We start from the raw sequence: 144,179 nt of genomic DNA, 5'->3' as shown, positions 1-144,179 counted from the left end.
TTGGATGAGGTGGTGGTCTCTAGGACCCACCGCTTCTCAGTCGGAGGGTCTGACTTCCGACACGCGCTCCTGTGCATGCACACCATTACCACAAAATTTTTCTCCTCGGCGTCCATAGCACATGGATGTGCCCCTGAGACTCTCTATGACATTAGTGCCATTAAGGTCCTCACAGTCTGCGCCCAATCCTCTGTGCCACCACCGCATAGCACTAGGAGGATACCGCTGTGCTGCCAGAAGCATAGGTGCTGTCATCACCTGGTGCACTACAACACCCAGCATCGCTCCTGGCTACATCAAGCAAAGAAACTTGTACCCGCTTAATCCTATGTCTAAACCACCTGTTAGTCTACCTGGTTAATAAACCTAAAACCTGGTTAATTTGCCTCCTGTGTGGACTAACCGCCACTCACACATCTGCTGCAAAACCCAGCACCCAACACTAGTCGTCCTTACTAAATTCTGGGCCTGAGTCAGACCTGCTCGCGAGCGATGAGCGCTCGCAAGCGGGTCGATGTTGGCCAATTGCGCATGCGCATGAGGGAGCCTCCGTCGTGCGCATGCGCGAGACCCGCATATCGACGGGCAAGCCGTCGCTATGGGTCCCGCTACAAAGGGGGCGTGCTGTCGATGTTGAGTGACAGCACGCCCCCTTTGGTGGGTGTGCCGGGGGCGTGGCTGCCCAGACGGAGGCGTTCCCATGGGAACGCCTACCGTCTGGGGCCGGCCCCACTGACATCACAAGTGATCACAAGTGATGTCAGTGGGAGTGCTTTCGGCTCTGATAGAGCCAAAAGCACTCCAGGGCTTGCGGCAACGAGACCCTACCACAAGGGTCTCGTCGCAAGCCTGATGGTCGTGATGGTCTTGACCATCACGACCATCTTTTTGGCAGCTCGCTATAGCTGTGGGTGGCCACCCACAGCTATGCGAGCGGCCAGGAGGCCACTCTAAAAAAAGAGAGGGAGGGCACTGATTCAGAGCGAGTGCTTTGAAAGAGCATCCGGCTCTGAATCAGGCCCTCTGTTAACAGTTTTTGGGCCCAGAGTACCCTCCCAGCCAACTCTGCTAATATGTTGGGGTCACCTGATGTTGCAGCCAGTGTCTTTGCAGCATGAAGGGTTAGTGTGTCTGCCACTGCTGCAAGGCACTGGTCAGCCACTAAAGGCCCGTGGTCAGCCGCTGGAGAAGGAATTGTCAGCCCACAGAGGACATGGCATAGGCAAACGCAGGGGGGGTTTACGTCTGCCTGGAAACTCCACTCCCCAGCACACACATGACCACAGTAGAAATAGTAATATAACAGAATTTTGCTAGTGTTGCATGTTCTTCTCAGTATCACAAATTAAATAATTAGCACCACCTGTGGATCTTTTAACATGTATCAGACAGTAATAAATAATCTGTGCACCAACTAGGAGATCTGGAAAACATGCACTATTAGGGATGCACTGCTATAGAGCCCAATATGTACATATATGTCCAGGGCAGTGCTAGGTTCTTCTGCTGCTCCTCCAGGCTCCCGGACTTGCTCCCATACTCTGGAATGGTGCCCACATCTAAAATAAAAACATCCAGCTCAGGCAGGATGGCCTACTGCCGCATCTAATGGTTTACTGTGATCTCTGGTCCTGTATATGCTGGGATTACGATACACAATACACTTTGTATGACGCATATTAAAACTGGTTGAGTACAAATTCTGCCTTATTCATGGACTGGCCACACTCACTCTAAAATCAGGCATTTGGAAACCCCCCTCTTGAAATCCTGCGTTTGCCACTGCACGGTATGACTTTGTGCAAACGCAGACTCACACACACACAGAACTGCAGTTTCTATCAGCTTATATTTAATATTAAAATCAAAATATTATAACTCTGTGCAATATAATACACATTAATTAAATGAAAGTTCAATCTGTATGACTAATGGGGGCCATACAGCTACGATGTATCATGTCCCTGACCCCAGCGTTCATGCGGGGTTGAGGGAATCGGGGAAATCCTTGAAACCCAGACCAAAAAATTATCAGGACTGTTGAGTTTGCGATTCTTAACATCGATGTTCGCAGACCGGCATTTGTGGTCGCTGATCGGCGGATCGGGGCAACGCCAGGGAACTAAATGGTTAAAATCAATCATATTTGTCTGCTCTCCCTGTAACTCCAGGATAGGTAAGAATTTAGGGATGAGGGGGGTGGATGTGTTGTGATGACTCTAGCATTGCAGCTTCGCCCCCTTCTGCAATGTTTCTCAGAATTGCGCGGTGGGGCTCGACTATGATGATGTGATTTGTGTCGCAACGTCCCCCACCACTGTCGACATTGTGACATTCTGCAGATGTTGACATGTTCCATGTTGACATTTCGACAATGGCCCGTATTCAATTTGAAGCGAAAAAACATTTTTGCGTGCTTTTGGCGAAAACTTTTCGCCGATGACGTCATTTTCGCCTGTTTTGATTTTACTCCGTATTCAATTTGGAAGACTTTCCGCCTAGGCGGAAAGTCAATGCAATGTAATAGGCGAAAAAGTTTTGGCTATGAATAGCAGGCGGAAAAAAGTGCAGAATTGGGGTTTTGGGGTGCAACGTTGCGGGAACCCCCGTGCAGCCTTCAGACAGTCCCACCAAAGGTAAACTGTGTCAAAATTAAAAAAAAAAAAACAGTTAAGGACAACCCAAAAAATCACTTTGAATTTGGGGCCGAAATAAAAAAAAGTGGGAGGACAAAGTTAAAAACTAACGAACTTGACTCTGGGGGGTCCCCAAGTATGCCCCAGGTGTTGTTTTCATTGCAGGTGCTTGCGGTAGGTGGATTTTTCACGATTTTTTCAACTTCACTTTAGCAACTTTAAAATATGCTCACCCCCATTTTCAAGTACCCCAAACTTGCTGGGATAAGTTATTTTCAGCAAAAAATACTCCTGAATACTATTCTGCACCACGTACACAAAAACGCTATTTAGCAGCTATTGAGCCCGTTTAAAAACACCAAATACCTTCAACAAGCCAAATCGGGGGGTACCATAGCTAACTCCCATGTCAGAGCATCTTTTGGGGGGTGTCAGGCTGATTTCCCCAAATCTGACAGTACTTTCCGCTTGTTTAAGTTTCGCCGGGTCCCGTTTTCGCCTACTTTCAAATTGAATACGGCGATACGCGGGCACACTGCAAAACAGGCAAAAAGTCCGGGAGGCGAAAAAGTATCGCGGGTCCGCTCAAATTGAATACGGGCCAATGTCGACGCCATAACTGTAGGACTGAGGATTCTCCGGCAGAAGCAAAATTACTGTTGATGACTAAATGGGTTTGGGAATGGTATGTCGGCATTAACAATGCTCCAGCACCATAACCGTCGACATTTTGGTGTCGACATTTGATCTTTTGATTAGGGAGCTCCATCGTGCGCATGCGCGAAACCCGGACTGCAACAGCCAAGCTGTCGCACCGGGTCTCGCACCAAAGGGGGTGTGCTGTCGATGGTGACTGACAGCACGCCCCCTTTGGTGGGCGTGCCGGGGGCGTGCCTGCCAGACGGAGGCGTTCCCATGGGAACGCCTACCGTCTGAAGCCGGCCCCACTGACATCACTAGTGATGTCAGTGGGAGTGATTTTGGCTCTGATAGAGCCAAAATCACTCCAGGGCTTGTGGCAGGGAGACCCTACCGCAGGGTCTCTGTCGCAAGTCCGATGGTCGCGATGGTCAAGACCATCGCGACCATCTTTTTGGACGCTCGTATATGCTGTGGGTGGTAACCCACAGCTATACGAGCGTCCAGGAGGACGCTCCATTTTAATGGAGGAGGGCCCTGATTCAGAGCGAGCGCTCTGGTCAAAGTGTCCGGCTCTGAATCAGGCCCTTAGTCTGGTTACAGTCACGGCCTCACTGCTGATAAAGCAGCCAGCCAGCTACTGTACGCTGAGAAAAACAAGCTGAAAGATTTATTTATACTTTCCAAAAAAATAAATCTCTTTAAAAATAATCTACATTCTGCTGGTGCAGTGACCACTGCTGATTCCGATTTATAGGGAGAGGCGAACAGACAGCTGCAGCTTATTTAAGACGATTCAGCTTTAGCAGATGGCTAACAACAGCTGGCTGCCGCGATCTAGCCCAGTTCCACTATAAAAGAATCATTTGAGAAAATTAAAAGCTCTTAAAAGTTTTCTATTGAAGCCGAGAGATCTGAGGGTCAGCGAAGATGGAGCCTTCACATTTAATGTCCGGGATTTTTATACTTTACAGGTGGGTGACATGAATGAAAGCGGGGGGATTAGGAGGGTTATTTTGCTTGGAATGTGGAAATAGCAAGAGACGGTTATTTCGTTAATTCTCCACAATGCTTCAATCTGTTAATCACGTAAGGGGTAATTTACCAAAGACGTCACTTTCCCCTTGCTCGGCGGATCTGCTGCTTCCAACTACACAATCATTTTAGGGTAAAATTTAACCCCCCTTTTTTTCGCCTAGGGTCACATTTGCAGCTCACAAGGCTGCACGATTGTTCATTTTCACCAAAATAACTGTATACAAGCTCATTTTATATTATTATAATTTTTTTTTTACAAGACAATTTAAGCCACAGAGGGCCTGATTCAGCAAGGAACGCAGTTGCTAATACGCACGCAATTGGACGATTGTTGCATTCTGCGCATGCGCGAGCTGGCCACTGCGATCGAGATGGCGATCGACCAATGGCAGTGAACGACCAACGATGCCCGCTCCTGCTGGATAAAAGCAATATCTATGGTCGTCCGTGCATACATATCTGTAGTAACCTATATGTGAGCTGTTTAATCCATAAACATTGATGGAACATTACATGATATTCATTAAGATCTCTTGTCCTGGAACATAACATGTAGTTTTTGCGTGTGTGGCTGCGCATTCCAGCATTCAACAAACAACATCCAATAAGTCCAACTGCTTCTATCAGATGCAGCACAAATTGCCACTTCCAAAATCCCAAAATAAATTATACACTCACTCATGTGCCTTCCCACACTCACTCATGTGCCTTCCAACACTCACTCATGTGCCTTCCCACACTCACTCATGTGCCTTCCCACACTCACTCTTGTGCCTTCCCACACTCACTCTTGTGCCTTCCAACACTAACTCTTGTGCCTTCCAACACTCACTCTTGTGCCTTCCCACACTCACTCTTGTGCCTTCCCACACTCCTACACTCACTCTTGTGCCTTCCCACTCACTCTTGTGCCTACCCACACTCACTCATGTATCTTCCCACACACTCATGTGCCTTCCCACACTCACTCATGTGCCTTCCTACACTCACTCATATGCCTTCCTACACTCACTCATGTGCCTTCCTACACTCACTCATGTGCATTCCCACACTCACTCTTGTGCCTTCCTACACTCACTCATGCGCCTTACTACACTCACTCATGCGCCTTCCCACACTCACTCTTGTGCCTTCCCACACTCACTCTTGTGCCTTCCCACACTCACTCTTGTGCCTTCCCACTCACTCTTGTGCCTTCCCGCTCTCACTCATGTATCTTCCCACACACACTCATGTATCTTCCCACACACACTCATGTATCTTCCCACACACACGCATGTATCTTCCCACACACACTCTTGTGCCTTCCCACTCACTCTTGTGCCTTCCCACTCTCACTCATGTATCTTCCCACACACACTCATGTGCCTTCCCACACACACTCATATGCCTTCCTACACTCACTCATGTGCCTTCCCACTCACTCTTGTGCCTTCCCACTCTCACTCATGTATCTTCCCACACTCACTCTTGTGCCTTCCCACTCACTCATGTGCCACACTCACTAATGTGCCTTCTCACACTCACTCATGTGCCTTCCCACACTCACTCCTGTGCCTTCCCACACTCACTCATGTGCATTACCATACATTGTAATGCTAAGATAAATATTTGGTGACACAAATCTGTATTTGCTCTGAGCATTTACATTTCGTTGCTTTGTAAAATAAAATTATAGTTGAAAAGTTGCAGTAAAATTGTTGAGTCTTCTTGACCAGTTTGCCTGACTATAAATAACAGAATCTGTATTTCTCACTGTAATATTATCTAAATTCAAATGTACTTGTACATAATTATGTCATCCCCAGGAGGGGCTGTGGCCTTTACCTAACTACTCATTTGCGTTATACAAGCCCCAGCTAATGGGTATATAAGGAATGTAAAATATTATTCATTTTCCGAGAGACTCCACTAAGAGAGAATTATTAAACTTACTTAGAAAAAGTTTGTATTTCCTTAAAATGGAAAATGTGTTTGGTAAGTCACTGACCACTGCAGAGGGTGACAAGGTCGGCTCCCAATAACTTTCTACTATATCATCTGTACAAACATCTCAGATGACCCAGTATTATCCCATGTTTATGTAATGACAGCAAGATGGATTATGGGGGAGGGGGTCTGTACAGGGCGGTTGTGGGATCCTACACTGCCTCAAACATTGCCCCAGGCTGATTTCTGACAGGTCCACAATGTATTACATCACGTCTGCTGCTGGGAGGCGGTTTCTGGCACCGCCAGCAGCTTTGCGGACACTGCCAATAAGGGGTATAGTGGCGGAGGCAGGTGTGTAGACGGCGGGTCACCATACTTGCCTACTTTTGAATAATAGTTTCAGGGAGATTGTAGTCGGTTGTAGTATGTGCCATCGAGGCGGGTGTGCCATTCTCTGCCCAAAGGCTGTGTCTAGCTTTAACTATGGGTGTATTTGGTAGTGGATAGATCCCCTTCAGTAGATGTACCTGACGTCATCACTCACGGTCCAATGTCATTAGTAACTATCCATGTGCACATGGAGGGGAAGTATAAACCTGTGGTGAGTGAAGCGAGCCTGCGAGGGGACAAATTTCTACTTTTTGTGGCCTTTATGGGCATGGAACCGCACTTCCGCCCTCAATCTACATTATTTCCAGGTACATCTGCTGAAAGGGCTCTATACACTACCATATCAATTTCTATTCAGGGATGGGATGCCAGCAATAATGGGAGATCAGGGTTGGATACTGCAAAACGCAGATGCTGGGGGTTGTGGGTAAGAGTAACGGCTGTCCAGTTGCTGTGTGTGGGCTGGTCTCTCAATGCTGTTGCAGGGGTGCAGGATTTGTCAAATATCATTGTACAGTCCCCTCTACTCTATATAATAATAATACCACATATCAGTGTGTGCTGGAAGCTGTGTTATTCCCCCTCATATATCATTGTACAGTCCCCTCTCCTCTATATAATAATAATGTCACACAGAGCCGTAACTAGACTTTTTGGTGCTCTGTGCCAGAAAGAGCTTTGGCGCCCTCCTCATTTTTCAAAGGGACGTAATGCACCCAAAAAAGAGCCATGGCTTCATTAGGAAGGGCCAGGGAAGAGATAGGAGAGGCCAGGAGATGCTGGGGATGGAATAAGAGGAAGCTACAAGCAAGAATAATAATAAACAGAAATTTGACAGGCCCAAACAGCGCCCCCTGACCTGTGCTGCCCTGTGCGATGGCACCGGCCGCACTACCCTAGCTAAGGCCCTGATGTCACATATCAGTGTGTGCTGGGACCTGTGTTATTCCCCCTCATATATCATTGTACAGTCCCCTCTCCTCTATATAATAATAATACCACATATCAGTGTGTGCTGGGAGCTGTGTTATTCCCTTTCATATATCATTGTACAGTCCCCTCCCCCTATATAATAATAATACCACATATCAGTGTGTGCTGGGAGCTGTGTTATTCCCCCTCATATATCAATGTACAGTCCCCTCTCCTCTATATAATAATAATACCACATATCAGTGTGTGCTGGGAGCTGTGTTATTTCCCCTCATATATCATTGTACAGTCCCCTCTCCTCTATATAATAATAATACCACATATCAGTGTGTGCTGGGAGCTGTGTTATTCCCTCTCATATATCATTGTACAGTCCCCTCTCCTCTATATAATAGTAATACCACATATCAGTGTGTGCTCCGAGCTGTGTTATTCCCCTTCATTCCCCCACATATATCACTGTACAGTCCCCTCTTCTCTATATAATAATAATAATAATACCACATATCAGTGTGCGCAGGGAGCTTTGTTATTCCCCCTCTTATATAACTATGCGGTCCCCAGGGTTGCCTACCCTTCTGATTCGGGCGGGAGCCTCCCGATAAATGGGTGCAGCTCCCACCCCCCTGGAAAGGCAGGCAAGCCTCGCACCTGCCGCCGATCCCCCCTCCCCATTACCTGGTTCGCGTCATTTTGGCCCTGCCCCCTGCTTCGCAATGCCTTTTTTTCTGCATTGTGTAGCGGGGGCGGGGCTAAAATGACATGATCGTGTGGCCCCGCCCCTGTCACGCCCGCAAACCGACCTCAGCTCATTTGGACCCGCCCCCTTTTGCCGGCCATGCCCCCTGTTCTGCCGATCTGGCTGCTCCCTCCCGGAAGGAGCAGCCAGATTGTCGGCAAGTATGTGCGGTCCCCTCTCCCCTATATAATAATACCACATATCAGTGTGAGCTGGGAGCTGTGTTATTCCACCTCATACAGTATATCACTGTACAGTCCCCTCTCCCCTATATAATAATAATAATAATAATAATAGCACATATCAGTGTATACTGGAAGCTGTGTCCCCTCCCCCATACTTGCCTACTTTTGATAAAGCATTTCAAGGAGATTATGAAAGCACAACACCTATGAGCTCGGTGGTAAAGTAGACGTGTACTGCTACATCTGAGAGGCATGTCATAAAAGTGACTTACAGCTTTCTTGCTAACTCTCCCTGATTGTCAGGTAGACTGAAATAGTAGCAAACTCCCTGATTCCCTGAAGAGTCTAGGGGGTATATTTACTAAAGGGCAGCTTTATAGAAGTGGAGATATTGCCCATAGCAACCAATCAGATTCTACTAGTCATTTATCTAGCACATTCTAGAAGATAATAGCCATGCTTGCTTACTTTTGAAAACAGGGACGGGCAGTTCGATTCCCCGTACTGAGTTGAGCCACATGGCCAAGCCCGACAAAAGAGCTGCGCCGGGACCGAGTAAAATGGGACAAGGCCTAATCGGGGGGCGTGGCCATGCCCCCTTAGGTTAAAAAAAAAAGGAAAGTTTTGCAGTGCACTGGCGAGGGGGGCACAGTGAGCCCCCTCAGCCTGGCACATAACCAGTGGGGAGCACTCCCTCCCACAGGCATAGGAGACTTCTGTGGCTGCTTCTTAGCAGTGCAGTGCAGCCCAGCATACATCAGCGTTTGCTTGGCTGCTGTAATGTAAGAGGGGGGGAGCGGTGCTGGACCCTGGCATCCACCGGGCCCCCCCAGCAAGACCGGGCCCTGGTAATTAATACCCGCCCCCCTCTCTCAGTGCCCCTGCACATGGCTCAACTCAGTGGAGTGTCTCGAGACAGTTTTTTCGGACTCGACTCTTTAGAGCTGTAGGTAGCAGAGGTGTCAGCGACTCTAAGGGAGTCGCTGACAGCTCCGCCCCCAGCCGCTCAGCACTGCAGCTCAAGGTTCTGCACTGACTCTCCTGTATTAGTGCACAGCACAGTACACCCCCGAGCCCTGGCAGTAGCATTTCGACTCTGAGTAAGTCGCAGACAGCCCCGCTCCCTTCACTGCTGATCCGACCTGACTCAGGGGGTCATTCAGATCCACTCGCAAGCGGCAGTACGCTCGCAAGTGGGTCGATGTTCCCCACTGCGCATGCGCACGACAGAGGGAGCTCCGTCGTGCGCATGCGCGAGACCCGGACTGCGACAGCCAAGCTGTCGCTCCGGGTCTCGCACCAAAGGGGGCGTGCTGTCGATGGTAACTGACAGCACGCCCCCTTTGGTGGGCGTGCCGGGGGCGTGCCTGCCAGACGGAGGCGTTCCCATGGGAACGCCTACCGTCTGAAGCTGGCCCCACTGACATCACTAGTGATGTCAGTGGGAGTGATTTTGGCTCTGATAGAGCCAAAATCACTCCAGGGCTTGTGGCAGGGAGACCCTACCGCGACCATCTTTTTGGACGCTCGTATATGCTGTGGGTGGTCACCCACAGCTATACGAGCGTCCAGGAGGACGCTCCATTTTAATGGAGGAGGGCCCTGATTCAGAGCGAGTGCTCTGGTCAGAGCGTCCGGCTCTGAATCAGGCCCTCAGTGCAAAAGTATGATTAGGTCAGATCAGCAGTGTATGGGGCGGAGCTTCCACTGACTCAGGCTCCCACTGACAGAGAGGCTAGAGAGCTGGGTGTCTCGACACACCAATCGTTGAGTGACTCGAATCATTCGAACATCTCAATGATTCCAGTCACTGTGTTAAGACACTCACTCAGTAGCCATCTCTATTTGAAAAAGAATTTCAGGGAGATTGTGACAGCACCACCTATGAGTGCGGCGGTAAAGTGGGCGTGTACTGCTACATCTGAGGGGCGTGTCATAATACTGACTTACATCCAAATGTAAATGAGCCCACAAGTAGTTAGTAAGATCTACTTGTTGATGAAAACACACTGATACTTTGCAGATAATGCCTGTAGCCGTAGGGATCATTGTGCCTTATACCCAATACAGGGAATTTATACTAATGATCCCATTTGAATGTATATATCTCTGGTTTTACTATATATAAGCCTAATAATGGGGGTAAGGTGCAATCAGGGAGATTACTAGACACTTCAGGGAGTCAGGGAGATCGCTACTATTTTAGGGAGTCTTCCTAATAATCAGGGAGAGCTGGCAAGTACAGTATGATATTAGTTCAGCCCACAAAATGGACAGGTGCAATTTTAAACACTGGTAAATAAAACTATGGGCCTGATTCAGACCAGGACGCTATCCGAAGTGCGCTCGCACAGCAAAGCCAGCCCAGCAGAGTGAGTGACAGGAGAGGCCGTTTGTGGGTGGTGACAGGGGCAGTCCAGTAAAAACGGGGGAGTGGAGGTGCGAACGCAGGCGTGCCCAAGTGTTTCAACGCCGTTTTAGAGGCGTGCATAATTAACAGGCAGCGTCATAGTACACGTCACCAGCCATTTTTTTACTCTGTTTTCCTCGCAATGCTTGCGGTAGAAAAAAGTTACCACAAGCACTGCGTTCACATCCGATAGTGGTCGATGTACCAATGTTTTCACAAACTTCCAGGAGATGATGTGGGGCAGTGGGCGTCTCTGCATTCGCTAAGGGGAGTCTACATACACAAAGCGAACGCTCGTACAGGTAAGATGGGCGTGCTTATGCCTTGGCGATCAGAAGCCCTCGATAGCTTCAGAGGCCAGCGTTCCCAGTGATGCTGTGTGTGGGTAACGTCATGATCTAATTAGATCCAGTCAGCGCCCATCGTGAAGAAAGGTAAGTACTGTACAGGTGAGTGGAGCCTGTTCTATACTGGGAGGGGGCACAGCATAAGGGGCATGTAAGGGGCGCAACATAAGGGGCATTACTGGGGGTACTACTAGGGACATTACTGGGGGCTCTGCATAAGGGGCATTACTGGGGCACTACTAGGGACATTACTGGGGGCTCTGCATAAGGGGCATTACTGGGGGCTCTGCATAAGGGGCATTACTGGGAGCTCTGCATAAAGGGCACTACTAAGGACTTTACTGGGGGCTCTGTATAAGGGGAACTACTGGGGGCTCTGCATAAGGGGCATTACATAAGGGGTATTACTGGGGGCACTGCATTAGGGGCACTACTAGGGACATTACTGGGGGCACTGCATAAGGGGCACTATTAGGGACATTACTGGGGCACTGCATAATGGGCACTCCTAGGGCACTGCATAATAGCACAAATTCAGTGGGCATTCCATAAGAGGCTAAGGGGCACTACTACAGGGAGCATTGCATAAGGGGCACTACTACAGGGGGCATTGCATAAGGGGCACTACTACAGGGGGCATTGCATAAGGGACACTACTACAGGGGGCATTGCATTGGTTTTTATTAATAATAAACCTTTCAAAATTGTGGCCAACACACTCTTAAGTCCTTGAATATTCAGCTCGGTTGGTATTTTGAGTTTGACATGCTTGCACCGGCCGGATCAGACGACATGCCGGGCACATCGTTTAGTGTGTACCCTCAATGTGACTGACGATGCTCACTCCGGTGCATCATCAGCGGCATTGCCTATCGGACCTGCATGCAGGTCCAACGGGTGACATCGTCAGCAAGGGCCATGCTGCCGAATGCAGCTTGACCCCCTCTGCCGCACTGTGGCTCCCGACATCGGCAAGTGTGTCGCACGATAGGCCGGCTGGGTACACACCGTTAAATGTGTACCCAGCTTTAGGCAGTGTCATATTTTGGATATGTTGCACAGCGATGACGGGTGTAGACAATTACTAAACAATGCGCGTAGAGGTGCGAGGGAAAACTTGTGATATCAGCACTGCAGTAGTTACTGATATTGCCGCAGCTGGGCATCGCGGCAATGTCTGGCGGCACTTTGTGCCGAATTGATTTTTTTTTCACTTTCAACAAATCAAACTGCATAATGCACATACAGAAAATAATACACTTCCTATCAGTGTTTACATGTCATAGTTTGTGACGGCTCTGCAGGAACGCTGCATAAATCTTCTCCTGAGCTGTCACTAGGAGGCGCTGTGGTATAAACATTTCCTACCTGTATGCTGAACTGTATGAAAAATGCAATGTACTAGTCTTTAAACATGTCTTTATATACCACAGGGGGAAAAAAAATTATTATTATAATCAGAGAGCCTTAACCCTTTTAGGTCCTCTCAAAGACATACACTGGATTGGTCTCTGGCTAAGGCAGTATTTGGCTTTACAGAGAATATTGTATTGTAATTCCCGGCATGCTCTCACAGCCGGTGATGTATATCTATGGTTTAATTAATGGTGCTGGCAATTATCACTCACATGCAAATCCTACAGTTAGTGCTTTAGAAGTGAAAATAGTTTTTAGTAAATGTTGCACTTTTTTTTATAAAGGGTACAACTACAAATGCACAGGTACAACACACTCACCAACTGTTCCGATCTGTCCTCTGGGAGAGCCAGATGGGAGGGGGAGATTTCGGGAGAATAGGCAACTGTGAAGTACAAGATTTGCTTTTTTACTAGGGGTGTGCACCGGCCACTTTTCGTGTTTTGTGTTTTGGTTTTGGATCTGGATCTTTCTTCGTGTTTTGGATCTGGATTGGTTTTGCCAAAACCACCCTTCCGTGTTTTGGGTTCTGGGTTTTGTGTTTTGGATCTGTATTTTTTTGAAAAAAAGCATAAAAACAGCTAAAATCACAGAATTTGTAGGTTTTTCTGCTCCTATGCTATTATTAACCTCAATAACCTTAATTTCCACTCATTTCCAGTCTATTCTGAACACCTCACACCTCACAATAGTGTTTTTATGTCCAAAAGGTTGCACCGAGGTAGCTGGATGACTATGCTAAGCGACACGAGTGGGCGGCACAAACACGTGACCCATCTAGGAGTGACACTGCAGTGGCAGACAGGATGGCAGTTAGAAAAACTAGGCCCCAAACTGTACATAATGCAAAGAAAAAAAGAGGTGCAAGATGGAATTGTCCTTGGGCCCTCCCACCCACCCTTATGTTGTATAAACAGGACATGCACACTTTAACAAATCAATCATTTCAGCGCCAGGGTCTGCCACACAACTGTGGCTGAAATGATTGGTTCGTTTGGGCCCCCACAAAACAAGCTGGCAATTAATGTGTCCCTGCACAAACTGGCTCTACGGAGGCAAGATGTCATCCTCATCCTCCTCATCCACCGATTCCTCACCCTCTTCAGTGTGTACATCCTCATCCTCACAAAGTATTAACTCGTCCCCACTTGAATCCACCACCACAGGTCCCTCTGTACCTTCTGGAGGCTGGTCTCCCTGGAAGAGCTGATAATTCATTTTGATGAACATCATCTTCTCCACATTCTGTGGAAGCAACCTCCTACGCCTTTCGCTGACAAGGTTCCCGGCTGCACTAAACACTCTTTCGGAGTACACACTGGAGGGGGGGCAACTCAGGTAAAATAGAGCCAGTTTGTACAGGGGCCTCCAAATTGCCTCTTTTTCCTGCCAGTACAGGTATGGACTGTCTGACATGCCTACTTGGATGCTGTCACCGATGTAATCCTCCACCATTCTGTCAATGGTGACAGTATCATATGCAGTGACAGTAGACATGTCAGAAATTGTTGCCAGGTCCTTCAGTCCGGACCAGATGTCCAAACTTGGTCCTGCCTGCCCTGCATCACCGCCAGCGGGTTGCTTAGGATACCTAAGTTTTTTCCTGGCAGCCCCAGTTGCGGGAGAAAATGAAGAAGGAGCCGTTGACGTGTCACGTTCCGCTTCAGCTGACAGTGTGTTCACCAGCAGGTCTTTGCACCTCTGCAGGCTTGTGTCGGCCGGAAAGAGAGACACCACATAGGCTTTAAACCTAGGATCGAGCACGGTGGCCAAAATGTAGTGGTCTGATTTCAACAGATTGACCACCCTGGAATCCTGGCAAAGCGAATGAAGGGCTTCATCCACAAGTCCCACATGCCGAGCGGAATCGCTCCGTCTTAGCTCCTCCTTCACTTTCTCCAGCTGCTTCTGCAAAAGCCTGATGAGGGGAATGACCTGACTCAAGCTGGCAGTGTCTGAACTGACTTCACGTGTGGCAAGTTCGAAGGGCTGAAGAACCTTGCACAACACGGAAATCATTCTCCACTGCGCTTGAGTCAGGTGCATACCCCCTCCTTTGCCTATGTCATAGGTGGATGTATAGGCTTGTATGGCCTTTTGCTGCTCCTCCATCCTCTGAAGCATATAGAGGGTTGAGTTCCACCGCGTCACAACCTCTTGCTTCAGGTGATGGCGGGGCAGGTTCAAGAGTGTTTGCTGGCGCTCCAGTCTTCGGCACGCAGTCGCTGAATGGCGAAAGTGGCCAGAAATTTTTCGGGCCACCCAAAGCGTCTCCTGCACGCCCCTGTCGCTTTTCAGAAAATTCTGCACCACCAAGTTTATTGTGTGAGCAAAACATGGGACGTGCTGGAATTTGCCCAGATGTAATGCCCGCACAATATTGGTGGCGTTGTCAGATATCACAAATCCCCAGGAGAGTCTAAGTGGGGTAAGCCACTGGGCGATGATTTCCCTCAGTTTCTCTAAGAGGTTGTCGGCGGTGTGCCTCTTACTGAAACCGGTGATACACAGCGTAGCCTGCCTTGTAACGAGCTGGCGTTTCTGAGATGCTGCTACTGGTGACGCTGCTGCTGTTGCTGCGTAAGGTGATACATCTACCCAGTGGGCTGTCACAGTCATATAGTCCTTAGTCTGCCCTGTTCCACTTGTCCACATGTCCGTGGTTAAGTGGACATTGTGTACAACGGCATTTTTCAGGACACTGAGGACACTTTTTCTGACGTTTCTGTACAGTCTCGGTATCGCCTGCCTAGTGAAGTGGAATCTAGACGGGATTTGGAACCGGGGACACACTACCTCCATCAATTGTCTAAATCCCACTGCACTAATGGCGGATACCGGACGCACGTCTAACACCAACATAGCAGTCAAGGCCTCAGTTATACGTTTTGCTTCAGGATGACTGCTGTCGTACTTCATCCTCCTCGCTAAGGACTGTTGGAGGGTCAATTGTTTAGTAAAAGTAGTGGTGTTCCTACTTCCTCTCTGGGATGATGAACGACTCCCAGCAGCAGCAGCAACAGCAGCAGCGGCAGCAGTAGGCGTAGCAATGCAGGATCCTCCGGAGGAATCCCGGATAGGAGAGTCAGTCATGCCAGTGATATGGCCTGCAGGACTACTTCCGATCCTGACTAAGGAGGAAATTGACGAGGAGGGAGTTGACGGTGTGGTTTGCAGGTGCTTGGATACAACAGGACAACGGGATTTAGGTGTCCCTGGACTGCTTACGGTCTGAGCCAAAGTTTCTGAACTTGACAGTAACTTTTTATGAACGCGCTGCAGGTGCCGTATAAGGGAGGATGTTCCTAGGTGGTTGACGTCCCTACCCCTACTTATTTCACCTTTACATATGGTACATATGGCAAGACAGTTGTTGTCCGGATTTGGATAGAAATATTGCCAGACCAAAGAGGTGGAATGTTTGGTCTTCTGCCCAGGCATGACCGTGATGGGCTTTTTCATCCCACGGACAACAACTGTCTCCCCCGGAGCCTGATTTAAACAAACCACATCACCATCAGAATCCTCCTCCCCAACTTCCTCCTCAGCGCCAGCTACACCAGTATCCTCATCCTGTTGTACTTCAACAGTGACATCTTCAATTTGCATATCAGCAAGTGGACTGTGGGTGCTCCTTTCAGCACTTGCAGGGGGCGTGCAAATGGTGGAAAGAGCCACCTCTTCCCGTCCAGTGCTGGGAAGGTCAGGCATCGCAACCACCACCACACTTGGACTCTCCTTGGGGATTTGTGATATCTTCTTAGAAAGCACAGTTCTTCGCTGTGCTTTTGCCAGCTTAACTCTTTTGATTTTTTTAGTGGGAGGAGTGCTTCCATCGTCATGTGAAGCTGAACCACTAGTCATGAACATACTAGGGATCGACCTTAGCCGTTCCTTGCCACTCCGTGTCGTAAATGGCATATTGGCAAGTTTACGTTTCTCTTCAGCTGATTTAAATGTCTTTTTCAAGGTCATTTTCCTGAACTTTGCCATTTGGGATTGTATGTGCCCTCTACTATGACATTGGGCATCGGCCTTGGCAGACGACGTTGATGGCATGTTATCGTCTATGTCATGACTAGTGGCAGCAGCTTCAGCACTAGGAGGAAGTGGTTCTTGATCTTTCTCTATTTTATTTTTATCGGAGAAAGTTTGGTCCTCCATTTATGTTATATCGATTTGATATATACGTGCGGCTAAACACAGAAAATAATTTTTTTTTTGGTTTGGACTGGAGTGTACTTTGTGGGTTACAGCACCCTTTAACGGTCAAGCCAGCCGGCCCTTTACTTATGACACAGGCGCACTCTTGGCACTACTTTGTTGATGCACGTGCGGCTACTGCGCACACAATTCACAAACACAGAAAATAATTTTTTTTTTGGTTTGGACTGGAGTGTACTTTCGGGGGTTACAGCACCCTTAACGGTCAAGCCAGCCGGCCCTTTACTTATGACACAGGCGCACGCTTGGCACTACTTTGTTGATGCACGTGCGGCTACTGCGCACACAATTCACAAACACAGAAAATAATTTTTTTTTTAGTTTGGACTGGAGTGTACTTTCGGGGGTTACAGCACCCTTAACGGTCAAGCCAGCCGGCCCTTTACTTATGACACAGGCGCACGCTTGGCACTACTTTGTTGATGCACGTGCGGCTACTGCGCACACAATTCACAAACACAGAAAATAATTTTTTTTTGGTTTGGACTGGAGTGTACTTTCAGGGGTTACAGCACCCTTTAACGGTCAAGCCAGCCGGCCCTTTACTTATGACACAGGCGCACGCTTGGCACTACTTTGTTGATGCACGTGCGGCTACTGCGCACACAATTCACAAACACAGAAAATAATTTTTTTTTGGTTTGGACTGGAGTGTACTTTCGGGGGTTACAGCACCCTTTAACGGTCAAGCCAGCCGGCCCTTTACTTATGACACAGGCGCACTCTTGGCACTACTTTGTTGATGCACGTGCGGCTACTGCGCACACAATTCACAAACACAGAAAATAATTTTTTTTTAGGTTTGGACTGGAGTGTACTTTCGGGGGTTACAGCACCCTTAACGGTCAAGCCAGCCGGCCCTTTACTTATGACACAGGCGCACGCTTGGCACTACTTTGTTGATGCACGTGCGGCTACTGCGCACACAATTCACAAACACAGAAAATAATTTTTTTTTGGTTTGGACTGGAGTGTACTTTCGGGGGTTACAGCACCCTTTAACGGTCAAGCCAGCCGGCCCTTTACTTATGACACAGGCGCACGCTTGGCACTACTTTGTTGATGCACGTGCGGCTACTGCGCACACAATTCACAAACACAGAAAATAATTTTTTTTTAGGTTTGGACTGGAGTGTACTTTCGGGGGTTACAGCACCCTTAACGGTCAAGCCAGCCGGCCCTTTACTTATGACACAGGCGCACGCTTGGCACTACTTTGTTGATGCACGTGCGGCTACTGCGCACACAATTCACAAACACAGAAAATAATTTTTTTTTTGGTTTGGACTGGAGTGTACTTTCGGGGGTTACAGCACCCTTAACGGTCAAGCCAGCCGGCCCTTTACTTATGACACAGGCGCACGCTTGGCACTACTTTGTTGATGCACGTGCGGCTACTGCGCACACAATTCACAAACACAGAAAATAATATTTTTTTTGGTTTGGACTGGAGTGTACTTTCGGGGGTTACAGCACCCTTAACGGTCAAGCCAGCCGGCCCTTTACTTATGACACAGGCGCACGTTTGGCACTACTTTGTTGATGCACATGCGGCTACTGCGCACACAATTCACAAACACAGAAAATAATTTTTTTTTTGGTTTGGACTGGAGTGTACTTTCGGGGGTTACAGCACCCTTAACGGTCAAGCCAGCCGGCCCTTTACTTATGACACAGGCGCACGCTTGGCACTACTTTGTTGATGCACGTGCGGCTACTGCGCACACAATTCACAAACACAGAAAATAATTTTTTTTTTGGTTTGGACTGGAGTGTACTTTCGGGGGTTACAGCACCCTTAACGGTCAAGCCAGCCGGCCCTTTGCTTATGACACAGGCGCACGCTTGGCACTACTTTGTTGATGCACGTGCGGCTACTGCGCACACAATTCACAAACACAGAAAATAATTTTTTTTTGGTTTGGACTGGAGTGTACTTTCGGGGGTTACAGCACCCTTTAACGGTCAAGCCAGCCGGCCCTTTACTTATGACACAGGCGCACGCTTGGCACTACTTTGTTGATGCACGTGCGGCTACTGCGCACACAATTCACAAACACAGAAAATATATTATTTTTTTAGCACTTGGGGGGAGCACCCCTGATGGACAGAGCACCCCCTGGACAACACTACAGCACCCCTTTAGGACTGGGACACTGCACAGGACTTTGGAGTGGACACAGCCCCTATGGAGAACTGACTGCACAACACAGTCCAGCCAGCCCCTATGGACTTTGAAGTAGTGGACACAGCCCCTATTAACAACAGCAGCACAGCACAACACAGCCAGCCCCTATGGACTTTGAAGTAGTGGACAACAGCAGCACTACACTACACTACACTACACAGCACTAACTCCCACCCTCCCTCTTCACTGTCCACAGCCGAGTGAGAAAATGGCGCCGACGCGGGTACCTTATATAGGATCCAAAACCCGCGAGACTCGGAAGGCGGGATGATGACGTTTTGCCTCGATGTCAGATCCGAGTCAGGCGGGAAAAGTCGAGCCTGACTCGGATCGGACTCGGATCGGGGGGGCTCGGGGGGGTTCGGATTTCAGAAATCCGAACCCGCTCACCCCTATTTTTTACCATTCATTTTACAGTCATGTAACTAAGGGGGGATAAGTATCAGACCTGCTGAAGAGGACAAGTCGAGACGTCACTCATAGAACCAATCCGCTTCTAGCTAAAGTTTATTTAGGATTTCTATAAAATAATAGCTGGAAGCTGATTGGTTTTGTTATAGGAAACACTTTCCATCTGCACTCTTTGGAAGGTTTGACACACCTGTCTCTAAGGGGTCTATGTACTAAGCCTTGGAGGGAGATAAAGTACCAACCAATCAGCTCTTAATTGTCATTTTTAAACACAGCCTGTAAAGTGAGTTAGGAGCTGATTGGTTGGTACTTTATCTCCGTCCTCTTTATCTCCCTCTAAGGGCTCTATTTATTAGCATTATTTTTACTAAAATAAAGTGAAAAGGGGTATTTTCACATCCTTTTCACATTATTTTAGTTTCACTAAAAGGTACTACAGGGCAATTGGAGTAGAATTCATAAAATTCTACTCCAAACCCTAATTATCACTTATTTTTAGTAATCAGATCGCATTTCCCATAATTGTAATGGGAAATGCGATCTGTGTGCAAGTGAATAAAAATAAATTGTGAAAAAAATACAGGAGAAAGCCCTGTGAGAATAACGCCATCTGGAGGTGGCGTTATCGAGGGTCTCCCCTGCACTGCAAAAAAAAAAAAAAAAAATAGTCAAAAAAAAATTTACTTACCTAAGTCCAGGGACCGGAGTTCGGGGCTCCGGTGATGTCCTCCCTCCGGTCAGCTGGTCTCCCATACTGCACTGTGGCCCGGTCATCAGGTGACCGGGTCCCAGTGCAGTATGGGAGACCAGCTGACCGGAGTCATGGAGAACCTCACTGGAGCCCGGATCATACATTTAAGTGCAATTAAGGGAGGGGGGATCACAGGGGGGTGGAGCTTAGCACCGGGGGTTGCTTAGCGCCGGGGGGGGGTTTTACAGCAGTGGTCGGTCATCGCATGCGCGGGCACTTGTCACAGTATTTTTTGCGAGTATACCGTGATGAGGTTGCGGAGGGGATTCGCAGGGACAGAGCTTTATCGCAAGCTCTGTCCCTGCAAGGGATTTTTAGTAAATCCCTGTGATATTGCCTGAATTCGCAATGTGAATTCAGTCGGTAATATTACACTGCAATCTGCATTCCCAATGCGGATTGTAGTAAATAGAGCCCCAAGGCTCAGTACATAGACCCCTGTATCACCTATGCCAGAGGTTCCCAAACTTTTTTGAATCACTGCAACCTAGAGTATCAGTATTGTTTTCACGGCAGCCCTAAGCCAAAAGTTTGTTATTTAGAAATTCAGAAAAAAATATAGTGAAGTAGTTAAGCATAGTTGCCTACCTTTGCTGTCTCTTCCCTGGGAGAAGCCCTGGGAGGAGAGGCAGGTGAGTGGCGACGGGGCCTGATGATTCACGCAATAAGCCCCGCCCCCTCGTGGTAAAATGCCTCAGGTTGGTGGCCCAGCACCAAATTAAATTTTTTACGGTCAATGTAAAGGATGCCGCGGCGCACAGTTTGGGAACCACTGAGCTAAGCTGACTCTACCGGAATGTTCAAGAGACTCTTGGATTTCAGGGCGTTCTCAGACACTCTTTGTAGCATTGGCCACACTCCCGGATAAAGGGCCTGATTCACTACAGATCGGTATTGCGATCGCAGCTGCGGTAACGCACGCAGGTTTGCTGTGCAATCGCAAAGCCATTACAGAGACGCCCAAAGCCAGCATAGAGACACCCACTACCACTTTACATCCGCAATACCTTGCAATATATGCGTATATATCGGTAACATCGAGTAACATCGGCCCCTCGTGCACAATTACAACAGGTCTGACTATTCTCAGAGGGCCTGATTCAGAGCCGGACGCTCTGACCAGAGCGGTCGCTCTGAATCAGGGCCCTCCTACCTAAAAATGGAGCGGCCTCCTGGCCGCTCGCATAGCTGTGGGTGACCATCCACAGCTTATGCGAGCGGCCAAAAAGATGGTCGCGATGGTCAAGACCATCGCGACCATCGGGCTTGCGACGAGACCCTGCAGTAGGGTCTCGCTGCCGCAAGCCCAGGAGTGATTTTGGCTCTAACAGAGCCAAAAGCACTCCCACTGACATCACTAGTGATGTCAGTGGGGCCGGACCCAGACGGTAGGTGTTCCCATGGGAACGCCTCCGTCTGGGCTGCCACGCCCCTGGCACGCCCACCAAAGGGGGCGTGCTGTCACTCACCATCGACAGCACGCCCCCTTTGGTGCGAGACCCATAGCGACAGCTTGGCTGTGGCTATGCGGGTCTCGCGCATGCGCACGACGGAGCTCACGAGCGGGTCTGAATCAGGCCCAGAAATTGCTAACCTGATCGCACACAGTGAGTACTCAGGCTGCGTATGCCGTCACAGTAGCTAATTTATGCACGCCCATGCAACGGTGTTCAACCTGACAGGCTAGCCTGCGTTTCTCTGACCACTCCCCCGTCACCACCCCCAAACGCTCTCGGCCTGTCACTCAATCTGCAATGGCTTTGTATCTGCTTGAGTGATCGCAGAGCGATCACAATGCTAACTCACGCACGCGCACTGCGGTGCATTCAAATGCACAGGAAGCACCATCGACCGATCTGCATATGCTGTTGCAGTAGTGATCCATAATGAATCAAGCCCAAAGAGCACTTCCTCTGTGCCATTGTGTCATCTTGGCACTGCTACATAAAGACACAAATCACAGCATTGCACAGTGGAGGACTGTCCATAATGCATACCTCACAACATTTGTTGGGAGGGAGTCAGGACCTGCGCGCGCCCGTAAAGGGGGCGTGGCCTAATTGTAAAGGGGGCGTGGTCTGATGACATGCCCCCATTTGCATCACTAATGGGGCGTGCCCAGCAGCTCCAAGATGCTGGGCAGCCCCCGGGCTTCCACCCGTACTCTGAATAGATGCTGTGCGCATGCGCACAGCGTCTATTCTAGCTCTGCATACACGCTGCTCTGCATAGCAGAGCAGCGTGTATGCTTCCCCCAACTTCTCGCCCACCGTGGGACACTGCGGCCCGCCGGCGGGAGAGTCCCAGAAAAACGGACTGTTCCGCTAAATGCAGGACAGTTGGGAGGTATGATAATGTCATCTCGCCACCTCCACTTGCCCCTTAGACATCCCCTAGCCCGGGATAGGGGAGACTCACAAAGTACAATACACAAGTATGGCCAGGGGTCTTTAGTATTCTTTTATTAAATACTGAGAAGTCTGTATATTGCAGATGGAGGGCTGAATGTAATGTTACTTCTACTGTGCAAATTATACAACTGATTTCCTGTGTAATATCAGCTGCCGGCTGATAGACGGCTGTAAGAAATCATGAATGTATTGCACAAAGTAATGTAACTATCATCAGATGTCAATACATACGTCAATACATTCCTCCTGATTCGGTCGGGAGCCTCCCGAAAATCAGGTGTCGCTCCAAGCCCCCCAAAAAGGCAGACAAGCCTCCCGTCCAGCCCCCTCCTCCGATCACAATAATACCCCGTAGTGGGGGGGGGGGGGAAGGCGGAGACGCGTTTCGCACTGAATCGCGTCATCATGGCCCTCTCCCCTGCTTCATAATGCAGAAAATCTCGGCATTATGTAGCAGGGGCGGGGCCAAAATTACGTGATTCCATGTCCCCCCTCCCCGCTCCATCCCTCATTGCTGGGTAGTATTCCCGGTTACGCCATCCCTCTACTGGGCCACTCCTCCCTGCTTGTCCGATCTGGCTTCCCCCTCCCGGAGGGGGCTTTCAGAATGTTGGCAAGCCTGACATACATACGTCCTCTCCTTGAATATTTAGGTACAACAGTCCTGATTTGAAGTGACTGTCCTACCATGTAGCCAATCAGAACTTTTGTCCAGATTCCAAGTCATTTGTACCCTGTTGGCATACAATGCCAGATGTACCAGCAGCCGGGGCATCTGTCAATGCAGTGTATTTATGGGAGGCAAAACAAAGGAGGTTGGGGGTGGCCCAGCAATTTGAATCAGCATACCTTCCAACCGTCCTGGTTTAGGGAGACAGTCCCAATGTGAGCAGACTGTCCCGTCGTCAGGGCATGGTCACGATGTGAGTAGCGTTCCCGCTAGGCTATTTTAGCAGGGCGCGGCGCCCTGCCCTCCTTCTTAGGGGCAAAAAGCACCCTGCCCTCCAGGAGGAGGGCAAAAAGCGCCCTGCCCTCACAGCCTGCGGGTGCCATTCTCATCCGCGGGACGCAGTGTTCTGCGGTTGGAGAAACATGCGGTGACCTGGTCACCGCCGGAGAATAGACGCCGGGCGCATCTATTCTCCCATTCTGCAGCGCTTGGGGGCTGCCCGGCATGTCCGTAAGCGCCGGGCACGCCCCCAAGTATGACGAAAAGGGGATGCGTCTTATAGACACGCCCCTTTTCATGACCACACCCCCTTTTCGGGCGCGCTCTCTAGCTCCGGCGCCCTGCCTGCCGCCGGAGCTAGAGTGAACACTATGTAAGGGTAGTGAGGTATTTCACTGCAATCTGCATTTTTGTTGTGACGATGCCAATCGTGGATGTGGTCATGCCCACTATGATGCAAATACATTCCTAGTGTGCGGTGCCCACGCCCACATCCCCTTTTCTCCTAAATGTTGGTAGGTATGGAATGACCACACCACTTCTCATCTTGCGTAGGTCGCCCCGATTACAGAAAACTAAAAGTTGGATATTATGAAGTGTATCAGCAGCTACTGTATAGGCCTCATAGCTGTGTAAGCTGTAAGCTGTCAGTCATTTCCAAAGTCAGCAAGCAGAGATGAAGCAGCAGCAGAGTTAGTACATACTGATGCTTATGGTCTAATGGAAGTCAAGTTAATAAGCGGTTAGATATACTACATAATGTTTATTGATGACTTCACAAGAATAACACACATTCTGTGGAATCAGAATCGCTCCAAACATAGGGGATATGAGTCCACCCGAGCCGCTGCTCAGGTATTCCCGCCCGACTCGGATCCCACTACAAGGCCGAATGTCATCCTCCCGACGTCGGATTCTCAAGAGAGTTCGTTTCTATATAAGGCGCCGCGACCGGGACTCAGAGCAATTTCACTGTTCACTCACACCCTGCGCACTGCTCTGCAATGTCTCTCTGTAAATGTTAAAGTGGCTGTGTCCAGAGTGACTGTGCTGGTAAAGTGACTGTGTATAGGGGGCACACTGCATGCTGATGTATGCTGCGCTAAACTCTGCTGATTAAAGTGGCTGTAGCCTGTGTCCAACTCCAGACTCACAACAAGTGGCTGCGCTGTTAAGTGACTGTGTATAGGGGGCACATTGCATGCTGATGTATGCTGCGCTATACTCTGCTGATTAAAGTGGTTGTGTCCAGACTCACAAGTGGCTGTGTGTACAAGGCATGCTGATCATACTCATGCCCATCTGCTCCAATGTAAAAAAAAAAGTAAAATAATATTTTTAAATAAAGTAAACATTTTTTTACAAAAGTAAAAAAATTTTTTTTAGTGCTGTATCCCACTGTGTACTGTATACAAGCACTGTGACTCCTTGGGCCGTAGCCCTCTGTGTACACTGTACAAGCACTATGACTCCTTGGGCCGTAGCCCTCTGTCTATACTGTAAACACGCACTGTGACTCCTTGGGCAGTAGCCCTCTGTGTATACAAGCACTGTGACTCATTGGGCCGTAACCCTCTGTGTATAATATATACAAGCACTGTGACTCCTCGGGCCGTAGCCCTCTGTGTATACTGTATTCAAGCACTGTGACTCCTTGGGTCGTAGCCTTCTGTGTATACTGTGTACAAGCACTGTGACTCCTTGGGTCGTAGCCTTCTGTGTATACTGTGTACAAGCAGAGACTCCTTGGGCCATAGCCCTCTGTGTATACAAGCACTGTGACTCCTTGGGCCGTAGTCTACCAGCCAGCTCACTACAGCCTTTGGCCAATAATGGTGAAAACAATATTGTGAGCTGTGAAGTGGTCTAAATTGACTATAAATGACTGTAAATGAATGTTATAGGGGTTAATAATACTCTAGGAACAAAAAAAAGCCCAAATTATGTGATTTTAGCTTTTTTTTGTACATTTTTAAAAAAATCCAAATCCAAAACCAGTCACAGCGGTTTGGCAAATCCAAATCCGAATGACGAATCAGAGCCAAATCCAAATCCAGCAAAAATGGTCCGGCGCACATCTCTAGTCATAACATGTCTGAAGTGACTTGCATTGTTGTTACATTGTTGCATCTGTATAAGTGACATGAGACTTAAAATCACAAAAGGATAATGCTGACCTCGCAATGGATGATTACGCATTTCCTGAACTAAACATTCAGGAAAAAAACACACTGTGTACTCAGATGGGGAGATTCACATGCTCATGGTACTTTGCTGCTGGCTATTTACCCAGCGGAAAGGTGAACATCTGTCTGCATCTACCCCCAGCGACTTATCTTCTGCAGACGGTAAAACAAGCTTTTTGCTTGAATCGTCCAAGTCTTGAAGTGGCTACAATAAGGGAAATGTAATCAGCTCAGACAAGACACTCAGCCTGACATACAGAGATATTAAAGTGAGCTATTATAATCACTTGTGGTCACTGAATGTTACAGGCTCCGTTGGGTGACTTTATAATCTGGCATAAATAGTTTTATTTAAATTTTTTTTAGCAAAAGGGCAGTGCTACTGAAGTCTGAGCCGAAAATAGCCCTGAATATTGCAACCAACTAATAATACTATTATATTTTGCACTGAATATACGCACATAACTGCGGTTGAGGGAAGAGAATGTTGCATCTCTGCTTCTGCGCAAGAAATTGCGTGAGAAACATTTATGTTATTGTGGCAGCTGGGGTGTGTCTGTAATACAGATATAAATAAGCTGGCTATATTGATGAATACATTATGATATACTATATAATGAAAACTATATAGATTCAGGGCCTGATTCAGACCCGGACGCAAGTGGCCGTTCGCTCGTCCGCCGTACGAGCGAAAAAATTAAAATTTAAGCGCTCTCTCGTATGTTCGCTCGTAGCTAACCTTCCGCCCCATATTCTCCCAACCCCTTCTCTAGCTAGCGAGCGTTCAAAATAGCGAGCGTCTGTCTCCTCTTTGGTTGCATTGAGCGCTCGCACAAGTCAATTCCGGAAGTGGCCCTGACATTTTTCTATTGCCTGTTAGTTCATTCTGCAAACATACTTGAATCGATTAATGGCAATCACTATATTAATTACCTTAATTGTTATTCACATGTTTGCAATCCTGTTTTTTTTTTCAATGTCAATAAACTTTATTCTTGTTAGTGTGTGTCATTTCATCCGCAGAATACGTACGGTTTGACCAAGGGGATGGTTTTTCGAAATTAATAGTTTTTTAGAATGCTGCTATTGTTTTGCTTTTTATTTTTATATGCAGATTTTAATACTTTAATTTGGATATTTAAATTAGCTTACGCATGTCACTGCATCAAGCCTATCATAACTCACATTATATTTGTGAGGGTGTAGGTCACATGACTCATACAATAACCAATAAAATTGTTTCTGTTAATTTACAAAGTACATTAGCCAATCAAATTTTTTCTAGGACCTTTATTAAAACTGTTTTGTGTAAAAAAAATCATTGCCATCATGAGAGCCGCAGCTTTTTGTCGCCGTGAGCTCCTGGTCCTCACTGAGGTGATGGACCGGAGAATTACAGAGTATCCGCACCCCATCACCAACCTCCGCATGCGGCTGGCCTACGCGGAGGTGCGCCGCCGCCTGCGTTCCTTCGGCTATCGCCGAAATATCGGCCAGCTGGAACGCAGGTGGTCGGATCTGAGGCGCAGATCCCCACGCCTGCTGGCCCGTATGTGTCTCCAGATAGTGGAAAGTAAGTGTTTCTGTGTATGTTTTTTTTTTTTATTTTGTGTTTTTTTTTCTCATAACTGCGTGTGCATGTTTACAGTATAGCCCTGTTTGTTTATTTTGAACATACTTGCGTGTGCATGTTTACAGTATAGCCCTGTTTGTTTATTTTGAACATACTTGCATGTGCATGTTTACAGTATAGTCCTGTTGGTTTATTTTGGACATACCTGCGTGTGCATGTTTACAGTATAGCCCTGATTGTTTATTTTGAACATAGTTGCGTGTGCATGTTTACAGTATAGCCCTGATTTTGTTAATTTTTTGGGGGTTAAATTCAAAATACTAAAAGGCAATTTGTAATTACAAATGTTTTCTCCATCATTTGGGGGCAGAGCAGAGACTCACACATCGCAGACTTGTGTCTCGTCCCCTATCCCCCACTCCCAACCAAACATCCTCTGCCCACTCTTCCCCAAATTCCCCCTCCACCCAGACCTTGCCGCCCGTCAGTCCCCTCCCTCTCCTCACATTAACATCCCTCCAACTTCCCCCTCCACTCAAACCCCCCTCTCTTTTCCTCACCCTCCACTTCATCCCACATTACCCCCCTCCTTCCCTGAGCCACTGGCCCACCTCTGATGATGAGGAATTCGGGGCTCCAGGCCCAGTCAGCAATGTTCCCGGTATGTTTACATTTTAAACTATGGTTTTTTGTTGTTTGTTTTATTTTGGTTGATGTTGTCCTTTTGCCTGTGCATTTCAAAATAGTAAAGTAGTTCCAATGTTTTGAAAAAATATCTTTGTTAAACAATGTCAAGGATGTTTTCTCCTTACACATATGACACATGTCCAAACACTCACACTTGTGTCTTTCTTGTTTACGCTACCAACAAATGTCGTAGTTTGGCTTAGTTTTTTTTTTTATATTTTTTTAGTTTTTTTTGTTCTTCTTTTTGGGCCCTTATTTGATTTAAATCTTATCTTTTTGCATTCCTTTTGTTTTGAACATGTTTTGGGAACTGATGTATTTTTTTGGTATAGTCTGAATTTTTGCTTGGTTGTTAAAATCTAAATGAAGGTGTCATTTTAGTAATCCTCACATTTTTTTAACCCACAGAGGACCAGAGGCGTAACGAGGCAATTGCTGCTGGATTAGTGGATATACGGGGCCATGTAATTGCCATGCTGGTGGCATTGTACCATCTTTTGGCGATTCTGCGCCACTAATATTTTTACAAGCCCCCCCCAAAAAAACTAAAAATAAATTTTATTTTGATTTAAGTCTCATTCCTTGTCTGCAAATCTTAGATTGTTGAACCTTACATAAGTCTACTATTTGTCCCTGAGTTTTTAAGTAATGTACATTTGTTTGTAGAAAGCTCAAGTAAGTATGTAAGCTTGCACATTAAACACATAACAATACCAATAGGTTTGTAGAATTAACCTCAAAAAGAGATACATTTTTTTGGGGGGTAATGTAAAAATTAAAGCTACCTGCTTAGGCCTAGAATGTACAACATACTGATTCATCATAATACCTTTGGGGTTTATTTTGAGCAACAAAGCAGGGTACTAAAGTTTACAAATTAAGAAATTACAGTATTAGGCATTAAGCAACTTTGCATTTTTTGAAACAGGTTACACTTGGTTGTAATTTACGATGGAAATGTTTGGGTAACGTTAAAATTTTTTTTAATGCACACAAATAATAAACACCAAGTGAATTGACACAATAAATTCAAACATTGAAAACATACACAAAAGTCCAAACAACACCAAAACCCCCCAAAAAACAAAATCAGGAACTGTTTGAAGAAGTAGCATGCCAACATGAATCCACAAATGAGGAGAAGAAATCATTGTTCCCGAAGTTATATCCAATGTGTTCACATAAAGTCATTTGTGTTGATCAGGTAGTATGCATGGATTTTTATGGTCATGTTAGGGAATAAAAAAAAAATAAAAATAAAAAAAAGTTAAAAGTGTACATTAAAATATTACATGTCTACATTGTGTCAATTAAATAAATTTGGTGAAATAATTACCTAAAAAATCTTGCAACAACTTCATCGCGTATGGCCCTCCCACATACTGACTTCCGACCAACCTCGGGGGGGCCGTCCTCAGTCAAGGCATCCTCTGGCTGCATTGGGACACCACTCCTTATGGCGATGTTGTGAAATATCCCACACAGGACCACAATTTTCGAAACCATAGCCGGCAAATACATGAGGTCGCCACCAGAGTGGTGGAGGCATCTGAATCGGCCTTTTAAAAGGCCGATACAGCACTCCACCACCTGCCTGGTGGCTGTAAGTGCGGAATTATACTGACTTTGTGGCCCTGGTGTGGGAACCAAATAAGGAGTGAGCAGTCAGAGCGTGCAAGGGTAACCACTGTCTCCTGTGAAAATATAAAAAACAACATCAGGACCATTGTGTACCAAGCTTTGCATTGGTTTCAACAGAAGGTGTCAACTTACCCAGAAGCCAAGCATCACCAGCTTGTAGGTTGTTTAATTTGTGCCAAATCCCTGATTGCCGGTTGACGAAGGAATCATGTGCACTGCCTGGGAATTTGGCATTCAGGGACAGGATCTGGAGGGAGGCATCACATACCACCATTACATTCATCGAGTGAAAGTGCTTTCGGTTCCTAAATATAGCCTCCAGCCTTGCTGGAGGCTGAAGTGGTATGTGGGTGCCATCCACAACCCCTATGATGTGTGGGAAGCCAGTAATTTGGTAAAAATTAGCCTTCACCACAGTAAGGGAACCCATATCCAATGGCATTTTAATAAAATGATGGAGGTGTTTAAAAAGTGCCTCCATCACTGCCCTCAGGATCCTTGAAAAGGAGGATTGGTATATTCCTGCCACTATTCCAACGGTGGTTTGAAAGGATCCTGAGGCACAAAAATGTAACACCGTAAGTGGTGGTATTGCTGTAGGACTGTCAATTTGCTGTTCAAGATCACTCTCTATTAATGAGAGAGTGTCTATGACGATTTGTGGCGGAAGACGGTATCGCCTTAACACCTCATCATCTGGCATTCCAAAAAGGGTGATACGTGTTCTATATATCTGGGGCCTTGCACGCCTATGAGGCCTACGCCTGGGATGAAGTTGAGGTTGGTCGGGTTCTGGAACCATGGCCAATATAATACGACAAACATCAACCTGAAATGTTAAGCCAGGTAGTTATTGTTTTAGACAAATGTGTTATGAAAAATATACTTATCTTTTCAAAGAAAACCAAAGATTCTTACAGGCCTGGGTCTTGTCATGTGAAAAGCAACCTACATTTCAAAAGTAGAAAATATTTTTAAGATTAATTTAATAAACTAGGAATTAAGCCAAATATAGTTGTCGAAAATTTAGAGAAGGGAACATACATTAGTTCGCCAAATAGTACGCTACATTTAGAGTTAAGACATGATTTTACACTGAAAAAAACACACATTAGTTCGCAAAATAGTACGCTACATTTAGAGTTAAGACATGATTTTACACTGAAAAAAAACACATTAGTTCGCAAATTAGTACACTACATTTAGAGTTAAGACATGATTTTACACTGAAAAAAAAACGCATTAGTTCGCCAAATAGTACGCTACATTTAGAGTTAAGACATGATTTTACACTGAAAAAACACACATTACTTAGCGAAACATGCTAAGACCAACACATCGAATTTGTTAATTCATAAAAACAAAAACACTTACCAAAAACAGACAAATATCCCAAAGTTAGAAGAGGTCACTTGGTCACTGCCAAAATAACTGTTAAAAAAAAAAAAAATTAAAATATGTAAACTATTTACTAATAATTTTTTAAGGGAAATTTTGAAATACTTACTCAAAAATATAAATAAAAATAGAAAAAAACCCCGCAAAAATGCTAACGTAAACAAACCAAACACCAAAAAACCCAAACTTATCAAAAATACAAGCTACTCCTTCAAGAAAACACAAACCACGAACAAACCACTACACCGAAAAACCTCCAACAATCCAAAAATGCCACCTCGAATGGAGTCACACCAAGCCATAAATAGGCTTTATTTTCCCGCTCAATTTAAGGACGGACAATAGGAGCGCACAAGGAATGATCCGGCCGAATAATGCTGACGCATGTATAAAAACGTCACTGAAGGCCAAAATCGGTCTGCTACATTGAGAAAAGACAATGAGTACAGAGCAGCAAAGTACTAGCCAAGAGGCGCCATGTAATTATTTTCTAAATTATGTGAAAATGCTTATGTTTAACATTACATTTTGAAACATTTAACTTTAAAAAATTTTCAACCATTTAAAAAAAAGGTGTGGAGGATGCCATGGAAGAGGCTGCTGGGCCTAGTAGGCAAACTAGGGCCAAAAAAAAAAGACAACGACAACCTGGCACAGGCACCAAGGTATATGGGTGCAACCCAGAGATGGAAACTGTGGGACAACATAGCCAGTGCTGTCAATGGGGTGGGTGAGTTTGAACGTTCAACCCGGAGGTCAAACGCCGGTACGTAAAAACTACATTTGAATAAAAAATGGTTACAGGGCCAAATACTGCAGTAATAATGCCAACTTTTTAACCAACAGATGGAGCGACTTCAAATATCGGCTTAAACAAAAAATGGCTGATAGGGCTAGGCATGCAGGGGGAACAGGTGGGGATCTCACCCCTGTGTCACTTGAGCTCACGGATTTGGAGGAGCTGGCCCAGGGGTGTGTGCAGGATGAGGAGGTGTTTGGCGTGTCAAACATGGATACCGACATGCCAGACTTTGCGGCTCCTCATGTTGCCCCAGGTAAATGTTGTAATGTTAACAACTCAGAAATGTGTTTTGTAAAATATCTCATTTTGAATTTGAATCTTTTCTCTTTTTTCACACAGAGACACAGGCGGATGAGTCTGCTGTAGAGAAGAGCTTTGGCTGCAGAATTTCTTCTGGCTCTGCAGGGGAGGAAGCAGTAGATCCGGCTGGGGACCCTGTGGCAGACAGTCCAGGGCATTTCCCCTCGCAGGCAGTGGCCCTCCTCACTGATCTCAATGTAAAAACGGATCAGCACACCGAGATTCTGCTGAGGATGGACGCCAATCTGCTACGGGTAGTGGACGCCCTGGAGCAAAATACTGCTGCCAACATGAAAATACTGGGGCAAACGTAAGAATTGCAAATGCCCTGGAGCAGCTCGTTCGCCAGCACATGTTGGAGCTGGCCTCCCTTCCTGCCAGAACATCAGGACCCTCCACCTCTGGCACAACAACACCCATCCCTCCAAATGTGCCTAGCCCTATGCCTAGTCCAGAGGCAACAACATCTGCCTCTGGCCAGCCAAAGGAGTTCCCGGGCCCGTTCTGGCTCCCTCCAACCCCCGGCAAAAAGCCTAAAAGGCGATGACAGCACTGGCTAATTACCCCACAATCCATCTCTGTGTTTGCCCCATATTCCTTCATAACAACCTCCCTCTCCTTTCTTGTGAATTGTATTTTTTTGATTTTTTAAAGTTCAAATGCCACTTATTTTGTGTGTGTGTGGGCCAAATCATTTTTAAGTTTTTTATCCTTATTAAAAATATGTTTATGGCAAAAAAAAAAAAAAAAATGGACACAATCATTTAATAAAATTATGAAAAAAATCTGCAAATTTCTATTGATGATTTATTCCAAAATGGGATAAAAGGTAATCCCTCAAACAAACTTAGAAACAATACCACGGAAATAGAAACATTTAATTTTGTAAAACAAAACAAGGGTGAAAAACAATTTATGAGTTTGAATTAACACTTAGCAAAAAACAAAAGGACGATTGGTTTCTTGTCCTCCAAAAAAATAAGCAAATAAACAAACATGCGTACAATATTGTTTCCCTAAAAAAGAAACACTTACAAATATTTTAAAAGCCCCCCAAAAATAAAAATTGTTAGCTAATTGATTGTATGACCCAGAAATTAGCAGCTGAGTAGTTCACCTGCGTTAGGATTTTAGCTACTAAAAAAGGTCTATTTCCTAAACACCTTACAAGCACATTTGCAATTAAAAGATGATTGTTTTGGTGGCCTCAATTGATAAATCGCTACACCATCGATGAGCCCAGGGAAGTACGAAGAGACCATCGTCATTGTGGTAGACTATACCAGACCACAAGCTGAGCGAGCAGTCTTAATGGAAATTGGATGAGACAGTGACGTATCACTTGTTCCGTTCACATTTGGCGCTCGCATAAGATAATTTATGTACGCCCAAAAAACGCCTCGACACGCCTGCGTTTTTCCATCTCCACCCCCGTCACCACCCCAAAACGGACAATTCTATCAATCACATTTGACATGTCACTTCCTGTTCGCTGTGTCTACGTTCGACTGAAAAAAGACCGCAATCAGACGTACGCACATGCGCACTGTTACAACGATGCATGCGTGGTTGTACAACATCGACTGACTACAAACAAGCGGCCGCTTACGAGCGGCTCTGAATCAGGACCTCAGTTCCGGTGGCAGGGGCGTATCTATAATGGGTACAGGGTGTGCGGGGAACACGGGCCCCTAGGTCCAGGGGAGCCCCGCACCGCACACCAATAATATTACTGACCTCTCTAGGGTCCCACGTCGGTGCGGGGGTCCGGTGCTGTAAAACGACTGAAAAATGGCCGCGGCGCCCATTTTCCCGTCGTTTGTGTATGCGCAGAACAGGGAAAATGGCCACTGCGGCCATTTTCCCGGTGCCCTGTGCATACACTATAGACTCTGGGCTCACTCTAGTGCCCAGAGTCTATAACTCCGGCGCTGGCCACGCACAGCTCAGTGCGCTGCCGGCCGCTGGGCGGAGAGGAGGGGGCCCGTGTCGGAGACTGCACATGGGCCCCCTCCTCTCTAGAAAAGACCTTGCCCAGACGCAAGGCCGATTGAGAGATTATTAGCCATTGCCCATGTGCAGTGATTGAATTTTGATTACGCACGCACAGTGGAATCACTTGCAAGTGAGTGACAGGTAGTCAGCGTTTGGGGGGAGGTAACGGGGGGGTGGTTAGAGACACGCAGGCGGGTCAGATCGTTTAAACGCTGTGTTCTAGGCATGCATAAATTAGCCTATGCGTCCTTGCTGGCAGCAGGACAGCCCCCCGCGTGTCTGGAGACCCGCTGTGTCTGCGACAGCTTAGACGGATTCAGAAGGCTGACGGCCGCCTCATCTGCATTCGATGTTTCCGATTTTATGCGTGAGCGACGGATGTGAGATGCTTTCAGTGGGTGTCTCTAAGCACTGGGCAGGCGAGTGAGTCACCAGCACATTTTAGCAATTGCGATCCGTGAGCGAATGAAGCTGCGATGCTGTTTGCACCCACGTGGTAATAAGCACTGCAGGATAGAGGAGAAGAAGCGTCAAATAGTGATAACCCCACTTTTCTGAATTTTTGATTAATACTCCTTCATAATATGTATAATTGGGCATTCCGCTGAGAAATCATAGGTTTCTCCAGCGGTGCCTAGCTGATTGTCTAATAGGGATGGCCATCGGTGGATTAACAATGGATGGTACCATTGGTAGTTAGCCTCGATGGTATGAAACTATCTCCAGGGGACCCATTGTTGGTTTCGCCCACTGATGGCCATCCCTGCTCTATTACTTACAAGACAGGCCAATAAGAGATGGGGGCGGGGCTACAGGGGATACAATCGGTGGCAGAGAAAAGCTCCATGTTTCCGACGTCAAGTAGGAAAAAACCATCGGGGAGCTCTGTGCCATCGATGGTGGCGTATCATTGGATCTCCACCATCGAAGATAAAATAATGATGGTTCCTTGCGATCGTTATGCGATGGCCATTCCTATTGTCCAATAATGCCGCCACTACAGCGGCTGTGGAGGCAGAGTTTTTATTTAACTTATCAAGTTATGAAAGGTGCCTTTTTTCCATCACAAAACATAACGCCATCTGTGAATGGCGTTATAGATAACTGCTGTGCCTCTTTCAACTCCAGACCCACGTTCTGATGCTGACATTTCTGTATTGTGGGACTGATTCAGCAAGGAACGCACGGATGCTGAGGCACACAATCGGTCGATTATTTCATATTGCGTATGCATCGCAGTGCACGTGCGCGAACTGGCTATTGCGATGGGAACTGTGGGCCTGATTCAGACCCACTCGCAAGCGGCTGTCCACTCGCAAGTGGGTCGATGTTCTGCACTGAGCATGCGCACGACGGAGGGAGCTCCGTCGTGCGCATGCGCCAGACGCGACGAAGGAAGGACTTTCCTTCACTCGTTGTGTCTGATCAAAGGGGGCGTGCTGTCGATGTTGATTGACAGCATGCCCCCTTTGGTGGGCGTGCCTCCCTGACGGGGGCGTTCCCAAGGGAACGCCTACCGTCAGAAGCCGGCCCCACTGACATCACTAGTGATGTCAGTGGGAGTGATTTTGGCTCTGATAGAGCCAAAATCACTCCGGGCCTTGCGGTTGAAAACCTCAACCGCAGGCTCCGGCTCGCAGTTTCGATGGTCGCGATGGTCAAGACCATCGTGGCCATCAAACTGCACGCTCGTATAGGCTGTGGGTGGTGACCCACAGCTATATGAGCGTCCAGGAGGACGCTCCATAGTTATGGAGGCCGGCCCTCATTCAGAGCGTACGCTCTGCTCAGAGCGTACGGCTCTGAATGAGGGCCAGTGTTTGCAGAGGCCATGCAGACCCAGAGCATAGTTATTGACAGGAAGTGCCGTTTGTGGGTGGTGGTGGGGGCATGGTGAGGCAAACGAAGGCATGCCTGTGCGTTTCTGGGGCGTGCGTAATTAAGCCCTTGCGGCGGTGGACGCAGCCTGAGGTCTAGTTGCACACAGGAAGTCTCGCTATGTCTGCGGGAGGGTCAGGTCAACCACTATTGTGCGCATGAGTCTGATGGTTCTCAATGTTACCGATGTTTTCGCTGTCTTGCCAGGTATAGAGGACGTGAGTAAAGGGAAGTGGGTGGTATTATGTAGTGCTGGGCATCTGCTTATTCTGCTGCGATTGCCGTGCGTGTGCATTCATTAGCATATTCTAGCAGCGGCCAATGGCATGCGTCCGCATCCATTCGTTCCTTGCCGAATCAGGCCCTGAGTTTGAAAAAAAAATAGACCCTGTGCCAGGCTTGCCTATCCTCCCGATTTGGTTGGGAGCCTCCCGAATATCGGGTGCCCGTCCCGACCCCCCGGAAAGGCAGGCAAGCCTCCCGGCTGACACCTGCCCCCCCCCACCGGGCTACTACTGAATTGCGTCATTGTGGCTCCGCCCCAGGCTTCACAATGCCTTTATTTTTGCCATCATGGAGAGTAGGCGGGGCTACAATCATGTGGTCATGCTCCTAGCCCCGCCTCCATACGAAGTCAGTGCCCGGCCACGCCCCCCCTGTATGCTGGCATTCAGCTCCCTCCCGGAAAGGAGGGAGCTGAATGTCGGCAAATATGCTCTGTGTGTTATGCATTATGGGCTCGTACATGCGCTCTAGGATCACACGCTGACAAACAAGTCTAGCATCAGTGTACAGTATGCAGGTGAGATACAGAGGGACACAGGTCACCGGAGTCATCAGTTACCTCAAGACCTCTCCATCAACTGACATGGAAATTACAGGGGAGAGATGTATCAAAAGAGAGATAAGGTGGAGAAGCTGCCCAAAACAACCAATCAGCTTCAAGCTATCATTTATCTAGCATAGGGCCTGATTCAGAGCCGCTCACAAAAAGCGAGCGCTCGCTCTGAAACAGGGCGTGTGTTTTTTTTTTTGTTGCGGCCTCTTGGCGGCCTCTATGTTACCACCCACAGCTTATGCGAGCGGCCATGATGATGGTCGCGATGGTCAAGACCATCGGGCTTGCGACGAGACCCTTGCGGTAGGGTCTTGTTGCCGCAAGCCCCAGGGGACTTCCTGCACTATTAGAGCAGGAAGTCCACCTTCTGACATCGCTAGTAGGGCCACCCACAAACGGAGGCATTCCTGCAGGAATGCCTCCGTTTGCCCAGCCACCCCCCCCGCCCCGCCTTCCAAATGGGGCAGCTGTCAATCAACATCGACAGCTGCCCCTTTTGGATGTGAGTGCCGGAGTGAGTGCTTTTTGCGCTCGCTCCAGGGCTCGCGCATGTGCACTGGGCCACCACCGACCCACTTGCGAGTGGGTCTGAATCAGGCCCACAGTCTTTGAAATGACAGGTAGGAGCTGATTGGTTGCATTTGGCAACTACTCCACTATCTCTCTCCAGGGTAAGATTTATCTCCCCATGGGTGCTCATGAATATAACATTTTGGGCCTTATGAGTAGATTCATCTGGGTACTTTAGAGTATAATATTCTACAATGCTGAATACAGTGTAATATACTAGCAATCTATAATGTAGTAGGTAATGATTAGTATAATATATATTGGGTACAGATCAGTATAACATTTGTTCAGGGACCTCATTGGTATGAGATGTGTGGATAGGATGATGTTGGGCACTGGGCCTGATTCAGACCCGTTCGCAAGCGGGTCGATTATTAGGCAGTGCACACGTGTGCACTGCGTGTGCACTGCGTGTGCGCGAGCCCTGGAGCGAGCGCAAAAAGCACTCGCTCCGGCGCTTGCATCCAAAAGGGGTGGCTGTCGATGTTGATTGACAGCTTGCCCCATTTGGAAGGCGGGGGGGAGGGGTGGCTCGGCAAACGGAGGCGTTCCTGCCGTTTGTGGGCGGCCCTACTGACATCACTCGTGATGTCAATAGGTGGACTTCCTGCTCTATTATTGCAGGAAGTCCACTGGGGCTTGCAGCACTGAAACCCTACCGCAAGGGTCTCGTCGCACGCCCGATGGTCGCGATGGTCTTGACCATCGCGGACATCACCTGGCCGCTCGCATAAGCTGTGGGTGGTAACCCACAGCTATGCGAGCAGCCAGGAGGCCACAACTAAAAAAAAAGCGCCCGCCCTGATTCAGAGCGAGTGCTTGCTTTTTGCTTGCTTTTTGCGAGCGCCTCTGAATCAGGCCCAGTGTTCCTTAGCTGTGACTTAGCAGAACGAGGCTCTAGAGTGCAAACACGGCCTCACATTTCTGCATTGCCCTCGTGCGTCATAACTGCCCCCTCTATGTGAATAAAGCTGGTAGAGGAAATTGCATATTGAAGGCTGGCAGGTGGCACCGAGTCTCGAGTCAGCTAGACACTGTTATGCAATACGTCAGTGACACACACAGAAATAATAACTGTCTTTTTAATAAGCTGTATTTATCTTGTACTTTACGCTACCTCGTTGTTTTTTTTGTAGCGTCTCGGAGACATCACACAATCCTGGAACACCTCGAGGGCCTGAGGGAGAAGTCTCACAACACTGTGTAGACGGCAACATACGGCAAAATGCTCATTAAATAGTGAGCCCAGGTTGAAGAGATTGTCAGGTTGTATATAACTGGAGGGCTGTACCAGCTGTTTACACAGGAGCCTCTCTAAACTTTGAAAGTGCGGCTTTGAACACTTTTAGAAACCAGATTATTCAGAGTATTTTCTATTCAGGTTAAAATACTCAGTTCGGGATGTGAACCTGGGCCATTGGCTGCTAGGCGATCCGGACATATTCTATTTAAATGCAGTGCTGCAAGGGGATCGGTATGAAAGACCGCCGGACCCAACAGTTCAAATACCGACAGCGGAACACCGGCAGCGTCCAAAATACCGATCGTAAGTATTTTAACTATTACTAACCCTCCCCCCCAACCCTCCTTTAGGAGTGCCTAACCCTAACCTCCCTGTAAGTGCCTAAACCCACCTTCCCCGCACCCTATATCTAAAACTTCAGGGGGGGTGCCTAACCATAACCTCCCCCTGGGGGTGCCTATCCCTCCCGGGGGGTGGGGTGTGGAGCCTAACCCTAAGTCCCTGCTGGAGCCCTAAACCTATCCCTCCCCCACCCGCACCTGTCCTTCGTTCGGTATGCCGGGCGTCGACGCCTTTCATTAGTCCCCTGTTGGGATTAGACAGTCGGGAAGCCGGCATTGCGACCGTCGGCTTCCTGCCTGCATACCGCTGCAAGTATATCCTATACAAAACATGGAGTGAGGTGGGCCATACATCTACCGTGCGATTCCCTGTTCTACCGATGCCAATACGATCGGTGATCAAAAACAGCCTAGATGTATGGGTCCCATAAGCTTGGGATGAGGGGCTTGTAGTAGACTTATGGGCCCGTACATCTATGTATCGGGGTAATTCCCCATTCTGCCAGGGTTGGGGGACTGGAGAAATCCAACATGTGGGACAATCTTGATTCCCAGATCCCGACCTGAAAATGGTCGGAATCGGCCAATCAGAGATATTTAACATTTTGAATTTCCCAGATTCCCTGATGGATTGCCCATCATCGATGTCCGCGGATCTGCGTTTTGGATCGGCTATTGGCAGATCGGATCGTCATTGGCAGCACAGGTAATATACTGTAGATGTATGGCTTTCATTACCTACTCTCCTGGAACGTCTGGGAGAGTCCCGAAGATTGACTCTTGCCAGCCATTGGCTACACTTTGCAACATGGGGACTGTTTGCGTTTTCAGGGTATTGGCTGAAATGATGTAATTACAGTAACATGAGATCTGTGTATAAACTCTGGCCTGTGTGTAATTATACAGAGGTGTTAAAGTCTGAAACCTTTCAAGACATACTGTGTAGGCAAATGAATTGTCTGTTGTTGTCCCAGATCTGTTTAGCGGCAACATGGCAAAACGTAACTCTCCATATTCTGTGTGAAATGGTCTTTTCCATGGAACAGTGGGCCTGATTCAGACCCGCTCACAAGGAGGGTCGATGGCCGGGTATTGAGCCCCGCAGTGAGCAAGAAATCACTCGCTCCGGTGCTCGTAACAAAACGGGGCGGCTGTCGATGTTGATCGACGGCTCGCCCCGTTTTGTAGGCGGGGAGGGGCGGTGGCTGACCGAACGGAGGCGTTCCAGAAGGAACGCCTGCCGTTTGTGGGCGGCCCTACTGACATCACGCATGATGTCAGTAGTGAGCTTCCTGCTCTATTAGAGCAGAAAGTTCACTGGGGCTTGCGGGAAGGAGACCCTACCACAAGGGTCTCGTCGCAAGCCCGATGGATGCGACCATCGCGATCATCACCTGGCCGCCCGCTAAAGCTGTGGGTGGTCACCCACAGCTTAGCGAGCGGCCTGGAGGCCAGGCCAAAAAAAAAAAAAAGGCCTTCCTAATTCAGAGCGAGCGCTCGCAAAGAGCGTCCGGCTCTGAATCAGGGCCAGTGGTGCACAAAAGCGGACCTCAGTGTAATGCTGGAACTTTGCACCTCTGCCCCACGAATTTCAATTTAAGCACAGCTCTGCTCATCTCTATCTACATGTGATCACGTCCTACAAAGACTTGTGCGTCCAACCAGCCCAGGCCCATGTATACAAGGGGCGCACAGAATGCAGCACAGTCACTGAATGTGCTTGTTACACGTCACTATACTGTATGTAGATAATCAGCTGGTATTATTATTAATGTTGAGGTGCCACAGTACTCCACAGTACAGCAGCAATGTTGGGGGTGTGGATTGTACAATTTAAAAAAAAAAAAAAAAGGGAATCTACTTCAACAATTTAAATGTTGAGAGCTGAGCCATAATGCATACTTACCGACATGGCTGCCAGGTCGGTGCAGCGGGTGGTGTGGGGTCGGCTGAAGTGGGCGATGTTACCGGCATTATAAAGCAAAGGGCAGGACAACAATGACGCGATTCAGCGCAAATCTCGTCATTGCACTCCCGGACCGTCCACTTTCACGTGCGGGCACAGGGGAGTGGGACGGCCATTCTGGGAGACTTGCTACTCTTGTGGGGGCAGGAGCGGCCCCCCACAATAATAATACCAGCTATTTTTGGGAGGCTCCAAGCCACTCAGATATGTTGACTCCCGTCAGACCGCCTTCCCCAGGACCATGCACCCCCTTTCAAGCCCCCCCCGCAGGGGGGATGATGCAATTTGCGCTGAATCACGTCATCATAGTCCCGCCCCCTGCTTCACAATGCCAGTAATCTCGGTATTTAGTGGTGGGGTCAGGGCCATGATGATGCAGTTGCATGACCACGTCCCCTCTCCACCCCTAATGCTGGGTAATGTCCCCAGCCACGCCCCCTATGCCACACCACGCCCCCCCACTATGCCGACCAGGGTGGGGCAGTTCAAAATGTCGGCAAGTATGTGTTGAGGCATCACTGTACTCCACAGTACAGCAGAAATGTTATCTAGGTGCACGTGCAAAGCTAAATAGCATTTCGGTCTGAGTCTTGGCTCTTTTGCATTTCATAAATGAGGTTCTATGAGCTCAGGGCCTGATTCAGAGCCAGACGCTATTTGCGCTCGCTCGTTCAGAAAAAGGGGCCGGATATTTAAATAGAGCGCTCGCTCTTTGCGGTCTGTTGACGCCTCTATGTCTGAACGAGCGAACGAAACATGCGCTCACTGGCCGCTCGCATCCTATGTCATCTCCGCTATTTATTAGATTAATCGAGTACATCGAAAGGCGTCTGAACTGCTCGCAGTGCTTGTGGTAGCATTTTCCTACCGCAATCATGCAAGCATTTCAGGCTAAGAAACAACCAAGTGACGTTGCCGATGACGCTGCTTTGTTAATTATGCACACCCTTAAAACGCCCGTTTTGACCGTTTGGCACGCCTGCGTTCGGATCTCCACTCCCCGTTTTCAAGCACCTTCCCCTGTTACCACCCACAAACGCCTCATTCTGTCACTCAAATTAGCAGGCATTCGCTATTTTGCGAGCACACAATTTCTGACCGCAATGACTGGTTCGCGCATGCGTATTACAACCCATACGCATGCGCAGTTGTGCGAACATCGCTCGGAGCGAACGAGGGCCGCTTACGAGCGGCTCTGAATCTGGCCCTCAGCACAGCTATTCCATATACAGTATGCACAGTTGACTATCGATAATTAATGACTAATATATAAGATATGATGTTACCTCTCTTCTCCATTGCTTTTCCATGATCCCTCCCATTCATAGTTGTTAGCACATACAAAAAATTTAATATTCAGCATATGACCCGAAAGTTCATGTCCTCACGCTGGGCCCTATTCTGAGTCAAACGCAAAATGCTGGCGTATGCGGACGTTAGCGGCTACCAGATTTACCACCCTATGTGAGTGTCCAGCCATCTTAATGCGTATGCATTACCCAGCCACAGCCATAACGGGCATCATTACTAACTGCACTTACACCCAGCCTATGTCTGCCTAACATCCCCTCTCCCCCCCCCAATATCGCCCGGGAATGCCCACTGAAATCCATGGCTTGTGTCCAAATTCGTTCTGTGACTCCCGGTGGTAACCATCAGCATGCATGCGCATGGCAGTGCTTTCAACATCTGTCAGCTGCGTGAATATCGGCATTACGAGCAGATAGCGTGCTCTTCTATATCAGCCCCTCAATCCCATCACATTATTATATTATTATTATTTAGAGACAACAACCATTTCAAAGCGTTAAGGACCCCCCTTCCCAATGTCAAACACCCTACAACTTACTTCTTCAGGACGCCTTTGTCATTGAGAGTCATTACGGTGATTCGCATACAGTAGAGACATCTCCTAAAACGTGCACGTCTGCTCTCCTCACTTTAAATAACACAGCTGGTAATCACACCCATAAGATCTGATGCTCCAGAACAGCTCCAGGCGACATCTTCTCGGGTAATCGTCTGCTGTAAAGAGGAACCTCTCACAATTCCTCAAATGATACTTGTCGGATGGTGCAGGCAAAACACATGAGGCTGATTCTGCATTGCTGATCTGAGCCTGATACAGCAAGGAATGAAGTTGCTTATACGCATGCAATCGGCCGATTGTTGCGTACTGCGCATGCATCGCAGTGTGCGACCTAGCTATTGCGATCGGGACGGCGATCGCAGATGCTATGCAGACCCTTCGCAGAGTGATTGTCAGGAAGTGCCCTCTGTGGGTGGTAATGGGAGGGGGGGTCGGGGCGAACGCAGACGTGTCTCAGCCATTTTCGGGTTGTGCCTGCGACTGCGATCCCATAAGTAGTATAAAATGGCTCCGGCATCTCAGTTCCTGCCGCCATTCTGTGATGGAACAGGGTTACTCCGAATGCCAATAATCGCCTGTTCTGTGGCTGATGCTGCAACTTTTTACGCAGTGAGTGTCTCAGTACAAATGCGGCGTTTGCATATATTCACACAGCCTCTACGCACAAAACCGCATCCGCGGTATCATTAGGACCAGTGCCCCTAACTACAGGAGACGGTGACGCATGTATAATGGGTGCCCCCCCTGCATCCAATGTTTACCTGCCCGTTGGACCACACTGCTGGCCGCTCGCATCATTATTACAGCAATATCTTCGTAAATATTTCACAGACGCCATATTTATGAAGATATCACAGAAAATATGGCGGCGGCACAATATTCCCAATGAGTGCCGGAATATAGCGAATGCATGTACTGCTGCCATTTTTACTACATTAAACAAGTGTTTTGGGTGTTGCCAGTTTAATAACGTGTTGGCTATTGCCCCTTTAAGTTTAACTGGTCTTATACAGCCAATGAGTGTTCATGGGGAGTGGTCTAGGGGTATTTAATGATGTAAGGAAATCTGTCTCTTTGTTCCAGTTTTTTCCTCCCTCCCTCATTTTGTTTTGTTTGTTGGACTGTCTGATGGTTGGTGGTGGTTGCGGAAAAGAACGACACTTGTAGTTCGTTTATGTTAATAGTTAGGCTTAGTGCGTGCGCTCTCCTTGAAGTGGAGTAAGGCAACAGCCAATTGTCTTTGACGGGAAATGTCTCTACCACCTGGACTGGTGGTTGAAGGTAAAGGAGAGTTGATCACCAATGCCTGGCTTGTGTGTGTGTTTGTTTGAGCTGTTTGGTTGTTATTGTCCTGTGCGTTTGTTTTTTGTGCCGTCACCATTATAATTATAGTTTAAAATATAATGACTTCTCAAAACTACATTTGACAACATTTTTAAACGCCAACACTTTTGTCTGTGTCTTTATTTTTAGAAGTTAAGTTACATTGTATTTAAGAAGGTTGTTATATGGTAACATGCAGTGCTCGAAGTGAGGCGGTATGCAACGGTATAGCATATCGGCACTTCAAGCACTGACCTTTTTTTTTTCTTGCCTGAACAGCTGAAAGCAGAGACCTGGCTTACTCAAGCATGGTCTGGAGTCCTGCTGTGCTGCTGTCCCCATCCCCCACTACCCTGACAGCCTGTCAGTGACAGCCAGGATAGATAGACCCTCATACTGCCCTTGCAGTCAGGAGCAAAACTTTCGCTGGAGCATCCCACCGGCCGCTGGTCAGATCATCGTCATTGATGATCCACAGACTGGTTGGTCCTTCACTGTAGCCACTTATCCATGTTTTAATTGTTGCAGGGCTGGGAGCTGAGGCGTGGCTTCAGTGCTTTTCGGGGAAGCTACATGCCTCCGCCCGCGACTGTCAGGAGCCCCTAAAAGCCAGCCGCACTGTCTGCCTGTGCGGCTGGCTCTGTGTAAGTATTAGAGACTTGCAGATCTGAAGTGTCCCTCTGCCTGTCCCCCGCCCCTGCCGGAAGATCTCTGCCATAACCAGGCCCGCCAAGAGCCGTGGCGGGCCCAGGTAATAGGGGGCATGGCCTAATAGGGGAGGCGTGGCCACGCCCCCTTGCCGAGAGAAAACAAAAAAAGATTTGCAGCGCCGCTTCGCTGGGGAGGGGGGGCGCTCTGAGCCCCCTCAGCCCGGCGCAAAGCCAGGGGGGGCGCGATCAGTGTGATCGCTCCCCTGCACAGGCATAGGAGACTGCTGTCTCCAAATGCAGCTCGGCTGCTGTGAGGGGGGGGGGGGCAGTGCCGGACCCGGGCCCCCACCGGGCCCCTCAGGAAGCCCGGGCCCGGGTAATCTGTACCCGCTCCCCTCCCCTCTCGGCGCTCCTGGCCATAACCAAAGAGCAGAGACCGGCATTGTGCGTCCTCTGCCGCCGCCCACCCGCCCGTCAGTGTGTGTCCATCCCCCGCCGAATTATAGTGAGACACAGGAGTCGGACAGCCCTTCATACTACTCATATATCTGATCCCTGGACCTTATTGTTACTGCTCTGGCCTCTTAATTGCTGGGGCTTCAGTTTGGTCCTCCATTTATGTTATATTGATATATACATGCGGCTAAGGCGCACACAAACACAGAAAATATTTTTTTATTTTTGCTGGAGAGTAGTGCACTTTGTGGGTTACACCACCCTTTAAGAAATGAGCCAGCAGGCTCTTTACTTATGGGACACAGGCGCACTCTTGGCGCTGCTCCTTTGTTGATGCACGTGCGGCTACTGCGCACACAATTCACAAACACAGAAAATATATATTTTTTGGTTTGGAGTGTACTTTGGGGGTTACAGCACCATTTAACGGTCAAGCCAGCCGGCCCTTTACTTATGACACAGGCGCACGCTTGGCACTACTTTGTTGATGCACGTGCGGCTACTGCGCACACAATTCACAAACACAGAAAATAATTTTTTTTTGGGTTTGGACTGGAGTGTACTTTGGGGGTTACAGCACCCTTTAACGGTCAAGCCAGACGGCCCTTTACTTATGACACAGGCGCACGCTTGGCACTACTTTGTTGATGCACGTGCGGCTACTGCGCACACAATTCACAAACAGAAAATAATTTTTTTTTGGTTTGGAGTGTACTTTGGGGGTTACAGCACCCTTTAACGGTCAAGCCAGCCGGCCCTTTACTTATGACACAGGCGCACGCTTGGCACTACTTTGTTGATGCACGTGCGGCTACTGCGCACACAATTCACAAACACAGAAAATAATATTTTTTTTGGTTTGGACTGGAGTGTACTTTGGGGGTTACAGCACCCTTTAACGGTCAAGCCAGGCGGCCCTTTACTTATGACACAGGCGCACGCTTGGCACTACTTTGTTGATGCACGTGCGGCTACTGCGCACACAATTCACAAACACAGAAAACATTTTTTTATTTGGTTTGGAGTGTACTTTGGGGGTTACAGCACCCTTTAACGGTCAAGCCAGCCGGCCCTTTACTTATGACACAGGCGCACGCTTGGCACTACTTTGTTGATGCACGTGCGGCTACTGCGCACACAATTCACAAACACAGAAAACATTTTTTTATTTGTTTTCGAGTGTACTTTGGGGGTTACAGCACCCTTTAACGGTCAAGCCAGCCGGCCCTTTACTTATGACACAGGCGCACGCTTGGCACTACTTTGTTGATGCACGTGCGGCTACTGCGCACACAATTCACAAACACAGAAAAAATATAATTTTTTTAGCACTTGGGGGGAGCACCCCTGATGGACAGAGCACCCCCTGGACAACACTACAGCACCCCTTTAGGACTGGGACACTGCACAGGACTTTGGAGTGGACACAGCCCCTATGGACAACTGACTGCACAACACAGTCCAGCCAGCCCCTATGGACTTTGAAGTAGTGGACACAGCCCCTATGGACAACAGCAGCACAGCACAGCACAGCACAACACTACTCTGCACTACACTACACTACACAGCCCAGCCAGCCCTAACTCCCACCCTCCCTCTTCACTGTCCACAGCCGAGTGAGAAAATGGCGCCGACGCGGGTACCTTATATAGGATCCAAAACCCGCGAGACTCGGAAGGCGGGAAGATGACGTTTTGCCTCGATTACAGAATCCGAGTCAGGCGGGAAAAGTCGAGCCTGACTCGGATCGGACTCGGATCGCGGGGGCTCGGGGAGGTTCGGATTTCAGAAATCCGAACCCGCTCACCCCTAATTCAGAGCTGCTCATAAGCGGCCGCTCGTTCATTCCGAGCGATGTTTGCACAACTGCGCATGTGTACGGATCGTAATACGCAAGCGCGAACCAGTCAGTGCGGCCGAAAATCGTTTGTTCGCTAAATAGCGAATGCCTGCTATTTTGAGTGACAGGAGGAGGCGTATGTTGGTGGTAACATGGGAAGGTGCTTGTAAACGGGGAGTGGAGATCCGAACGCAGGCGTGCTTAAAGGTCAAAACGGGCGTTTTATGGGTGTGCATAATTAATACAGCAGCGTCATTGACCACGTCACTGGGTTATTTTATAGTCAGAACTGCTCGCAAGATTGCGGTAGGAAAAACCAACCACAAGAATAGTGAGCAGTTCATACACTGGTCGATTTACTCGATTAATCTAATAGCGGACATGACGTAGGATGCGAGCGGCCAGAGGGCGTAGTTTTCAAAAAAACGACCGCATGTTTGGTTCGCTCGTTCAGACCTAGAGGCGTGAACAGACCGCAAAGAGCGAACGGTTCATTTGAATAGCCACCCCTTTTTTCTGAACGAGCGAGCGCAAATAGCGTCCGGCTCTGAATGAGGTCCTAAGTGCCGGGAAAAACAATTGAATAGCTCCAGGAACTCCTTCCTGGCGCTATTCACATCACGTTTAATTGAATTGCCCCCAAAGTGTGCAATTTTTTTCATGCAAAACCTATGTGTTTATTCTGTTCTTTTCTTGCAAAACCTATGGGGAGAATTCAATTCCTTTGGGTAGTGTTAAAACTTATGGGCGCCTAACGGATCAAACCTGTCTAAACTCATTGCATCAGCATCAAAACTGTCATTTTGGCACCCAAACCACGGACTTTCCGCACATTTTTCTCACCACCTCAGGAGGTTGTGAGAAGAAATGTCACCCACAGTAAAGCGTGCTCCTTCAGGCGCCTATTAGCAGCATAAGCGTCACCCAGAACAATAGAATTCCCGTATGTGTTTTATTTATTTCTTATGGGGCCTATGTGTTTGAGAGTAGCGGGAGAGGTAAAACGGCGAGAGATGAAAGGATGGAATGAGAGATGGATGCAAGACATGTCCCCTTTTTGAGTGACCACACCCCTCATGACACATAGACCATACTTACCTACCTTTATAAATCTCTTCCCGGGAGAAGCCCGGGTAAGAGAAGCAGCAGGGGGCCGATGGGGGCGGGGCCTAACGATTCACGTCATTAAGCCCCACCTCCTCGTGGCAAAACTGCTGCGATTGGGTCAAATGCTGTGATTCATGCAGAATCACATCTTAAACCCCGCCCCCTTCACGGAGACCCGCGATCGCCGTGGGTATTCTCCTTATTCTGCCCACTTCACTAGGAAGTGGGCAGAATGCGGGAGAAATGCCTACCCTTCCGGGGGTGCGGGGGGTTACCCGAAAAATCGGGAGCCTCCCGCGAAAACCGGGAGGGTAGGCATGTATGATAGACACGCCCTTGCGATGTGTAGGCCACGCCCATTTTTACAGTCCGGTTTCATATTCCCACTTCAAAAATCCCACTTCGACCACTGGTAACACGATAATACACGTTAGTGAGTTTATGGAAGGATTTCTGCACAGGCTGCTACCTCAAAGTTATTGCTATCGAGCAAGGCACCACTGGAAGCTCATGGCAAATTAAATCTTCCCCTGTGAATAGAATGTCAGTCTTCAGTGGAGAAACAACAGACACTTCCACCGGGCCACGTTATCACAGCTAGGAAATGGTTTTGTTGCCTTTGCCAAATGTGCACAATGGAGCATCCATAACGGTACGATGATAGCGAATGCATACAGACCCAGGTATCCCGGCGGGGTTCCCAGTTCTGATCCTTACAGACTAAGAGATCTATGTAGTAAGCCTTGGAGAGAGATAAAGTGGACGATGGTAAAGTACCAACCAATCAGCTCCTACCTGTCACTTTACAGACTGTGTTTGAAAAATGACAGGAGCTGATTGGTTGGTACTTTATCTCCATCCACTTTATCTCTCTCCAAGGCGATTCAGGCCTGCTCGCTAGGATGCATTCGCACGCAACCTGCCGATGTTTGCATTCTGCGCATGCGTGTACAACAACTCCATACGATCGGGAAGTGTACGCTCACTGCGCATAGCCACCTCGCTAGAATGAGTAACAGGAACGGCCGTTTATGGGTGGTGACAGGGGATGGTGATGGTGCTAACGCAGGCATGCCTGAGCGTCTTAACGCCATGTCAAAGGCGTGCATAATTAAGACGCAGCGTCATATGGTTGATTTAGACACTGAAGCACTGGCAGTGCTTGCGGTAGGGTATGGTCAGCCACAAGTGCTGCGTACGCTTCCGATGGTACTCGATGTTACCGATGGTTGCATACACATCCTGGTAATGACGTGTATAAGTGGGCGTCTTAAGACAGGCTGGTGGGCGCCTACTGTAAATACTCACCATGATCACATGCCAAGACATAGTGGGCGTGCTAATGCCTTGCTGTGCGATCGCGGGATTTGCATATTTTGGCTGCGTGCGAATGAATCTAGCGAGCGGGTCTGAATCGGGCCCTCAGACCCCTGAGTAGGCTCATGGATGTTTAAGTCTTCTTTTTGGGGACAGCCTGTTTAGCAGTTATAGAAGGATATCAGAGGTTCGGCTAGAAGAAGCAGCATATAAACCTCCAGTTAGGGACACATGGTGGTAATAAACGTAGTGGGCGGGTTAGTTAATTTGAGTTATAGCTAAGGTTTGTCAGGATTGGTTGGGGGTTAGCTCTAAGGGGCGTGGTTTAGGTTTTACAGTGGGTCTGAAAGCAGCAAATCAGAGAAGCCGGCAGGAGGTGCCTATTTACATAAGACGCCGCCTGCGGCCTTAGCAAATTATTATCACACAGCCTCTGCGTACAAAGACGCATGTGTGATCTATGTCCATCTCTGAATCCGCCCCAGTATTATACATTGACACCACAAAGCTGCCCTGCAAGAGTTCAGAAAAAGAGGGAGATGTATCCAACTTTTAAAGAAAGTAGGGATAGCAAAAAAAAATATATAAAAATTTTTAGTTATCACTTTCTAAACTTTGCTAGATTAAGGGTAACTGGATTCTGATTGGTTACTATGGGCAACACCTGTTATGTTTAGATGCTTTGATAAATCTCCCCCAAAGTCTCCTATAGCTACTAATCAGGCCACACTGGGGCTTTAATAGTCTCTAAGCTGGAACTGCACTAGAAGACAGACAAGAAATACGAGGGAGGAAGACAAGGAGTGGCAATAATGTGGTGGAGCACACGAGACAAGGATGAGGAGGGGGACAGGACATATGGGGGGACAGAGAAGAGGCAAGGAGTACTGACCAGACAGTGCTGAAAAACATCCGTAGACAAGGCAGGTATAATGTCTATAGTCTGGGCAACCTGAGGCTGGTGATAAAGGGCCTATTTTGCTCCAAAGTTTCCCTAAATAATTAAAAGTAGAACAATTGCTTCATTATGTGAGGAAAATAGAAATACAAGTTTAATACTTATGATTTATGGGCAGCTGGGCCACTGCTCATTATCATTCTGCCGTGATGATGGGCCTATTTTTATGTGGACGCCTGGGGCTGTAGTCCCTCTCATCCATCCCATTGTTAAGGCACAGCAGGGCAGGGGGCGCTCTGTTCAGGCCTGTCGATTTTCCTGTTTATTATCATTCTCACTTGTAGCTTCCTCTTCATTTATCCCCAACATCTCCTGGCCTCCCCTATCTCTTCCCTGGCCCTTCCCCATGAGGCCATGGCCCTCTCTCAGGTGCACTATATTATGTCCCTATTTATCCCCGGCATCTCCTGGCCTCCCCTATCTCTTCCCTGGCCCTTCCCCATGAGGCCATGGCCCTCTCTCAGGTGCACTATATTATGTCACTATTTATCCCCAGCATCTCCTGGCCTCCCCTATCTCTTCCCTGGCCCTTCCCTATGAGGCCATGGCCCTCTCTCAGGTGCACTATATTATGTCCCCATTTATCTCCAGCATCTCCTGGCCTCCCCTATCTCTTCTCTGGCCCTTCCCCATGAGGCCATGGCCCTCTCTCAGGTGCACTATATTATGTCCCTATATATCCCCAGCATCTCCTGGCCTCCCCTATCTCTTCCCTGACCCTTCCCTATGAGGCCATGGCCCTCTCTCAGGTGCACTATATTATGTCCCTATTTATCCCCAGCATCTCCTGGCCTCCCCTATCTCTTCCCTGGCCCTTCCCCATGAGGCCATGGCCCTCTCTCAGGTGCACTATATTATGTCCCTATATATCCCCAGCATCTCCTGGCCTCCCCTATCTCTTCCCTGACCCTTCCCTATGAGGCCATGGCCCTCTCTCAGGTGCACTATATCATGTCCCTATTTATCCCCAGCATCTCCTGGCCTCCCCTATCTCTTCCCTGGCCCTTCCCTATGAGGCCATGGCCCTCTCTCAGGTGCACTATATTATGTCCCTATTTATCCCCAGCATCTCCTGGCCTCCCCTATCTCTTCTCTGGCCCTTCCCCATGAGGCCATGGCCCTCTCTCAGTGCACTATATTATGTCCATATTTATCCCCAGCATCTCCTGGCTTCCCCTATCTCTTCCCTGGCAATTCCCCATGAGGCCATGGCCCTTTTTCAGGTGCAGAATCTTATGTCCCTATTTAAAAATTGAAGGGGGGGGGGTGCAATGATGTCTCTGGCACAGGGCACCAAAAAGTCTAGTTACAGCTCTGGGTTTAGTTAGTATAGAGGTTAGTGGTGCTCTGGCTCAATTTTTACCCTGTCTGCAGCATGCTTCTGTTTAAGCAGGGGCTTTAGAAATAAAAAAAATTAGGTGATAATATAATACCATAATACCCTCATGTAAAATGATAAAGATAATTAGAGTTTAAGCATTGACTATATTACTGCTTTTCAATATGTGCTCCCTTTTTCCGCAATGTGTTGTAACACCCGATGGAAGGACAGAGAGAGACTGGTGGCATATTAAGAAGAAAATCTATTTTTGTAGGAGACATTTGAGAGTTGAAATCCTGTGTTTCCGCTAATGGAATATAGACCTTTCGTCCCAGAGACCTTCTGCTGTAAAATATCAGCCCTTTCAGGCAAACTCAGGAAATTAAACTACACTCTTCAGGATAAGGTTCACTTTTAATTTAGCAAAGTGATTCTCTTTTATGTCTAAAAGATTTTTCATTGGCCCAAATGCCAAGACCGTACATATATTACAGAAAGATCTTTTGAGTCGATGGGTATATTTCAGTATCTTAGGGCATCTGTGACACACAGATACTGTATTGTGCTTTCTAAACAAGTTCAAAACAGATCAAGAGCCGTCTCCTGGGGTAAAGGGCAGCACTTTTTATGCAGCAGACAATCAATAGCTCACAAGTCCAGTGCCTCGGAACAAGTAACCGCAGCTAGTTTTATTTAGCAGCATAAAATAAACAAAACATAAACATCCTAGCCTGTCCAGATCTAACTAACAAAGGGCCTGATTCAGACCCACTCGCGAGCGGCTGTCCGCTCGCAAGTGGGTTGATGTTCTGGACTGAGCATGCGCACGATGGAGGGAGCTCCGTCGTGCGCATGCGCCAGACGCGACGAGCGAAGGAAAGTCCTTTGCTCGTAGTGTCTGATCAAAGGGGGCATGCTGTCGATGTTGATTGACAGCACGCCCCCTTTGGTAGGCGTGCCGGGGGCGTGCCTCCCTGATGGGGGCGTTCCCACGGGAACGCCTCCCGTCAGAAGCCGGCCCACTGACATCACTAGTGATGTCAGTGGGAGTGATTTTGGCTCGGATAGAGCAAAAATCACTCCGGAGCTTGCAGTTGAAAACCTCAACCACAGGCTCCGGCTCGCAGTTTCGATGGTCGCGATGGTCAAGACCATCGCGGCCATCAAACAGCACGCTCGTATAGCCTGTGGGTGGTGACCCACAGCTATACGAGCGTCCAGGAGGACGCTCCATTTTCATGGAGGCCGGCCCTCATTCAGAGCGTGCGCTCTGCTCAGAGCATACGGCTCTGAATGAGGGCCAAAGTTTCCTCTCTCTGCGTGCAAAGACTTAGGCCCTCATTCAGAGCCGTACGCTCTGAGCAGAGCGCACGCTCTGAATGAGGGCCGGCCTCCATGAAAATGGAGCGTCCTCCTGGACGCTCGTATAGCTGTGGGTCACCACCCACAGGCTATACGAGCGTGCTGTTTGATGGCCGCGATGGTCTTGACCATCGCGACCATCGAAACTGCGAGCCGGAGCCTGCGGTTGAGGTTTTCAACCGCAAGCTCCGGAGTGATTTTGGCTCTATCAGAGCCAAAATCACTCCCACTGACATCACTAGTGATGTCAGTGGGCCGGCTTCTGACGGGAGGCGTTCCCGTGGGAACGCCCCCGTCAGGGAGGCACGCCCCCGGCACGCCTACCAAAGGGGGCGTGCTGTCAATCAACATCGACAGCACGCCCCCTTTGATCAGACACAACGAGCGAAGGACTTTCCTTCGCTCGTCGCGTCTGGCGCATGCGCACGACGGAGCTCCCTCCGTCGTGCACATGCTCAGTCCAGAACATCGACCCACTTGCGAGCGGACAGCCGCTCGCGAGTGGGTCTGAATCAGGCCCTTAGTTTCCAACTCACAACAAAAATGCACTTACAATCATAGGCAATGGTCGGTCTCTCTTTCTCTCTCCCTGTCTCCCTCTCTCTCCCTCCCTCTACCTGCTCCCCAGGTAGTGAGAGACAGACTAGAGAATCGGACTAACCTTTTATCAGCCTCTCACAGGTTGTCTGGCAATCCAGGATTGCTAAATAGCTAACTGTCTACCAGACTTTCTATATATCTCCCCTTGACAACTTCTCCATTGTTTCTGTCCCAATAAAATATATATAGATATTGGTTCATATTTAGATCAAATTCAGCATACATTTAAGCCTTATGAACAGCAGGATAGAAACCAGAGCCTGACTAAGAGTTCCAGCCACCCTAGGCTAATGCACCCACCACTGCCCCATCCTGTCCCCATATCTTCCATCCTGGGGTGCAAATGTCAGAAGGGAGGAGAGAGTGCACCCTGCTGAAACAACTCCCAGCACATCTGCTGTCTGACCAATGTATTGGTTGGACGGAGCCTTCAAACTGGATCTGTCCCACTGAAATAGAGTGCAGAAAACCGGTACCGCAGCATCCTAAGGTTGGGATAAGGGACGAGAGGGGGAGAGTGTTTATGTTGTGACAGATCTGTTGTATTGAGTATGTTGAAAACATGAAGCTTGCACAGCACATTACAAGATAAATACAGCAGCAGGCTCTTTGGTTAGAGAGCGGTTGGTGAGTGCTCTCAGGCCGGCAGATCCTTAGAAAACCTTTTATGCTAGCATCAAAGTGAGTGCCGGCTTTGAGGCTGTAGCTGGAAGAAGGGAAACTGCAGGAATAACAGCGAACCGAGGGAGAAGGGCTCTCGCGGAGTGTAATTACCACAATACGCGCCCTCAGCTTCCATTATCTATTTTACAGATAGGAAGCTTTGCTCCCAATGAAGGTGATCTTGAGAAATCCACAAGGATGATAATGCAGCATTTTCACCTATAATATGCCCCTTATGATAGAAAATGACAGGAGATGATAAATATATACAGATAATGTTTGTAATAGGAAATTAAGCTGTTAATATGTCACTGAGCAGCTCTCCTAAATATGTTGCTGCTGTAACACTAATAATAATAATAACATCTCCATACAGGAGGAGTCTCCCCTATCCGCAATTCCAAAATTGGAAGGGGTCTTATTGCTATCCCACTGACACTGGTTCCCATCGGCTGTGTTGGGGACTAATGGAATAAAATTAATTAAATAATTCATGCGACATCCATGTGGTTTTTGTTAAGACTTAAGCTACCCATACACGGCGAGATATGCACCTGGGGACGCGACGGCAGATCCGACGGCCGACATATGGGGTGGTTGCCACACACGGAGCGATCGGGTAGGCGTTCGCCTGATATGCCGGCATCCCCCACCCGCATAGCGCTACATGGGAACGCACATCGCATCCCCAGATCAAGTGAACATGTAGTAAGATCTGGACGTGCGATGTTACGACCCCACGGGAGCCCTGACTGGCCCACACACGGTACGATATAGCAGCCATATTGTACCAACCCATCGGATCGGCTGCTATATCGCACCGTGTATGGGCAAGTTAAGGGGGGGAGATGTATCAAAGCTTGGAGAGAAATAAAGTACCAACCAATCAGCTCCTAACTGTCATTTTTCAAACAAAGCCTGTAACGTGATGGTTAGGAGCTGATTGGTTGGTACTTTATCTCTCTCCACTTTACTTCTCGTCAAGCTTTGATAAATCTCCCCCTGAAATCTACAAAGTACAAAATACAGCACCCACCCACCTCTCAAAGCGGCGGCAGCAGTAGACGTGGAGAGCTGTCAGGGTGCTCCGAGCTGCTGGGCACAAGGTGCCATTCCAGACACTCCTGCTAGCCAGATGCTGGTGCCGTGGGGCAGCCCAAAGCGCCCTGCATCATGGGTGCCACTAACACGCCACCCCCTACACGCCAAAATGCCCATATTCTTGAATCCAAAGAAAAACATTGCCAATAAGGAGCACTTCAGACCAGTTACATTGTATAGGTACCTGATGGAGTTTGGCCAGGGACAATAATAACTCGCTGCCCGTCAGTAAATCAAAAGAAGAGATCGATAAAATACAATAGCATTTGACACAATTAAAATGCACTTTTCAATAACTGCACCAGTGTGTGGTGCCTAATGTGTCTGGTCGTCCACCAACCACGCTAAGTGGCACCAGTTATGCCGGAACTAATCTCTGAAACAACATCCTGGTGCAGCGACCTTTATTTAAAGGAAGCAAATGATCTTTTGATGTCTCACCGACAGCATGAAGACCTACAAGATGAGTTCCACTTGAATGTTACTCAATGGTATCTATGTTTACACAGGTTCAACAATTTGTATCTACCATGAATGAAAAAAAGCCCTAATTAATATACCATAGACAAGGCCTGGGGCACAAAGAGAGGGATGGGGTGAGGACAGGGTTGTACTGGCCCACAGGGGTATAGGGGAAACCCCCGGTGGGCCCCACTGCCTGAGGGCCCACCCCCTTCTCTAGGGATCAGGTTCCAGATTATGCACTTAATTATACATTATACATATGTTACATTATACTGCACAGGACTATGCTGTATTTTCTACAATGCATACCTGTTATTAATCTGGTACATTATCTTGCATGCACTAGCAGCATTTACTATATATTATATATATATATTTATTTAAAGGGGCCCAGACCATGCACTCTCCAATGGTTAGCCAAGCCTGCGGAGGCTTGCCACACCCCTTCTGGAGGCTGGCCTCACCCCTCGGTGTGGGTCCCTATCACTGCATTCCCCCGGTGGGCCCTTCATTCCCCAGTCTGACACTGGGTGAGGACATACTCTAGTGCCTTTCACCACGCTTCCAGTGGGACCTGACACTAGGGGATTAATGTGGCTCAGATCCTGTCTGTTCCACATTACAAGCAGTTTGCCTAAGTCCTGTGCACAGCCTAGGGGAGCCACCGAGGCTCCCACAAGTGTCTGCACTAGGTCACGTGATTCTTCCTCTTGGCAATCATTGATGTGGCGGTTTTGGGCAGCACAGACGGTGTAATGGTTAGCATTACTGCCTCACATCACTGAGGTTGTGGGTTCGATTCCCACTACGGCCCTAACTGTGTGGAGTTTGCATATTCTCCCTGTGCTTCAGTGGGTTTCCTCCTGGTACTCCGGTTTCCTTCCACACTCTGGTAGGTTAATTGGCTCCCAACAAAAAGTAACCCTAGTGTGTATGTGTGTGAGCATGTGTTTGGAAGGATATATACCAGCTGATTCAGGCCCGCTCGCTAGGATGCGTTCGCTCGTAGCTGGCCGATTTTCGCATTCCGCGCGAGCGTACACATCGCAAGTGCGCGAACCAGTGCGAGAGATCGAGAAGCATTCACTTGCTGCGCATAGACAGCCCAGTAGAGTGAGTGACAGGAGAAGCCGATTGTGAGTGGTGACAGGGGCTGGCCATTAACAACGGGGGAGTGGAGGTGCGAACGCAGGCGTGCCTGAGCGTCTTAACGGTGTTTCAGAGGCGTGCATAATTAACAGGCAGCGTCATTGTACGTCACCTGCTTGTATTTCACACTGAATCGATCGCAGTGCTTGCGGAAGGGTATAGTCTACCTCTAGCGCTGCGATCCGATGGTGCTCAATTACATACATTTCCTGGGGATGACGTGCGCAAGTGGGCGTCTTATAACAGGCTATTGGGCGTCTGCATACACAAAGCGATCGCACGCCAAGACATAGGGGGCATGCTTATGCCTTGCTGGATGTGTTCCGGATTAACAAACGCTGCGTGCGAGCGAACGCATCTGGCGAGCGGGTCTGAGTGAGCTCCATAGATTGTAAGCTCCACTGGGGCAGGGACCGAATGGCCAAATATTCTCTATAAACCGCTGCGGAATTTGGGTGTGCTATATAAATAACCGGTAACAGTTTAGCGACACATCAGTTAGCATTGAGGTCTTGGGTTTGATTCTGACCCGATTCTATCATACTGTACATACGACTTTGTATGGCCCCAGTTTTCTTTTAAGACTAAAGCTGCATACACACACAACGATTTAGTCAATTAACGATTTTAGTAAATGCTTTTCGTTCATTTTTTCAAGGGAAAAATGAACGAAAATCGTTTACTAAAATCGTTCATTTACTAAATGTAATCAATGATTTTTTTGAACCACAAATGATTTTTGCATTTTCCCTTACTGAAAATCGTTGAGTTGGTCCGTCTGACTGAACTACAAACTACAAACGTGAACGCGCATGAACGATAATCGTCCATCGATTTAACTCAGAAAGTGAACGATTTATTCAACGATTGAACGATAAATGATATTCCCGAATAAAAGTCCGATTGTACACTGCAGGGAACTTTGATGGTGTCATCAATACAGGATAATTATAATACACGGATAAGCAAAGCCACTAGTTAAACATCGCTGTCATATTGCCACTTACAGCCTATGGTAATATAGTTGCACCATGTCAACATTTATCATCCATTGTCATTTATATTATGTTGCGTTGTTGAACCATCTGCTTTACAAGACAATAATCGCAAACTGGTGCATGACAAATGACTTAATTAGATGTTTATAAACCTATTTTTTTCCAAGAAATTAAGTCTTTTGGACTGCTAATTAAGTTGAATAATCTTTTTTAAAAAAAAGGGAACACTAAGCACTATTTAAAGAAAAAAATGAAGTTCTCACAACAATTAGGTTGTACTTTAATTAATGTTTCTTTTCAGTTGTATTCCATTGACTATTTAACCTCATTAGCTGTTATTAAATATTAGCTGGGTGCTGCCTGGTAATTAATGAGCTATTGTAAAATGAACAATGTTGGTAATTAATTACAGTTAATCACATTAAAAATAAAAATGTTGGAATTGTAGAATATTCTTAAATAAAATCTTTAAAGCGCCTGCAATGTACTAAGCGTTTTTTTAATTTGTTTATTTATTTATTTTATTATAAATAACTTTGGCTTCCTGTAAGAGACGCAGGACAAAAGCGCAGGCAGCAGCGTCTATTGGCGGTCGCCCGCCTGTAAGTTTAAGCAAATGCCGCTACAAACTCTTTCCCTTGTGTACATCCGTGTGCAGGGACGGAGACGCCCACTTTTAGCATTCGAGCATGCGGTAATACTGATTTGGTGCGTCCGTATACGCAACATCAGTTGCACCATCGAGACTTGCACTTGCGGATGTGCGTCTGTGTACACAATCATATGCGCTGACACACCTGCGACATTCCCATAATATTAGAGAAGTGCGGTTCGGTTCTCCAGAAGTCCGAATCCTCCTGAATTTTGTGAATCCGGAACAGATCCGAGTGGCGGTTCTAATCTCCCGAAGAGAGCCGGATAAATCCGAGTCTCGGTTCTGATCTTCCAGCGGTTTGCAATTTGGATTTTAAAGCCGAATTTTGGGTTTTGAATTACAAAGATTACATGATTTTAGCTTTTTTTAAAGAAACTTTTTATATATTTTTTTTTTTTAAATCCAAACCAAAACACTTGAGGGTGGTTTTGCAAAACCAAAATCAAAACACAAAGATGAATCCAGATCCAAAACCAAAACACGGGGGGTCAGCGCACATCTCTACATAATACGCCCAATGAACGGATTAATTTATTTTATTATATTATATTACAGTAGGTAGAACCACGGGTCAAAGAGACCGGCAGTGAAGATCCCGACAAGGTAAGTAAATTAACTATTTCTAACCCTAACCCTCCCCCTAACCTTCCTTTAAGGTGCCTAACCCTAACCTCCCCCCGGTGCCTAACCCTAACCTCCCCCCTGTAAGTGCCTAAACCTAACCCCCCCTTCCCCTAGCCTAACCCTAACCCTCCCAGAGGGTTGCCAAACCTTAAGTCCCCCCCGGAGCCCCTAACCTAACCCTCCCCCCCTGGTGTCTGCGGCCGCCGCCCGGCTTACCTTCGTTTGGTATGCCGAGCGTTGGGCACACGGCGTAGGGATAATGATAGGCATCGGGATTTTGACGCCTATCATTAGACCCCTGCCAGGATTTGGCAGTCGGGAAGCAGGCGGTCGGCATTTTGGCTGTCGGCTTCCTAACTACATCTCAGAACCACAGGTAGCATAGGACACAGGTATCACAGGTGTAACAGCGGTAGGTATAACATGTGCATTGTGGCAGCCTGGAGCTCAGGGTATTGCTGGGTATTATAGTGCGCCAAGCATGATTGCGGTACTGGCACTGGCGGATGGTAGCACTGCCGGTTTAGTTTACAGCGGTGGTGGTATAGAGTATTTGCCGGTAATACAGCGGCACTGCTAGGTTTGAAAGTGGTGAGAGTCTTCTGGATCCGGACGTCCATGCTTTTTACACCAGGGAGTAAAGAGGCGAGAGAATGCTGCCCATGCACAGTAGTGCATGTCAGAGGTCAGACCTCTCCAGTTCTGGCAGCCAGGTCCTAATGACCACCGGCTCAGTCCTACGTGTTAGATGCAGGAGTAATGTAGCAGAGCAGCGGATTCCTTTCAAGAGTATGTGCGCGGCATCCACATTATATTGAGAAAGAGAGGCTGGGGCAGGCCAGCAACTGAAGAAGTGCTGGGCACACCCTCAGCTTGATGAGGAATGAGGGCATAATGCATGGCCACACCCCCCCTTGCATGTCATGTTGGGCGCTAGACCGCACATCACACCTCCATCCCTTGCCACTCTGGGGGCGTGCCTAGCGCTTCCCAAGTGGCTGAGCTGCCCCTGCCTCTCTGTTTCTTTGGTACGCCTTCCTCCCAAATGTTGGAAGGTATGCAGTTCTGTCTCTCCTTGTTCCAGTCGTTCTACACCATCAATAGCTGCACAGAAATGCCAGTCGCCAATGGCTGCTGTAATATTGGAGGCTGCTACTTAACAATAGCCGCATGCCAGCTGCATCTACAGTACAATTGTTTTTCCGCTACAGTACCTCCAGGGGCGTTTCTAGAGAGGAGGGGGCTCATGTGCAGTCTCCGACACAGGCCCCCTCCTCTCCGCCCAGCGGCCGGCAGCGCACTGAGCTGTGCGCGGCCACCGCTGGAGTTATAGACTATGGCCACTAGAGTATGCCCAGAGTCTATAATGAATGCACAGGTCACCGGGAAAATGGCCACGGCGGCCATTCTTCCTGTACTGCGCATGCGCAAACAACGGGAAAATGGCGCCCCCGGCCATTTTCCAGTTGTTTTACAGTGCTGGACCCACGCGCCGATGTGGTAAGTAATATTATGTAATATTATGGGCGCAGGGTGTGCGTTGCGGGACCCCCCTGGACCCAGGGGCCCGTGTTCCCCGCACACTCTGCACCCATTATAGATACGCCCCTGTGTACCTCATATATCAAGTGTTTCTCATATACCTTAGATTGTAAGCTCATTTGGGCAAGGGTATCTTTACCTCCTATTTCATGTCAGTGATGTGCGGTCAGGTGAAGCAGGTCAGCAGAGCCTCTCCTGTCATACTTAGGTACAGTATACTCCAAAGTTTTGACTATAAAAATTATAAAAAAATATTATAAATATCTTCTTTGTATTATTCTAATCATTTTTATAGTGAAAACTCTGGAGTAAAAAGTGTATGGTGGGTGAGGCACTGCCTCCCCTGATTATCTTTTCCGCACATCCCTGATCAAAACACACCAAATTTCCAGCAATAAATATTGCTGCACCTTTATATAATGCCCACATGGACCCTCGGGTTCATATATGTATCTGTAACTCTGGCTCTGATAATAACCAGTGTCTCCCCAGCCATTTACCTCACCGCATGTCACTAGTGAGTACATAAGCCCTGAATGAAAAGCGTTGCATAATATGTCAGCATTTTATAAATAAAAAGACAATACTAATAATATTTGCACATCTATAAATGCACTTCTGCATCTAATCTGAACAAATTCAACCTTAGATAAAGGAAATGGTGCCAAATTGAAAAGGAAACTTCGTAAACTAATAATTAATCATCATCACAGAAGACATTTCAAACGACAATGCTCAATCTGGGTTTTACATTTGGCCACAGAAAGGGACAAATTACTAGCTGGCAGTCACACATGCTACTCCCATTACTAGGTCACACAATTTGCGCTGACTTGATGTGTTAATCCTCGTACACCCTTAGAAATGCTAATATAATAAAATAATTTCTCCATTGTGGCCCCGAATCTTTTTATGTATGTAAATTACCCATTTACTGTACTAAAGATTTTCTTCACCTTTTCTTTTTCCTTTATAATGAAATTCTAACTTTGCAGCGGTATAACCTGATTCAGATTAATGCAGACTTTTGTTTGGTTTCTTTAGAGACGAAAAACCTTCGCTACTTTTTAGTTTCTGTTTTTTTAATGGGGTAGGGGATGGGGGTGGGGGGTGTGGAGCTTGACAGAGTCCAACGTGATAAATAGTCATTAAACCCACTTCCACTGTCGCTAAGTGAAAAGAAATGAACATAAACGTTACCGGTTCAAAATGAAAGTGAGTGTTTTTTAATTACCTTGTTTAATTAGAGCAGAGTTTAGTAAATGGCAAGCTTGCTGTATTCATTGAGTGGACCAATAAACTTCTGTCATTACATTAAAACATGTAATGAATAGGTTTTCTTGGAGTGGGCAAAAACAAGCCGTGGTACAAAGAAAAGCGGTTCATTGTGTCACTAATATAAAGAGCTCATTTATAGATTCAGATGTTAATAACGCTTATGTTGTTGTTGCTGTTTTTTAAAAAATCTCAAAGGAATTTATTTGCATAGCCTTATCCTGGCGCGTTCAAATTATGGGGATTTAACAGCACCTTGTCCTAACCTCTGGAGAGGTATTACAATAGCTTGAGCCACATGCGGCCTTCCATTGTCCTGATGAGGCTCCGCCGACGGACACCGACTGCCTCCTCTGATAGGCGTGCAGCTGTTCAGAGGAGGCTCTTCCTTTGTTGCAGCAATGTGCTCCACTCCAGAGGCATGTATGGGTGACGTGGTGACGTCAAGCTGCACACAGGAGGTGGAGCTCAACTTGTGACTGAACCTGCAGCCACGAGGAGGACATGGTCACAGATACCAGAGCCTTCTTACCTGACACAGACAGTCCACAACAAGGGCTGTGAGGGTTTTTATTTTATTTGTGAAATGTGGGGGGCTGGAGTTGTCTGTGGAGTGGGAAGGAGTGTGGGGGAAGGTGGCTGGACTGGAGTGGGACGGTGAGAGAGGGGGGGGCTGGAGTGGTACATGAGGGTCTGCTGTTGTGACACATTAGGAGCTGCTTAAGTGACACATGGTGGGTTGCTGAAGTGACACATGGGGGTGGCTGGAGTGACACATGGGGGGCTGCTGAAGTGAAAAACGGGGGACTGAAGTGACACATGAGAGGTTGCTGAAGTGACACGTGAGAGGGACTGGAGTGACACATGGAGGGCCTGGATTGTATTATGGGAATCTGTTTTGTTTTTTCAATGTATTTTTTGTGGATGTGGCTTTTTCTGTGTATTTTATGTGGATGTGGCTTTTTCAGTGTTTTATGTGGATCTGGCTTGTTTCAGTGTATTTTATGTGGATCTGGCTTGTTTCAGTGTATTTTATGTGGATCTGGCTTGTTTCGGTGTATTTTATGTGGATCTGGCTTGTTTCGGTGTATTTTATGTGGATCTAGTTTTTTCAATGTTGTTTTATATCCTTCTGGCTTTTTCTTTTCCTTTAATAGTTTTCCTCTACGGTGATTGTGTGCATGCACTTTTACATGCTCCTACAAAAATCATACCAGGGGTGTGGCCACACCCCTTTTTGTATGTGCCCCTTCGGTGCTCGCAACGATCTCGGCTCTATGACATACCTACAGATATTTTGGGGCTCTTTGACTCTGACTGGTTGGCCACCTCTGCAATAGACTATTATTTATTATATCCTCCAGAGAAAACTAGATCTACTATTGGAGAGTGGTTTGGCAGCTATAAATTGATCTTTTGATGTTTTTATTTATTAACTATTGCTTTAATACTGGCTGTGATAAGTCTAGACTGTTGTGTACCTTGACTGATCATTGACGAAGATGAGAAACTGTCTTGAGGTCTGGAGGCTTATCGGCCCTCATGTATGTATGCAGTCTAGGCTGTTGCGCTCAGCTGCTGCTGGTGGTTTTAGCAGAAGCGTTCCTTGTCATTTCAGCCTTCAAGCAGCTCGTACTTTTCATCACATGGCTGCACTGATTAATCTTGATACTGTTAGCCAGCTGTAGGTTAGCTAGCTTCTCAACTGCTTCAGGGTTCCTATGTCCTAGAAACCGGTGTCACATATGGATGCAGTTATCATTTCATTCCTGTTTGGTGGCGTTGACCTTTCATGAGGATGCAACTGTCATCCTTCAATGTCACAACATTCCGTTGCTTTTTGACTGAGCACAGGTTTCAAGACTAGGTAGATATAGCACGTTATTTATTGATGTTTCTGGTGAGTTACGGGTGGCTGGACAGTGAAAGTAGCTTCCCCTAATGTGTCTGAAATCATATACTCTGTATTATCTATTGTACCACTTTCCAGCTTACTGTAGTCACAATGGGGCCTATTTATCAAATGATATCTGCTGAAAACACCTGTTATCAACTTATCTGCTGCGGTTCCTTCATTTCCGATGGCATATGTTTCTATGGGGGCTGCTACTGTAGGCTGTCAGATTTACCAGCTTGTCCCCAGCAGCTGACGCCATCTTCAGATGTCATCTGTCTCTGTAACCTATTGGCTACGCTTCACAGAAATTACCGGGAAAGAGGGTTCCGTAGGGGAATGCAGACGGGAAGCCGGCGGACCTAATCCCGACAGCCGGCGCCTGGCATCCCGATCGAAGGGATGCCGGGCGCAGACAGCCGCGGGGGGGGGGGAGGGTTAGGTTTGGGGCTCCCGGGGGGGACTTAGGGTTAGGCACCCCCCAGGGGGACTTAGGTTTAGGCGGCGGGGAAGGGGGCGTTAGGCTTAGGCACTTAGAGGTGGGTTAGGGTTAGGCACTGGGGGTAAGGTTAGGGTTAGGCACCCCTAAGGGAGGGTTAGAGTTAGGGGAGGGAATTAGGTTAGTCTATACTTACCTTAGGGACGATCAGGATTTTCACCATTGTCGGGCAGCCGCTGTTGGGATTCCCACCGCCTGACTTGCGTCCGGTGGTAAATCATAACGATTCCTCCGTAGGAACCCCCCTGACAATGGACACTTGCACATGCGCAGTCGGCAGACTATTCATGCGCAATAGAGCTGCAGGGTCCCATAAGGGAAGTGAAATGATCACTAATATGAGCACTTCACTTCTAACACATCCGTCAATATTTACACTCTCTCTCAGGGGTGGCCCTGATCAATTTATCAATTCAGTACCCTAGGCAAGACCAATTTGATGCTCCCCCTTCCATGCCCGTGGGCCAGGGGCCACAACCCATTACACTGGTGGTTTGAAAGGGTGTCCCACTGAAACCTTAGCCACTCAAACTTGACTGTCCAAGTAATCCTGGATGGGTGGTAATACTAGGCACCCCCCTCTGGAGCTTGGTCGCCCTAGAAAGTGCTTAAGTCGCCTATGCCCAAGGACGGCCCTGTTCTTGGAAAACACGTGAGAGAGAGAGCGAGAGAGAGTTAGAGAGAAAACAAGCTTTCCACTGAGCATATGGTTATTAAATAGTAATAGTGGGAAGGGGATTCTTGGGGTAAATCAATCAGTGTTAATTTGCCCCCTCCCCAGTCCGTATCTGGGTAGTTTATGTGCAGCAGGACTGCCCCCTAAGACTGAAAGTCTAGTTAATAAAAGAACTACATGTAACATGCTGGGAAAGAACATTATATTTAATGGACAATGTATTATATTATGGGAATGTTTGTGGAGGTTGGCAATCATGACATACAGAAGATGAGAAGCAGGAAATCTGTCATTACAAATTGTGATCACTGTATTAAGAATAAAGGTTGGACGGAAAAATTGTCTGTTGTCCACAGAATCCCTAATTCCTACTCCCTCCCCATTGTGTTGACAAACAACAGCTCCATCCTGCCCGAGATAACAAGATTTAAATAAGCTCTGAGGACGCAAAGTATTCTCTGTATATTATACTAATAGTTACAGCACAAGACGTCAGGTCCTCACTCAGCAGTTTCCATGGTTCCACATTAAAGATTGTTACTCTAACATCGGAATCATCTGCATTGCAAATAGTGCACTGTCTGGTCGAGCCTCCCCCATGATATGAACACAAAGTGCATCGTCAGAACTTTATACACCCATTTCATCTTCTCTATGTTCCCGTTCCATCACCTTTTTCCTCCCAGCACATTTTACAGACATTCTTTTTTTTTTAATACAGACATGAAAAAAAATATTATACTGATTTAATGTCTGTAAATTTGTAATTTTAACCTATTTACAATGCCATAAAGCCGAAAATTAAAGTGTATTGTTATATCTATGATATAAAAAGAGCTACTGATGGCATTCAGAGACATATACATATAAATACAATGAGGGAACTAGAGATATTTAACAAGATTCAGCAAGGAACGCAACTGCGAATGCAATAGCGATGACGCCCGCAGTTCAACTGCGATAGTATGCTAATCCATTTCCATTGTAATGCCGCTGCTGCACTACACAAGGACGCCTACTTTACTTAGCACAAAAACGTAATGTTTAGCAAGACTGTGAAACCATCGGTACAATCTAGTACCATCGCAGCCTCACGCACACTTGCACAATGTCTGACCTTACTCAGGAATTTCTAACAACCACGCACGCTATGAGGCCTCCGGCTGCGTAGGCCATCGCATTGGATAATTTATAGGGGTGTGCACCGGCCACTTTTCGAGTTTTGTGTTTTGGTTTTGGATCGGGATCTTTCTTCATGTTTTGGATCTGGTTTGGTTTTGCCAAAACCACCCTTCCGTGTTTTGGGTTCTGGGTTTTGTGTTTTGGATCTGTATTTTTTTTTTTAAAAAGCATAAAAACAGCTAAAATCACAGAATTTGTGGTTTTTTCTGCTCCTATGCTATTATTAACCTCAATAACATTAATTTCCACTCATTTCCAGTCTATTCTGAACACCTCACAATATTGTTTTTAGTCCAAAACGTTGCACCGAGGTAGCTGGATGACTATGCTAAGCGACACGAGTGGGCGGCACAAACACGTGGCCCATCTAGAAGTGACACTGCAGTGGCAGACAGGATGGCAGTTTGAAAAACTAGGCCCCAAACTGTACATAATGCAAAGAAAAAAAAGAGGTGCAAGATGGAATTGTCCTTGGGCCCTCCCACCCACCCTTATTTTGTATAAACAGGACATGCACATTTAACAAACCAAACTTGGATGCTGTCACCAATGTAATCCTCCACCATTCTGTCAGTGGTGACAGTATCATATGCAGTGACAGTAGACATGTCAGAAATTGTTGGAACGTCCTTCAGTCTGGACCAGATGTCCAAACCAGCCCTTGACTTATGACACAGGTGCGCGCTTGGCACTGCTCCTTTGTTGATGCACGTGCAGCTACAGTGCACACAATTCACAAAGACAGAAAAAAAAGAATTTTTAATTTTTTGTGGAGCGCACTTTGGGGGTTACACCACCCTTTAACAGAGTTCTGGGACACAGGCGCGCACTTGGCGCTGCTCCTTTGTTGATGCACGTGCGGCTACTGCGCATACATTTCGCACACAAACACAGCAAAAAAAGAATTGTTTATTTTTTGTGGAGCGCACTTTGGGGGTTACACCACTCTTTAACAGACTTATGGGACACAGGTGCACGCTTGGCGCTGCTCCTTTTTTGATGCACATGCAGCTACAGCCCACACAATTCACAAAGACAGAAAAAAAAGGAGAATTTTTTTTTTTGTGGAGTGCCCTTTGGGGGTTATACCACCCTTTAACAGACAGACGCACGCTTAGTGCTGCTGCTTTGAGGATGCACGTACAGTGCACACAATTCACAAACACAGAAGAAAATGTTTTATTTTTGTTGGAGTGCACTTTGGGGGTTACACCACCCTTTAACGGACAGACGCACGCTTGGCGCTGCTGCTTTGAGGATGCACGCACAGTGCACACAATTCACAAACACAGAAGAAAATGTTTTATTTTTGTTGGAGCGCACTTTGAGGGTTACACCACCCTTTAACAGACAGACGCACGCTTGGCGCTGCTGCTTTGAGGATGCACGCACAGTGCACACAATTCACAAACACAGAAGAAAATGTTTTATTTTTGTTGAAGCGCACTTTGAGGGTTACACCACCCTTTAACAGACAGACGCACGCTTGGCGCTGCTGCTTTGAGGATGCACGCACAGTGCACACAATTCACAAACACAGAAGAAAATGTTTTATTTTTGTTGGAGCACACTTTGAGGGTTACACCACCCTTTAACAGACAGACGCCCACTTGGCGCTGCTGCTTTGAGGATGCACGCACAGTGCACACAATTCACAAACACAGAAGAAAATGTTTTATTTTTGTTGGAGCGCACTTTGAGGGTTACACCACCCTTTAACAGACAGAAGCACGCTTGGCGCTGCTGCTTTGAGGATGCACGCACAGTGCACACAATTCACAAACACAGAAGAAAATGTTTTATTTTTGTTGGAGCGCACTTTGAGGGTTACACCACCCTTTAACAGACAGACGCACGCTTGGCGCTGCTGCTTTGAGGATGCACGCACAGTGCACACAATTCACAAACACAGAAAAAAATGTTTTATTTTTGTTGGAGTACACTTTGGGGGTTATACCACCCTTTAACGGACAAATGCACGCTTGGCGCTGCTGCTTTGAGGATGCACGTACAGTGCAGACAATTCACAAACACAGAAGAAAATGTTTTATTTTTGTTGGAGTGCACTTTGGAGGTTACACCACCCTTTAACGGACAGATGCACGCTTGGTGCTGCTGCTTTGAGGTAGGGTTTAGCGGGTTCGGATTTCTGAAATCCGAACCCCCCTGAGCCCCCCCGATCCGAGGCAGATCCGAGTCAGGCTCGACTTTTCCCGCCTGACTCGGATCTGAAATCGAGGCAAAACGTCATCATCCCGCCTTCCGAGTCTCGCGGGTTTTGGAACCTATATAAGGTACCCGCGTCGGCGCCATTTTCTCAGTCGGCTGTGGACAGTGAAGAGGGAGGGTGGGAGTTAGGGCTGGCTGGGCTGTGTAGTATAGTGTAGTGCAGAGTAGTGTTGTGCTGTGCTGTGCTGTGCTGCGCTGTGCTGCTGTTGTCCACTACTTCAAAGTCCATAGGGGCTGGCTGTGTTGTGCTGTGCTGCTGTTGTTAATAGGGGCTGTGTCCACTACTTCAAAGTCCATAGGGGCTGGCTGGACTGTGTTGTGCAGTCAGTTCTCCATAGGGGCTGTGTCCACTCCAAAGTCCTGTGCAGTGTCCCAGTCCTAAAGGGGTGCTGTAGTGTTGTCCAGGGGGTGCTCTGTCCATCAGGGGTGCTCCCCCCAAGTGCTAAAAAAATAATATATTTTCTGTGTTTGTAAATTGTGTGCGCAGTAGCCGCACGTGCATCAACAAAGTAGTGCCAAGCGTGCGCCTGTGTCATAAGTAAAGGGCCGGCTGGCTTGACCGTTAAAGGGTGCTGTAACCCCCAAAGTACACTCCAGTCCAAACCAAAAAAAAAATAATTTTCTGTGTTTGTGAATTGTGTGCGCAGTAGCCGCACGTGCATCAACAAAGTAGTGCCAAGCGTGCGCCTGTGTCATAAGTAAAGGGCCGGCTGGCTTGACCGTTAAAGGGTGCTGTAACCCCTAAAGTACACTCCAGTCCAAACCAAAAAAAAAATTATTTTCTGTGTTTGTGAATTGTGTGCGCAGTAGCTGCACGTGCATCAACAAAGTAGTGCCAAGCGTGCGCCTGTGTCATAAGTAAAGGGCCGGCTGGCTTGACTGTTAAAGGGTGCTGTAACCCCCAAAGTACACTCCAGTCCAAACCAAAAAAAAAATTATTTTCTGTGTTTGTGAATTGTGTGCGCAGTAGCCGCACGTGAATCAACAAAGTAGTGCCAAACGTGCGCCTGTGTCATAAGTAAAGGGCCGGCTGGCTTGACTGTTAAAGGGTGCTGTAACCCCCAAAGTACACTCCAGTCCAAACCAAAAAAAAATATATTTTCTGTGTTTGTGAATTGTGTGCGCAGTAGCCGCACGTGCATCAACAAAGTAGTGCCAAGCGTGCGCCTGTGTCATAAGTAAAGGGCCGGCTGGCTTGACCGTTAAAGGGTGCTGTAACCCCCAAAGTACACTCCAGTCCAAACCAAAAAAATATATATTTTCTGTGTTTGTGAATTGTGTGCGCAGTAGCCGCACGTGCATCAACAAAGTAGTGCCAAGCGTGCGCCTGTGTCATAAGTAAAGGGCCGGCTGGCTTGACCATTAAAGGGTGCTGTAACCCCCAAAGTACACTCCAGTCCAAACCAAAAAAAAAATATATTTTCTGTGTTTGTGAATTGTGTGCGCAGTAGCCGCACGTGCATCAACAAAGTAGTGACAAGCGTGCGCCTGTGTCATAAGTAAAAGGCCGGCTGGCTTGACCGTTAAAGGGTGCTGTAACCCCCAAAGTACACTCCAGTCCAAACCCCCAAAAAAATTATTTTCTGTGTTTGTGAATTGTGTGCGCAGTAGCCGCACGTGCATCAACAAAGTAGTGCCAAGCGTGCGTTTGTGTCATAAGTAAAGGGCCGGCTGGCTTGACCGTTAAAGGGTGCTGTAACCCCCAAAGTACACTCCAGTTCAAACCAAAAAAATAATATTTTTTGTGTGTTTGTGAATTGTGTGCGCAGTAGCCGCACGTGCATCAACAAAGTAGTGCCAAGCGTGCGCCTGTGTCATAAGTAAAGGGCCGGTTGGCTTGACCGTTAAAGGGTGCTGTAACCCCCAAAGTACACTCCAGTTCAAACCAAAAAAATAATATTTTTTGTGTGTTTGTGAATTGTGTGCGCAGTAGCCGCACGTGCATCAACAAAGTAGTGCCAAGCGTGCGCCTGTGTCATAAGTAAAGGGCCGGCTGGCTTGACCGTTAAAGGGTGCTGTAACCCCCAAAGTACACTCCAGTCCAAACCAAAAAAAAAATTATTTTCTGTGTTTGTGAATTGTGTGCGCAGTAGCCGCACGTGCATCAACAAAGGAGCAGCGCCAAGCGTGCGCCTGTGTCCCATAAGTAAAGAGCCGGCTGGCTCATTTCTTAAAGGCTGGTGTAACCCACAAAGTGCACTACTCTCCAGCAAAAATAAAGAAATATTTTCTGTGTTTAGCCGCACGTATATATCAAATCGATATAACATAAATGGAGGACCAAACTTTCTCCGATAAAAATAAAATAGAGAAAGATCAAGAACCACTTCCTCCTAGTGCTGAAGCTGCTGCCACTAGTCATGACATAGACGATAACATGCCATCAACGTCGTCTGCCAAGGCCGATGCCCAATGTCATAATAGAGGGCACATACCATCCCAAATGACAAAGTTCAGGAAAATGACCTTGAAAAAAACATTTAAATCAGCTGAAGAGAAACGTAAACTTGCCAATATGCCATTTACGAAACGGAGTGGCAAGGAACGGCTAAGGTCGATCCCTAGTATGTTCATGACTAGTGGTTCAGCTTCACATGACGATGGAAGACCTCCTCCCACTAAAAAAATCAAAAGAGTTAAGCTGGCAAAAGCACAGCGAAGAACTGTGCTTTCTAAGAAGATATCACAAATCCCCAAGGAGAGTCCAAGTGTGGTGGTGGTTGCGATGCCTGACCTTCCCAGCACTGGACGGGAAGAGGTGGCTCTTTCCACCATTTGCACGCCCCCTGCAAGTGCTGAAAGGAGCACCCACAGTCCACTTGCTGATATGCAAATTGAAGATGTCACTGTTGAAGTACAACAGGATGAGGATACTGGTGTAGCTGGCGCTGAGGAGGAAGTTGGCGAGGAGGATTCTGATGGTGATGTGGTTTGTTTAAATCAGGCTCCGGGGGAGACAGTTGTTGTCCGTGGGATGAAAAAGCCCATCACGGTCATGCCTGGGCAGAAGACCAAACATTCCACCTCTTTGGTCTGGCAATATTTCTATCCAAATCCGGACAACAACTGTCTTGCCATATGTACCATATGTAAAGGTGGAATAAGTAGGGGTAGGGACGTTAACCACCTAGGAACAGACAGACGCACGCTTGGCGCTGCTGCTTTGAGGATGCACGCACAGTGCACACAATTCACAAACACAGAAGAAAATGTTTTATTTTTGTTGGAGCGCACTTTGAGGGTTACACCATCCTTTAACAGACAGACGCACGCTTGGCGCTGCTGCTTTGAGGATGCACGCACAGTGCACACAATTCACAAACACAGAAGAAAATGTTTTATTTTTGTTGGAGCGCACTTTGAGGGTTACACCACCCTTTAACAGACAGACGCATGCTTGGCGCTGCTGCTTTGAGGATGCACGTACAGTGCACACAATTCACAAACACAGAAGAAAATGTTTTATTTTTGTTGGAGCGCACTTTGAGGGTTACACCACCCTTTAACAGACAGACGCACGCTTGGTGCTGCTGCTTTGAGGATGCACGCACAGTGCACACAATTCACAAACACAGAAGAAAATGTTTTATTTTTGTTGGAGCGCACTTTGAGGGTTACACCACCCTTTAACAGACAGACGCACGCTTGGCGCTGCTGCTTTGAGGATGCACGCACAGTGCACACAATTCACAAACACAGAAGAAAATGTTTTATTTTTGTTGGAGCGCACTTTGAGGGTTACACCACCCTTTAACAGACAGATGCCCGCTTGGCGCTGCTGCTTTGAGGATGCACGCACAGTGCACACAATTCACAAACACAGAAGAAAATGTTTTATTTTTGTTGGAGCGCACTTTGAGGGTTACACCACCCTTTAACAGACAGACGCACGCTTGGCGCTGCTGCTTTGAGGATGCACGCACAGTGCACACAATTCACAAACACAGAAGAAAATGTTTTATTTTTGTTGGAGCGCACTTTGAGGGTTACACCACCCTTTAACAGACAGACGCACGCTTGGCGCTGCTGCTTTGAGGATGCACGCACAGTGCACACAATTCACAAACACAGAAGAAAATGTTTTATTTTTGTTGGAGTGCACTTTGGGGGTTATACCACCCTTTAACGGACAAATGCACGCTTGGCGCTGCTGCTTTGAGGATGCACGTACAGTTCATACAATTCACAAACACAGAAGAAAATGTTTTATTTTTGTTGGAGTGCACTTTGGAGGTTACACCACCCTTTAACGGACAGATGCACGCTTGGTGCTGCTGCTTTGAGGTAGGGGTGAGCGGGTTCGGATTTCTGAAATCCGAACCCCCCCGAGCCCCCCCGATCCGAGGCAGGTCCGAGTCGGGCTCGACTTTTCCCGCCTGACTCGGATCTGAAATCGAGGCAAAACGTCATCATCCCGCCTTCCGAGTCTCGCGGGTTTTGGAACCTATATAAGGTACCCACGTCGGCGCCATTTTCTCAGTCGGCTGTGGACAGTGAAGAGGGAGGGTGGGAGTTAGGGCTGGCTGGGCTGTGTAGTATAGTGTAGTGCAGAGTAGTGTTGTGCTGTGCTGCGCTGTGCTGCTGTTGTCCACTACTTCAAAGTCCATAGGGGCTGGCTGTGTTGTGCTGTGCTGCTGTTGTTAATAGGGGCTGTGTCCACTACTTCAAAGTCCATAGGGGCTGGCTGGACTGTGTTGTGCAGTCAGTTCTCCATAGGGGCTGTGTCCACTCCAAAGTCCTGTGCAGTGTCCCAGTCCTAAAGGGGTGCTGTAGTGTTGTCCAGGGGGTGCTCTGTCCATCAGGGGTGCTCCCCCCAAGTGCTAAAAAAATAATATATTTTCTGTGTTTGTGAATTGTGTGCGCAGTAGCCGCACGTGCATCAACAAAGTAGTGCCAAGCGTGCGCCTGTGTCATAAGTAAAGGGCCAGCTGGCTTGACCGTTAAAGGGTGCTGTAACCCCCAAAGTACACTCCAGTCCAAACCAAAAAAAAAATATTTTTCTGTGTTTGTGAATTGTGTGCGCAGTAGCCGCACGTGCATCAACAAAGTAGTGCCAAGCGTGCGCCTGTGTCATAAGTAAAGGGCCGGCTGGCTTGACCGTTAAAGGGTGCTGTAACCCCCAAAGTACACTCCAGTCCAAACCAAAAAAAAAATTATTTTCTGTGTTTGTGAATTGTGTGCGCAGTAGCCGCACGTGCATCAACAAAGTAGTGCCAAGCGTGCGCCTGTGTCATAAGTAAAGGGCCGGCTGGCTTGACTGTTAAAGGGTGCTGTAACCCCCAAAGTACACTCCAGTCCAAACCAAAAAAAATATTATTTTCTGTGTTTGTGAATTGTGTGCGCAGTAGCCGCACGTGAATCAACAAAGTAGTGCCAAACGTGCGCCTGTGTCATAAGTAAAGGGCCGGCTGGCTTGACCGTTAAAGGGTGCTGTAACCCCCAAAGTACACTCCAGTCCAAACCAAAAAAAAATATATTTTCTGTGTTTGTGAATTGTGTGCGCAGTAGCCGCACGTGCATCAACAAAGTAGTGCCAAGCGTGCGCCTGTGTCATAAGTAAAGGGCCGGCTGGCTTGACCATTAAAGGGTGCTGTAACCCCCAAAGTACACTCCAATCCAAACCAAAAAAAAAATTATTTTCTGTGTTTGTGAATTGTGTGCGCAGTAGCTGCACGTGCATCAACAAAGTAGTGCCAAGCGTGCGCCTGTGTCATAAGTAAAAGGCCGGCTGGCTTGACCGTTAAAGGGTGCTGTAACCCCCAAAGTACACTCCAGTCCAAACCAAAAAAAAAATTATTTTCTGTGTTTGTGAATTGTGTGCGCAGTAGCCGCACGTGCATCAACAAAGTAGTGCCAAGCATGCGTTTGTGTCATAAGTAAAGGGCCGGCTGGCTTGACCGTTAAAGGGTGCTGTAACCCCCAAAGTACACTCCAGTTCAAACCAAAAAAATAATATTTTTTGTGTGTTTGTGAATTGTGTGCGCAGTAGCCGCACGTGCATCAACAAAGTAGTGCCAAGCGTGCGCCTGTGTCATAAGTAAAGGGCCGGCTGGCTTGACCGTTAAAGGGTGCTGTAACCCCCAAAGTACACTCCAGTCCAAACCAAAAAAAAAATAATTTTCTGTGTTTGTGAATTGTGTGCGCAGTAGCCGCACGTGCATCAACAAAGGAGCAGCGCCAAGCGTGCGCCTGTGTCCCATAAGTAAAGAGCCGGCTGGTGTAACCCACAAAGTGCACTACTCTCCAGCAAAAATAAAGAAATATTTTCTGTGTTTAGCCGCACGTATATATCAAATCGATATAACATAAATGGAGGACCAAACTTTCTCCGATAAAAATAAAATAGAGAAAGATCAAGAACCACTTCCTCCTAGTGCTGAAGCTGCTGCCACTAGTCATGACATAGACGATAACATGCCATCAACGTCGTCTGCCAAGGCCGATGCCCAATGTCATAATAGAGGGCACATACCATCCCAAATGACAAAGTTCAGGAAAATGACCTTGAAAAAAACATTTAAATCAGCTGAAGAGAAACGTAAACTTGCCAATATGCCATTTACGAAACGGAGTGGCAAGGAACGGCTAAGGTCGATCCCTAGTATGTTCATGACTAGTGGTTCAGCTTCACATGACGATGGAAGCCCTCCTCCCACTAAAAAAATCAAAAGAGTTAAGCTGGCAAAAGCACAGCGAAGAACTGTGCTTTCTAAGAAGATATCACAAATCCCCAAGGAGAGTCCAAGTGTGGTGGTGGTTGCGATGCCTGACCTTCCCAGCACTGGACGGGAAGAGGTGGCTCTTTCCACCATTTGCACGCCCCCTGCAAGTGCTGAAAGGAGCACCCACAGTCCACTTGCTGATATGCAAATTGAAGATGTCACTGTTGAAGTACAATAGGATGAGGATACTGGTGTAGCTGGCGCTGAGGAGGAAGTTGGCGAGGAGGATTCTGATGGTGATGTGGTTTGTTTAAATCAGGCTCCGGGGGAGACAGTTGTTGTCCGTGGGATGAAAAAGCCCATCACGGTCATGCCTGGGCAGAAGACCAAACATTCCACCTCTTTGGTCTGGCAATATTTCTATCCAAATCCGGACAACAACTGTCTTGCCATATGTACCATATGTAAAGGTGGAATAAGTAGGGGTAGGGACGTTAACCACCTAGGAACATCCTCCCTTATACGGCACCTGCAGCGCGTTCATAATAAGTTACTGTCAAGTTCAGAAACTTTGGCTAAGACCGTAAGCAGTCCAGGGACACCTAAATCCCGTTGTCCTGTGTTGTATCCAAGCGCCTGCAAACCACACCGTCAACTCCCTCCTCGTCAATTTCCTCCTTATTCAGGATCGGAAGTAGTCCTGCAGGCCATGTCACTGGCATGACTGACTCTCCTATCCCGGATTCCTCCAGAGGATCCTGCATTGCTACGCCTCCTGCTGCCGCTGTTGCTGCTGCTGGGAGTCGTTCATCAACCCAGAGAGGAAGTAGGAACACCACTACTTTTACTAAACAATTGACCCTCCAACAGTCCTTAGCGAGGAGGATGAAGTATGACAGCAGTCATCCTGAAGCAAAACGTATAACTGAGGCCTTGACTGCTATGTTGGTGCTAGACGTGCATCCGGTATCCGCCATTAGTGCAGTGGGATTTAGACAATTGCTGGAGGTAGTGTGTCCCCGGTTCCAAATCCCGTCTAGATTCCACTTCACTAGGCAGGCGATACCGAGACTGTACAGAAACGTCAGAAAAAGTGTCCTCAGTGTCCTGAAAAATGCCGTTGTACCCAATGTCCACTTAACCACGGACATGTGGACAAGTGGAACAGGGCAGACTAAGGACTATATGACTGTGACAGCCCACTGGGTAGATGTATCACCTTACGCAGCAACAGCAGCAGCGTCACCAGTCGTAGCATCTCAGAAACGCCAGCTCGTTCCAAGGCAGGCTACGCTGTGTATCACCGGTTTCAGTAAGAGGCACACCGCCGACAACCTCTTAGAAAAACTGAGGGAAATCATCGCCCAGTGGCTTACCCCACTTAGACTCTCCTGGGGATTTGTGATATCTGACAACGCCACCAATATTGTGCGGGCATTACATCTGGGCAAATTCCAACACGTCCCATGTTTTGCTCACACAATAAACTTGGTGGTGCAGAATTTTCTGAAAAGTGACAGGGGCGTGCAGGAGACGCTTTGGGTGGCCCGAAAAATTTCAGGTCACTTTCGCCATTCAGCGACTGCATGCCGAAGACTGGAGCGCCAGCAAACACTCTTGAACCTGCCCCGCCATCACCTGAAGCAAGAGGTTGTGACGCGGTGGAACTCAACCCTCTATATGCTTCAGAGGATGGAGGAGCAGCAAAAGGCCATTCAAGCCTATGCATCCACCTATGACATAGGCAAAGGAGGGGGTATGCACCTGACTCAAGTGCAGTGGAGAATGATTTCCGTGTTGTGCAAGGTTCTCCAGCCCTTCGAACTTGCCACACGTGAAGTCAGTTCAGACACTGCCAGCTTGAGTCAGGTCATTCCCCTCATCAGGCTTTTGCAGAAGCAGCTGGAGAAAGTGAAGGAGGAGCTAAGACGGAGCAATTCCGCTCGGCATGTGGGACTTGTGGATGAAGCCCTTCATTCGCTTTGCCAGGATTCCAGGGTGGTCAATCTGTTGAAATCAGACCACTACATTTTGGCCACCGTGCTCGATCCTAGGTTTAAAGCCTATGTGGTGTCTCTCTTTCCGGCTGACACAAGCCTACAGAGGTGCAAAGACCTGCTGGTGAACACACTGTCAGCTGAAGCGGAACGTGACACGTCAACAGCTGCTTCTTCATTTTCTCCCGCAACTGGGGCTGCCAGGAAAAAACTTAGGTATCCTAAGCAACCCGCTGGCGGTGATGCAGGGCAGGCAGGACCAAGTTTGGACATCTGGTCCGGACTGAAGGACCTGGCAACAATTTCTGACATGTCTACTGTCACTGCATATGATACTGTCACCATTGACAGAATGGTGGAGGATTACATCGGTGACAGCATCCAAGTAGGCATGTCAGACAGTCCATACCTGTACTGGCAGGAAAAAGAGGCTATTTGGAGGCCCCTGTACAAACTGGCTCTATTTTACCTGAGTTGCCCCCCTCCAGTGTGTACTCCGAAAGAGTGTTTAGTGCAGCCGGGAACCTTGTCAGCGAAAGGTGTAGGAGGTTGCTTCCACAGAATGTGGAGAAGATGATGTTCATCAAAATGAATTATCAGCTCTTCCAGGGAGACCAGCCTCCAGAACGTACAGAGGGACCTGTGGTGGTGGATTCAAGTGGGGACGAGTTAATACTTTGTGAGGATGAGGATGTACACACTGAAGAGGGTGAGGAATCGGTGGATGAGGAGGATGAGGATGACATCTTGCCTCCGTAGAGCCAGTTTGTGCAGGGACACATTAATTGCCAGCTTGTTTTGTGGGGGCCCAAACGAACCAATCATTTCAGCCACAGTTGTGTGGCAGACCCTGGCGCTGAAATGATTGGTTTGTTAAAGTGTGCATGTCCTGTTTATACAACATAAGGGTGGCTGGGAGGGCCCAAGGACAATTCCATCTTGCACCTCTTTTTTTTCTTTGCATTATGTACAGTTTGGGGCCTAGTTTTTCAAACTGCCATCCTGTCTGCCACTGCAGTATCACGCCTAGATGGGTCACGTGTTTGTGCCGCCCACTCGTGTCGCTTAGCATAGTCATCCAGCTACCTCGGTGCAACCTTTTGGACATAAAAACACTATTGTGAGGTGTGAGGTGTTCAGAATAGACTGGAAATTAGTGGAAATTAAGGTTATTGAGGTTAATAATAGCATAGGAGCAGAAAAACCTACAAATTCTGTGATTTTAGCTGTTTTTATGCTTTTTTTCAAAAAAATACAGATCCAAAACACAAAACCCAGAACCCAAAACACGGAAGGGTGGTTTTGGCAAAACCAATCCAGATCCAAAACACGAAGAAAGATCCAGATCCAAAACACAAAACACGAAAAGTGGCCGGTGCACACCCCTACTTTGAGGATGCACGTACAGTGCACACAATTCATAAACACAGAAAATAAAATATATTTTTTGGAGTGCACTTTGGGGGTTACAGCACCCTTTAACGGACGAGCCAGCCGACCCTTTACTTATGACACAGGTGCATGCTTGGCGGTACTTTGTTGATGCACGTGCGGCTACTGCGCACACAATTCACAAACACAGAAAAAAATAAATATTTTTTGGAGTGCACGGGGTTACAGCACCCTTTAATGTACGAGCCAGCCATCCCTTTACTTATGACACAGGCGCACGCTTGGTGCTACTTTGTTGAAGCATGTGCGGCTACTGCGCACACAATTCACAAACACATGAAAAAATATATATTTCTTTTGCACTTGGGGGGAGCACCCCTGATGGACAGAGCACCCCCTGGACAACACTACAGCACCCCTTTAGGACTTGCACACTGCACAACACAGCCCAGCCAGCCCCTATAGACTTTGGAGTGGACACCGCCCCTATGGACAACTGACTGCACAATATAGCCCAGCCAGCCCCTATGGACTTTGGAGGAGTGGACACAGGGTCTGATTCAGAGCTGGACGGTCTGACAGAGCGCTTGTTGTGAATCAGGGCCGGGCTATTTTTTTTTTGAACGGCCTCCTGGCCACTCGCATAGCTGTGGGTGACCACCCACAGCTATAGCGAGCGGCCAGGAAGATGGTCGCGTTGGTCAAGACCATCGCGACCATCGGGCTTGTGACGAGACTCTTGTGGTAGGGTCTCGTTGCCGCAAGCCCCAGAGAGATTTTGGCTCTAACAGAGCCGAAATCTCTCCCACTGACATCACTCGTGACATGGGAACGCCTCAGTTTGGGCAGCCACTCCCCCGGCCCGCCCACCGAAGGGGGCGTGCTGACACTCAACATCGACAGCACGCCCCCTTTGGTACGAGACCCGGAGCCGACTCTGTCGTTCGCATGCGCTCTAGGCCACCATCGACCCGGGTCTGAAACAGGCCCACAGCCCCTATGGACAACAGCAGCACAGCTGGGTCCTATAGCTTTGCATGTGTATGTGTGTGTACATGTGTGTATATATATATATATAGTATATATATATAAGTGTGTGTGTGTGTATATATATATATATATACATACAGTATATGTGTATAAATATATATATATATATATATATATATATATATATATATATACACAGTATATAATATATCTGGTATAGCTAGAAGTGATATGCTTGTACTTTAACACAATAATTGGAGATGGGGTTATGTGTCCCTATGGCCAAGTCCCTATTTTTTTTCACCCCCTGGACGAGATAGTCTGAGATATCTGCCTGGATTATACAGATTTTTTGAGCGCTTATCCCTGCTTTTGTACCGAGATTGTGTAGTATTTATCATGTTGCAACTCTCTTTTGAAGCACCCATTGGTTAACACACACTGGTCACGTGTGCAGGGGTTTGCGTGCAGTGGGTGGAACGCATCGCTGTTCAGCACGCAACAACCGCACTGTGTTATACAATGCCTATTATGCGACAAAAGTGACGTGGCTTCAGTTGGCTAAATGAGTTGGAGATGTAAGTTATCGGTAAGTCACTTTTTTTTTACACGTGAAGTTTGGCACTCTGGAAAAGAAACAGTATGCCGGGGTGCACTCCTACTTTAGTAGAAGCAAATATGTAAGTATCCTGTAGAAAGAAAGAAGCATCACTCCCAGGGGCTGGCTGGCAACTTTCAGCCTGGGGGGCAGACACAAGCAAGTGGCCCAGTTTTTCTACTAGCAAATGCAATGTAAAATTTGGCGTGACATCTTTTCCGTAATGTGCGTGTGGTTTAAATAGCAAATGAAGCATATGAGGGTAAAATTGTTATGACAAAGAGCTATAAATAAATACCATCTATTGTGTGTGTCTCCTGGGGGCTGGGTTGAGCAGCTGTGCCCGGCCCTTTGTTCCCCCTTCCTCTAAAACTCTGGCCCTCATTCAGAGGCGGTCGCAAAATGCGAGCGGTCACTCTGAATGAGGGCAGCCGCTTGTATTTTGAAGTGCGGCCTCCTGGTCGCTAGCTAAGCTGTGGGTTACCACCCACAGCTTTAGCGACCGACCAGGTTGATGGTCAAGACCATCGCGACCATCGGGGCTTGCGATGAGACCCTAAGGTTGGGTCTTGGCAACTACAAGCCCGAGGGAGCTTCCTGCTCTGATCGAGCAGGAAGCTCCTCACTGACATCACTGCTGATGTTAGTGCGGCCGCCCATAAAACGGCAGGCGTTCCTTAAGGAACGCCTCTGTTTGTGAAACTACCCCCCCGCCACGCCTACAAAACGGGGCGAGCTGTCGATCACCATCGACAGCCGCCCCTTTTGTAGTGAGTTCCGGAGCGAGAGAATTTCTCTCTCGCTCCGGGGCTTGCGCACGCGCAGTGCAGCTGCTGCGCGTGCGCAGGGCCTAAACTTTGACCCGCTTGCGAGCGGTCTGAATGAGGTCCTCTGTCCCACAGTGTGTGTGTCTGACCCGGACAAAGTGGGGTGCAATTCATCGATCACAAAACGGGTAGGGTGCATTTCACAGTTAACAAAATGCGCAGGGCGTACTGCCCTGCTAAAAGTACCTAGTGGGAACACTAATAATATACATACATACAAACACATTAAGGGCCTGATTCAGAGCCGGACGCTATTTGCGCTCGCTCGTTCAGAAAAAAGGGGTGGCTATTCAAATGAACCGTTCGCTCTTTGCGGTCTGTTCATGCCTCTATGTCTGAACAAGCGAACAAAACTTGCGGTAGTTTTTTGGGAAACTACGCCCCCTGGCCGCTCGCATCCTACGTCATGTCCGCTATTTATTAGATTAATCGAGTACATCGACCAGCGTATGAACTGCTCGCTATTCTTGTGGTTGTTTTTTCCTACCGCAATCTTGCGAGTAGTTCTGACTATAAAATAACTCAGTGACGTGGTCAATGACGCTACTGTATTAATTATGCACACCCATAAAACGCCCGTTTTGACCTTTAAGCATGCCTGTGTTCTGATCTCCACTCCCCGTTTTCAAGCACCTTCCCCTGTTACCACCCACATACGCCTCCTCCTGTCACTCAAAATAGCAGGCATTCGCTATTTAGCGAACAAACGATTTTCGGCCGCACTGACTGGTTCGCGCATGCATATTATGATCCGTACGCATGCGCAGTTGGGCAAACATCGCACGGAACAAACGAGCGGCCTCTTACGAGCGGCTCTGAATCAGGCCCTAAGTCCACACACATGCAGGGGAATGTAATTCAAAGCGATGTTGAATAGCACCGGGAGGGAGCTCCCGAAGCTATTCAACGCGATGTTTGGTCGGGCTAAAGGATTTCTTCTCGCACCCCCTGGTGATGCGAGGAGAAATCCTACAAAAGTGCCGGCTGGCACTTTAGTCGCAGAATGCTGGTTCTCGCGATTAAATACCTAAGTTAAGTGTCGAGAACCGGCATTCTCCGACGTAACAGCGCGCTGAACTGAATAGCACTGCGAGCTCCCTCCAGGTCCTATTCAGCATCACACTGAATTGAATTCCGCCCATGCACATTATAAAGTACAAAACAACATCCCTCCTTACAAAGTTTATGCCACACTGACACATATAACTTGTATACAAGATATGATAGATAAATAGATAGGATAGATAGATAGATAGATAGATAGATGAGATAGATAGATAGATAGATAGATAGATAGATAGATAGATAGATAGATAGATAGACAGACACACTGTATATAAGTCCCACCCTCCACTTACCTGGTTTCTAAAAGTGTAGAGAAGACAGGAAGCATGTTCTGCTGCACTCTGGAGCACTCCTCACCTCTGCCCTCGGTTGCTGCTATTTCCAAGTTGGAGAAAGTACCTCTGTGACGTAGACACCACGTGACCGCTGCAGGAGGCTGGACAGCTCCTGCGTTACCATCCACTAGGGCATAGAGGGGGAATAAATATCTGTGGCGAGCGCAGCGAGCCACCGTGCCCGAAGTGTGGCGAGCGGAGCGAGCCCGCGACGGGCCAGTTTTGGTCCCCCGTTACCATCCCCGCCCCTCCCCCTTTCAGGCCGAGTCACGTGGGTGTGACGTCACAGGGCCTTCAGCCCTCTATAGTCTAGACCTAACCCTCTGCCCTCACTGTCTCTCTCCTCCCTGGGGGCCATAACGCTTCTTATTCATCTCAGCTTCCCTGACAGACTCCCCGATAAGCCCCGCCCCCTTTTTCCACTTTCCAGCCTCTATGGATCCTGGGAATGAACACCTGGCTCCTCATTGGTCGGCAGCGGCCATTTCTTTGTAGCTTAGTATGGGGGCAGCCATTTTTTATTAGCCTCTTTAACTTACATCTCACTCGCAGCGTAGCTGGTCAGCCCCTATCAGAGATGAAGCAGTATTCTCTCCCACAGTCAGGCGGCCATCAAATACTAACACTGTACCGGCCTGGGGGGCAGATGGCACCCTGACCCCCGGCCCAGTCCGCCACTGATCACTCCACATACTTTTAAATTAGTGTAAATATGTACCCTGAGGAAAAGACTCATAGAGGTCTTGAAACATCGGTAACTATTTAAACAGATTTTAACTATTTTAAAAGTTTGTGGAGTGCAGCTTTTTCCTTTCTACAGGATACCTATATGCTATATATAATATTAATATTTACCACCGAATTGTACCGTAATTCTCTCTCTAGTGATTGATGACGAATGATTTTAATTTTAGACTTTAGGGCCCCCCTGTCTTAAGTGCCCCGGGCCCCCCAAAGCCTTAATCCAGCTCTGTGGGTCTGGGGCATTCAGTGCCATTGTTTGGGGCTGTGGACAGAAAGGCAGTAGTCTTTGCGGTGTCCAGTGTGCATATGTGCAGGAAGTGGACAGCTGTCTGAACTTGTGGTCAGGCCACCTATTAACATACATTGGGAATTCTTCTGGCAATCAGTGCTAGGTGATTGCCTCCTGTGCCTTAGAACTGTGCAAACCTCCCTTGTGCATCCGATACCTATTAACTCCCATTTGACTGCAGACTTGGTTCCATTTACCTGGTCCTCTACCTGTGTTACTCTGTGGATTTCGGTCTACCTGGACTTGTCTATTGTCTAAACCCTTTTGCCCAAACCTGACTGTCAGTGTACCAGACCGTGGTTCGTATGTGGATTTACCTTGACTTTGCCTTGTCTGCTCTATTGTTACTGTACCTCCAGTGTACCAAACCTGGATTACCTAACTACAAGATTCACCATACTGCCTCCATACAGGTCAGCAACACACCTTCAAATATTTATTGTGGTTGCTCATTGCCTGCTACCACTATAGTGTGTGTCTGTTACTAGGGTTCAACTTGTGAAACTCAGTGCTACTGTATACTAATAAGTAATTTCAACGACTCATGTAATTAAAACCCCATTTACTTCACTAGTAAAGCAGTTGGTATCTGGGAAGGTTTTGTTACTCTTTCAGGAGTCTGGGAGATCTCTCCAAAATGTGTGTGTATCCCAGATTTAGCCTGTCTACTCATAGGCATATTTACAATGGGTAGTCTACAAATCAGGTCTTAACAATTGAAGAGTCTTATCTGTGTTTGACTAGAATTTTTAAGGAAATTCCCATACAGTAACACGGAAAGGGTGGTCATCATATCACATACAACTCTTTAGAATAGGGTACACATAAACTTGAATAACGCGTTTCGCAGGCACTTTGCCCACTTCCTCAGATTATTTATGCCTATTTTTGGCAAGAGTCATCTTTGGTTGGTTCAGTGGCTATCTCTCTTAGGGGCCTATTTCATCCTTATCACAATAATTAACATTCCATGTCACTGCGAGCGCCAGAGCAATTTATCATTGATCCAGCGCGGAGACAGCTGATCCGAAAATCAGCTGTTTCTCCGAAGTGTTTCACTGCTCCTTTCAGAGCGGTGAATCTTTTCACTGCTGCTTTGGGAGCAGTGAGACAAGAGCGCATGCGTGAGCTACAGGTAACGCATGCGCACAAGAGCCCCGGCGTCCGGCGGAAGGAGCTGGACAGGGGAGAAGGGATCCAAAAGGATTCCTCTTCGCAACTCAGACCTCCTTTCCATAGGGAAGGAGCGGGTTGAGATCCACAAACTGGAGCAAACCCCATCTGCGGTCAAAGCTCTGAAAATATTGTACTTTGGGAGCTTGATAAATCCTGTGCCCATAATAGTTAATGGAGACAGCGGGCCATTCCGCAAAAGGAAGGTAAGTAGGAGATACTGTATCTGTGATATCTCCTGCTTTACCTTTTTGATGAATAGCCCGATAATTACATTTCTACAATTGCAGGTGAAAATGTTAATTTTCACCTGCTTTTGTAGAAATGAAGTGATGATGACTAGGCCCCCTAAAGTGTATTGTAAGAGCTGATAAGATCCCTGCTTATGTGGTGTTATCAGAGCAGATCAAAGGCGATGGCGATCGCTATGGCGGCAGCAGCGGCCAGTCTGGGAAAGCTTCAGCTTACTCAGGCTAGCAGCTTGCGAGGCCAGGAAATCTGCACCCACCAACGCAGACCCTGGCCCAGTGGTGGCTCTAGGGGCGGGGCTGCAGCGCAGTCCATGATTCAAATTGGGGAGCCACACCAACTGCCAGTGAGTCCTGGCCAACTATGTTTGGCAGCGTTTGAAATGGCAGTTGGTGTGGCTCTCCTAGTTGAATTTTGCCCCACCCCTGGAGCCTCCACTGCCCTGGCCCCATATCCGAGAATGCAGCACAGGCACGCCCCAAAAAATGCTGCAGCATGTCAATCATTTGCAGAACAGGTCCTGCACATTCGTAAACTCCAAACAATCGGATTAGTATGTAAACCTTTGGGTTTACGTACTAATCTGAATCAGGCCCTCAGGCAGGCTGGTGCTGCCGCCATCGCCAGCGATGGTCATGATGGTGACCCGATGCATTGTTTACGGACATTGCACTCGGATCGCAATTGCTGTCAAGAATCAAGATGTGTCTGCTTCCTACAGATGCCTCATGCAACATTTAAATATTTGTTGGACGGTATTGCACTGCCGCTTCCTTGCCCTGTGTTCGCAGGGCAGTTTATGTGGTTTGCCAAGGTCAGTGAAAATAAACATTAAATACATAGTGAAAAAAATACATTTGGAAAAAAAAAGTTGCAAACTAATAGATTAAATTCTTCTGAAAGGTTTGAACACCCTTTAATTAAACAATGTTGTATTACATAAAATACTTCTAAATTAAGTTAGGGAACGACAGCATAAAAAAAAATAAAAAAATTCACAATTAAGTTTACATCTGTCCGGCTGAAGTTAAGGGATATATTAATTTACTTATTTTTATGAGTCCCCAAAAAAAAAAAAGAAGAAATTATCATGATTCACTGCATCTCATTGACCTTAACACCCAATTGAACTCCCCCGGCCAGTCCATATATCATGTTGATGTGGAATATTTTTAGGTTTCACTCGATCTCTCGTGCGAGAATGAATCATATTATGGGGATAATGAACCATTTAATAACGGCTCGTGTGTTGATTTATCAGTTGGTTCTGCAAAGGTCAATTTAAAAAAAATAAAAAAAATGGAAAGTTATAAGTCACTGAGTCTCTGGTACAATACAGGTGAATCAACTTTACAGCTTGGTTTTATTTTTTTCCCGGTGACTGGCATGTTAATCAAGGTGTCATTAGCATCGGCACGTGACAGAACTCGAACATTCTACATTGCATCGTATCTCTTTTTGATATGGAATTGATTGAAAAATAAAAAAAAATTCATTATTTTTCATCAGACTTTTAGCGCGGTGTTACCCAATAACGTCTGACTGTTCCCGTCTCCTCTAATTAGAAGTTTCTTTCAAATTTCAGCGTGGAATCTTTTTTTTTTTATTATTCAGCGGCGTACCTGAAAAACAGATTAATGATGATAATGACTCAGGGAATGTGCTGAAATATATTTTATAATTTTTAAGTATCCGAGGGGAAATCAACAATTTACTGGCAGAACATTCTATTTTCTCATGCATTGAAAAAGTGCGTTCACAGAAAAGCATTACGTTGTTGCTGGCTGAGTTAATGGGTGTTCTGAGGCAAGTCTCTCAAGGTTATACAAGGTGTCATTCTAGCCGTTTCACAAATCACACGGCAAACCAGGACTGAGCCTTTTCTCCCAAAACTTTACAAATCAACCGCTAGCTGTTACTCCCAATGGACTGTCAGTTTGCCTAATGATTTTTTTTTCTACTCTATAGTATATAACTGCACTTTACATTATCTGGCTTAAGGTTTGCAGGTTCTTTTTTGGACTGAAGCTCATGGAAACAATTGCAAAGAACTTTGAACATGTTTAGAACCAGAGGCTTAATAGAACACTGCCACCTGGTGGCCTTTGCTTCATGAAAAATTATATGACTGTTGCTCAGTACCCAGCAACAAAGCCGTAACTAGACTTTTTGGTGCCCTGTGCCAGAAAGAGCATTGGCGCCCCCCCCTCCACTATTTTCCAAATAGGGACATAACACGCGCATCTGAAAAAGGGCCATAGCCTCATGGGGAAGGGCCAGGGAAGAGATTGAAGAGGCCAGGAGATGCAGGGAATAAAAGAAGAGGAAGCTACAAGTGAGAATGATAATAAACAGAAAATTGATAGGCCCAAACAGCGCCCCCTGTCCAGGTTGCACTACCCTAGTTATGGCCCTGCCCAGCAATATATATATATATATATATATATATATATAGGTTTTTTTTTACATAAAAACTATTTTAAAAAAATATACACGTATTTCTAAGAATAATGTGAATATAAACCTCCTACCGGCTGAGGGTTGACCCATGTGTGAATCAACGACAATAAAACATACTCAATTTAAATAAAGACATGGAGACATGTATTTGGCAGGATTTGTTAGCTATTTTATTTAAATAACAGATGAATGAAATTAGTTATTAAAGTTAGTTAAATTAATTTAAATATGGTGGCAAAGAAAGAACGGCTAACAACAGCCCAAGCCCAACTCTATAAACACTCCTCCCACAACACATACACTCAAACCTTCTACCTTGACTACCCACCCGATCAGGTGATGATGCTGCCCCCAGCAGGGTGGTCCAGCAGACATAAACAGTCAACGAAGGTGAGCGAGGCAAAGAGTAAAGCAATATTCACAGTGCTAATAGGTAACCTGCCATTCTTTCCTGCCAAAAGCAAGGTTCTGCTAAAAGAAACCTTGCACTGCCACCATACAACTAACGCACAGAAACCACAACCTCAAACAGATCCTCAAGGAAAAGAACCAAACCTTCCTTAGCTAAATGAACAGGGCCGCCATCACAAATCGTGGGGCCCGGAACTGAAAAAATAGGCAGGGCCCCTCCACCCAGCCCGGGAAATTTCTGTAAGCAGCCCTAATTGGGGTGGTGTCTCATTGATCCTGCTTCAGGTCAGAGTGTAATACTCGCCCACCCACCTGGCAACCGAGGGTGGTTAATCCTGTCAATAGATATATACCGTATATACTCGAGTATAAGCCGAGTTTTTCAGCACAAAAAATGTGCTGAAAAAGTATCCCCTCGGCTTATACTCGAGTCAAGTGTAGCGCTGACCGGACGGAGTTCGGTCAGCGCTACACACTGCCAAACACATAGCCGCCGGAGCCGGCAGCTGCGTGTTTGGTGTAATCAGCAGCCGCTGAGAGTCTGTCAGACTCTCAGCGGCTGCTGCTGCTCCCACTGCGGGAGCCATCTTCCGGCTCCCGCAGTGGGTGATGGGAGACACGTCGTCATGACGACGTCTCTCCCATGCAAAGCGGCCGGAGGAGCGGACAGCGGCGGGACCAGGAGCGGGAGTTTAAGGTAAGTGTTTATTTTTTTTTTTATTCTTTTCACGTCTCTCTCTACTAGGGGGGGGGGACTACAGGGGGCACTAACAGGGGGCAATGACTACAGGGGGCACTACCAGGGGGGGATTACTACAGGGGGGGATTATTACTGGGGGCACTAAAAGGGGGGATTACTACAGGGGGCACTAAAAGGGGGGATTACCACTGGGGGAACTACCAGGGGAGGATTACTACAGGGGGCACTACCAGTGGGGGATTACTACAGGGGGCACTAAAAGGGGTGATTACTACTGGGGGTACTACCAGGGGGGGATTACTACTGGATGCACTGAAAGGGGGGATAACCACTGGGGGCACTACCAGGAGGGATTACTACTGGGGGCACTACCAGCTGCTGCCATTTCCCACACTAGGCTTATACTCGAGTCAGTAAATTTTCCCAGTTTTTTGGGGTAAAAGTAGGTACCTCGGCTTATATTCGGGTCGACTTATATTCGAGTATATACCGTATATCAGGACTGTCGGCTCTCAGGACTTATACACATCAATAAATTACGCTATAAGCGGCTCCTTTGCTCCAACGATATGGATAAAGCTTTGGATTAAAACCGAAATGTCAGAACAAAGGAGCCACTTATAGCATTATTTAATGATGTGTATAAATCCTAAGAGAGCCGACGGTCCTGGTTTATATATTCACAAGTTTGTTGTGTGGAGGGCACCTGGGCATACATTCCTGGGAGTCAATGTGGTTCATTTTATATATATATATATTATATATATATATATATATACACGCACATACATTAAAATATATATATATATATATATATATACATAAATATATATATATATATACATACACACATAAATATATTTATATAGCCTTTGACCCCTCAGAACAAATCTTCAGCCCCACTCCCTATATGTTTGATATTCTCTCCCCCCTCACCTTGTATACTAGTCCATACATATTTTTTCCCCTGGCAGCCGGCATTTTCCTTGGGGTCCCCCAGTGTTGCGGCGCTGTCATTGTCGCCGGAGGAGGGAAGTCAGCAGGGACAGATAGGTGTGGGCGGCAGGAGGGAAGTCAGCAGGTACAGACGGAGGGCACCTGGCACCTGTAGCCAATCAGATGGGCAGAAAAGCTGGTCAGCCTCTTCGGAGCATCTGCTCATGTTCAGAAGCAGGGCTGTAGCAAGAACGCTCCAGCCCTGCTTCTGCAGATGAACACAGCCACGTCCGAAGAGGCTAAACACTGCCCGAACGGAGTTCTGCTGCTGGCCCAGTTGTAGGAGCAGCCGGGCCCTCCCTCTTTGTCTGAGTGTGCGGGCTCGGGACTCCAGGCCCGGCTTTCCCCCCCTGATGGCGGCCCTGTAAATGAACCCCATCAGACCGAAAAAGGTACGTATACCTGAATCTAATCCTAGGATCTCTGACCACCAATTTTTTCAAAACAAATTAAGAAACTGCCAAGTTCACCTTTTTTCAGGCTTCATCAATGGCTTTGCAATCCACCACTCCTCGCCAAACCAATCTAGGAACCATGAAAGACCAGACTATTTTACAAGATGCCCATGCTGACATAAACCAACCTAAATCATCCACCACCGCATGCCATAACTCCAAAGATGTCCTCTTGCCAAGATCATTTCCGCCTAAAAGTATCACCAAGACTCCCGGTAAGCCATACCGCCGAGCCTGCTGCAAGACTTTAGGTTTAAGGCTCTCCCACAACATACTTCTAAACCCTAGCCATCTAACTCCACCAGATCCCAGAAAAAACGGCACCTCCTGCGCAGTCATGAACTTAGCCGCCCAAAACACAAATGAATAGTCAACTATCCAAACCAGAACTGACATCAATAGCCACTCCTATAATAAGGAAAAAAAAAAGAAAACAAAGAAAAGATTAAATTTACAGTAAAACATTAGAATATTCGTGAAAGTATATCTAACGGGGAACATATTATTGAGGATCTGCCAAAAGAAAAATTGGATTTGAATCTTTAAAGATCAACAAGCTTCTGTGCCAATTTGAAGCAACATGAAGACACAAGAGGATAAGGAAAAACAATAAAAAGGTAATTGGGGGGGGGGGTATTTTGGATAACACAAATGAACTCGACCGGAGAGAAAACGTGAAAACCTGCTAAGGGACATATAATTATAATTATTAACCAAATAGCTGAATTAAGTCCGTCAGATCAGGCAAAAAAAAATCGTCAAAACTTTCCAGACTCCCACTGAAATCAATGGCGAGTAGCTAATCCCTGAGTAAGAAAGACAGGTGAAAAACAAACAAGACCAACAATGACACCTCAAAAACAAACAGCACAACAAAACAAACCAGATGTAACATGTATAGCTTGAAATAAAAATTCAACAATTTGGCCGAATGTAACGCCTAAAACTGTCCGATTTCCACTGGCCCAGAGCCTGAATCTCTGACTTGGAAAATCCTGCAGAGGCAGCGGAAGTGGCGGCACCAATTTGAAACGAATGCGTGCCGAACTCCCCTGGTGAGAGGTCCATGCTTCAAAGACAACACCGCAGCATTCAGCTGAACTGAAATCTTGTTAGTGGTAGCCCATGGCAATGCATCAGCCATGAACCCTCAGATGAGGGCCTAACCACTGCATAATGAGTGGCCAAGCCTACCGGACAAATTCGACAATCCACCAAGGGGGCCAATGTTACCTAGCAACCCCTGTCTAGCTGGTCAGTCTTAGAATGACGCAATCTGCACAGCAAGGACCTCTCACCCACCTTCACATCCAAATGAAGCATAGTTGAATCCCTCCACTTGGAGGGAGCAACCAATTCTGAAACCCGGAAAGAACCATGAAAAGCCATGGAAAAAGCTAATTCAAACAAAAGCACCTCGAAACAGGAAACCGACACATCCGCAAAAGCTCCCAGGATAGATGGTAATAAGGAAATATCTATAGGACGTCTTTTATCAGGGGGAACCGGGGCAACACGAGCCCAACCTTTCAAGGCCTTTGTAATGACAAGACTCCTTGTGAGGTCAGGAATTCCTTTCAATTTGGAGAAGAACGAAATACCTGCCAGGTACCGCTATACCACTGCTCTCGACCTGCCAGATTCGTACAGTTGCCAAACAAAAGAAAGCAATTGATGCTGACTCTTACCTCCAAGCCCTTGTCCATGGGAAAAAAACTTCCCACTCTTCCCAAAACTAACAGTAAGCCTTGAGGGTACCCGGGGCAAAAGACAGTTCTGCTAACCCCTACCAAGTCGGCCTGATAACCTGCCAAACATAAGAGGGGCACAGCACACCATCATCGTCTGCATCAGGAGCCAAGGTATGAAACCTACCCCATTGACATCTGGATAGCGTATCGGCAATCCCGTTGTCAACCCCGGGTACATGATGAGCTCTAAATAAGACATTGCAATGCAAGCAGGCAAGCACCAGCTGCGCCAGTAAGTGCAAAACCAGCACAGACTTTGCTCTCTGACTGTTATTGCATGTACCACGCCCAGATTGTAACATCTGAACAAAATGCTGCGATTGCAGATGTGCTCGCCCCAGACCTCCAAGGCCACCATTATTGGGAACAACTCCAAGAGCAGCATATCTCTTGTCAAACCCGTATGAACCCACTCCTCCGGCCATGTTACAGATGCTAAGTGGATAAAATGGTGAGGCCTGGAGATCCCTGCTGTTGGGCCTCTCTAGCTTCCGGCAAAATACCCTACCATGGGTATTACTCTACATGCAAAGTTCATGCAACCCAAAAGCGATTGGGCTTTGCAAAGCAAAATTTTGCACGCGACCAAACACATTGAAATGGATTTTCGCAATTTGTCAACTTTATTGCGCAGAAGATGACAGGAGCCAGTCAAGGTATCAATCTCGATACCTAAAAATGAGAGGGGTCCCTCTGTCTTTTCGTCTGCCATTGGTACTCCAAAATGAAAAAAACAGTGCTCTCATGGAACCAAGTAACTCGCTACAACGTTCTGAACCAGCGGGACCCACTGGTCCCGCTTGCATAACGGTGGGTTTCGTTCTGATCGAAATGAAATAGTACCCATGTGACCAATATGAGTGAGTACAAATGAACACACTTTATTTATTTACAAGTAACAAACAAATAAACAAACAACATACAATGTATACAGTATACTCAACTTTTGTCTATGTATTCAGATGACACCGGTAATTCATCATCTCCAACATAAGATGTACTTCATCTTATCTTCTCTGGGGAGTCCTCGTTTCACAACGCCCAGATAATCAATTTACATTGCAGGCACCTCTTCTGCAGACTTTGAGATCCGTGCATGAGCTAGAGGGTCCTTTGTGTACCTCTGGTTTATATAGCTTAGTCTGGGGTGTTGGCTTTCTTGATATTAAGCCCATACCAGTTACATACAGTGCTGGGTATTCAAGCACTCATTGGTCCAGCATAACATTGACCAAACTTCTCTCTCTTGCAAATGCTCCGTAAGCACTAAGATATATACTACCAGACAAAGACATACAGTAATGACGTATCCTAATGTCTGGAGATGAACTCTATTTCAAGGCTTCTTTGTATAGAGTCTGGACATCACTAGCAGTTACCCATAATGCTTAGCATCTCTACATAGCTTACGATGGAATGTAGCTAACTGATAAGAACATAGAAGCTATGAATGGCTCATTATACTTCTAGTTGCAATAGAAATGACAGGTAGAGCTAGGCCTCAATTTATATCTTCTTTGACCCCAAAAGGTCATTTGACCATTCTATGGAAAAACAGCAACTGTATTAAGACAATCTCATTTCAAACCTCAAGAGGCCTAACAAAGGGTATATGTGTTTGTAACTTATATGCCTATGTAGAAATTAACTATTTAACCCACTGATTACACCGCTGGTTCAGAGAAAGTCATTGAGATAGTGCGCTATCCATTGACCCCACAGGAAAACTCTACGCACCAAAGAAGGAAGGTGCTAAATTTAAAAAATGTGCAGGAAACCGAACACCCCATAGACAAGCACTTGTCTATTAAGTATTACCCCCCCAATGTGAAAACCCATGAACCTGAATGAGTCAGGATGCCAAGGGAGCAAACGAAAGGCTGACTCAACATCCATCTTGGCCATGACGGCCCCGTGTCCATATGCCCTAACGATACTGAGAGCCTCATCAAAAGACTGATACCTCACTGAACAGTGTACAGGCGGTATGGCATCATTGACCGAGGACCCCACTGGATAAGACAAATGCTGGATCAGCCAAAATTTTCCTGGAGTTTTCTTGGGCACCACCCCCACCGGGGAAAGAATTAGATTCCCCAATGGGGGATGTGCAAAGGGACCCGCCATCCGTCCCAACTGAACCTCTTTCTCGATCTTTGACTGAAGGACTGCAGGGAACGTTTGAACAGATTGTACATTTCTAGGGGAACCAACTCGAACTTCCCCTATAACGGGCAAACCAAAACCCAACTTGAACCCAAAAAACTAAAATTCAGCATCTTACCTATTAGGGTTCCACCCTAGCCACTTGGACATAGACAGGGGTTGGGGACCTATTTAGCACCCTTAGGTGGTTGTGTGACGTCAAGCCACACTTCCACGTCCTTGCACCTGAAATCTAAGAGTCATGAGCCATCCTGCTTGTGCCTTAATTCTTCATCATAGGCCCTCCAAGTGTTGCCCCTAGATTTACGCTGCATCCCGTGAATCAGGTGGATATACTGGATAACATTCAGGTGCTCTCCTGGGTGGTCTTTCAAGTAGGGAGGCAATCGGGAAGCCGACTGTCTTATCCCGGCGAGGGTGAAATGCCGGGCATCTAGATGTAGACGCCCGCATTTTCCCGATGCCGGGAGACCGGCGCCCGGCATCACGATCGTAGTGATGCTGGGCGCCGCGAGCGGACAGCCGCGGGGGGGGAGGGTTAGGTTTAGGGCTCACGGGGGTGACTTAGGGTTAGACACCCCCCTGGGAGGGTTAGGCTAGGGGGAGGGAGGGTTAGGGTTAGGCACCCCCGGTGGGGACTTAGGGTTAGGCACCCCCCCGGGGGACTAAGGTTTAGGCAGCGGGGAAGGGGGTGGTTAGGGTTAGACACTTAGAGGGGGGATTAGGGTTAGGCACTTGGGGGGGAAGTTAGGGTTAGGCACACCTATCCACGATCAGGATTTCCAGCGCTGTCGGGCTTCCACTGCGTCGCACTCTGCTCCTGTCGGGCTGCTGCTGATGGGAATCGGCCGGCGGTATTTCATACCAATTCCTTCAAGTAACATGCTGCAAATACCGAAAACCCAGCAAGCCAGTTTTCATAAGAGTGAAAAGCTTCCACCCCCATACCACCTTTATCTTTTGCTGCTTTAAAATGTTTTTTAGCTTGCTCAGTTAAAATAAACATCTCCACGTAATCGCCTTTCTTGATGTTCCTCTTGCAACAAGCGCACAAACCCCGCAATACTGCTGTATTGTCGCAATGCACAACCCCTGGCTAACGCTGACGCTTCTTGGGTTTCCGCAAACTCCTTTCCTGACGTCACGAAATATGTGGGGTAGGTCCCCGCTGCCCCTCCGGGCACTAGCAGGGCTATTAATAACCCCTCTACCATAGCATGTGCGCCCCCGTAACACTTGCACCTGCAGGAGGCGAGCATCCGCCGGCCTCCTCGCAGCAGCTCTGCCCACCCACTGGCTCCCTGCTGCTCAATACAGCCACACTGGATCACGCAGCCGCGCCTGACCTCCGCTGACGGCTGCCCAGCGTGGCTGCGCCTGCACTCCCATGATGCCGCGGAGTCGGGTAATCCCCGCTGGCCACCTCCGCAACCTCCTAGGAGGCAGGGGACCCTATGCTGTCACCTACACTGCCCTCCGGATCAAGGTAACGGGTGGGGGTCCGCGATGCGTGATGGGGGCGGGGCATGGCTACAAATTGGGGAGGGGGTGTTATTGGAAGGCAAAGAAGACAGGATCACAAAAAATAGGGAGCACAGGAGATTCAACACAAAAGAGATAGGATGCAGAAACACAGGCAAATGGGGTGGGGGTTTGACGAAGTAGGATTATGGATATAGAGAAACTGCTAAGCAACACAGCTCAGGTAAAAGCACTTACCAACTCTCAAGACAGGAACAAAAGAGGCTGACCCCGCACCCATCCGAAACTGTAAAAGTCAGTTTGTTGTCCCCTACAGGATTTTCCTCATTTTTCCTAAAGATGGGTGCGCTTTATATACACAATACCTGAATGTTATCATGACTTGTTAGATTCCTGTGTCCCAGTCATCTCTCCTCCTCCAGGTTGCTAGCTCCTGTGCAACATACATGTCGTACTGGGACGACACCTTCAGTTGCTAAGAGACTGGGACGCCGGATTGCGGCATGTGATAAGTGGAATACTGGATGACGTTTCCTCCTCACCTGTGTGATTTCATTAATCACCTGCCTTGCTAGTCCATTAGTTCTTCACATTTTTTAAGCCTTCTGGTTCATCGCCGGCTTGCCTGCTATAGTGTGTCTGACGTGTCCTTCCCGTTCCTGCCAGTTGTGTTCCTGCCCATCTGAGCATGTTTCTGCCTTGCTTTGTTGATTCTCAGCCTGTACTCTTCTGTTGTACCACGAGCCGCAGTGTTCTGTGGGTCGTTCTGTCCCTGCGGCTCTGCCGTTCATGTTGCCACAGTATTCCATCTCACAGCCTGCATACACATTGGCTTGCAAGCCGCACCTTGGCTGTCCTAGCCACACCTCGATCTTCAAGGTCACATCCCGGCCCTTAAGGCCGCACTGCACAGCCTGCATTCACAAATCAGCTCGCAAGCCACATCTCGTTGTCCTAGCCACACCCTGACCCTTAAGGTCGCATCCCAGCCCTCAAGGCCACACCTCACAGCCGGCATTCACATTGGCTCTCAAGCCACACCTCGGCTTTCAAAGCTGCCCCTCAACCATTGAGGTTGAACCCCGGCCCTCAAGGCCACACCTCACATTCACATCGGCTCTCAAGCCACACCTAAACCCTCAAGGTCGCATCCCGGCCCTTAAGGCCGCACCTCACAGCGTGCATTCACACCGGCTCTCAAGCCACACCTTGGCTGCCAAAGCTGCCCCTCGACCCTCAAGGTCACATCCCGGCCCTTAAGGACACATCTCACAGTCTGCATTCACACATTGGCACTCAAGCCGCACCTCAGGTGTCAAAGCCACAACTCAACCCTCAAGGTCGCATCCCACCCCTCGAGTCCACACCTCACAGTCTGCATTCACATCGGTTCTCAAGCCACACCTTGGCTGCCAAAGCCGCACCTCGACCCTCAAGGTTGCATCCTGGCCCTCAAGGCTGCACCCCACAGCCTGCATTCACTCCGGCCCTTAAGTTCTCATCCCAGCTACCTTTGCCCTACCTTGAAAGACTCTCACCTAATCCTTGTCAGCATCCATCAGTCGCATAACATCCTGTGGCCTTAGGATAACTGTGTAAGCCTCTACTATCCTGAGTATAAGACCAGGGGGCCGCCTAAGTACCAGTGAATGTGTCGTGTTCTATGGGAACAGCGGCTGGTTGCTTTTGGCAGAAAACCTCATCTAAGTTCTTCTAGGGGTCTTACACAGTGATTCCTAAGAGACTGTAACATACTGCCAGTATGAGTGTTTTTCACATAACAGAAATAAGTTATTATTGCACAAACACACAAGTCATGAGTAGCATAAATGCTGATTAAATGTCCTGTAAATCTAACAATATTTGTATGGCCCATGTAGATTTAGAACAAGAGTTTGTTTAATTACCAAATAGACTAAATTGTGAGATAAAGAACATACACTTACCCAATCAGAACCTTTGGATTAGCAAAAGAAACACTTCACAGTTAATCCATGTAATTAAAAGCTGAAATAATTTATAACACAGTCCTCATGGTACAATGTGACGTTTTCGGGACAGCGGCCAAATCAAAGGACTGAAACATTTCCGAGTGCTCTGGAGTCAGACCCTGGGAATTTCAGTCTTGAAATAAGTTTGTTTGTCCTGGTCTTTGATTGTGTGGGAGTTCGGAGCAGTCATTAGTTGCTGACTTTAGAAATTGTAAAAGTCAGTTTGTTGTCCCCTACAGGATTTTCCTAATTTTTCCTAAAGACAGGTACCAAGTGCTGCCAAAAGAATATAATGAAAATGCTGAAGATCTGTCCACTGCTAAATGCACAGTAAACGTATGGAGACTGTCCACCCAAACTTTTACTGTCTGATGGACCCACATTTACTGTATGTCTGCCCTCTATAAAAATGTCTGGCTAAGCTGCAACAATCCCTTGAGTCTTCCCATGTTTTGTTAGTTGACCTTATGCCTTTGTAACCCTCTTAAGGTGGATATCCTTTTATGTAAAGAGGATCTTTTCAGCATTAAGGGGGGCAGGGTCAGATTGGCCCACAGGGGTACAGGGGGAATCCCAGATGGGCCCCACTGCCTAAGGGTTGTCAAGTTTCAGACAGCGCACTCGTATTATACATTGTTACTCTATTACAGGGTCAGTTACCTGGTAGAGCATGGATGAACAGACCATGCACTGTAGTATCCATGTTGTCTGCAGGCGATGTCCTCTTTAATGGATGGCCAAGCATCCATGTTAGCTGGCCACACCCCTTAAGGATGGGCCCCTACCACTGCCTTTCCCTGGGGGGCCGTTCATGCCCCAGTCCGATACTGAAGGGGGGGATTTATCAAAGCTTGGAGAGGGATAAAAGGGAGAGAGTTAAAGGGGGAAATGTATCAAACTTCAAAGAGAAATGAAGTGGAGAGAGATAAAATGCCAACCAATCAGCTTCTACTGTAATTACCATTTTACAGGCTGTGTTTGAAAAATGACAGTCAGAAGCTGATTGGTTGGTACTGTATCTCTCTGCAAGGCTTGCTACATCTCCCCCTAAGTACCAATCAATCAGCTCCTAAATGACATTTTTCTGACTGTGTTTAAAAAACAACAGTTAGCAGGTGGTCGGTTGGTACTTTATCTCTCTCCAAGCTTTGATAAATATCTCCATAGGTCTGTAAAATGGACTGTTCAGCTTTTCATATTTTATATATTTTTTTCCCCATTTGTGGTTTATGTTGAATAAAGTGACATTCTCCTCCTAGGTGGGATGAAGTTACTGGTCATCCTGAAGTGTGAAGGACTTTCTATCTAGTCCTGAAAGGATTTCATCTGCCTGGAACTGTCAGCATTGGTTTCTAAATTGGACACCAGGTCATGGTGATCCACTTGGCCCAGATCTAGGAGAGCTTCAGCCAAACGATAAGCTAGCATAATGGACCCGGCATTCGCCAGGTCCCTCCCCCCCTTACACTTTTCCCAGTTGCGTTAAAATTTGGCCGATCCTCGGCACCTGGTCATAACTGACTCACCTGAAGGTATCAGGCCAAGGTACCAGCGTAGTGATACAGGGTGTAGTGTCAGAGCATCCAGCAACAGACAATGGAATGCAGAAATGCCGGGCCACAGAATCGAGTTTCTTATGCTGTAATCTGCTTGCAAGATGTAACACACAACAGCAACCAGCAATACAGTTCTGCAGTAGAATAATAGACACTGACAATATTACGGGTGGAAGTTGGCAGTTAGAACACCAAGCAAATGGAAAAGCAGAGTAGATGGTGTACCAAGCAGAGCAGAGGTCAGAGGTAGAAAGTAGGTACCGGCACGGAAGGTGTAGGATCAGTGTACAAAGCAAAAGGTCAGTGTAGGCGGCGCTAAATGCAGAATCATATAACAAGTCAAAAGGTTGTTTCTACCAACAAGCACAGTAGACTCGGTGTCACGAGTAGGGGTCATGAATACAAGCTGAGCAGCAGATACAGGAGCATGGGGTCGCAAGTGTCTAATCTCTACAACCAGCAAGGAACTGCCACATTAATAATAACAGTTCTTTAAAGCAACTGTTGCCAGTGAATATCCAGAATGAGACCATCACTCAGCTGACATGTAGGACACGGAACCATAAGCGTCCACGACATATGGTACAAAAAAATTAAAAACCGCCAGCCATGAGAAAAGGCAATCGCACACCGATCCAACAGAGCCAAGCTTCCTGCTGTTCCTGACGTGTTGATGACTTTTTCCCCCTGGCTACTTCAAAGCTTTAAGGTTAAATGATCTACCGCCTTGTAGCTAAAAAGCAATATATTATCAATTATTCCATAAAGCTTATTTCATGAAAAAGTTCCCTGAACTGAACAGACCAGTGATTGGCGCCCACCACTCTCTTAGTGTTGCCTGTGAGCTTTGAGAGCAGATTCATAAATACTATGTTAATTGATGGGCCTAGGAAGATTCAAAGACTGCATAGATGTTTAACATGGAGATGAAGGGTGGATCCGAGGGAAAGACAATGTCTAACAAAAACTAATTTTATGTATGTTAGTTAGCAGATCTCCACGGAAGTAGATTCCTTCACTGGTAAATAGCTTTATCATTTCATATGCTTTGTATAGACGAAGCCCCTTCCTTACCTTAATTAGCAGAATGTTAATGTTGACGTTTCTGGGAAGACATCCAGATAACCCGATCCCTGTGCCCACCAGTAATGGCCTCTCTCCATGGCGCGATACCCTGGAGAATATAGAAAGAATGCGGCACTGAGGACAAATGTGTCACCAAATCTGATTGCAGGGGATCCTCCTAACCAATCAGCTTTATTGGTATATGAGAAGTCTCCATTGGCTCCCCTTGCAGTACCACATTGTTGGTTCAGCTGTAAATAATGCACCAAGACAACAGTTAGTGTAAATCAGCCCTTGTTATGTGTATAATCCCTTTAATGACAAGCACAAAGCAGTCAGCACAATCAACGCTGTATCATAAAATCCACCTACATATAGACTTAATTCAGTGAACTATTTATTTCACTAAATACAGGGTGTTTGACTCGCTATTGGCCTCAAAGCTTTTCATATAACTTTTAAAGTAATTGACATAATTTAGTGAAATGTGACACAGCCATACCTTGGTCTATGAGAAAAATGAGCAAGTCATAGCAAGTGTTGAAGGTGTTTGCCAGTAGCAGGGCCGGTGCAAGGATTCTTGGCACCCTAGGCATTTCTTCAGCCTTACGCCCCTCCCCCCACCCCCACCCTCGATAGTTACACAAGCCCTTATTCAATGCCCCCAGTAGTGTGCCGGCAGTAGTGGTCCCCCCTATGCAATGCCCCCAGTAGTGGTCTCCCCATGTAGTGCTCCCAATATAGTGCCCCTTATACAGTGCCCTCAGTAGTGCCCCTTATACAGTGCCCCAGTAGTGCCCCCCTATGCAGTGCCCCCAGTAGTAGTCCCCCATCTATGCAATGTCCCTTATACAGTGCCCCCAGTAGTAACCCTCCCTATGCAGTGCCCAAAGTAGTGGTCCCCCAATGCAGTGCTTCCAGTAGTAGTCACCCCCCCAGCAGTGCCCCCAGTAGTAATCCCCCCAGTAGCAGCTCTCCCCCAGCAGTGCAATTTAGTAGTAATCCCTCCCTATGCAGTGCCCCCAGTAGTGGTCCCACCAGTGCAGTACCCCCAGTAGCAGTCTTCCCCCAGCAGTGCCGCTAGTAGTACTCCTCCCCCCAGCAGTGCCCCCAGCAGTAATCCCACCCCTATGTAGTGCCCCCAGTAGCAGTCCTCCCAGCAGTTCCCCAGTAGCGGTCCCCCCCAGCAGTACCCCTAGTAGTAATCCCCCTCTATGCAGTCCTCCCAGCAATTGGTGGTAGTAGTAGTAGTATAGGGGATCCACACCAACTGCCAGTGAGGATATAACCAGTGAGGATATAACCAGTGAGGATGACAGTGGGTTGCGGTTCTCCTATTTGAATTTTGGACTGCGCTGGAGCCACCAGTGCTAGTCACTAAGTATTCCTGCTTTTGCCAATGGTGTTGTATACTGAGGCGTCCACATTCATCGTGTCTGTGTGTATGACCCTTTATCGACTCAGTTTTCCAGTACGCCTGGACAATAACTACGCGTTGTTCAGCTGTGTACCAGATCATAACGGTACGTAACACACAGACACGAGGTGGGGCTGGGGGCCTGATTCAGAGCCGGACGCTATTTGCGGTCGTTCGTCCAGAAAATAGGGGTGGCTATTTAAATGAACCGTTCGCTCTTTGCGTTCTGTTCACGCCTCTATGTCTGAACGAGCGAACAAAACTTGCGGTCATTTTTTGAATAAATACGCCCCCTGGCCGCTCGCATCATACGTCATGTCCGCTATTTCTTAGATTAATTGAGTACATCGACCAGCGTATGAACTGCTCGCTATTCTTGTGGTTGGTTTTTGCTACCACAATCTTGCGAGCAGTTCTGGCTATAAAATAATCCAGTGACGTGGTCAATGACGCTGCTGTATTAATTATGCACACCCTTAAAATGCCCATTTTGACCTTTAAGCATGCCTGCGTTCGGATCTCCACTCCCCGTTTTCAAGCACCTTCCCCTGTTACCACCCACATACGCCTCCTCCTGTCACTCAAAATAGCAGGCACTCGCTATTTAGTGAACAAACGATTTTCGGCCGCACTGACTGGTTCGTGCATGCGTATTACGAGATCCGTACGCATGCGCAGTTGGGCAAACATCGCTCGGAGCGAACAAGCGGCCGCTTACGAGCGGCTCTGAATCTCGCCCTGTGTCACATTTCACTAAATAACGCCAATTAAGAAAAACTTTGGGGCCAATAGCGAGTGAAACACACCCTGTATTGACTTCATGAAAATTGAATAGATAAACGATGACAAATGTTGTTAAATTCATGAATTAAAATGTAAAGATTTATCTAGAAATATGTTGGAACAGTAAACAGCGTTAATTGCAACTCTGATAGACAGAAGCTTTCAACAAACCTATCGCGCCTTTATAGTTTATACTACTGCGAACCGCGTTTGCTAATTATCTAAGTGGTCTAAACAAAGTCATGATCAACAGACGTACTTGGGGTGATTTTCCTTTTTTATTGAACTGTAAATTGTTTTGTAAACCATCTTCCGGCAAGACTTTGGAAATTGAAATGTATGATCTTCCTAATCTAAGTAAATCACTCTAAACATTATATCTCACTCCTTGGAAAGACTCGTGAACGTATTTGCAGTAAAGAGCTAAATTCCGAAGTAATTCAAAAGCCGCATAAAAATACAGTAAGAATATTTCAGACCGTTTAAAATAGAGATTCTCTTGCAATACACTCATAAAAGAGATAATTGGGGCACAGCTGTTCACATATATGTGTGAAATATTCTCTTTATGCAAAAAAGAAAATGATTGTGGAGGAGTGAGGCGCTGACTCGTACTGCTTTAACCTCTGGGCTGGATTTACAATCTAGCTTTATAGTCTGTGCTACTTGTGCAATAACAAACTTCAGGGATGAATATTGGTTAGCGCTCCTGCCTCAGTCTCAGTGCTGGGCCTTCGGTACACACTCTGCAATTATTGGGCCGGTCAGAGAATTATTAGACTGCTGGTCCGTATATTGTGCAGTGTGCCAATGCCGTGCAGCCAACGCAGTGTGCAGGGCCAGCTCTAGGGGTGTTTGATGTGAGCGGTCGCACAGGGGTGCCACCTATAGAGGGCGCACCCCTCCCCAACATCCCGATTTCAGCGGGACATTACTGTCCCGCTGTTCCACCCGTCGGCCGAAGTGGCCCGCGGGTGGTTAAACCGGGAGGTTGGGTTCCACCACCGCAGCTGTGCCGGACCCCGGAGACTCTGAATTGATGCTGTGCCCATGCGCGCGGCATCCATTCAGTGACGGGAGAGGGGTGGGGGAAGCCCAACTAGTGAGGATCCCCCCAGCCTGACGTTATTTGGAGGCGGGCACCTTTTTCGGCTCCAACCCCTGGAGCCGGCTCTGGCAGTGTGTACAGACGGGATACAGTCAATTTCCCCCCGAAGGGGATGCCGGCATCTAGAATACCGACACCTGACAGAACCCCAGAGCCAGTAGCAGGGCTTGGGGTCAAGGTTAGGAACAGGGTTAGGGATAGGGTGCAGGGAGGGAAAGGTTAGGTTTAGGCACTTGGGAGGGAGGGTTAGGTGTAAGAGAAGGCTAATGGTGCGTACACACTGGGCGATTAAAGTGGACGACTGAACGATAACGATATCGTTATCGTTCAGTCGTCCACTTTATCGTCCATTTTTAACACAAAAAAGATGACCGATGACAACGACGCGCGTTCCCGCGGGTCGTTCGTCATCCTCGTTCATCGGGCTGACATGCAGGCCAACCTGACGACCTTGTCAGGTTGCTGCATGTCAGGGAATGGGTGAGAGCCCGGCGCTGAACGATATCGCTAATGATATCGTTCAGCGGCTGTGCTCAATGTCATGAACGACATTGAGCACAGCCTGCCGGGGACACACTAGACGATATCGCTCAGGGAGCATATCGTCTAGTGTGTATGCACCTTTAGGATACCTACCGACCAGGGGAGCCGTTGCCACCCAACATAATTAACAAATGACCCCCAACATAATTAACAAATGATCACTGGTCTCCTGTTTGCTCTGCGCAGCAGACAGCTGTCTTTAGTAAATGATCTCTGGTCTCCTTCTGTCTCCTCTGCTCTTGTCAGTGTCCTCCATTGATAGATAAGGTGTATCAGGCTTCTTATTTGTCCCTTTATATCAGAAACATTGAAAATTAGAGAGATTAATTTTTTTTTATTTTTTATTTCTAATATATCTCCCACAATACCCACTACATACCAATCACCACTCACTAATTCCCATATGTCAACCTTGCAGGAAAAGAATGTAAGCACCACATCAACCACAATGCTCTATTCGCAAGATAATTTGCATATATGCAAATTATCTTGCCCACAATGCACCTTGTTTGTTGTTGATGGCCTCTTTTCCTGTGTTGTTGACATATAGAAATTAATAAACAGTGCTTGCATGTAGTAAGTGTTATAACCGAAAAAATATAAATATATATATATATATATATATATATATTAAAAAAAAGTATATATATATATATATATATATATATATATTGTCTCCCTATTTCTACAGGCATGTAAGTTGAACTACCCCCAGTGTAAGTACTAATACATTTATCTTTTCCACAGTATGGGGAATTAACTATGATCTTTATAGATTGTGGATATTCAAGTGTCAGGATTAAGCTATAATCCTTATGGTCTTTTTTTATTATTGTTTGTGAGATAGCAAAGGACCCATGTGGGTGGTTTTACCAGTGAATTATATGGTTAAATAAGCATAATGCAGTGTACAGTCCAATTTGAATATATGTAAATTATTTTACCCATAATGCATGTTTGTTTTTGTTGCTATGTTTTCAAGCTTTTCCTTTGTATTTTGGCAATAGAGTAAGTTCTGTAAAAGATATATATATATATATATATATATTAAAAAGAGAAAAATAAATATTCTCCCTATTTCTACAGGTGTCTGAATTAAACTACCCCCAGTGTGTTATTTTATTTTTTCAAGTAGAAGCAGTCATTGGAGGGGGGCACCAGACCCTTAGTTTGCCAGTGGCGCTCGGACCCCAAGATACACCCCTGCTACCAACAGATGTCGGGATACTAACCCTGTCGGGATGCTGGCGTCGGGATTCTGACCGGCGGGATCCCCCCCAACCCGTACAGACATCGTCTGACAAACTGCATGTAAAAAAAAATATTTTTTCCGAGCTCGGAAACATAGGGGGTCATTCAGACCCGCTCGCAAGCGGGTCGATGTTCCCCCACTGCACATGCGCACGATGGAGGGAGCTCCGTCATGCGCATGCGCGAGACCCAGCGAGTGACGGGCTCTCCATCGCTCCGGGTCTCGCACCAAAGGGGGCGTGCTGTCGATGTTGATTGACAGCATGCCCCCTTTGGTGGGCGTGCCGGGGGCATGCCTGCCAGACAGAGGCGTTCCCATGGGAACGCCTACCGTCAGAGTCCGGCCCCACTGACATCAGTAATGACCATCATCATAGACGCTCGCTATAGCTGTGGGTGGTAACCCACAGCTATGCGAGCGTCCATGAGGACGCTCCTAAAACAGGTAGGAGGGCCCTGATTCAGAGCGAGCGCTCTGGTCAGTGTTCAGCTCTGAATCAGGCCCATAGTTTCTGCCAACATTCACCATCTACTGTTTGTGACTCCATCTTACCACTATCCCTCCGCTGACTAAAGCAGCCATCATCATCAGTACCGATTTGCACCAGACATATGTGATTTCGGCATGCGCTTACCTCCGTACAGCCCGCAATTCTGACAGCACGCCCACTAAAACCCAAGGAATACTTATCTTACTTGCGAATGTCCCTTTGCTGCCCAGTAACACCCACTCAGGGCCATATTCAATTAGAAGCGAAAATCTGAGATCCGGAAAAAGTATCGCCGATTGCGATTTTTCGCCAGTCAAAACTTATCTCCGTATTCAATTCCATCCCCTTTTCGCTTACGCGGAAAGTCAACACAATGTAATAGGCAAAAAAAGATTCGCCTCTGAATAGCAGGAGAAAAGAAATGCAAACATTTTTATTTTGGGGTGCAAAGGTGGGGAAACCACTTAAAACCCTGGGGACAGCCCCCCAAAGGACAACTGCATCAAAAAAATCCAGGAAAAAAAAACTAAGAACACCCCAAAAAAGTACTTTGAATTTGGGGACGAAAAAGCACAAAGTGGGGGGACAAGTTCGCAAACTAGCAAAATAAGGTTCTGGAGGTGTTCTAAGAAGGGGCCAAGTGTTTTTGGGATTGCAGGTGCTTTTATGAGGGAGGAATTGCACTTTTATTAATACTTCACTTTAGAGACATTAAAAGATGCTTACACCCATTTTCAGGTGCCCCAAATGTGCCAGAAATACTTATTTTCTCCAAAAAATACTGCTTTATGCCATTCTTCACCACTTGTGCAAAGACGCTAATTAGTGGCAATTGTACCAACTTATGTATCCCAAACAGTTGTATTAGGGCTAATCGGGCACTACTACATTGTTCCCCAATGTTTCTGCATCTTTTTGGGAGATTCAGGCAGAGTTCCCCGATTCTGACATCACTTTCCACCTGTTTTGACTTCGCATGTCGCAGTTTTTGCATCCTTTGAAATTGAATAGGGCGAATAGCGGGTACACGCCCGATAAGTTTCCGCTGCTAAATTATGCCATGTAGGCGAAAAGTCTGGCATGCAAAACTTTATCGTGGGTGCAAAACTAATTGAATACCGCCCTCAGTCGGGATCCGAACGACTTACCCTAAGTTGTATATGCAGGCCCAGAACTAATAGTGTGATCCGTACAAGGATCGAATTGCATGCTGCTCTGAATCAAGCCCTATGCATTCTCCTATGTTTGCATGGATATACGTACAGTACTCCCAAGGGGCCTGGTTATTCTTCCATGGTCCAAAGAAATACTGGTAGGTTTTATTAGCTTCTGGCTAGTTTGATCATGCTCTCTGTGCAAGCTCCAATGCCAAGAGCTGATGAGTTTGAGCACAGTTTGCACTATACTGTATAGATTGCTTTGGGGGCACTGTAGGCAACTAGCAGTGGCGGGCTTGGCTGGGGGGCAGGGTGCCATCTGCCCCCCGGACCGGTACAATTATAGTGTGTCATGGCCGGCAGGCACTGGCAGGCAGGTAGAGGATGCGATGCTACGGCTCCCTGCTCCTGCCCAGAGAGAGAGCCAATTCAAGTAACAGGGGCTAACACAAAATGGCTGCCCCCATATCAGGCTACAAAAAGATGGCCGCTGTCAACCAATGGGGAGCCAGGTTTCCCTACCCACAATTCCAAGAGGCTGTAGAATGAGAAAGGGGGCGTGGCCTATCGGGGGAGTGGGAAGAGCCTAAAGAGGATCTGAATAAGAATGATAAAATAAATGTTTTATCACGCCCATGGAGGAGAGAGGGCAGAGATGAGGAGTGCCTGCTTCCTGTCTTCTACACCCATACCAGGTAAGTGAAGGGTGTCACAGTGGCATAAACTTTGTGTTGTTTTGTTATTTAAAATATGTGTGCGCTGACTAAGTGTGACTGTATGTGTGTGCTGACTAAGGACCTCATTCAGAGCCGGTCGCACAGAGCGTGCGGGCGGTCTGAATGAGGGGAGGACATCTTGAATTTTCAAGACGTCCTCCTTTGCGGTGGTAAGGCTGTGGGTTAACACCCACAGCCTTACGACCACCTAAGGTGATGGTCGCGATGGACAAGACCATGGTGACCATCGGGGCTTACGACGAGACCCTAGGGTAGGGTCTCCCTTGTCGTAAGCCCTGGAGAGCTTTCGTCTCTGTCTGAGCCGGAAGCTCTCCACTGACATCACTAGTGATGTCAGTGGGGCCGCCCCCAAACGGTAGGCGTTCCCATGGGAACGCCCCCGTTTGGGCTGCCACCCCCCCGGCCCGCCTTCCAAACGGGGCGAGCTGTCAATCGACAGCTCGCCCCCTTTGGATCGAGACCCGCTACGACCGGTGCTGTCGGTCGTAGCGGGTCTCACGCATGCGCACGACGGCGGCGGTGCCGTCGTGCGCATGCTCTGTGGGGGCCATTGACCCGGTCCGAGCGCATCGGCGCTAACGACCGGGCCTGAATGACCCCCTAAGTGTGATTGTATGTGTGTGTGCTGACTAAGTGTGACTGTGTGTGTGTGTGCTGCCTAAGTGTGACTGTGTGTGTGTGCGCAGACTAAAGCTGGCCACACACTAGACCAACTTGAAAATGGAAAATGGACAAAAACTGTTGTTTGAACAAATAGTTTAGATCAAACATTTAACAAACTTGTCTGAACGACCATTTTCATCTGTTTTCTGGCATTTAGGAGCAAATTGCTGATCATCAGTTACTCCCATATGTTACCAGATTTTCATTCCAACCAATCAACTAGTTGGCTGGTTGGATGAAAGTTGGTCTAGAGTGTGGCCAGCTTTAGTGTCACTGTGTGCTGACTAAGGGCCTGATTCAGAGCCGGACGCAATTAGCGCTAGCTCGTCCAGAAAATAGGGGTGGCTATTCAAATGAACCGTTCGCTCTTTGCGGTCTGTTCACGCCTCTAGGTCTGAACGAGCAAACAAAACTTGCGGTCGTTTTCTGGAAAAATACGCTCCCTGGCCGCTCGCATCCTACGTCATGTCCGCTATTTATTAGATTAATCGAGTACATCGACCAGCGTATGAACTGCTCGCTATTCTTGTGGTTGGTTTTTACTACCACAATCTTGCGAGCAGTTCTGGCTATAAAATAACCCAGTGACGTGGTCAATGACGCTGCTGTTTTAATTATGCACACCCATAAAACGCCCGTTTTGACCTTTAAGCACGCCTGCGTTCTGATCACTTCCCGTTTTCAAGCACCTTCCCCTGTTACCACCCACATATGCCTCATTCTGTCACTCAATAGCATTCGCTATTTTGCGAGCACATGAATTTCGACCGCACTGACTGGTTCGCGCATGCATATAACGATCCGTACGCATGCGCAGTTGTGCAAACATCGCACAGAGCGAATGAGAGGCCGCTTACGAGCGGCTCTGAATCAGGCCCTAAGTGTGACTGTGTGTGTGTGCTAGGTATGACTGTGTGCCATCGTGTGTGTGTATATATATATATATATTCTGTGTGTGGTTGAAGTAGACATTTTGAAGTGGGGGTATAGAAAAGTCAGGGGGGCTTTACTTAGGCAGGCCCAAATCCTGAGCCCCTGATATTTCCATGCCCCCATGTCTTCTTAAACACTGCACACATTCCCTCACAGTCACTGCACACCACACACCATAGCTCATAGCATACTTTACACCACAGCACACTGCCCACCTCACCCTGCTCTGCTCTGGTGACCTGGGTCACGGCGCTCCCTTCCCTGGGTCCTTTCCCAATCTTTCTCCTTGGTGGTACTGGCATTTTGAATTCAGTGCCGGCTGTGAGCAAATGACAGCTCCACGGACCGGCAGCCAATTGGGCGGCCACGTGGCCGCTCCTGATTGGCTGCCGGTCCGTTAACTGTGATTGGCTCGCGGCCGGAGCCAAATTTAAACATGCAGCTGCTTGGTGACCGGCGCTGAGACAGTGATAGTCCCAGCCCCGGCCTCCCCTGATTGGCTGCTGCTCCGCGAGCCATGATTGACTCGTTGTCGGAGATAAATTTAAACAAGCAGCTGCTTGTTGCCCGGCACTGGGACAGTCCCAGTGCCGGACGGGTGCCGAAGTGAAGTGAAATGATGGCATGACATACCATTTCATACCTGCACACTTCAAGCAATGTATATATATATATATATATTTTTTTTTTGTCAGGTGAAAAACAAGCACCTTATAGTGTAATATATTCAATATGTAATTGAAGTAAATAAAAGTAGTTATTATGTGTACCATATAGGTTCAAACATCAGGCATGTAGTAGTTTACTGTGGTACACACCCCCAACATTACTGTCATGCCCGTTTTTAAAATTGCACTCGCCGGTAGAAAAGCAGGGCCACTTGCTCTGGTTTGCCCCCCAGGCTGAAAGTTGCCATCCAGCCCCTGGTAACTAGCGACTGCTCCAAGCTGGGAAATTGCCTGAGAACTGTCGCTATGGAGCCCATTAATCACTAGTTGCACTGTATTATTTCACTTCATCCCCGTTGAAGCCACGTTGCTAAAAACTTCCTCACTTTTACTGATTGTTACTTTCTGGCTGTTGGCACCCGGCGTCTTGCTGTAATTCAGTCCCTCCATGAGAAGACTGCGTACACAAGCTGATCAGTGAGGCTCCAGTCACATCCAATCTGCTCTCTCATTCATCTACGTGTAGATCCTTGATGAGCTGCCTGCCCTCCGGTGTGCCGCGTGGCACTCGAAGTGACAAAGGCAGATCGTCCCATGTCACATCACATAAACTGGAATAATGCACTAGACTCTATACGGAATGCTGCATCGCTGGTCCTCACTGAGAGAGTCAAGAAATAGAAAAATATATGTGTGCAGGAGGAGATGTCTTTATTGTACTCTCAATTAGTTCACCAATTCGTAACGTAGCAGTTACAGAGATCCTGATCACATATTTTCCAGTGAGAGGAAGCTGGGACGTCTGTGCTGCGGAACACTGCAGAATATGTAATAGAGGCCACTCCAACTGTAAATGATGTGTACTGAAAGACAATACATGGCTGAAATGTTTGGCCAGCTTCTCACATTCAAAATACAATGAAGGATTTGAAGAACACGAAATGCAGGAGATTTGTGTTTAAATTGAATGATTCAAAAATGTACAAAAGAACAAAAGAAAAGTATGTCAACAAGAGGCACTCACGGACTAATGATGTGTAAATTCATCCAACAATTGAAATTCACCTTTATGGTGACCCAAGAAAATCATCTAAAATATAGCATTCTTTTAAAAAAATATATATGATGCCAACGAAATATAAGGTTAAAAATGCGCAAATGTGATGTAAATGTGATAAAAATTATACATAAAAAATTATTTAAAATATTGTGTCCGCTTTCATTTATTCTTATCTGTTGTTGATAAATTTCAGCCCTTCAGTGTAATGTTATCTCCTGATAGGGTGCTCTTAAGGTGTTTTCCAGAATAATTGAGGAACACCTATATATCTTTTATTACTATTATATATTTCAATATAATTATTCTTTATAGAGCTGCAACTTTCAGACCTTGCTATCTATTATATACAATTTTTTATTCCAAGACTTGGGGAGCCACCTCATACAGTGGGTAGTACAGGCTAGGGATGCGCGCCGACCCCCGTGTTTTGGTTTTGAATCTGTATCTCCTTCAAGGATTTGGATCTGGATTCGGATTTACAAAACCAGCCTTGCGTGTTTTGCTTTTGGTTTCGGATCTGTATATTTTCTACAAAATCAGAAAAACAGCCTAAATCACATTATTTGGGCCTGTTTTTGTTCCTACAGTATTATTAACCTCAATAACATTTATTTCCAGTCAATTTTGACCACCTCAAAGCTCACAATATTGATTTCATTCAGTTTAATCTAAAAGGTTACATCGAGCTAGCTGGCTGACCAAGCTAAGCGGCAGCAGTGGGCGGCACTAAAAGGTGGCAGTTCAGCTTCCAACATAGCACAGAGTGGTACTGCAGTGGCAGACAGGATGGCAGTATAATAAACGATAAAATTAAAATGTCAGGCAGCAATGCTCCAAACAGCACATAATGAAAGAAAAGAGGTGCAAGATGGATTTGTCCTTGGGCCCTTCCACCCACCCATATGTTGTATATAGTAAACAGGACATGCACAGTTAAACAAACCAATCACTTCAGCGACAGGGACTATAAATTGTCGCTGAAATGATTGGCTTGTTAGGGCCCCACAAAACAAGCAACAAGTTGACATTGCTGGCAATGATCTCTCCATGCACAAACTGGCTTTACAGAGGCAAGATGTTGTCGCCATCATCATCCGATTCCTCACCCTCCTCAGTGTGTACATCATCTTCACACAATATCAATTCGTCCCCGCTGGACTCCACCATTACAACCCCAGGTACCTCTGTAATTTTTGGATATAATTGTCGGTAAATGTCTTCCTTATGAAATTTGTAGTTCATCTTGATGAACATCATCTTTTACGCATTGTGAGGAAGTAGCCTCCTACGTCAATCGCTGACAATGTTCCCGGATGTGCTGAAAACTCTTTCTGAGTACACACTGGAGGGTGGGTGGGCAGCTCAAGTTAAGCAAAGTCAGCTTGTGCAAAGGGCCTCCAAATTGCCTTTTTGCCTGCCAGTAGTGAAGCTGACTGTCTGATATACCTATTTGGATGCTATCATTAAAATAGTCCTCAACCATTCTTTGAATGGTGACCGTATCAGATGGAGTCACGGTAGAGGTCTCATTAATTGTAGGCAATTCTTTTAGACCCAACCAGATATCAAAACTTGGTTGTGTTGACAATTTCCTTACCAACAGCTCTTTGCATCTCTTCAGATCTGAGGACCTGATTCAGACCAGTTCGCTAGGCTGCATTCGCACGTAGCCTGCTGATGTTCGCAATCTGCGCATGCGTATAAAATGCAATGAGTGTGTGTGAACCAGTCGATGTGATCGCAAAGCGATCACCCCTTGTACATAGATGACTCGCTAGATTGACAGGATGAGCCGTTTGTGGGTGGGGACAGGGGTTGGTCGATGGAAACTGGGGAGTGGTGGTGCTAACGCAGGCGTGTCTGTGCATCTTAACGCCGTTTCAGAGGTGCACATAATTAAGACGCAGCATCATAATACACTTCACATGTCTGAATTACACACTGAAGCACTCGCAGTGCTTGCAATAGGGTATGGTCAACCACAAGTGCCGATGTTACTGGATGTTACCGATTGTTGCATACACTTCCTGGAGATGATGTGCATCACTAAGGGAAAGTGGGTGTCTTAAGACAGGCTGGTGGGTGTCTAAATACCCACCACGATCGCACGCCAAGTGATAGTGGGCATGCTAATGTCTTGCCGTGCGATCGCGGGATTTGCATACTTTGGCAGCTTACGGCTCCGTGCAAATGCATCTAGCAAGCGGGTCTGAATCGGGCCCTGAGTCCACTGGGAAGAAAGTCACGATGTATGACTTAAACCTAGGATCCGGCACGGTCGCCAAAATGTATTGATCCGATTGTAAGATCCTGACAACCCTTGGATCCTGGTGAAGCGATTTGATCTACAAGTCAGACATACTTAGCGGAATCGCTTTGTTTCAGCTCCTCCAGTTTCTCAAGATGCTTTTCCAACAGTCTAATTATGGGAATTACCTGACCCAAGCTGGCAGTGTCTGAACTCACTTCACAGGTGACTACTTCGAAGGGTTTCAGCACTTTGCACAACACAGAAAGTATTTTCCACTGAGCTTGAGTAAGGTACATTCATCTCCTCTTCGTATGTCATAGTTCGTTGTGTAGCTTTGGAAGGCTTTTTGCTGTTCCTTCATCCACTGAAGCATATAAAGGGTGGAGTTCCACCTTATAACTACCTCTTGCTTCAGCTGGAGACAGGGCAAATTAAATATTTCTTGCAGGTGCTGCAATCTTCTACATCAGGGGTCTTCAAACTTGGCCCTCCAGCTGCTGTGGAACTACACATCCCAGCATGCACTGCCACCTTTTTGATATAACAGCATGCTAAAACTATGTGCAGTGCATGCTGGGATGTGTAGTTCCACACCATCTGGAGGGCCAAGTTTGAAGACCCCTGTTCTACATGCACCTGCTGAATGGCGAAAATGTCCAGTAATTTTGCGGGCCATAGAGAGCATCTCCTGCATGGCACTGTCATTTTTAAAAACATTTTGCACCATCAAGTTGATTGTGTGACCAAAACATGGGACATGTTGGAATTCACCCTGCTGTAATGCTCTCACAATATTGGTGGCGTTGTCAGAAATCACAAATCCCGAGGAGAGTCCAAACGGGGTAAGCCATTTTACAATGACTTCCCTGAGTTTTTCTAAGAGGTTGTCAGCAGTATGCCTCTTAGTGAAAACGGTTATACACAGAGTAGCCTGCCTCTGAATGAGCTGCAGTTTCTTAAATTCTGCTGCTGCTGCTGGTGCCACTGAAGACAATACACTCACCCAGTGGGCTGTTACAGTCATGTCATCTTGCATTTGCTCTGTTCCACTTGTCCACATACAGTATCTGTGGTTAAGTAGACAGTGGGTACAACGGCATTTTGGAGGACACTAATTAAGCAATTTTTAATGTCCAGGCTGGGAATTGCTATTCTAGTGAAGTGGAACCTAGATGGGATTGGTAGTGGGGACACAGAACCTCAATTAACTGTCTAAAACCCACTGCACTAATGGTGGATAACGGACGCACATCTAATACCAGCATAAAAGTTATGGCGTCAGTGATCCGCTGTGCAACTGGGTGACTGTTGTCATACTTGCTCCCCCTTGCAAAGGATTGTTTAACAGTCAATAGTTTTTTTGAACTACTACTAGTAGTCTTCCTGGTTCCCTTCTGGGATGAAGATCCACTCCCAGAAGCAGGTGTAGCGCTCAAGGATTCTTCTTCGGAATCCAGGATAGGGGAGGACTGAGTTAGCCTTATCAAATTGGATGCAGGACTACTTCCGATCATGTTTGAGGACAGAGCTGGCCCTAGCCAAAGTAGTACCCTAGGCAAGATTTTAGGTGGTGCCTCCCCGTGGGATCCTGAAATGGGGTGTGGCCTCATAGCAGGGGCGTGGTCTCATTGTGCTGTGGCCCCTTCTCCCATTGTGCTGTGCTCCCAGCACCCCTCTCCAAGCACAGCACCCACCACACAGCACAGCACCCATCTCCCTGCACAGCACAGATTACAGCCCCCTCTCCCACCACAGAATAGATCACAGCGCCCATCACCCCTCTCCCAGCACAGCACCCTACAGAACTCATCACCCAACACCGCACACCACCCAGCACAGTTCAGATCACAGCACCCATCACACCTCTCCTAACACAGCACCCATCACCCTGGGCTTCACCCTGCACAACACCCACCTCTCCCAGCACAGCACGGTGTCAGCACCCCTCACCTGACCCAGCACCCATATCCTAGCGCAGCACCCCCCTCACCCAGCATGGCAACACCCCCCACCAAGCACAGCATGGTGTCAGCACTATCCTCAACCAGCACCCTTCTGCCAGCAGAGCACTCCTCTCCCAGCAGTGAGGACCACAGCACCCCAGCCCTCTCCCAGCTCCAGACTTAATTTACTTGAGCACAGTGGCTGACAGGCTGCATTCACTAACCAAAAGCCACCGTCCATTGCCCCTCCCCCAAAAACAGCAGCTGCCCGCTCATTGTTTGATGCTGCCATGCCCCAATCGGAGTTATCAGCTGAGCTCCAATCATGGACACTGCACAGTGGCAGTAAGAGCTGCCAGAGTCTCTGCCCACCTGGCTGCAGGTGCCCCAGCCATGCCTGTCCCAAATCTCTGCCAGCCCTAGGCAGGCTCGGATGCCTCTAGGCATACCAAATGCCCTAGGCCAGCCATGTTAAACTCACTGCCCACGGCATGCAGCCCAAAAGTCCATTTTATGTGGCCCGACATCAAGGGCTCAAATATACTGTACATATTATGCGGCCCAGCCCGCTCCTACCGCCTGCCCACTACTACGCCCCCTGGCCCACGGTGGCAGACTGTGACATGCCAGCGACATGCCATCCCAGGGGCCTGATCCTACCAGTGTGCTGCTGCTGCCAGCACCTACTACTTTTCCCCCACCCGGCGCCATCGCCCCCACCGCATAATAGAGTGAGTCAAATGACTCGCTCCACCTCCCACCTTACTTATGCCGCATTGTCTGGCATGCCCGCAATAAAGTTTTTCATGTGAGCACTGAAGCCAGCAAGGCATCACGTCATAACATCAAACCGCACCGACTTCAGTGCTCTTAAGAAAAACTTTATTGCGGGTACGCGCACTGAATGAGAGGAGCCGCTGCTGATGGTGTCAGAAGTCTGACCTGGTGCTGGAGAGGACAGACAGAAGAAGGAGCAAGCGAGGTAACTAAGGTAATTCTTCTCTTGCATGATTACATTTATTGCAGGCAGCATGTCATTACATTTATTGTGTCAGGATTCAGCCTGGGGTCGGCTGTTACTTACCGAAGTGCTGGCTTCCCCTCACTAGCAAGCACAGTGAGATGCCAGGTGCGGCGATGGGTGACACGCTGAGTATTCTCCCTGGGGCCCAAGTGACTTCCACGCAATTCTCCATATCGGAGTTCCTGCAGCGGTGGTCATGGGTGCAGCCATCTTAGCTGTATCACCTAATAGATCCTTATCCAATGGTAGTCGTGTCAGTTCTCAGCTGACTCCTTCGTCCAATGGATAGCTACCTGGGGGTATAAACAGGACTCCAGGGAAACAGGAAGTTACCTGATCAACTTCACTATTTCCTTGTTGGTTGCTGTTGCTTCATTCCAGGATTCACATGCAATCCTCCAGTGATTCTTCCCAGCATTATTTCCCAATGAGTACTCAGTACATCACCTGAGTACTGAATCCTAGTGTCCCATTTCTGTGTTCAAGTATTCAGTTCATCTCCTGTGTTCCAGTATTTAGTTCAACTCATGTGTTCTAGTATTCAGTTCATCTCCTGTGTTCAAGTATTTACTTCATCTCCTGTATTCAAATACTCAGTTCTTCTCCTGTGTTCCAGTATTTAGTTCAACTCCTGTGTTCTTGTATTCAGTTCATCTCCTGTGTTCCAGTATTCAGTTCAACTCCTGTGTTCAAGTATTCTGTTCATCTCCTGTGTTCAAGTATTCTGTTCATCTCCTGTGTTCAAGTATTCAGTTCAACTCATGTGTTCAAGTATTCTGTTCATCTCCTGTGTTCAAGTATGCAGTTCATCTCCTGTGTTCAAAAATTCAGTTTATCTCCTGTGTTAAAATTTTCAGTTCATCTCCTGTGTTCAAATTTTCAGTTCATCTCCTGTGTTCAAGTATTCAGTTAATCTCCTGTGTTCAAGTATTCAGTTAATCTCCTGTGTTCAAGTATACAGTTCATCACCTGTATTCAAGTATTCAGTTCATCTCCTGTGTTCCAGTATTTAGTTCAACTCATGTGTTCTAGTATTCAGCTTATCTCCTGTGTTCAAGTATTCAGCTCTCACACTGATCTCCCGTGTTCAAGTACAACATAAGTGTCACTCTCCTGTGCCAGCGGTGCTTCTAGGTTCTCAGCCGCGTACTCAGTACACCATCCATGTACAACACATGTGTCACTCTCCTGTGCCAGTGGTACATCTAGGTTCTCAGCCACGTACTCAGTACACCGTCCGAGTACAACTCAAGTGTCACTCTCTTGTGTCAGTGGTGCGTATAGGTCTGCAGTGGGCCTCATCCATTTCCCTCCAGTTTACAATTCCCAGAAGTTACTCCACTGTGCCAATACAGTAGTAGCAGGGTACAGAGTTCTCTAGTGTTTCACCCTGAAGTACATTCTCCTGGGCCTCCCCGGTGTTACGTTTCTCCATTTTCCCACTTGTACCAAAAGGCCATGACCTGCTTGCTGGGTGCAGCTTAAGCCCATATCCCACTTGGAGGGGTCACTGGTGAATACCTTTCAGCAAGTTATACTCTGCGCCTTTGGTCAGGTGTTGTCAACATCCGGTACTCATGGACAAGGTGGACTTATATCCAGGCCCTTCGCATCCGATTTCTTCCTTTACCCAGGATCTCAGCTTTCAGCTCCTCTGTAGGAGATCCTCCTGAGTAGATCGTGACATATTGCAGGCAGATTTATTAAATTTATTGTCAGTTTTTTTTATTGTGTATGAATAAGGTTGTGGGGGAAGGGTGTGGAGGGGCAGGCAAAGGGGGGGCCCTGCCTATTTTGCCAGACCCGTGCCCCACAATTTCTGATGTCAGCCCTGGTGTCACATGATGCCTTTTTTTTTCTTGCAGTCCACACACTCTTAGACCTTGAATATTTGGCCCGGTTGAGATTTTTAGTTTGGCATGCCTGGCTTACATCATCACAAGATGCAGAACCACCAGTCATAAATAAAGGCCAAGGCCTTAGCCTTTCCTTGCCACTTTGTGTGGTGAAAGGTATATTGCCAATTTTATGTCTTTCTGCAGCTAACTTTCCCTTTGTTGTTTTTTTCTTTTCCAATGTAAAAGATTACTTCTTTGATTTTAGATGCCATCTTAAGCTTTGTATGGCCTTGGGCATCGGCTTTAGTAGATGACTTAGATGGACTAGTATCGTCATGACTGGTTGCAGTGGCAGCAGCTCCAGCGCTAGTATGTGGTTCGTGCTCTCCTCTCAACTGATCGTTCTCCATATCAATAAACATGAACAAAGTGGGGTACAGCACACATGTCAATTGTACCAATTTTTAATATTACACTGCTGTATCAATGACCTACAGTGACACAAATTTCTTTATGAATTATATACTGCGCTACCACACTGCGCTACCACTTACAGTGCCACAATATTCACTTACAGCAGGGGTGGGGAACCTTTTCCCTGCCGAGGGCCATTTTTAAATATATAACATTATTCATAGGCCCGGTGCAGGCCATGCCCCCTCCATGTGATGTCACAAGGGGCGGGCCACAATCGCCGGTGATTACAGCATCCCACCCTAAGTGTTTTGGTTTTGGATTTCTTTAAATATTTATAAAAACAGCTAAAATCATGTAACTTGGACCTGTTTTTGTTCCTATAGTATTATTATCACCAGTAGCAGTCATTTCCAGTCAATTTTGACCGCCTCATAGCACCTGAAATCACAAGGGAGGGACACGCAATCCAAAACAAGCGTATCCATTTTTTAGGTCCGGGTTTTGAACTTGTGAGAAGACCCAAGTTTGGTCTACACTCTACTCGGAACAACCAAAGTGATCAGAGCTTGAACTCGGCCTAACTTGGAACCCAAAAATTCGGGTGTGTTCGGTTTTCAGCAAAACCAAACCGCTCATCTCTACTATAATATAAACCAGTACTTTTAAATATTTTCATACAGAATTTGATTCATAAGTCGTCTATAATTTTTACACGGGCTGGAGAAACACAAAGTAATGCATTTGAATAAAAACAAAAACAACGTACAACATCAACATATATCTCTTTGAAATAAACACACTTTACACCATTATCACGTAATAGCTTGCTAAACATGCCTATTATTTCAGCAGAGTATTGGATTGTTTTTAATTGAAGCAGTTTGCGATCTGACATTTTATTTTGTGGCATTTGAGAAAATGAATTCACATTGTTAATGCTTCTAATGCTAATCAATATGGGTCACATTCCTCAGTGACTCTGATTTGAAGAATAAAAAAAAAAATCTCCCAGCGACATAATTGTTCTGTTTCAGCATTAGTGAATTAGCTGCCCTTCATATGTGGAACATCTACGTCTAATCATTTTGTAAGGTTACAGGGTTTAAAACAGTCGGCATTTTAGGTTAGTAACCGAAGAACAGGCTTTTTGTTGGAAGGATACAGTATATCATGCTGTACCTAAATATTTTCTATCTGTTACAAGACTTATCGCAGTAGACCACCTTTTTGTATTATCCTTGCTCTGTCAGAACTTGACAGAGCAAGGATAATACAAAAAGGTGGTCTACTGCGATACATCAAATTTTGTCTTACAGTCAGATGATGGACATTTGTGCATTGACACTTACTTATCAAGTCCTTCATTTTCCTATAACTCAATTACCCTATTATGACAACTGAGAACATTAAGGATTAATTAGGATTACAGCTCTATGTTTTAGGTGTATTGCAATATATTTCGTGGTCACTCTATTTTTGAGTACCTAATATATTAGTTTCCATATATGTGATCCAACATTGTATCCATTACCTGCTCTTATATACAGCCGGTGCTGTTTTTTATGCAATCTTTATTTCAGTATTGTTCATTTTTAATTCCATTGGATGTTATGTGTTGTGTTTTGTATAGGCATATGTCAATGTATGTGGGGTTTTTCTATACTATGTGTACCCACACTATTAAATTAAAACCGTGAATATTATTGGTGGTCAGCGCTCTTATATTCTATTTCCTGATCATCTTACCCAATAAGTTAGGAAGAGGCCACTGATATTGTATGTTAAATGTGATTGCGCTCGACATGCAGTGGTAATAACCCGCACCTGCATTACCGGGAGTCATTGGGAGTGTCTTTCTTTGACCCCCTTGCATTCACTTCCAAGACTGAAAAGAGTAAGCAGCAGAAATATCTAAAGAACGCTGCTGCAACTCGCGTTAGTATTGAGTGGAGTCATTTACGTACATCATTAGAGTGGAAGCTATTGGCATTAGGTTTCTCCGCCATCCATGCGGCAGTATGTATCTATTTGCACTACAAAGCACCTCCCTGATGTACATCCGTGCGTCTAAATGTGCAAGGACTGAGACGGCCACTGCCAGCGCCCGCAGACGCTCAAATACCACTTGGTGCATCTTTAGACGTCACCATCGGTTGCATCATCGAAACGTGCACCAGCCCTGTGGCAGTTCCAGTTTCTCCGTCTGAGTACAGCCGCCTTGTGCGACGTTTTGTGCGTCTCTGTACGCAACCACTTTCTCCGTCATCCACCAGGGGACACTGGAGCCTCAGTACAATGGGGTATAGGAGTGTGTTAACCGGGAGCTGGCACCTTTAAATAAAAAACTACTGGTAGCTAGCTCCTCCCCCTCTATACCCCCCCCAGACCAGTCTAAAAAATGTGCCCTGGGAGCTGGACGTAAGCCTCCTTAGGGCTCTGAAAAAAGATCTCTATCAGCAAGAGGACAGACAGGCAGCCTACTGCCCCTGCCTGTCTGTGCCGAGGGAGCTGCCGGGGAGATCCTCACCGCTGCTGCATGCGGCTTGCGCTGAGGTCTCCTGCTGCAGAGACCTCAGACTCTGGGGTACCCAAAGACGCGCTGCATGCAGTGCACATCATGGGACCCCGTAGCATATGCCCGCCGCCGGCAGCACAGGCAGGGCTAAGGTTAGTGTTACCTGGCTCTCTGGTTAGCAGAGGAGCCAGGACAAGTGTTTAGGTGGGCATTCACAGTGCGCTCCGCTAGCGCTGAGAGTGCCATAGCGGGGGGGCGGAGCCTAAGTTTTCCTTCTGCTCCTGCCTTCCAGCTGCCTCAGCGCTTCCAGAAGGACGCTGGTGGCCATTTTACACACTACAGGGTGGAGAGAGAGCTGTGTCAGGAGTCAGGCTAGTACTCTGTGTATCAGCACTTGCATTTTTATTCTTGTTATCAGCACTATTCTGTTAGCGCTGCAAAGATCATAGTTTATCTCCCTCTGTGCCCCTTTCAGGTCTCTGTGTAGTGTGATTGTAAAATCTGTTATTGAAGTTCTTTCTGTCCTTTTCTATGTGTGTGTGGATGTGGTGTCTGTACTATAGACATGTCTACCAAGGGCTGCCCAAAAGTCTTTTTCTTGCAAGACTTGTGGTGAAAAATTCATACAGGGACAATCTAATGCTTCCTTACTGTGTGATAAATGTGTGTCTATGCCTCAAAATACTTATCTTGTAGTTCAGCCTATGTGGTCTGATCAATTGACTGCAGTTATATCAAATCTGTCATCAGAGCTGGAAGCAGCTCCTAAGGACAGGGAGAGGCTGAGACTAACAGCAGCTGAACCAGATTGAGCTCGCTCTCTGGCCAGATCTGTCGAGGGACTTACAAAAGCAATGTCTGAGGCTCCACCTGCTTCTTCTCCTGGTCAGATCCTTAGTAAGAGATTGATTCATAACCCCTTACGCTGGGATGAATCAGAGGATGAGGAGTTGCAGGACCCTGAAGAGGGCGAGGTTCAGGAAGAGGAAACTTACATTCCTGAGGACCCCGAACCTGCATCTCAGGGCGTGGATGCTTTAATTACAGCAGTACGCCAGGTGTTACATGTAGAAGATTTAGAGGTTACTGAAAAACCATCTATTTTCAGTAAAAGATTTAAACAGTCTGTTACCTTTCCAGCATCAGAAGAGCTGGATGAGATTCTTTCTTCCGCATGGAAACACCCAGACAAAAAATTTAAAATTTCGAAGAAATATCTGTCTTATTACCCCTTTCCACCTGAGAAACTCCTCCAGCAGTGGACCCGTCAGTAGCCCGTCTTTCCAAGAAAACGGTGCTTCCAGTGCTGGCGTGCTTTCCCTAAAGGAAACCTCGGATAGGAAGATGGAACACACATTAAAATCCTTGTATACAGTTGCAGGGGTTTTGATGCGTCCAGCACTAGTTAGTTGTTGGGTAAATAAAGCCATTGAAGCCTGGGCGCTGCAGCTGGCAGAGGGGATTAAGACAGGTACACAAACTGATGACTTAATTCAGTTAGCCGAACACATTGCAGAGTTGGCTGCTTTCCTCGGAGAAGCATCTAAGGACATTTGTAATCTATCCGCCAGATCTTCAGCATTAGCTATATCTGCTAGAAGGGCTCTGTGGCTGCGTCAATGGCAGGCAGATGCAGAGTCCAAGAGAGCGGTAGAGGCCCTTCCTTTTACTGGGGAGGTACTTTTCGGATCGGAGTTAGATAAGTGGATCTCACACGCTACAGGTGGGAAATACACTTACCTACCATCTGCAGCTCCTCCTCCTACTAGAAGACCTTTAGCAGGTCCCTCCTTTCAATCCTTTCGTGCCTCTGGAAGATTTAGAGGGCATTCCAGAGGAGGTCTGGCCTTCTCCAGAGGTTCCAGAGGCCGAGGTAGAGCTTCAGCATCAGCCGCCTCCAACACTCAGCAGGACAAGGCAGCTGCCAAGCCTGCCGCATGACGTCCTTCCTTCTCATTTGGGGGATCCCAGGGTTGGGGCACGCCTTTTACGTTTCAAGGAGATTTTGATCCAGTCTTGCCAGGATGCCTGGGTCAGGGACATCATTATTCACGGCCTGAAATTGGACTTCAGGGTCCAACCTCCCTCTCGTTTTTTTAAAACCGGTTTACCTCTGGTTGCAGAAAAATGAGAAATTCAGGAGGCAATACAAAAGCTGTTATTGTCTCAGGTAATAGTGAATGTTCCGACCCACCAGAGAGGTCAAGGGTTTTATTCCTGCCTGTTTGTGGTGCCCAAACCGGATGGCTCCATGAGGCCCATACTCAATCTCTAGGATTTAAACCCTCATCTTCGAGTTTTCAAATTCAGGATGGAATCTCTCCAATCCGTTATAGCGGGTCTCAACAGGAACGAGTTTCTGGTGTCCTTAGACATAAAGGACGCTTATCTCCACATCCCCATCTGGCCCCCCCATCAGGCCTTCCTTCGTTTTGCGGTCCTAGATTCGCATTATCAATTCCAGGCCCTACCTTTCGGACTTTTGTCAGCTCCAAGAGTATTCACAAAAGTTATGGCGGCAATGATTGCCCTACTGCATGGTCAGGGGGTCGTCATTGTTCCCTACTTAGACGATCTATTGATAAAAACCTCTTCGGAAGCTTGGCTATTAAGGGACATTCACTTAACTCAGAGCATCCTCCTGCAACACGGTTGGATACTAAATTTCAAAAAGTCCTCCCTGATCCCTACACAGCGTTTACTATTCCTGGGAATGATACTGGACACAGTGCAGCAAAGAGTTTTCCTGCCTCAAGACAAAGCTGCCTCCATTCAGCATATGGTGCAACTGGTCTTACAACATCGCCGAGTGTCTGCACATCTCTGTATCCGCCTTCTTGGGAAGATGGTAGCGGCCTTCGAGGCGATTCAGTATGCAAAATTTCACGCCCATCCTTTTCAACTGGATCTCCTCTCCCAGTGGTCAGGATCCCACCTCTTTCTCCATCAAAGAGTTCTCCTGGCGCCTCAGACTGGAACATCTCTCATTTGGTGGCTGAACCCTTACTAACCTGCTGGGCGGGGAAAAGGCTTGCGGTGTGGGATTGGACCCTCCTCACCATGGACGCAAGTCTGAGGGGCTGGGGAGCAGTGACTGTGGGAAAGCATTTTCAGGGGCACTGGACGCAGCAGGAAGCCAGATTGCCCATAAATATCCTAGAGTTGAGAGCGGTATTTTATGCTCTCCAGCTGGCGCATCCGCTGCTGGAGGGTCAGGCAATCAGAGTCCAGTCGGACAACGCCACTGCCGAGCCACCATGAGGGAGGTAACTAGGATTCTGCTTTGGGCAGAGGAATTCGCAGTAGCGATTTCTGCGATCTTCATCCCAGGAGTTGAAAACTGGGAGGCCGACTACCTCAGTCGGCAGGGCGTTCATCCAGGGGAATGGTCACTCAATCCTCAGGTGATCCAGCAACTAACTCTGAGGTGGGGCTGTCTTCAAGCCGACCTTATGGTGTCAAGGTTAAACCACCAACTACCAGTTTACTACTCCAGAACAAGGGACCCACGGGCAGCTGCAGTGGACACACTGATGGCTTTGTGGAAGTTTCATTACATCTACCTATTCCCTCCGTTTCTGCTCATTCTGCGTCTGCTTCAAAGAATCAAGCGAGAAGGGATCAAGGTGCTCTTGATAGCACCAGATTGGCCCAGACGAACGTGGTACTCCCAGATACAGAATCTGTTAATAGACGAGCCGTGGCTACTGCCTCTTCAGGACGACCTCCTTCTTCAGGGCCCATTTGTTTATCGCGACTTAAGGCGGCTTCGTTTAACGGCCTGGCTACTGAAAGGGCCATCCTCAGGAAAAAGGGTATTCCGTCTAGTATGATTCCCACAATGATTCGGGCTAGGAAAGTAGTCACTTCTCAACATTACTACCACATATGGAAGACATATGTTGCTTGGTGTGAGAGATGTAATTCTCCTCCGTCAGTCTTTAAGGTATCACGTCTCCTTCTTTTTCTTCAGGCTGGTCTCACAGCAGGCCTTCGTCTTGGTTCATTAAAGGTACAGGTATCCGCGTTGTCCATTTTCTTTCAGAGGAAATTGGCTTTGCTTCCGGATATACATTTTCTCCAAGGAGTTGTGAGGATTCAACCCCCTTTTGTGCCTCCCACGGCACCATGGGATTTAGATTTGGTGTTGGCCTTCCTCCAGTCTGATACTTTTGAGCCATTACAGAGAGTGGAGATAAAGGGCCTGATTCAGAGCAGGTCGCTATTTGCGGTCGTTTGTTCCAAAAAAAGGGGTGGCTATTCAAATGAACCGTTCGCTCTTTGCGGTCTGTTCACGCCTCTATGTCTTTACGAGCGATCAAAACTTGCAGTCGTTTTTTGGATAACTATGCCCCCTGGCCGCTCGCATCCTACGTCATGTCCGCTATTTATTAGATTAATTGAGTACATCGACCAGCGTATGAACTGCTCGCTATTCTTGTGGTTGGTTTTTCCTACCACAAATTTGCGAGCAGTTCTGACTATAAAATAACCTAGTGACGTGGTCAGTGACGCTGCTGTATTAATTATGCACACCCATAAAACGCCCGTTTTGACCTTTAAGCACGCCTGCGTTCTGATCTCCACTCCCCGTTTTCAAGCACCTTCCCCTGTTACCACCCACATACGCCTCCTCCTGTCACTCATATTAGCAGGCAATCGCTATTTAGCGAACAAACGATTTTCGGCCGCACTGACTGATTTGTGCATGCGTATTACGATCCGTACACATGCGCAGTTGGGCAAACATCGCTCGGAACGAACGAGCGGCCGCTTACGAGCGGCTCTGAATCAGGCCCAAAGTACTTAACCTGGAAGGTGGTTCTGATGTTGGCACTCGCTTTGGCAAGGCGTGTGTCAGAACTCAGTGCTTTATCCTGCCGCCCTCCTTACCTTATTTCCCATGAAGATAGGGCGGAGCTGCGTACTCAAAGGGCTTTTCTCCCCGAAGTGTTGACAGCTTTTCATATAAAAAAAAAAAAAAGAGAGATTTGCCCCCCAGCACACTGCAGCAAAAACAATACTTAAATCCTACATGATAATGGTGATTCAGAGGTATTAGTTACATACATTTGCAAATATATGAATAAGAGCCAGGCCAATCATCAAGGCTCCTCTATACTGGCGTCCCTAGCATTAAGGGGTTCACGTCCGAGAAGCAAGGCACCCCAAAAAAATTCCAACCAAGAGCCATCCCCAGGGCATCACACAAAAAAGGGAAAAAGGTGATAGTGAAGTATAAAGAAAAGATGTGTAAGTATAAATCAATAAGTGTTAATGAAATGAGAAAGAATTAAAATGACATAAATAATATGCAAACAAATAGAAAAGTGATAAAAGTATTCTATGTGAATTAAGTGGTGATGCCATGAGAAAGGCCCAGTCAGAACCCCCCCCTGGGGCCCCACTCCCAAACGCTCACCCCAAAATAATTATTGCTACATAATAGTAGCACCCACTCTGGGTCATATAATTACAATTGATGTACTGCATGATAACAGTACATATAAAAGCTGAGAGCTAACTTACCTTGGAGGTACCCCAAAAAACCTCCACATGGCACTATAAGCTTCAGCACATCCTCCTAATGCTGACTGCCTTTATGCCTCTCCAAACTTGCAAAAAATAATAGGTAGTTGCTCAGATCAGCTTAATTGCATAACACAGGTGCTTGTAAAGGGCGGGGTTTACTCTGAACACAGAAAAAAAAAAAAAGAGATTTGCCCCCAGCACACTGCAGCAAAAACAATACTTAAATCCTACATGATAATAGCGATTCAGAGGTATTAGTTACATACATTTGCAAATATATGAATAAGCGCCAGGCCAATCGTCAAGGCTCCTCTATACTGGCGTCCCTAGCATTAAGGGGTTCACGTCCGACAAGCAAGGCACCCCAAAATTTTTTTTCTTTATTCAGAGTAAACCCCGCCCTTTACAAGCACCTGTGTTATGCAATTAAGCTGATCTGAGCAACTACCAATTTTTTTTGCAAGTTTGGAGAGGCATGAAGGCAGTCAGCATTAGGAGGATGTGCTGATGCTTATAGTGCCATGTGGAGGTTTTTTGGGGTACCTCCAAGGTAAGTTAGCTCTCAGCTTTTATATGTACTGTTATCATGCAGTACATCAATTGTAATCATATGACCCAGAGTGGGTGCTACTATTATGTAGCAATAATTATTTTGGGGTGAGCGTTTGGGAGTGGGGCCCCCGGGGGGGTTCTGACTGAGCCTTTCTCATGGCATCACCACTTAATTCACATAGAATACTTTTATCACTTTTCTATTTGTTTGTATATTATTTATGTCATTTTAATTCTTTCTCATTTCATTAACACTTATTGATTTATACTTACACATCTTTTCTTTATACTTCACTATCACCTTTTTCCCTTTTTCGTGTGATGCCCTGGGGATGGCCCTTGGTTGGAATTTTTTTGGGGTGCCTTGCTTCTCGGACATGAACCCCTTAATGCTAGGGATGCCAGTATAGAGGAGCCTTGACGATTGGCCTGGCGATTATTCATATATTTGCAAATGTATGTAACTAATACCTCTGAATCGCTATTATCATGTAGGATTTAAGTATTGTTTTTGCTGCAGTGTGCTGGGGGGCAAATCTCTTTTTTTTTTTTTCTGTGTTCAGAGTAAACCCCGCCCTTTACAAGCACCTGTGTTATGCAATTAAGCTGATCTGAGCTTTTCATATAAACCAGCCTATCGTGGTTCCGGTGTTTAAGGATGACTCTTCCAATTCAAAATCCTTGGATGTAGTCAGAGCACTCCGCATTTACGTTGACAGGACTGCCTCCCTCCGTAAATCTGATGCTTTGCTTATTCGGTTTGATGTGACCCGTCCAGGTTGGCCGGCCTCCAAACAGACCACTTCTAGATGGATTCGCTTCACTATCAGGCAAGCATACATGGTGGCTTCAAAACAACCACCGGGTCTTATTACGGCGCATTCTACGCGCTCGGTAGGTCCTTCATGGGCGGCTGCTCGAGGGGTTTCCTTAAACCAGCATTGTAGAGCAGCCACTTGGTCAGGCACGCATACCTTCCTCCGATTCTATCGTTTTGATACTTTTGCGGCCTCCGCTTCAGAGTTTGGCCGTGCGGTGTTGCAGGGCTCTCAGCGCTCTCCCACCTGGGATGTAAGCTCTGGGACGTCCCCATTGTACTGAGGCTCCAGTGTCCCCTAGTGGATGAAGGAGAAATTAGGATTTTGGTACTTACCGATAAATCCCTTTCTCCGATTCCACAGGGGACACTGGACACCCACCCTACACTGTTCTACATGCATTGTTACTGTTTTACAGGTTCAGACGCTGGTTTCCGTTTTAATGTTGTCTGACTGAACTGTTCTTATTTTCATGTATATGTTTGTTTTCTTATGTATATGTGATTAATGTAGCTTTTCTGTCTCCTCCTTACTTTCCAGCTCCCCTCGGGCACAGTTGTTTTTAGACTGACCTGGGGGGGGTCTAGAGGGGGAGGAGCTAGCTACCAGTAGTTTTTTATTTAAAGGTGCCAGCTCACGGTTCACACACTCCTATACCCCATTGTACTTAGGCTCCAGTGTCCTCTGTGGAATTTCCCTTACATGGCTGGGCCCCTCCCATAACACGCCCTTGAGATGGATATTCCCTGTGCGTTCGCTAAGCCACCTTTCTTGTCACCACGCAGGAACACCTGATACCAGGGGCGTATCTATAATTGCTGCAGGGTGTGCGGGGCACACAGGCCCCTGGGTCCAGGGGGCCCACACCGCACACCCTGCACCCACATGTTTAATACCTCTCCGTCTCCAGAGTCTCACTTCGGCACCAGTATCAGCGCTGTCAAAATCGCCTGGTAAATGTTCGCCGCGGCCATTCTCCCGGCATTTTGCATATGTGCAGTAGGGAAACCAATGGGAAAATGGTGACCTGTGCGTGCACTGTAGATTCCGGGCACACTCTAGTGCCCAGAGTCTACTGAGCGCAGTCGGCCGCCAGAGATATAGAAGGGGGCCCCGGACAGAGACAGCACAAGGGCTCCCTCCTCTCTAGAAACGCCCCTCCTTCTGCACATGCCTATATATTGCACTGCGCATTGCGCCCAGATAGCGTAAGCACAGAGTCGAAGTTGCGATTACAGCGCTCGGTAGTCACACGGTCTCCGATTTGTTTTAAGAATGTATCGGACAGGGGAGTTTCTAGAGAGGAGGGAGCCGACTGTGCTCAGCGGCGAGCGTCTCACCTGTAGACTGTGGGCACTAGAGTGTGCCTGGAATCTACAGTGCATGCACAGGTCCCCAGGAATATGGTGCCGCAGCCATTTTCCCAGTGTTTTCCCTTCTGTGCATGCACAAAATTCCCAGGAAAATGGCAGGGTCGGCCATTTTTCAGGTGATTTTGACAACACTGATATCGGTGCCGATGTGGGAGTCTGGAGACGGAGAGGTAAGTATTAAACATATGGGTGCAGGGTGTGCGGTGTGCATGCCCACACACCCTGCACCCATTAATGGATATGCCCCTATGCAGAAGAAGAAGAAGCTCTACTGAGTCCGATATCGGCAATGGGCCCTCTTTGGCAGAACAGTTTTGCTTGCTCAGAAAAGGAAAAACGTCTCCCTCTCTGATAGCGTTCATGGTTACCCCTATAAGGTGAGGTTGGGGCTGCAAAACTAATGTAAGTCAGAACACCCATTCATCACTTTCACACACATGAACAGAGACGCCACAACGTAAACGATTTAAAACCAGGGATTTGAGGTTAGTACCACTTTACTTAGAGATGCTTGAATAATTTGAAACTGGTTTTAAATTCACTAGAATTTGGTCAGATAATGGGCTTCATACTCAAACAGCGGACCTTGAAGTGGCGCTTGGTGTTTGACCTTCGGTTTATACCTAGAAACGGGTTTGTGGATTGGGTCAAAATGTAATAACTTTCAAATTGCTGTTCCCTGTGCGATTCCCGCAATATAGTTGCTAGAATTAAAGTGGCAATTCGTTTTAAGTCAAAAGCAGGATTCTCGCGCCTTAAAAATAATTGCCGCTTTAAATCGAGTGGCTATCTCACCAGAATCAGGCCGGGACCAGCTAATTGTAGACTTGTGAATCTTCTTAGGGTAGTGGATCAAATTATCAGGAAACAGCACCAGCTTTGACGATTGTGGATCCAGAGCGATACATGACAACAAAGTCACTTACCTGGCACCAACACAGGATACTTATTGGTGCAGGTATATATTTTTTAAAAATAAAATATTTAACTATATTTCTAATAATACATTTAAAACTTTATTTTACAAAAACAACAAGTTCTGACCGATTATTGGTAAATAAATGTGTCAGTTAGGTGGACAAGTCTGGAAGCGCGCTTATTCTGCGTACAAACACCCAGCAAATTAGATGCGCACAGCTCCGAATCGCCTGTCCAGGTGCATATCTATAATGGGTGCAGGGTGTGCGGAGCACACGGCCCCCGGGTCCAGGGAAGCCACACTGCACACCCGGCACCCATGTTATCTAAACTTCCCTCTCCGAGGTCCTGTGTCGGGTCTTTCAGCACTGCTCGTAATGCCGGAAAATGGCCGCCAAGGCCATTTTTCCAGCATTGTGCGCATTCGCTGTGAGGAAATTGCCGGGAAAATGGCGGCCATGCCATTTCCCCAGTGATCTGCGCATGTGCAGTAGATTCTGGGCACACTCTAGTGCCCAGAGTCTACTGATTCTATGGTGGCCAGTCAGCCGCGTCAGTCAGCTGCCGGCTGCCGGGGAGAGGAGGGGGCCCATGACGGGGGATGCACACAGGCCCCTTCCTCTCTAAAGACGCCCCTCCATCTGTCATTGCTTATAGCTGCTTGTGCAGGCACAGTTGATAAAAATCATGACAGCTGTCCTCAAAGTGGACTTCTTCAAAACTCTGGATCTGGCCCATTGTAGGCAGTCATTTTGAAAGTGGGGGCAATATAGTGAAAATTAGAGATGTGCAGTTCGGTTCCCCAGAATCCACCCCAGAATTTCGTGAATCCGGACAGATCCGAGCCGCGGTTCGGATTTTAAATCCGAATTTCAGGTTTGGGATTGCAAAAATGACACGATTCTAGCATTGTTTTTCAAAATTTTTTATCAATTTTAAAAATAATTAAACTGAAACCCAGATCCAAAACCAAAACACTTGAGGGTGGTTTTGCAAAACCTAAACATGAATCCAGATCTAAAACATGGGGGCCAGCGCTCATCTCTAGTGAAAATGCTATCAGTTCAATAGGAACTGGTATCTTTGCTATATTATTGGATACTGAATATGGCTGAGGGCCTGATTCATAGATGTACTGTACATTCACATGAGGATGAGATCATATCTCCGAAGGTTAGGGCTCTGCGCCTGCAGAGTACCCTGTCTGCGTATATGCAGAACGGGTCCTGCGATTTCACTCGCAGACCCCCCAAGTCGCAGCATGATTGACATGCTGCTGCGGTTGGGGGGTGGAAGGGGGACCAGCCTGGTTGCCGTTACCAGAATCGGAAGGCGTGACACCTCCGTTTTCCTGGAGGGCAGGGCCGGAGTCTGCGGCACCGGATACAGATTCCTCATCTCTTGCATGACCAGGCACCGGCCAGGCTGCGGAAAGCTTCAGCTACCGCAGTCTGACCAAAGGGGCAACCATCGGTCACAGTGCTAGAAGCGCACATTCAGCAATGAGGTGTCTGCGCTTGTGTCTACAGCTCTGCAAATCCGTCCACCTTTTGAATCGGGTCCTCATTACGGAAATAGGTATGTAATACCGCCGGATGTATTGCCGGTGGACCAAATACCGACGCTGGAAGTCCAAGCTGTCAGGATCCCGACTGGGGCTGGTAAGTACCCTAACCCTCCCCTCCCCCCTAACCTCCCCCCATTGGTGCCTAACCCTAACCTTCCCCTGGTGATGCTTAACCTCGCCCTTTGGTGCCTAAACCTAACCCACTTGGGGAGGGTACCTAACCCTGAACCAAACCCACCCGGGGGGTACCTAACATTAACCTCCCCCCGGTGGTGTCTAAACCTCGTCCTAGGGGTGCCTAACCCTACCCCCCGTCCAAAATCTAACCCCGCTATGTTCCCTAAACCTAACCCACCCCCGCGGCTAAGAGTGACCCGGACTTACCTCGTTCGGGCTGGTGTCTTTCAGCATTCCGGCGTCGGGAGTAATATAGGCGTTGAAATATATTTTGATGGCTATCTTAAGTGTTTTGTCTGGATTTCCTTGTTGGTATTGAGACCCGCGGCTAACAGCTATCAGTCCACGCTTTCCAAGATGCTGGGCTTTGGGATTTCAGCGTCTGGCTAAAGATAGGTGTCGGTATTTAGACGCCTATCTTTAGAACAGAGTCTGGCTTCCAGCGTCGGGATTCCAAATGTCCAGCATTCCGGACGCCGTTAAATGCACTGTATCCCCTCAGTCCATAGGATGATTATTTCCAATGCATGCAGATGATGGGTGCACTTTAAGCTGATAGCATATACAGAACTGAGTGTTTTTCAATGACCTTCTATTACCTTTATTATCCTTGTAATATGCGACTCATCCTCCTCTGTGCTATTTGTAGACACATTTGCAAGATATTTTTAGGTTGTAACTTTCATATTTAACGTTTTCCAAGGTATGAACTAAGCTGACTCATATATGTATTATTGAACACCCAGAAATGAATATGCAAAATAAACTTTTGGTATAAATATTTAAACTACTTAACGCACAGACTAACTGGGTTTTAGGAGTTCCAGTATTAAACTTTTCTAGGGTGACATCACCTCTACTTCAAAATTGCAAAACATGCCAAATTTAATTGACTAGGTGTCATTTTTGTTTTATTTTGTCGCATTGCCATCATTTCCCCGACTGTTTTATTTCAATTGTAAATTTCACTAATTTTTTGCATAATTTATTTGTCTCGGAGGCAAAATTGTCATCGTGCAGATTTTGGATAAGTTGTGTTGCTATTTGAATTTAAGTGCCTATAAATATTTAAGCAGATGTACATTTGTTAAGGAAAATCATTAGTTCTGCTTGAATTTACATTTTTTGCAGTATTCCTCATTTTTTTTACAGATGTCCAGAGGGCATATTTTGCACATGTAATGCCTATCCTGTGGCTAACTGCTTTCTAGATACGGGATGCAGTCAAGAAGCCGACGGTCGAAATGCCGACTGCCAGCTTCCCGACTGTCTAATCCCGGCAGGGGTCTAATGACAGGGATCGAGATCCCGACGGCTGTCATTTTACCTAAGCCGGGAGCACGATGCCTGGCCTACCGATCGAAGGTAAGCCGGGCGGGGGGAGGGTTAGGTTAGGGGCTCCCGGGGGAAACTTAGGGCTAGGCACCCACCTGGGAGGGTTAGGGTTAGGCTAGAGAAAGGTGGGGTTATGGTTAGGCACCCCTCCCGTGAGACTTAGGTTTAGGCTGCGGGGAAGGGGGGGTTAGGTTTGGGCACTTACAGGGGGGTTAGGGTTAGGCACTTGGGGGGGAGGTTAGGGTTAGGCACCCCTAAGGAAGGGTTATGGTTAGGGAGGGGTTAGGTTAGTAAATACTTTAAATACTTACCTGTCGGGATCTTCACTGCCGGTCTTCCAGCGTCGGGATTTGAACATGCGTCTGGCGGTATTTCATACCGATTCCCGACCTAGATACATCCTCTAGCAGAATGTATCTAGATTTTTTTTCTGGCAGCTTGTCCAACTGGTGAACAGGGGAATATTCAGTCCCCTGTCTACACTAGAGATGTGCGCGAACCACTGTGTTTTGGTTTCGGCAAAACCACCCTCAAAGGTTTCAATTTTGGTACGCCACCATCAAGTGTTTTAGGTTTTGGCTTTCTTTAAAATTGAAAAAAACACAGCTATAATTCTGTAAGTTGGACCTGTTTCTGGTCCTACAGCAGTGGTTCTCAAACTCCGTCCTCAGGACCCCACACAGTTCACATTTTCCAAGTCACCCAGCAGGTGCACAGGTGTAGTCATTATTCACTGACACATTTTAAAAGATCCACAGGTGGAGCTAATTATTTCACTTGTGATTCTGTGAGGAGACCTGGAAAACATGCACTGTTTTGGGTCCTGAGGACCAAGTTTGAGAACCTGTGTCCTACAGTATTATTAACATAAATATCATTCATCTCCAGTCAATTTTAACCACCTCACTGCTCACAATATTGTTTTCACCCACTTTGGCTAAAGGCTCCATCGTGCTGGCTGGCTAAACTAAGCAACAGAACAGCGGCACAAACACACGGCAGTGTAAAAAATATATAACACATCTAGGAAACATACTGTAGTGGCACTGCAGTGGCAGACAGGATGGTAATTAAATAAACTATACAATCCTATAGAATGTTTTCATTAATCAAGAACTAGATCAGAGGTCCAAGGCCAGCACAGGTAAATGGAGGGGTAGTATATAGTGGAAGCCAGGTAAAGGACTGATTGATTGATTAAAGTACTAATATAACTATATTAACAAAAACAAAAAACAAATCAGAGACATGGAAAATACTATTAAAAACAAGCTTTCGAAATCCCAATGAGCTTTTTAAAGTGGAATAGCAAACCACAGGCCTCAGGAGTCAAGACAGCCTATTTGAAGTTGATAATTATTAATTATATAAATATATGGTTTGATGATACTTCTCTGTATCTGTGGAGGAGCTGCAGGAAATGAGGACTATATGCCCAGCTAAGATGGCTTTGCAAGAAACAAAGGAACATGAACACCCCAGTAAAGTACAGTAATATACACTGCCTGTCAAACACACATAATCTTGACAAAGCCTATAATGAAAAGTTGTGCATGATGGAATTGTCCTTGGTTCCTTGTAACCACCCACCCTTATTTTGTATAGTAATAACTCTAACTGTAACCCCTAAGACTAACACCTAACTCTAACCATAGCTCCTAACTCTAACCTTAACCCCTAGTTGTAACCACTAACCCCTAACACTAACCTGTAACTCTAACACTAACCTTAGCTCCTAACGTAACCCCAAATCTTAACTACTAACCCCTAACACTAACCCCTAGCTCTAACACTAACCCTACCCCCTAACACTAACCCCTAGCTCTAACACTAACCCAACCCCCTAACACTAACCCCTAGCTCTAACACTAACGCTACCCCCTAACACTAACCCCTATTTCTAACACTAAAACCTAGCTCTAACACTAACCCCTAGCTCTAACACTAACCCCTAACACTAACCCCTAGCTCTAACACTAACCCCTAGCTCTAACACAAGTACTAACCCCTAGCTCTAACACTACCCCCTAGCTCTAACACTAACCCCTAGCTCTAACACTAACACTACCCCCTAACACTAACCCTAGCTCTAACACTAACCTGTAACTCTAACACTAACCTTAGCTCCTAACGTAACCCCAAATCTTAACTACTAACCCCTAACACTAACCCCTTGCTCTAACACTAACCCTACCCCCTAACACTAACCCCTAGCTCTAACACTAACCCAACCCCCTAACACTAACCCCTAGCTCTAACACTAATGCTACCCCCTAACACTAACCCCTATTTCTAACACTAAAACCTAGTTCTAACACTAACCCCTAGCTCTAACACTAACACTACCCCCTAATACTAACCCCTAGCTCTAACACTAACCCCTAGCTCTAACACAAGTACTAACCCCTAGCTCTAACACTACCCCCTAGCTCTAACACTAACCCCTAGCTCTAACACTAACACTACCCCCTAACACTAACCCTAGCTCTAACACTATCCCCTAACTCTAAAACTAACCCCTAGCTGTAACACTAACCCCTAGCTCTAACACTAATACTACCCCTAACACTAACCCCTAGCTCTAACACTAACACTACCCCCTAACACTAACCCCTATCTCTAACACTAACCCCTAGCTCTAACACTAACCCTTAGCTCTAACACTAAAACCTAGCTCTAACACTAACCCCTAGCTCTAACACTAACACTACCCCCTAACACTAACCCCTAGCTCTAACACTAACCCCTAGCTCTAACACAAGCACTAACCCCTAGCTCTAGCACTAACACTACCCCCTAACATTAACCCCTAGCTCTAACACTACCTCCTAACACTAACCCCTAGCTCTAACACTAACCCCTAGCTCTAAAACTAACCCCTAGCTCTAACAATAACCCCTAGCTCTAAAACTAACCCCTAGCTCTAACAATAACCCCTAGCTCTAACACTAATACTACCCCCTAACACTAACCCCTAGCTCTAACACTAACACTACCCCCTAACACTAACCCCTATCTCTAACACTAACCCCTAGCTCTAACACTAACTCTTAGCTCTAACACTAAAACCTAGCTCTAACACTAACCCCTAGCTCTAACACTAACCTCTAGCTCTAACACAAGCACTAACCCCTAGCTCTAACACTAACACTACCCCTAACACTAACCCCTAGCTCTAACACTAACCCCTAGCTCTAACACAAGCACTAACCCCTAGCTCTAGCTCTAACACTAACACTACCCCCTAACACTAACCCCTAGCTCTAACACTAACACTACCCCCTAACACTAACCCCTAGCTCTAACACAAGCACTAACCCCTAGCTCTAACACTAACACTAACCCCTAGCTCTAAAACAAGCACTAACCCCTAGCTCTAACTCTACCCCCTAACACTAACCCCTAGCTCTAACACAAGCACTACCCCCTAGCTCTAACACTACCCCCTAACACTAACCCCTAGCTCTAGCTCTAACACTACCCCCTAATACTAACCCCTAGCTCTAACACTAACCCCTAGCTCTAACACTAACACTGCCCCTAACACTAACCCCTAGCTCTAACACTAACCCCTAGCTCTAGCTCTAACACTACCCCCTAACACTAACCCCTAGCTCTAACACTAACACTACCCCCTACCACTAACCCCTAGCTCTAGCTCTAACACTACCCCCTAACACTAACCCCTAGCTCTAACACTACCCCCTAATACTAACCCCTAGCTCTAACACTACCCCCTAACACTAACCCCTAACACTAACCCCTAGCTCTAACACTACCCCCTAACACTAACCCCTAGCTCTAACACTACCCCCTAACACTAACCCCTAGCACTAACCCCTAGCTCTAACACTACCCCCTAACACTAACCCCTAGCTCTAACACTACCCCCTAACATTAAGCCCTAGCTCTAACACTACCCCCTAACACTAACCCCTAGCTCTAACACTAACCCCTAGATCTAACACTAACCCCTAGCTCTAACACTAACCCTACCTCCCAGCTCTAACTCTAACAGTATTCTTTTTCATGGCGCCCCAAGACCAAAAGAAATATTGAACCGTTCCATTTATTCTGCATAGTATTAGGTACAAACAACATATAACTGAATCATTATTTATGGCCTTATTAGCTATTTGAAAGAACAATATACATATAATAAATTGAAAGAAACATACAATTTTACATTTAATTCAAATGTTACATGAGGGGACGGGACAAATAAATACACTAAGAAGTGCAATCAGTGTAATTGGCCGCTGGCTGGATCTCTAAGGACTAATAATGTATTTATTTATTAGCAGTTATTTATATAGTGCACATACAGAATTCCGCAGCGCATTACAGAGAGTATTTGGCCATTCACATCAGTTCCTGCCCCTGAGGAGCTTACAATCTAGATTTCCTACCCCATGCTCACACAGAAACACACTAGGGTTCATTTTTTTTGTCAGTGCTGCCACAGATACAAGGATACAAGCAGAGTGCAGTTATTTGTTCAAACTAGACTGACCAAACCATCTCAAAGTGGAAAACCTGCTCGCGGCAACCCTGTATAGTTCACCCAGTATGGGAACCTCTGGCTCAGGCCAAGTAGTCCACAAAAGGCTCGATTCAATTAAACACAAATTGAATAGCGCTGGGAAGATGCTCCCGGAGCTATTCAATTCAGCGCACTGTTAAGCCCGACTAAGGATTTCTTCTTGCATCCCTCCTGGGGTGCGAGCAGAAATCCAACAAAACTACAGGCACGATGCTGTTTTCTGCCCTTAGTGCCAGGGAAACAGCATCGCGCCAGCCAGTTTATTCGGAGAATGCTGGATCTTGCACCCCTCGCGCCTTAAACGTGGCGTTTAGTCGCAAAAACCGGCATTCTCCGACTAAACTGGCTGGCACAATGCTGTTTCCGTGGCGCTAAGGGCAGAAAACAGCATTCCGCCTGTAGTTTTGTTGGATTTCTGCTCGCACCCCAGGAGGGATGCAAGAAGAAATCCTTAGTCGGGCTTAACAGCGCGCTGAATTGAATAGCTCCGGGAGCTCCTTACCGGCGCTATTCAATTCGCGTTGAATTGAGTCGAGCCCAATGATTGTATTTTCCACTTTAACTGAAGACCTGTTGGCAATAGGCATAGGCAATGTAGCTACCCCTTTCTTCATTTCACACTTTGCCTGAAAGCTTCAGGGATTGTGAGCAGCGCCAAGGCATACTCTGCAAAGTCCTGAATTATTCTCTTTGCCTGTAACATACAGTATATCCAAGACTGAAAAGTAAACCAAAAAAAAAAGCTATACATAAATAGATTCACCAGATGAAGGACACTCCCTTAATATGTTTATCACCATAACTTGCTTATATTTCTCAGTAACCCATAATACACTAACCAGTGAGGCCAACCTGTTGTATTATAATGTTTGCACTTTCTGTAATATACCATTAATGTATTATAACAGAAAACACATGCAGAAACAATTTCGTACAGATGACATACACATGACAATTTGAGATTTATTTTACTGGAACTGTGCAGGATCTGCAGCTGTTCGTCTGCAAATTAAGGAGCTCTTTCAGACCTGCTTGCAAGATGTGGTCGCTCGCTGGCGAAAAGGGGCCGGATATTCAAATTCCTCAATAGCACTGCATGGCGTAAGGACACCCTCTATGTCTTAGCGAGCTACGGCACTAAGCGATCGCTAGTGTATAAAGACGCCCCCTTTCCCCTCACAACACACGTCATCTCCTGGATTTGTTTGATTAATCGGTAACATCAAGAGCCATCAGAGCTGCTCGCAGCCCTTGAGGTTGCCATTCCCCGCCGCAAGCACTGCGATCAGTGCTCGCTGAAATACACACAGGTGACGTGAACAATGACGCTACTTTGTTAATTATGCACGCCCATTAAACAGCATTTTGTCGGCCTGACACACCTGCGTCCGCAACACCACTCCCCCGTTTACAAGCACCTTCCCCTGTTACCACCCAGAAACGGCACTATTTGTCACTCAAAGTAGCGACCTGATAGTGGCTTACGAGCAACCAAAATCTGATCGCAAAGACTGGCTTGCGCACACGCACTGCGAATTATACGCATGCGCAGATGGGCGAAAATCGGTCAGAGCGAGCGCAACTTAGCGACCGGATCTGAATCAGGTCCAAAGTGGGTTAAATCAGGACATTAGTTAAAGTCTTTAACATTTAAATAACTGCACTGCCAATTTGCAATAGACAACCTGACCAAGCAATTATATATCCTCACACTTTGTTTGTTTCTTTGACCTAAACTATAACATTAAAGGGCCTATTCATCAAACGATAAATGGCCCGGTAACCATGCGGAAATGCTACGTCCGCATATTTAAGTTACCGGGCCATTCATCATCAGGGCTCCGATAGGACCCTTTGGTAGTCAGCAAATTCAGAAAACTGAAAGTTTTCGGAATTTGCTGCCGAAAACAAGTGCCATCTTCAGAAGGTGCTTGTTCTCGTAGCCCCGCCCCTTCCTATGGGAAGGAGTTCCGGGGATGCGAAGAGGGATCTGAGCGGATCCCTCTGCCAGCGCCTCCTCACCACCTCCCCGATGGGACGACGCATGCGTAACCGGGATGACGGGGAGCAGGTAAATAACACAGCTACAGAAGTAGCTGCGTACTAACCATGGGGACAACTGCTTTTCGGAGCAGCTGTCCCCTCACCGGAGCAATGATGAATTGCTCTGTTGTCACTTGTCCCCCGCTGCAAGTTTGATACTAAAGAATCCCTCTCAGCGAGTTCAATACTTCATCATCGGAGGCCATACGGCCTTCAATGATAAATATGTCCCCCAAGTGTTTCAGTCAATTCAGTTCCGGAATGGCTGGCCAGCTAGCTCTGTAGGTGGTGCACAGGTGACAAATTTGGAATCCTGTGCTCCTTGGATATGATCGGATACAAATAAATAGTTTTGGTAAGACCTGAGGGATCGAATATATTTGGAGCAATCAATGAAGAAGGCGATCCTTAGCAAAATTTGTCACTGATTTTACTGTGCTGGGTCTGGCAATTATCAGCTGATTATGGCAACAAATAGGCTAAAGACAATTACTTATTAATGAAAAATTACTGTAGCTGCTCCTAGGGGACTATTCATCATCGAAGGCCGTATGGCCTCCGATGATGAAGTATTGGACTCGCTGCGAGGGATACTTAAGCATCCAACTCACAGCTGGGGAAACGTGACACCGGAGCAATTCATCATTGCTGCGTTTCTTACCTGCTCCCCGTCGTCCCGGCTAGGCATGCGTGACCTCGAGGTCACGCATGCGCACAGCCGCCGGGGAGGTAGCAGTGAGGTGGTGCAGGGATCCGCTCAGATCCCTCTTCGCATCCCGGAACTCCTTCCCATAGGAGCGGGGATCCGAGAACAAGCGCTGTCTGAAGATGGAGCTTGTTCTCAGCAGCAAACTTCAAAAACTTTCAGTTTTCGGAGTTTGCTGAAAACCAATCCTATCAAACCCCTGATGAATGGCCTTGTAACTTAAATATGCGGAAACTAGCATTTCCGCATGGTTACTGGGCCATTTATCATTTGATGAATGGGCCCCTGATTCTTTTAGTTTCTTTAAGGTGGGGTATAGTTACACTGGTAATAAGGGGCTCTGTAATGTGAGGAAATACAGGATCAACTTAATAGGCATCTATGTGTCACATTAAGATCTGGCAGCTGGGTAATGAGGCAGTAATGCAGGGCTGTGCTTGGTGTATTCACAGACTTCTCCTGAAGCTGGTTATCTGGAAATGGAAGTCTCTCCACAGGGGAATCACCACCCTTCCCAATCACATCCTCCGTTTATTGTTCTACCTCCTTCCCCGCTGGTTATCTCAGAAAGGCTGGTTCCTGTAGTCCAGCTCCACATCCCTCACTGTTGTCCAGAAGGCAGCAGGTCTCACTGGGCACCCTCTACCAGCTCTGTTACCAGTAGTTCAGCACCGACCATTGTCGTTCCAATAAGTCACCCATCTCACCAGGCCAAACGCTGCCTCAGCACTGTTCAATGGCCGGTGAGTCCCAATCCGTGTCCTGGATGCTTCCTGCCGGGACCGTGAGGTAGAGCAGGCCACTGTTATTTCCAGTCACCTGTCAGTTCTGCCCGCACGCCCGCCTCTGCAGCCTTCCTCAATGTGCATTGTCACCAATGCCAAACAGTGCAGAGCTACATGCATTTACATTACATTATATTATTTAGACACTAGGGCATACTAGCATAAGTGGTACTCCCAGTTTCTGGGGTACCACACATGCCCAGGTCTGGGTAATTAGTGCCCACGCCCCTCTTGGCGCCCCTGATAATGCAGCAAGCAATGCATTATATCCTATAAGGCACCGAGTACGGTGTTCAGAGATATAAAAATAAATATAGACAATACATACTTTATAATTTAATAAGCCTATATCTATGTAATGTTCTCTGCAGCTGCTACAATGTGTCAGTGTGTGGTCTGCAGGGAAATGACTGGAATTAATCCCTATTGCTCACAGCAGCACATTTGTAGGCGATCAGGGCTGACCTAATAATGCCCTCTATTCTCTCAAGAAAGGAAAGTGTTATTGATCAACTCATGATAAGTTTCTCTCATTAGAATCTCATTTTTGAATGAGGCAACAAGAAAAGTGGAATATCTCGTTCCTCGTTCCCTTAGTGATGATAATTTATGCAGAAAAGAGAAGAGAGTGAATTACTAAAGCCACTGATATGAAGCCAGTATTGCAGTTTGATTTCTAGTACTCTCTTATTGCTGCACTGTCCTAATCCTATATAAGGGTAAGAAGAGACACATTTACTTCTAAAGCTGGGTACACACTATGCAATATATTATACAGGATGTACAGCCGATGAACGACATAACACATAATGCATCTGTCCGTGTGTACAGTCAATATGTCTGCGAATGACGTCGTTCACAGATATAGCTGGTCGGCCCTGCAGCACAGCTTATGCCTGTCTGTACGGGCGACCCGCCGACCAACCGTACGCTGGCTGCTGGGACCGTGTAAGCTCCCCTGGGGCAGGGACTGATGTAAAGTGCTGCGGACTATGGGGCTCTATTTATTAACATTATTTTTACTAAAACAAAGTGAAAAAGGTTGTTTTCACACCCTTTTCACATTATTTTAGTATCACCTAAAGTTACTACAGAGCAATTGGAGTAGAATTTGTAAAATTCTACTCCAAGCCCTAATTATCACTTATTTTTAGTAAGCAGATCGCATTTCCCATAATTGTAATGGGAAATGTGATCTGTCTGCAAGTTACTAAAGATAAATTGTGAAAAAATACCGGGGGAAGCCCTGTGATTATAAAGCCACCTGGAGGTGGCGTTATCCGGGGTCTCCCCCGGTTACCAGGCTCCTACTCTGCTCTAAAACGCAGAGTGGAGCCCGGAGCCGGCCCCAGTGATCAGCTGTGTGGTCTAAACAGACCACACGCTGATCACTGCTTAATAAAAAGGAAAAAAACTAGTAAAAAAAAAATAACTTACATGAGTCCATGGACTGGAGATCGGGGCTCCAGTTATGTCCTCCCTCCGGTCAGCTGGTCTCCCATCCTGCACTGGGACCCGGTCATCAGCTGACCGGGTCCCAGTGCAGGATGGGATGTCAGCTGACCGGAGCCACGGAGGATATCACCGGAGCACCGATCACCGGAGGAAAGTGTAATTAAGGGAGAGGGGGTCGCTGGGTGGAGGGACAAGGTCTCGGGGGGTCGCGATCACGGGGGCGTTGCTTAGTGACAGGGGCGTAGCTTAGCTGTGGCCGGTCGGCGCATGTGCCGGCACTTGTCACTGTATTTTTTGCGAAAATACCGTGATAAGTGTGCGGAGGTGATTCACAGGAACAGAGCTTTATCGCAAGCTCTGTCCCTGCAAGGGATTTTTAGTAAATCTCTGTGATATTGCAATGCGAATTCAGGGCCTGATTCAGAGCCGGACGCTATTTGCGAACGGTCGTTCAGAAAAAGGGGCCGGCTATTTAAATTGAGCGCTCGCTCTTTGCGGTCTGTTGACGCCTCTATGTCTGAGCGAGCGAACGAAATATGCGCTCGCTATTTTGTAAAGACGCCCCCTGGCCGCTCGCATCATACGTCATCTCCGCTATTTACTTGATTAGTCGAGTACATCGAAAGGCGTCTGAACTGCTCGAAGTGCTTTCGGTTGGATTTTCCTACCGCAATCATGCGAACAGTTCAGGCTACAAAACAACCAAGTGACGCGGCCGATGACGCTGCTTTGTTAATTATGCACACCCTTAAAACGCCCGTTTTGACCTTTTGGCATGCCTGCGTTCGGATCTCCACTCCCCGTTTTCAAGCACCTTCTCCTGTTACCACCCACAAACGCCTCATTCTATCACTCAAATTAGCAGGCATTCGCTATTTTGCGAGCGTTCTATTTCCGACAGCAATGACTGGTTCGCACATGCGTATTACAACCCATACGCATGCGCAGTTGTGCGAACATCGCTCGGAACGAACGAGCGGCCGCTTACGAGCGGCTCTGAATCAGGCCCTCAGTCGGTAATAACACACTACAATCTGCATTCAAAATGCTGATTGTAGTAAATAGAGCCCTATGTGTGTGCTATATATACAGTATAACTGTTAATAAATACATAATCAAATAAGGAAAGAGCTGGGGGGTCACAAGTGAAGGCTGAGGGCCTGATTCAGAGCCGGACGCTATTTGCGCTCGCTCGTTCAGAAAAAGGGGCCGGCTATTTAAATTGAGCGCTCGCTCTTTGCGGTCTGTTGACGCCCCTATGTCTGAGTGAGCGAACGAAACATGCGCTCGCTATTTTGTAAAGACGCCCCCTGACCGCTCGCATAATACGTCATCTCCGCTATTTATTAGATTAATCGAGTACATCGAAAGGCGTCTGAACTGCTCGCAGTGCTTGTGGTAGGATTTTCCTACCGCAATCATGCGAACAGTTCAGGCTAAGAAACAACC

The sequence above is a fragment of the Taudactylus pleione genome, unplaced genomic scaffold (genome assembly GCF_031769625.1).
Source record: "Taudactylus pleione unplaced genomic scaffold, aTauple2 ptg000537l, whole genome shotgun sequence".
NCBI classification, from domain to species: domain Eukaryota; kingdom Metazoa; phylum Chordata; class Amphibia; order Anura; family Myobatrachidae; genus Taudactylus; species Taudactylus pleione.
Note: the sequence above shows the minus strand (reverse complement) of the source record.